General features: G+C 39.6%; 10 protein-coding genes and 1 long non-coding RNA gene across 17 annotated transcripts in view; 5 read left to right on the top strand and 6 right to left on the bottom strand.

Annotated features, from left to right (window-relative positions):
• LOC112565719 overlaps positions 1-506 on the bottom strand; it is a 12634-nt gene extending 12128 nt beyond the window's left edge. The window contains exon 1 of the long non-coding RNA XR_003099482.1: positions 313-506. This is a non-coding gene — a long non-coding RNA (uncharacterized LOC112565719). The remainder of the gene's footprint in view (positions 1-312) is intronic.
• Positions 507-2538: 2032 nt separating this feature from the next.
• Positions 2539-5827, top strand: LOC112565717. The gene is made up of 4 exons (XM_025241388.1): positions 2539-3320; positions 4203-4343; positions 5261-5310; positions 5700-5827. Exons 1-4 carry the CDS (start codon positions 2631-2633, stop codon positions 5704-5706), a joined length of 888 nt encoding a protein of 295 aa, XP_025097173.1. The 5' UTR covers positions 2539-2630; the 3' UTR covers positions 5707-5827.
• An 18342-nt stretch (positions 5828-24169) lies between these two features.
• On the top strand, positions 24170-27662 carry LOC112565715. 2 transcript variants are annotated; one of them, XM_025241384.1, is made up of 4 exons: positions 24170-24251; positions 25606-26453; positions 26725-26865; positions 27080-27662. In XM_025241384.1, exons 2-4 carry the CDS (start codon positions 25734-25736, stop codon positions 27266-27268), a joined length of 1050 nt encoding a protein of 349 aa, XP_025097169.1. In that variant the 5' UTR covers positions 24170-24251; positions 25606-25733; the 3' UTR covers positions 27269-27662. The 2 variants fall into 2 exon arrangements, with proteins under 2 accessions (XP_025097169.1, XP_025097168.1); XM_025241383.1 differs by lacking the exon at positions 24170-24251 and adding an exon at positions 24621-24938.
• Positions 27663-30752: 3090 nt separating this feature from the next.
• On the top strand, positions 30753-39577 carry LOC112566032. Its single transcript, XM_025241958.1, has 4 exons — positions 30753-30939; positions 31973-32064; positions 32861-33089; positions 36470-39577. The coding sequence occupies exons 1-4, from the start codon at positions 30928-30930 to the stop codon at positions 36578-36580; spliced, it is 444 nt and encodes a 147-aa protein (XP_025097743.1). The 5' UTR covers positions 30753-30927; the 3' UTR covers positions 36581-39577.
• Positions 39578-40500: 923 nt separating this feature from the next.
• LOC112566031 (soma ferritin-like) lies at positions 40501-51580 on the bottom strand. Its single transcript, XM_025241957.1, has 6 exons — positions 51347-51580; positions 50805-50951; positions 50356-50481; positions 41524-41670; positions 41011-41136; positions 40501-40775 (listed from the first exon to the last, which is right to left on the bottom strand). The coding sequence occupies exons 1-6, from the start codon at positions 51443-51445 to the stop codon at positions 40638-40640; spliced, it is 783 nt and encodes a 260-aa protein (XP_025097742.1). The 5' UTR covers positions 51446-51580; the 3' UTR covers positions 40501-40637.
• A 3124-nt stretch (positions 51581-54704) lies between these two features.
• Positions 54705-61866, bottom strand: LOC112566563 (quinone oxidoreductase-like). Of its 4 annotated transcripts, none has more exons than XM_025242790.1 (9): positions 61265-61866; positions 59521-59626; positions 58868-59020; positions 58542-58705; positions 58243-58297; positions 57457-57606; positions 56957-57058; positions 56604-56699; positions 54705-56110 (listed from the first exon to the last, which is right to left on the bottom strand). In XM_025242790.1, exons 2-9 carry the CDS (start codon positions 59608-59610, stop codon positions 55931-55933), a joined length of 990 nt encoding a protein of 329 aa, XP_025098575.1. In that variant the 5' UTR covers positions 59611-59626; positions 61265-61866; the 3' UTR covers positions 54705-55930. The 4 variants fall into 4 exon arrangements, with proteins under 4 accessions (XP_025098575.1, XP_025098577.1, XP_025098576.1 ...); XM_025242792.1 differs by having other exon boundaries at positions 61463-61865; XM_025242791.1 differs by lacking the exon at positions 61265-61866 and adding an exon at positions 59886-61245.
• An 856-nt stretch (positions 61867-62722) lies between these two features.
• On the bottom strand, positions 62723-67393 carry LOC112567269 (quinone oxidoreductase-like). Its single transcript, XM_025243898.1, has 9 exons — positions 67350-67393; positions 66857-66954; positions 65756-65908; positions 65430-65593; positions 65100-65151; positions 64659-64808; positions 64179-64280; positions 63533-63628; positions 62723-63155 (listed from the first exon to the last, which is right to left on the bottom strand). Exons 3-9 carry the CDS (start codon positions 65858-65860, stop codon positions 62991-62993), a joined length of 834 nt encoding a protein of 277 aa, XP_025099683.1. The 5' UTR covers positions 65861-65908; positions 66857-66954; positions 67350-67393; the 3' UTR covers positions 62723-62990.
• A 2091-nt stretch (positions 67394-69484) lies between these two features.
• Positions 69485-77287, bottom strand: LOC112566139 (F-box only protein 21-like). Its single transcript, XM_025242113.1, has 7 exons — positions 76767-77287; positions 76049-76172; positions 75200-75390; positions 74817-74935; positions 74427-74471; positions 72040-72150; positions 69485-71628 (listed from the first exon to the last, which is right to left on the bottom strand). Exons 2-7 carry the CDS (start codon positions 76168-76170, stop codon positions 71530-71532), a joined length of 687 nt encoding a protein of 228 aa, XP_025097898.1. The 5' UTR covers positions 76171-76172; positions 76767-77287; the 3' UTR covers positions 69485-71529.
• A 921-nt stretch (positions 77288-78208) lies between these two features.
• On the top strand, positions 78209-86549 carry LOC112566137 (probable beta-D-xylosidase 2). Its single transcript, XM_025242108.1, is given in 14 exon segments — positions 78209-78810; positions 78972-79107; positions 80030-80189; positions 80715-80885; positions 81205-81296; positions 81735-81961; positions 82557-82801; positions 83205-83427; positions 84122-84211; positions 84340-84506; positions 84508-84555; positions 84911-85111; positions 85470-85644; positions 86346-86549. Coding segments are annotated over 14 exon segments (2277 nt in total). The 5' UTR covers positions 78209-78584; the 3' UTR covers positions 86462-86549.
• Positions 86550-88329: 1780 nt separating this feature from the next.
• Positions 88330-95514, top strand: LOC112566136 (probable beta-D-xylosidase 7). Its single transcript, XM_025242107.1, has 13 exons — positions 88330-88611; positions 88999-89134; positions 89774-89933; positions 90134-90304; positions 90613-90704; positions 90957-91183; positions 91780-92030; positions 92568-92790; positions 93076-93165; positions 93627-93841; positions 94188-94388; positions 94598-94772; positions 95373-95514. Exons 1-13 carry the CDS (start codon positions 88386-88388, stop codon positions 95486-95488), a joined length of 2283 nt encoding a protein of 760 aa, XP_025097892.1. The 5' UTR covers positions 88330-88385; the 3' UTR covers positions 95489-95514.
• Positions 95515-95759: 245 nt separating this feature from the next.
• Positions 95760-103389, bottom strand: LOC112566138 (arylsulfatase J-like). Of its 3 annotated transcripts, none has more exons than XM_025242111.1 (10): positions 103174-103389; positions 102484-102663; positions 101759-102006; positions 101195-101381; positions 100620-100798; positions 100343-100454; positions 98438-98533; positions 97692-97941; positions 97202-97353; positions 95760-96770 (listed from the first exon to the last, which is right to left on the bottom strand). In XM_025242111.1, the coding sequence occupies exons 2-10, from the start codon at positions 102626-102628 to the stop codon at positions 96490-96492; spliced, it is 1650 nt and encodes a 549-aa protein (XP_025097896.1). In that variant the 5' UTR covers positions 102629-102663; positions 103174-103389; the 3' UTR covers positions 95760-96489. The 3 variants fall into 3 exon arrangements, with proteins under 3 accessions (XP_025097896.1, XP_025097894.1, XP_025097897.1); XM_025242109.1 differs by lacking the exon at positions 103174-103389 and adding an exon at positions 103060-103090; XM_025242112.1 differs by lacking the exon at positions 103174-103389 and adding an exon at positions 102903-102941.
• Positions 103390-143545: the final 40156 nt, after the last annotated feature.

The following is a 143545-nucleotide window of genomic DNA, read 5'->3' as shown; positions in this document are numbered from 1 at the left end:
AACGGAGATAAGAAAAAATGTTTTCGCCATTTTGGAAAGGCAGACAAACTATTTAATTAGACCAAGCGTCTAACACAAAAGACAAAGATATGACGATGTAAGTGTATGGAGAGGAAAAAAGGAAGCTTAATTAATGGTCGAATATCACGATGGTTGTTTAGTATAAAGCTCGTCATTCGTTGTGGACTTGAGATACCATCCGACATTTCACAACCAAAATGGCGGAGCTACATTTCAACTGCGGATCGTTACATTGTGGTTATAGTTTATCTCTGTAATCACAAGTACTAGAAAACTCACAGGAATACTCACCTATGTGAAATATCCGACTAATTCAAGGCCACAAATTTTGATATTCCACGATCATTAATGTCGAGTAAGTCATCAACACAACCCTTACAACCGGTCGTCTGCTTTTCTGGGAAACTACTTTGCCACTGCGCACCAGTGCAACTACAGATATACAGGTCAGTGCGTGCTAACTGCAGGCCGAATTTCACACAGAAGATTTCACGTCCGCCAACAGAAATAGTTTCAAAATAAGTAACCAGAAAAAATAAAAATGATCTTCAATAACAAACAAAACACTGTCACCTAAATAGAACTAAAACCTGTCGCTTTTTTCCTACTTTTTCTTAAATTATGTAGAGAGAAAATAACGAAAATTCATTCTAAATTAAATTTAAAATATTGAATAAAAATTATACAAAGTAATATAAAAAGTGTGATTTTATTTCTTTCGTCTAATTCCTTTCACCTAACTATTCCTATTTGGATGTTGTCAATAACATGCAGAGAGGAATAAAACGAGTTTAACGACGATTTTCATTTTTCTATAGTTAAAGGAATGAGCAATATGTTATTACAAAGAATATCATGTATAAGCATGTACGTTCCAAATCTCAACAGGGGATTCATATCCATTCATTTTCATTTTATCTATTACTTATTGCCTTCTGTGATAAATAAAATCTTAAATGAATTGGAGAATTTATGCGTCTATGGAAACTACATCTATGGATGGTGCTGACAAAACAGTTTTGTCCTATATACAGCTGCAATCAAAAATTTTTGCAGATATCTTTCTAAAATTATGCAGTATATTTTAATATTGCTAGTTTAAATAATGGCAATGTTGTATTTGTTTAGTTAGTGTCATATAACTGAGCAGTTTTAGCATTGTTGTATTTTTATTTTCTTCTTCAAAACACTTACATTGCTACTGTGGATCACTATAATAATAATAAGCTATATAATAAGCTACTTTTTCCCCAGTGCAGTGCAACAATTAACATAACCAGTTGTACGGAGAGTTCCGATTGACTAGACTGGTCATATGATGGCAGACATATTGTATTTAACAAGAAAAACTGCGATTTTAGTGAGTAATTTGACTTATTTCAGGATCAGTGGTATTTAAAACCACTAAATTCTCTTATTTTGTGGTGTAGGTACACAGAGTAGACAAGTACTGTTAGCAGATGGACACGACGGACGTCCACACTCCTTCTTGGGAGCTGAGTTTGAAGGAATCGCATTGGTGAAGTGTTTCGTGTTTTTACAGGTAAATTATACTTATTTTCAGGCCTCGCATGAAGCAGTGTTCTTGTGGGTTGAAGAATCAACATCCACAGTAAGATAATGTCCCAAACTGATGGCTGCTGATATTCATACATCTGCACAAAACAGGAAGTGAAAATTACTGCGCAGTGGGACACACTCCATTTTATAATAGTGGGACAAGCGCGGCTGATTTCGAGACAGAAAATTATATCATTATTTTGTGTTCATATAAACATGTATATCGTTCCCACAAAATTTACCAAACTTGTCTGAATTCTACTTTTAGGAGACACCTGTGCACTTAAACTGCCCTGATTGTTGACGAACCTAAACTTGTTCCCCCTTCTTGTAACAGTCGACTTGCTCTTTCCTCAAAAGTTTGACACTAGAATGGGTCACTTGCAAACTGAAACTACCTAACTCTATAATGTTTGGGATTTTGTGTAGAGGATATTGTAATATTACAAATATTTATTTTAAATATTAAATACAAAATCAGTAAAATAATACCAATGACTCTGTAGTAAGTATAAATATAAAATATTGTCATAAGACCTTTCACGGATTTTGCTTTTCTTTTACTTAAGAAATTTTCACACATAAATTATATACTAAGATCATTTAAAGTAAATGAATATCAGGAATCAAAGTTCCAAAGATAATTATACAGTTAAAGGTTCCATTACACAGAAGAAGTATCGGCAGTAAATTTAGTTTTTTCAGTGACAGGTTTGGGCGAGCATCGAATCCAAGTCCTCTGCTCCAAAGATGCTCAACCTCAGACCAAGCTAGGGAACTCTCATAAAAAGCTCTTTTTTGTTTGAAATGAGTAAAATAATAAAAATACAGGGTGTATGTGTGCGTGCATAGCGCTGAAGACATGATAATCTTAAAAGAATTGCAGTTGTGTCTGCTTTCATTATTAATGATGTCTTTCATTTATATTTTCAGTCTCTAGGCGTGGACTAGCTTGAAAAAAGACAAGCAAGCCTCCAAAATTTCCAGATCTCTCAACTTCCTGAAAATGTGAATACATTAGAGAGTGGAGATACATTCACGTTGAAAGAATGACTGTAAAGATTGTATGTTACTACTTAATATTCTGGGGAAAATACTTTCCCAAAATTTTTGTTTCTCTAATTGTGAAGGAACTGACAGTGGAGACTAAACATATAAACTCTCTGTTAATAGCGATCTTTGCATATAAACATCTTGTGGACCACGTGACCTCAAAGGACAAAACTCCGAGAAAACGCCGAGAAAAATGGGATTTCACAAAGATAAAGGGATTCTCTGGAATCCCTGGATCCTACTGGAGAACAATGGTTGTATGTCCAGCCACTCCAGTCCTAGACAATTCGCTGTCAATGAGACCGGATGCTGGGTGCATGTTTCCCGGGATGCGCTTCGAAGACCTGAGACTGGCCTCCTTCTTCAATGCTCGGAACCATCCCATCAGCCAGTTCCTCATTCCGTTGGCGCATGACGGATACTATTATGACGTCATATACGAATATACCTGCTGCTTCTGCTGCGGGAACAGCTACAGTCGAGGTCACTCTCCCACCTGTGGAGGGAGGCGGGCACAGAGTAGTGTTCCCTTCGCCAGGTGCGCGCTCTACCGCCAGCAGCAGATGGCAAGAGACCTCGACTTGCAGACGATCATCAGCTCGCTCGGGATCAAGATAAGGTGCCAAACAGTGGAGCGAGGGATGGAGAGAGAGAGACAGCACCGGCCAATGATTCGAATCCCGCCGGTAAAATTCGGCTCCATTTTTTTAATTTTATTTTATTTATTTTATTGTCTTACAGTCTAGCTCAGCTTAGGATGTTTCCGACAGTTTTGGAAAGATGTTTAATCCCGCTACATGTGGACTAAGTAGAACTCAGTCATTACCTTCCAGGTGCCCTTACGGACACCCTGCTATGAAAACATCTTTTCATTTTAACATAGCGATGGGGACACACAGACATTAGGTGAAAGCACAAAGGGAGGCGGGGTTCCATGAGTGGTTTTAAGTCCAAAGTTTTGGGCTACATATCTAATAATTTCTGTTGGCTTCTGTTCAGTGACTGATGACAAGCTACAAGTGTTTCGACACTTTTGTTGAGATCAAACTTAGCAAAGTCGACTTACACTGTAGACCGACGATTTAAGACTTATTTTCAAGACATCACATGCAACTCAGTCCAGGGACCTTAACCTTTTGACACTTGCCTTGTGCTTTTCTTTTGTTTTCATGCCTTTTGAACCAACTGTTGGCCATTAAAAGCAGTCATTGCTAGATAAAATATTAAACAAGAACACATGATGCCTTGTTCTTTCTGCATTCCACTATTCCTCTTTGTCTATTTATAATTTACTTCGCATTATTCTCCAAATATTAAGGGGAAGGGAGCAACAATAAAAAAAAAACCTGGAATATATTATTCTATCAGTGTAGGTCCTTGAACATGCAAGTGCATTGAGACCAAGCCTCGCTGACAGACGAAGGAGGGAGAGCAGTGTGCTTGCACGTAACCGGTGGAGGGACTGTTAGACTGATGCTACTTATCATTGGTACAAGTGCACTGTTATTTTGTGTGAAATGTTGATGACACATTTTTGTCTTACTTTCCGCTAATGTTTGTTGGACTAGATACTGTGCCCAGCATGCCACAACAGTCCGCCCAATGAAGTGGTTTATTCCTGCCACCACCGCACAAGGACATGCGAGACCTGTTCTCCTCTCAGAGACCTTTGCCCCTTCTGTCAACGAGGAACCTCTAACAACCAAATGGTAATGATCATCATCATCGGCGGCATACAACAGTATGATAATGGTGGTGGAAACTGAATCACAATTATTCCTATCAAAGAATGTCGCAAACCTGGGGCAGGGTCCGTAGATTTGGTAGGGGGTACGATTTCTATCACCAGTCCAACACACCGTCTATACCCCCACCAAATCCACGTCGACACTTACCGCGTGCTACCACACTAAATTGCTTATTAATTACCCACTTTAATCAGCTCGAGCCCCCAAGCACGCATACCCCAATGGAAAACACGAGGCAATTTAGTGTATTAAAAGATGTTAATTATTATTTCCAGAAGTTCATACAAACCAAAAAATGTCACAATTACAAAGTATGAACCCTTGATCGTTGTCTAGACCGTCCCGTTTACCTAATTATTTCCCCTACAGTAAGATAATGTCCCAAACTGATGGCTGTTGACATTCATACAGCTGCACCAAACATGCAATGAAAATTACTGAGCAGTGGGACATGCAATTTTCTAATAGTGGGACAAGCGCCGCTGATTCCGAGACAGAAAATTATATCATTATTTTGTGCCCATATATACACTTATATCATTCCCACAAAATTTACCAAACTTGTCTGAATTCTGCTTTTAGGAGACACCTGTGCACTTAAACTGCCATGATTGTTGACGAACCTAAACTTGTTTCCCCTTCTTGTAACAGTCGACTTGCTCTTTCCTCAAAAGTTTGACACTAGAATGGGTCACTTGCAAACTGAAACTACCTAACTCTATAATGTTTGGGATTTTGCGTAGAGGATATTGTAATATTACAAATATTTACTTAAAATATTAAATACAAAATCAGTAAAATAATACCAATGACTCTGTAGTAAGTATAAATATAAAATATTCATTCTCAGAAGACCTTTTACGGATTTTGCTTTGCAGTTTATCTGCACAACTGACTGCTGCTTTTTTCGTGGTATCCCTGAACAATAGTAAGTTTATTAAATGATTACTTAATAAATTTTCACACATAAATTATAAACTAAGATCATTTAAAATAAATGAATATCAGGAATCAAAGTTCCAAAGATAATTATACAGTTAAAGATTCCATTACACAGAAGAGGTGTAGGCAGTAAATTTAGTTTTCCAGTGACAGGTTTGGGCGAGCATCGAATCCAAGTCCTCTGCTCCAAAGATGCTCTACCTCAGACCAAGCTAGGGAACTCTCATAAAAAGCTCTTTTTTGTTTGAAATGAGTAAAATAATAAAAATACATGGTGTGTGTGTGCGTGCATAGCGCTGAAAACATGATAATCTTAAAAGAATTGCAGTTGTGTCTGCTTTCATTATTAATGATGTCTTTCATTTATATTTTCAGTCTCTAGGCGTGGACTAGCTTGAAAAAAGAGAAGCAAGCCTCCAAGAAGTTCATACAAACCAAAAAATGTCACAATTACAAAGTATGAACCCTTGATCGTTGTCTAGACCGTCCCGTTTACCTAATTATTTCCCCTACTTCTATTATGTCCAGATAACTGAGAGCCAGATCTAACCTTATCTGTCATACAATACTGCTCACACAACACTGTACACACACTCTCCCCGTACACTCCTCATGCGCACGCCACTTAGCTGTTCGAGACTTTGTGGTGTGGAGTTTAGTTCTTGCAGAACACACACGCACAACTGTCACTGCACTGTCCAATGGTGGATGCAGTATGGGTAATCTCTCGTCGCGCCGCAGAAGAAATATTGTCCGAAGACTTCGGTCTTCTGTAGATCGGCACGCGACGAGAGGAGTACGAGGAAGGCGCACCTCGAACTGTCACCAGCAGGCCGACGATCTTGGTATGGACGCAGCACCGATACCGGTGGCCAATACACTTGTCCGTTACTTGGTCGTCAGGTCGGACGAAGTTGTTCTTTCCAACGCACAGGTACGACCCTGTGGCTATATCACCTTCTAGGTTGATGTCCTTTTCTCTCAGTAGTTCTTTCGTCTGAAGTTTAGCGAAGGACAATTACAAACGAAGATTTGAGATATCAAGATCACTGTGTTCTCCCTAGAGGTATAAGGTAAGCCCAGCTTGTCGTCCAGATCTTTTAGTCCCGTAACCGTCTTGTTGGCCATACATACCACCTGACACACCACAACCAATCACGCCTCACAGCCACCACGGGTGGATTTCCCCAACCCCTATTTATATTTCCTTTAAATTTTATCCTTTAGCTATTCTCGTATGAGAATTTATACAAAATAAATAATTCATTGATAATATATTTCTACAATTTCTTTTTGAACGGACTCTGCATTGGTAAGACAATTTATTGATGTGAGCATTTATTTGATTTTGAGTATTGCCTGTTCTGTAATACTGCAAGTGTTGTTTACTGTTGTTTACTATTACAGACGACATTCTTTTAAGAGGTTTGCATGGTTCGCAGTAGTGGTTGCCTTTCCCTGTGTGTTTGTATGAGCTAGTTTTTTGTATGTGACATTTTTATGTCCACAGTTTAAGAAAGGCGCTTATGAACATGTAGCTTCGTGTGAATGCACAAATAAAAAATTGCATGTTTTAAGATTTGTAAGTTTAATCCTAATTTTGTTGTCTACTGACTGTGCACTGACCTGCTACTTGCAATGAGATGCCTATTGTTAATTATGCTTGTGTGTTAGTACTTTTTGTGAGCAGCTTCAAACTAAATTGATTTCAGAATGTCTACCTTTAGCTTAAATAATTTCCTTCTAATATCATTTTAAATAGGAGTCCATTCATCTGTGTCAAGTATCATTATAACTTACTCTCAGTCAGATTACATATAGGAAACTATACAAAATTATATATTTTCCATTGATGTTACCTAAAAATTAGTCTGAACCTAGCATAAAACCAAAGGTATATAAGATTCTGCAAGTACTGACATATAGGCTTGGGACAAACAGCTTGCTATCATATCTTTCTCACTGTATCAATATATAAATCTGCATTATATATTTATTACTACTTTTACATTAATATTGTCTTCTTTGTAAGGCGCGGTGAGCCTAGAGGATGCTGGGATAGAACGCTGAATAAGTATTCTTAATGTTAATGTTACAGTTTGTAAGAACATCCATAAAGTGGACATTTGTCTGTTTCAGATGACTGATTACCGCCGCAGAAGGACTGATCCCACGACTGCAAGAGACGAACGCACTTGCGTTTTATGCAGAAGACACCCAGCCAATGTCGTGCTGCTGCCCTGTCGCCACCTGGCGGTGTGCACACCCTGTCTCCAGGACATCCACGCCTGCCCTCGGTGTAACACTCACTTCGAGCACTCTTTAGAAACATTGCAGTGACCTCGAGGTCGTTCTCCATGACTAATCTTAATGTCATTCGGGTAGTCATGACAAGGCGCACAGCTGATTACATCCGGGTACTTTCTGGTCTGACTGCTTCATTCAGCACCTTGATCTTTTTCTTGAAATTTGTTCTTTTCTAGTGGTGCACTTGATGTAAATGACAGGCTTGAGTACCTGCTGTGAGAGCGAAATTTAACTTCACTTGTTGGTGTACAACACAGGGTTGATTTTTTTATACATATTGCCATTGTAGAGATAAAGCTCATCACTGCATAGTATTCCTATTCATCTTAATCTTCATCTTTCCTAACTCCTATCAACTCCTAATGTGGCTCTAACATTAATTTGAAAATCTTATTTTGGCACAAAGTCGACTGAAGATTGGCAGTTTTTTTCAGAAATTGAAAAGAACTTGGAAAGATGCACGGTATTACCTTACCTGGAGGCTGGCAGCGATTCGAAAGAGTTTAGTCTAGAACATTCTAGCATTTAAGTCAGAATTCACTACAGATACAATTTCTTACTAAACTAGGATTATCATTAGTCTGACTTAAGTAAGAATTCATTAAACTTAGTCAGACCTAAATTGCATGGAGTTCTAGCTTTAAATGTTCCAGTGTTTAAATACTTTGAAAGTTAGGTAAAGGGTTTTCATAATCTAGTAGCCACAGGAGCAGTTAACTTATGTGGATAATTGATAAGCAGGACCCAATCCCCTCTTTCTTCCACCTTTACCTCCTGTGGTAAATCGGGTTATTCATGTCTACTGAGAACCTGTAATAGGCAGGAGGAATTTTTCAGCCATAAGCCCAAGCGGGTCTCGAACCATAGACATAGTTTTCTACAGTACATGGGCTATCAGGCTACAGATCCTTCCCATTTAGAATTACTCGTGCATAATTATTTCCATATAATAAACCAGGTTTCAACACCTGCAAGAGTTTTATTCTCTGACAGCCGGGTACTTTTCCATATTTACACTACGAGTGCATGCTGGGTAAAATTATTCAAATGCACATTTGTTATGTTGCTATTGACTGTTTTGTATTCACAGTGGTGTACTTTGTTCAACATCGGAGTACATGCTGTTTGAGTGAAATTCCATGCATGCCACACGTTTTTCATAGTTTTGATAAAACTGATAGCCTTAGCAGCATTAATCTTAATTTCAGGTTTGATGGTTTCACCTCTAGGGACCCTGCGAAAAGCTTCCGGAGACGGATGAGCTAAAGGGTTTCTATTTGGTGTTTACTTGATGAGCCTGACTGATGTCTGCCTTGTTGTTTCTCTGGCAGACAAGTATTTAAACAAAGACTACAGACCACATCGTTCTATTATTAGAACCACAACCATATGGACCACGTGGCTTTGTTATAATTTTAACACAACCCACGGTCCCCAAAGCTTTCTCAACTTGATCTTAAGATGATATGTAGTGATTTCTTAGCCATCACACGACAATAATTGAGATCTGGTGTTTCAGTTACTGAGATACCATTCTTGTACTACTTTTAAATTCTTACATTTTGGGGGTTCTTGTCCTCTAGCGAGTACACGGCCATTCTGCAAAATGTTAAATATTCAGTGATTATCTCCTTTTGTTCACAAATTTTTAAATGCTGCACGTTGGGAATAGTAGATATATGAACAATTTCGTTTACTCACAGGAAAAATGTCGAAAAATCATTAGTGAAAATTTGTTTATGCAATAAGACGTGTGAAGGACTTGTTTTGTTTTTTATTTTTCTTACGCTTAAAATGTTTCTGCAAACTTTAAAAAATAAAAAATAAAATATTTATTCAAAGCCAATAGATCAGTTTCAGGTTTGTACTTTGAATATGTGTGTCTGTGAGATAGAGATAAAGAGAAAGAGGGAGGGAGAGCGATTGATATTTCTCATTACTCTTTTCATCTCTTTCCCTACAAATCTCTCTCCTTTCTTTCCATTCCTCTTTCTTTCTTTTAGTTTTACTATCTTCTTTTTTCTCTCATATTTTTTTCCTCTTTGTTTGTTTGTCATAAGGTCTAAATTCTTTCTATAGAGCTGTCAGCGAGCCATGCTAAAGAACAAGATTTCATAGTGTCAACTTTGTGAAGCATCCTGTCATCAAGTTAACGCTTTTTGTGATGTATTCTGCTAGATAACAAATAAGCATATTACAGTCATTTCCACCTGAGTGTATTGTGATCTGCCAGTGATTCTTAAATTTCATATACAGATAGAGAAAACCTTTTAGAAACAAGGACATACAAGTGATCAGTTGAAGTGTCATTGAAAGGACATAAAGTTGAACATTGTTGTGTTATCTCTATAGAAAGGTAAGACTAACATGTGTGTGTGAGTGAGAGAGAGAGAGACCCCTGTAATAGTACTAGCACGATAAACTTTTTAAATTATTTTTTCTTAGCGGATATCTACTCCACATTCCAAACATTTAAATAATGATGTTTGGATTTCCCCAAATACTATTCAACCTTTTCACGAGAAAATGTTTCATCTATCATTATAATGTTTTAATTTTGAGTGACATATACATGTACAGACCTCCTTCCCTCTTTGTGTTCGACACCCAGTCTCATCCCCCTTATTGTTTCATTAGGATGCATAGTTCCAAGAAGTAGAGCTGACATCTTTACAATAAAAACATTAGTTGGTATCTTCAAGATATCCACATTTTTCTATTTTAAACAGTGCCACGCAGACATTTCGATATTATTTCATCTGAGAGATTAAGATATGAGAGTAGATGTTTCTCTCTAAAGAGAACCCACTTCTCCAGCCAAGTAATTTTGTCGTTTTGCAATTTCACAAAGAACTTCTTAAATAACTCCAACGGATGGAGAAGATTTTATGCTTTTATTTTCAGACGATTTGAAAACAGAAAAACAAGGTCTCCATGACAAGAAAACATAGATAATCTTCTTCTTATCCTAGTCCACTTCAGGCAAAGTAGAACTGAATAGAATATTGTAACAATTATGGCGATAATCTGACTACAGGAATTTCCCTGGTTGTAAATTAATAATGTTTAGTACTCTGATAGCAGCAATAGTAGTGATAAGAGAAGAGAGTAGATTGTTTCACTAGTATAAAGCTTTTGCTGGCTGCTTATTTCATCTCCCTAAGCACTTTCCAGTCTGAACTGTGCTACCATCAGTCAGAAACAGTCTCAAGATGTCCTTTCTTACTTTCTTATTGGACTGTAGAGACCCACAGATCCACCTAGAGACAGAAAAACATAGATTATATCAATCCGGTGTTACTGAATATTTGCTCCAATGTTTGTGTATATATATTTATATTCATAGAATATACCCTCTCCTATATTTTAAAGTCACACACAAACCTTATTTCACGTATGTATGTGTTGTGTGTCTATATGTCATGTGATTAATAGTATGGCTATAGTGTTCCAAGGTGTCTCACTTCTGTTCTCACGAAACAGGCGGACGCGTGGTAGCAGACTTCAGAAGGTCGAATGGTAATGTAGGGTGCGGTTGCGGTGGGGTATGTCCGAGACGAATAGCCGCCTTTGCGGCACTGGACTTCGGGTTGGACAAAGGGCAGGAAGTCTCACCACTGTTTATCTCCTGAATCAATAGACCGTGACGCGCGGAAGGACCGCTTTACATCATATGACGGACAATAGGCAGGGTTGGATGCGGGATGGGTGTCGGTACAGGGGATCTCTCAGGGAACGGGAGAGCATCAATCGGCCTCGCCGTTAATTACAGAAGTCCGCGACGCACCTGAAGGCAGGACAATAGCGCTACTTGTATTGTCATCGCTGGACAAGATAGTGAATAGGAAGCCAGACTGGACGGCGCCGTAGTCGGAGATTGCGTTGCTATGAGTAAAGAGGGGGTAAGAGGGGGTGTAGTTGAGTGGCGCTGATAAGCCCAGTGAACATGTCTATCATGCGTTTAGCTATGTATGATTGGTTGATAGCTAGGTAGCAGAATGGTTGACGGTAAGACTGGAGTATGTTTGACCAATCGCGGGAGAGGATGATCCTCGCAGATGAGGATTTAGTACGGTGATCGGTCAAGACTCGGGGTCTTTCGCACTGGTGCGCGAAGGGGAAGGTTGTAGCCGAAATCTGTTCAAGGCTGTTCAGATTCTCTGCTGTGAGTTCGTCTGGGAAACGTGACAACTCCAGCACAACCGACTCGGAGTTGTGGAAGACCCGCTCTGCCGCAGAGTGTACGACGCTTCATCTCCAGTATCTGTTGCTCGCAGACAGTAGGCAAAGCTGGTAGATAAGTGTCGGTCCCGTTAGACAGCAGTTCGGCCTAGGGACGTGAGACAGACAGGTGGTGGCACGTGGTGGTGCCAGAGTCTCAGCGCTTGCGAGGGAGTCAGCTACGACCGACGGAGCATCATCAACGGATTCTCGGACGTCAACAACGGAGGGGCCCCTCAAGTGACTAGAGACTTGTGTGTAAAGATAAGTGGTGTGTGCAGTGTGTAGTTTGATTAAGATTAATTAAATCGTGGCTCATTAGCTATCTGGACTAGAAGGAGAACAATTAGAATAACGGGACACCCTAGATAACGACCATATGGTTATATTTGAAATTGTATCATTTGCCATAATTGTGTAATCTCTCGATGATTAATAACCTTATTTTATACACTAAATTGCCTTGAGTTGTTCATTGGAGTTATGCGTGCTAGGGGCTCGAGCTAGTTGAAGTGTTAATTGATAAGCAATTTAGTGTGGGAGCACGCAGTAAATGTCGACGTGATTTGGTGGAGGTATCGAGAGTGTGATAGACCGAAGGACGGATCACAACCTCTACCATCTCCATCTGTAAAGATAAGTGGTGTGTGCAGTGTGTAGTTTGATGAAGATTAATTAAATCGTGGCTCATTAGCTATCTGGACTAGAAGGAGAACAATTAGAATAACGGGACACCCTAGATAACGACCATATGGTTATATTGAAATTGTATCATTTGCCATAATTGGTATAATCCTCTCGATGATTAATAACCTTATTTTATACACTAAATTGCCTTGAGTTGTTCATTGGAGTTATGCGTGCTAGGGGCTCGAGCTAGTTGAAGTGTTAATTGATAAGCAATTTAGTGTGGGAGCACGCGGTAAATGTCGTGATTTGGTAGAGGTATCGAGAGTGTGAGAGACCGAAGGACGGATCACAACCTCTACCATCTCCAAGGGCTCTTCCCCAGGAGTTTCGCGACACTATACATAAAACGATTAACGTCTATGTAAATAGAAGTGTGTGTCTATAGATACATCATTAAAATCTATTTGTTCTGAATAATTAAGCAACACTAATGGTTTGCACGTAGCAGCTGATCTTGAGTGGGTATCTACAAGCTCACACTGTGATGGTGTTTAGTATCTGGACTTGTGTGGATTTTGTTTCCATCAATGATGTCATCGTGCATTACCCCCATATTTTGAAAACATAAAAAGTGTAGGCTGCTCTACGGAGTCAAACAGACTTTTAAATTTTTGTTTTGTTGTATTATTAATCTTCATCGAGATTATTTCCTTCTCATTTACTGCAGACTAAAAGGAACTCATTATTGTAGGTAACCTAAGCCCCAGATAAGCTCCCTATGTCTGTTTTTTCCCATCATCAGCAGATCCAACCTTCTAATATGTTGATTTCTTGTCCAAGCAACTGACATGATGTAAAATGAGGGTTTATCTCGTTGACCTTAAAGGTCAAATACTGTACTTGACCATCAGTAGCTCCTTTCTTAGCAATTTAGTCTCTGAAGTGCAGTGACTAAAGAATCAAACACTTAGGGCAGTGGTGCCCAACCTTACCTTACCGAGGGCCAAACTGGACATGATATAAAAAAAATCTCATGGGCCAGAACATGGCGGTTTTGCCAGAATCATGACGATTAAAAACAAATAATTATGTTGTGTCCGGTTAAAATGAGCGGGCCGTACGTTGGGCATCCCTGGCCTAGGGTCCTAGGGTTAGGGATCTCGCTTTATTACACTCCTTTGAACGTGACATCTGTGGTTGTTTTTTTGTCCCCCGGGTACTCCAGTTTCTTTCACTTCCTATACACTATCATCTGTGTGTGTGTGCAAGGCAGACCAAAACAGTTTAAAATCTCTTTAAGAGTATGATTTTTTTTTTACTCTCACTCACGTTTGTGTCTGTTCATATGAAAAAGTTTAAATGTGTATAAGGCATTGTGTTCAGTAAGAAATTAACTGTTGACTCTTTCGCAGCATTTCTTCGGTTGGACATTCTTCAGTTGGGAAATCTGTGTGTGAAAAACAAAAACCTACGCCGAGCAAGAGAGCTCACCATAACCGAAAAAAAAGGTTAGAGGGAGCTCAAAATATAGCTTTCCTGTTAACAAATGACAGTAATCAAGAAGAAAAGTAGGCCGTAAGAACTAAAAGACAAGGCTTCGGGAGCCTAAAGACTCGGACACCTTGTGCTCAAATTAAACACTTCGCAATGTAAAAATTCATCCGCGTGTGCAAAGCTGAGTTGGGACAAACGACCAGGGTGTGAGAAAGATTTCGCTTCGGTAGACCGGCCCATCATAGGCACCCGCGTGCGCCCGCCTTGCTGTAAGCTTTCATTGGATCATAGACGTTATAATATATGGACAGCCAACACGAGGCGCGCGCAGTGGGAAAGCGTTGACTCACCGCGTGACCGCGGGATGGAAGAGAAGGTGGTGTACAGGCAATATCCGGTCGCTTTGTTTTGTATCCGCGAGTATCTTTCAATCCTTTGCTGTTGAAGAAGTCCTCTTAGTAAGTATGTTTTTATATATATTTATTTATATGTGAATGATAAATTAAAAAATCTACACTCACACACAGCGTTGTGTCGTAGTATTTATAATTATGTTAAGAGTCAAAATGTTTTTGTCAGCAAGTTCTCGCTCGCTAGCTCATTGTTTTTCTTAGTGGTTAAGAGGATAGGTTGTAGTGATTTATCGCTTCTGAATTCAGACTAAGACTCTAAGGAACCTGCCTTGAATTCATTTAAATCTGATTGATTTTTGTAACAATGTTGTTTTGAACACATTCACGTCATGCGCTGTGTTATCAGGACGATAGTGTAACTTGAAATGGGGTGGCGAAGAAAATTGGATGTTCCTCTATCTATCCTGATATTTATGTGTCTAATTCCCGTGAAATAAATATGCACACGACGGCAAATCGTTTAGTGACTGTTTAGTTTAGTTTCATACCTGGATAAAAATATATAGAGTTAGAAAGCTAGCTATTTTCTTCATGATCTGTTTTTGATTTTTTACTTAAATTTGTTGACAAAGTTTGTTTAATCATAATCGGGTTGATCAGGTCTGTCTGGAGTCTTGGAAGAGTCTTGTGGGACTTGAGGTCAGATGACAACATTTCAGACAATGTAAAGGGAATATTCCCAATGTTGGTGGTAAGTATATAGGCTGAAAAGTTTTGCACTGTTTTGAGTACATTATTGACAATGTATTAGAAATACCAGCAGTTTGAAGCAAATACTGAGTGTATGCAGAAGCAATTTTTTTCTTATGTATAATAATAGTGGGTTTTCCTGTAGACAATGATATGATGTGAAGGTATTGATTCTACATTCAGTTATTTTAAGTTCAACTTATTTTTGTTTTTTTAAATGCTCTTTCATATGCAGTGTATTAATAATGCGGTACCAGTAAACTCTTAAATTATTTCAAATGAGATAACATTGTATATCTCTACTTTTTCAGGACCTGCACTACTTCATGATTTACAGTTTCTTAGCTGTGTTATAGTGAAGAAGAGCAGGTTGAAAACTGCTACAAAAGAAAAAGTATACGTGTATAAAATTTTCACAAGGAATTTTTAATTGATTGTAAAGATATTGAAAGGCAATATCCCATCTCTGCATCAATATGGATTGCCTAATGGTATTTGAAAAGATGGTAAATGAAAACTACAACTTGGCTAATAATCAGTCTGTAACTGATTTAAGCGAGGTGGCTGATGAGGAAATAGAGACTGTATAGTATATTGGAGGCTATGTGCTATGTAATGTTAAGAAATGAGCAATTAAATTCTCATAATAAGAAAGATGATTTTTTTTCCATGTTTAAAAGAACTCACACATGAACCTAACACCAGAACAAGATCTTCTGAGCCTGCTGTGAAATCAATGACACATTCTGGATAGATGGGGAGTTACAGAATTAAAACCCATGTGATTCAAATTTTTCTGAAGTTCAAGTCTATATTTAGACAATGCTTTGATGGCCAGGTGGATTTTTTTCCTTTTCACCAGGCCTTTTCATATTGCCTACTTTGCTGTGAAAAGAAAATGTCATTAGCAAACTTAGTAAAATGGAAATTAAAATATCTTTACAATCAATTAAATCCATAAGAATTTAAATTGTCTTCACAAAATGTATACATACTGAGTTGACATAATATATATATAATTTATGTCCTTGTATTTTGATTAATTTTGTATCATCTCCTTTATTTACATTTGTGCAAAATTAATATTGATCATGATGTTATAGTGTTAAAACAACCCTCCCAACTTCAGGTTGATGCTATTTTTGCTTCAAGAGAGACATTATAACTTAATGTGTCAATGTCATGGTTATAAAGTAAAGCACATTCAAAAGTTTAGGTTTATGTAGAAAATGATTATCATCATACATGTAATACATTTGTATAAAAGTTAAGTGGACTTTTTGGCAAGCCTAAATATCCGAAAGAGTTGAAATCTTAAATCATATAAGTAGAGGAGCTTTACTTAAATATATACATGCGTAATAAAAATTGATGTTAAATATTGATTTCATGCTTTTAATCACTTTGGCACTTACATTCATGCACACTCAATCAATAAAGATAACTGCCTCAGTAATGTATTTTTTTATTGTTCGGCTGTATTTCATCCAAGGTCAGAAACAACTTTCAAACAAGGCAAAACAAGAGACAGGAGTCTGTTATAAAGGAACACAGTGCCTCATTATTATCCACTAATTGATACAATTGGTGAAGCAACTTATAATTTTTATGTAACACGCAGTGCACAATCAGAACTTTATATCACGAGTTAATAGAAGATGTGTCAAGAGTAAAACTGCTGCAGTCAACGGTCTTAAATTGTAAAGAAAGGTAATAAACCTCTTGTTATTGAAGCAACAATTAGGTCTACTCTTAACATGAATGCTTTAGCTTAGCTACTGTAGATGTTTTTAACCAGTTGACATGAAATATGTGAGTATCTTACCCTGCAAGGATGTAAAGTCATCAAGAGGTATAATGCCGAATGTTAAAGCTAGAAGCATTAAGAACATTAAATTGGTAGACATAATGTCAACAGTTTCACATAAAACGCATTTATTAATCATGCATTACTCTTGACAGTGACCATGTTGTATCTAGTAATGAATAATCAATGCTCACTGATGGCTTCCTAGCTTATGCTTAGGTGTTTCAGTGGTCTTTTTTGGCATTAACTCTGTGGGTTGACTTACTGGGATAAGGTGATGACAAATGCTTACCTGAAAGTGAACAAATAGGTAGAGATCTACAGGCAGATAAAAAGTAGCAAATTATTTCAATAGATTAAATGTAAGGCAGACAGACCTGTATCTGATGTTTTAACCAGTTGTCATAATAAGCTAATTATCTTGTGTACAGAATTAGCCCACTGGTTATTGCTTCTCTTTACCTACCTCATTTGAGTAAAGTTAGGCCAAATGAACCAAATATAAAAGTCATGAAGTTAACACTAATTTGCTGATTTAATCCCGCCCCAGCAAAGAGTTATTTGAGCTTTTGAAGAAGGAACACTAAGTGTTCTGCTTTAATTTTAAATGATTTATTGCTAAACAATGGTTGAATTTAAGTAATCCTATTCATGTTAATGTTAGTATATACAAAAATGCAATCATTTAATTTACTTCTCAACTTTTGTTTTACCTTGAGTTGGTTATATTATAACAAATTAAATATTATAATAGGTTATTTATTCTCTTCACACACTCTCTCTCTCTATTGCGAACCGTATCCAGCACTCAGCAGTTTCAAAACAGCATTGTTAAACATTGTTTATACTAGGTGATTAATAGTTTGATTATTTTTACAACTTTAAATCTTTTCATCTGGCACAGCAATACTTAGAACCACTGGAAAGTCGAATTATTATAAAATATAAAAGGTTATATTTATCTCACAAGGAGACTTACCTTCATTAAACAATAGAATGTCTGGAGCGAGTGGTCACTCTTTCGATGCTGAAGCTAGAATCACAACGATTCACAGTTCTCACAAGAGCTTTTTCCCAGTCTTTATTATCTAGTCTTCTTATGCGGAAAAATGATAAACCTTTGTTTCGACTTTTGCAAGCAGGGCATCCTGGAATCGCACAGTTCTTGCCTGGCATCTCAAAATAATAACGACAGTAGCAACACACTGTGAAAAACGAGGCCGGAAAAGGCGATTGCACCCTTGGTCCAGCGCATGCGCGTCGCCCGAGATCTGTTACCACGCCTGAGCTGACTGTCCAGAGCTTTAACGTCTCTGATTGGATGGCATGAATCGTGACGTATATAACCTATATATAACCTCACAGAGGTATATATAACCTATGTATATAGTATATAGTCCAAGGTAAAGTAGTGAAGCCATACCGTGTCACTGTGATTAAATATATAGGTTCCTGCATTAAAGTTCATTTTACGCATGTCATGCACGTATCTAAGTGACCAACAACGTTAATTACTTAAAACATTATTTCCAAAAGCTTATTCCTTCCAGTGACTCTACGTCATCAGGTTTTTTGTATTCATACGCGATCGTGCTTTTAAAGCGAGCGACCAGCTCGTCTGCAGGAAACACCGAATCTCTTCTCGTGAGCGTCTGTAACGCTGCTCTTCCACCAAAAAAAAAAAAATCGTCAGATTTATCCAGGTGATACTTGGTGACAGCTTTTCACACTCGTGAGTACTCATCTGGTCTATTTTACTCTCACGATGGTTAGCATGCGTGAATTGCAAAGCAAAACTATAACAGCTTTTCTTTTCTTTTCCGCCTATCAACAATTTCAGGTTGACAATTTACTTTTGATAATGAAGCTACACATGTGAGTGTTCCATAGAGAAAACTTTTCACCTGTACTTTTTTCACTGCTTTTAAATAACTTATAAAAAGTTCCTTCTCCATGTGTTGATGGGCTGGTATTGCCTTAAACCCAAGCACATGAATATGATTTTTGCAATGTTGGTCATTATCTGTACTTATTTCTGCTTTTGTATGGTGATGATACTGTTATACTTGCTAAAACTCCCAGTGATATGCAGAAAGCACTAAATGCCTTAAATGTTTATTGCAAACATATATGGTCTTCAACTAAATACTAAAAAAATCGCAGACTCAGATATTCTCAGGTGGAAAGGTTAGAAAAGTCTCACATCTTTCTTTCAATGATAAAACAATTGAAGTGGTATGGGAGTATAAGTACCTAGAAACAGTTTTAATTATAATAATAAATTTAATAAAGCTATAAAATTGCAATGAAAGCTATGTTTTCACCGATAAAGAAATGAAAAGAACTTGATTTGCCCATAGGCACAAATTAACCTCTTGTATAAAATTGTATAAAACCTATTGTGTTGTGTCTTTTGATATTTGTGATAGGATGCAACTAAGATTTCAGAACAGGATGTTTTTTACTTAAACTCGCACATCAACATAGATGGTGTTGGGTGAACTGAGCACTTTTCTTGTGTCAATTTTTTTTTTTTTTGCAAAATGTATGTTAATGTGCCTTTGATGTTGGTTACATATAGAACATAACTCTGGAACTCAATAAATGTATTTGTTTACCTGTTGCACTTGTGAAACTTTCTATTTGACAGCCTAGTATGTAAAATATCCTGCTTTAAATATGTAAGTTCATTGTTAGATGTCTTAGGTCTTTTCTTCATCTGGAAATTTGGCTGCAGTTTTTCTCCGTCATTTTAAAAATATTGTAATGCAACCCTTAAAGGATCAATACATTCAAAAATGGGAAAAAGATACATATATACAAATAAGATCTGCACTACTTACAGTATGTTTAAAGGATATTTTGGCTTTGAGAATTACTGAAAACTTTATCCCCTCTTTGATCAAATTTAATAAAATTTAGGTTAAGCTGCCAAAAATTCCATATTTAGCAATTAAAATATATTGATATACCTAGATATTTAAAAATATGTCCATTGTGTAATCTCTCCCTCGTTTTACAGGCGAAAAATAAAAGTTAGGAGTGATGAAAAAAATGTATTTGTGCCTGGAGAGGAGACAAATGCCACGACTGACTCTATAGTCCCTAACTATGCACGACATTGCAGAACAGACAGGATAATTCAAGTTTGATCGCTGTACACCGAGGGAGCGCGGGGCCCAAGGCAGATGCCTCGTCCGCCTGCACCTAAGCAAGGCCCTGACCCCGAGACTTGAACCCAGGATTGTTTGCTGCCACCTATTTTCGGATTTTCCCGCTACTCATATCAATGCGCGAAAGGGCCTAGGCCGCGCAGCCATTTTGGATACAAGTGTATTTTTCAGCACTAACTTCACTGAAGAAAGTTAGTAGCTCCTTCCATGCTGTAAGTGATCATTTTTTGAGTACATGTACTACTCTTTTCTTTCCTTGTCGTATCTATCGCATATTGTCTCTAGGGGAACTGATTCTAACTATAAACTGCATAACACGTACATCCAACTGCAACTGATCACTAAGTAGTCTAACGTTTCCTTTTCACTGTGCAAGGTCTTTTTAATAACAGGTTAATAAAGTGAGAAAATACTATTTTGATTACAATACTCGGAGAGGTTTTAGATAAAAATGCCAACATAACTTTTATGTTGTTCTATAGAGTTTGTGTGTGTGTGTGTGCATCTTAAAAGGTATTGACTATAGATAGGCTGTATCATTTTTTTAATTTCTAAAATTCCTTTTCTCTATAATTTAATATAATGGTGGTTCCTTTATTTCATCATTTCATAAGAATTTTTCAAGAAAAAGTGTAAAATAATACACATACTCAGAACGGACTCAATGTACAATAAATACCACCGTATGTGCTTTAGCTAAGAGGTTTTAGTATCAAACGGTAAGCGAAGTAAGACCATTTCAATCCTAAAGTAATTAAAATGAATGTTCTGCTGATTTTATATTTACATTTATGTTTCATGAACAAACAGTTGTTAAAGATTTGCTTTTGTTGTTACTTTCTTAAGTCTACAGAAGCATCATTGCACCTTCAGAAAGGGTTGTTTCCAACGAGTATGTTGATATTTTTTTTTACAATCTGTAAAATTAATTCCTTTAGTTTATTTACTATAAGTGTTAAACTTGAAATCCCTATCTTAAATTATCTTATAGTAATTACTGTTTCTGTGGGTGTTTTTAAAAAAATATGTATTAACTCTTGGTGTATTCATTTCTAGTTTCACTCATACTTTACATACTTTAAATGCTAAGGAGAAAATGAGCTAAATATAACAGTAAAAGAGAGCTGGATCATCCTGGAAACATGGAAAACAATAAAGCAGAATCACATCTCTCCATCCCTGAAAGAGAAGTTGTTGAGGGAATATTTCCAGAAAGACAAGGTTATGAAAACGAGCGCTAGAAGAGATAAGGTAATGTTTGTGGAAAACCAAATGATGTCTGAGGAAAATTTTCAGAGATATTCTGGCCTAACATAATACCTAATAAAGAAACCATTACAAGAGCCAGCTGCACAATAATGACAACTATAATCTAAAACGGAAGATGGAAATGGCTAGGGCATGTGTGCAGAATGAAACCAGAGGCACCACCCTTAATAGCCACTAGTCGGACAGCTGATGGCAAGAGGAAGCGTGGTCAGCCAAACGAAACATGGCGACGGTGAACTAAAGGACTAGAAACTGGAACAGCAAGCTAAACGTATTGCTAAAAGACAAACATCTAGTCATCTACTGGATGCAGTATGTACTACCTAAGTACGAAGAGGATCCAGAAATATGTAGTGTATTTGTAAATTTAGTGAATGTATCGCTTTCTCACCGTTATGTTCAACGCAGCATCGCGTTTCTGTCCGTGTATTAATACACTATTTTGAACATGATCCACAACCACAAAAACGCTAGTTCTCTTATTCACTAAAGTCTTCTGCTGTGAAATAAATAGAAAAGGACCTTACATTCTCTTTTAGTTACATAACCGTTTAAAAGATATAAGAAATAAGTAAATGGTGTCGGATGGTTACTTTCACATATCCACAACAGTAACTTTCCCTTTACTCTTAGTGTAGAAGTGAAAGTATGTAATAGTAAATACTATCAGAGATCAATTAGAAAATTCATGCGCCGTCGAAGGCCAATCAGGAAGCTAATAATATGGACTTGCCTTTACATCCGGGGACTCATTTGGGCTCACCCCACAACCACCGCACCACGGAGTTACTAGGAGGCTGGCGATGCTCACAGCATTACCTACTCGAAACTACAGACTGGAGGAATTCACTCTCCGATGTGAGAAGGTTTGCAGGATCGAAGTCATTCGAAGGACACAACTTGAAAGGACTAAGAAGAAAAGCAAACACTTAAAAAAAAACAAAAACCAACAAATGCTACACGGAGCTGCAAGTAAGTTACTTACTTGCACGTTTCCAGACATTTTTCGCTGCTTTGTATTAATCTTATATTTTATGCTTAAATACGGTTAAATATACTCCAGCAGTAAACTCAAGGACGTGTTTAATTATTTAATTATTAAATAAAAGTAACAGGGATTTTGTGATTTGTGATGTACGAAAGACAGTAAAAACAGGAAATCTAAATATAGTAACAGTGACAAACGCGAAGGTTGGGTACGGCTGTGTCTTAAAAACTTGAAAGGTATTTGGTAAAGGGAATCAGAAGCGAGAACTGGTGTCACAACACAAGACAAACGGAAAGGATCATGAATGAAAGCGGTTGTTTAAACATTCATTAATAGCCACGGAGTGCATACGTGGTCTTGTCTTCCTGTCGCCAGTCGTGTTGAACTAATAACCTAAATGGCGGATGTGACCTCTGCAGTACTGGTTGTAGCAGCATTTTACCCACTTATCTTGAGCTCTCACTTTAACTAAAACCATCAAAACCACAAGAAACGTGGTTGGAGGGTACTACTCACCGAAATGTAATATCCAACTAATGCGAATTTCCAGGTTCCACGATCAGAATGTTACATGAATCACTAACAGCACAAATTTCGCAATCGTTTCTCAGAAACTGTGTCAGTGCAGATTCTGCACTCCGGTCATTCGCTATCTGCAAAGCCCAACTCCCACCTTTGAAAAGGATATTCATCCGCGAGAGAAAAAGAGTTTTCAATTAGTGAACAAGCAACCAAACTAAAACTATTCAAATGACCTTTTCACTTATGACTAGTTGCTGACTATAACATGTGGGTGGTTTCGTGTCCACAAACACATTCTAAAAACCGTAAAGAAGGAAAAATAACAGAGAATCCAGCTCTTGACCCAACGCTTTCCGAGGCAAAGCCCTTGAAAAATTTTAATACATACATAATAAAAATAAAATTAAAACAATATAAAAAATAATTAATGAAAATGAGAAAGAGTACACTATCGCATTTTTATTTATTTATGATTTATTGATTAGTTTTTTTTATATTGCATTTTTTTCATTTATTGTAAATTGTCCATAGCTTGGCATTGTTGAGATTTTGTAGGTCTTGAACCACACGATATGCAAGGTCTGTAGTTCTAATATGACAAGAAGAAGAAAATAATCGGATATTTGAGTATAAAGCACACCATAATAAGGATGTGATAGATAGTAAACTCTGCATCATTTTGGTTTATTTGTAGATTTTTAAATAAATGTAGTTTTGTGTACATGGGCTGACAGGAACTCGTGCATAGACATAAATTTGTCAGTGAGGCTGACAAGGCAATTACATCTTTATCGAAAGTGGTTTCAGTTATTTGTTTTTTTTTTTATAATTTGGTCAAATAACTCCAATTTTTTTTCCTGATGTGATGTGGTTGAGAAGAGTTAACATTCTTATACTTGTTTACGTCTAGCTTATATTTATAAACACTACATGTGCGGGAATTCCCCATTCTTTTTTTAACAGACCTACATTTCTTGAGACATTAAGATTATAATCTTGGCTTGTCTGAAGTCACTAATGAGTAAAAATGACAAGGCCTGCAAAGTCTCATTGGCTGTGACTGGACAAATAAAATACCCGAACATCAACGTTTGAGACACTTCACTTGTACATATAATTATTTCATAGTAGTCAAATACAGTTGACCTGGGTGCCAAGAAGGAATGAAAGAAAAAGAAGAGTTACATTCCGCAACCCTACATTCTCCCATTTGTCTGTTCTTCCGTTAAATTATTAGTGGGAGAGAGTAATGGACGTCGCTTAGAAATGGCCGTGTGAAAAGACTCATGTGAATTTTTTATTTATTTATTTTTTTTATTTTTTTTTTGCAGGTTTCAGTAAAGATTTCTCGCCTGCCTGGCGTTTTCTTCATCTGAAGCATAGCCTGATGACAAGAGGGACTGCTTATCAGACGTATAAGCTAGAACCTTATGTTATGAGAAAGAAAGAAAGAAAGAAAGAAAGAAAGAAAGAAAGAAAGAAAGAAAGAAAAGAAAAGAAAGAAAGAAATCAGAAAAGCATTATTAATACACACGATGAGAAAAAAGAAATATCGAAGTAGCTTTCTAAATAAATAATGGTATGGGACTCATCTTCTAAATGAAGATGAACAAATCAAGAATAAATAATGAGTTAATATAAATTGCCCATTAAGTAGGAAAATAAGCATATAAATAACTTACTGACTCAATAAGTAAATAAAATGTAAATTAAAAAACCCTAAACCATTCAGACAACACATTTTTTTTTTAATATGCTGCGAAAACTGAGTGTCAGAAAATAATTTCCGGGGTGAGAAATTGTCTACACATGTTTGACGATAACAATTAAGACAGAGTAAAAAAGTTTGCTACTGTCTTAAATATTCCCCAAACTCTGTTAACCCTGTTGATGCAGTAAAATATTTTGTACAATTAATTGAAAAAATTTGATTAAACTACAGATTTATTCTTTAAAACAACGTTTCAAAAAAATGGGTTACTACTCTTCCAACCATTGAAAATAAAATGCTACGGATTGTCTCCCTGGAATATAAGTATAATTTAATCTAATACAAGGCCACGCTGGGAGATGTCGGAAAGAATTCTCGGACACGTGTAGGTGAGTGATTTCTACATTCTAGCATAGGTTATAGGAAAGAGGTAAGTTGACAGCCACCGTGAGTAGGTAGATTATTGATTAAATTTGTAACATTTAATTACAACGATTGTGCTTGGATTATTTCTACCGTTAAAGAAGGCATGGCGAACAAAACTTGAAAGATGCTACCGTGGAAAGAAATAAAAAAAAAACGTAATGACATGACATCTACAGTGCCAATGTACAAAAATCTATAAACAAATGTATATTTTCATATAATTTGAAGCTAAGTATGTGGTTATCAGGCATGTTCTCTTTTGGATAACTTAAAGAGCGAATGAGTAAGGGAGTAACAGAGAGAGAGAGAAAGAATATTTGTTTTTAGATTAAATCATTTCTTGCGTGATATTGCTGTCTCTACATTTTATATATAGTTTTCATTTAAGCGAACCTGTCATTTTTTCCCCTTCAGTCAAATAAATGTCTGATTTTTAGAAAGAAGTTTTTTTTTAAAAAACTCTCAAACAAAACAAACAGTTTATCATGAACAATCTCTCGGGCTTAGAAAGCAAAATACACTAAGTAAAAGACTGTCCTCTTCTCCAATTTTCCCCCCTCTCTCTCTCTCTCTGGGCTGGATCTTTTTACAAACATTTTCTTATATAGCTTTCTTATATTTCATTTTCAGTTTTTAGGTTTGTCCAGCTCAGAGTCCCACCGCGATTTGTTGGCGTATTCACAAAAGCTACAAACGAGTTTGTTGTACTGGACAAATAAATAATTTTGTTGTACTGTGCCACAGAAACTTTAGGAACAATGTCCAAGATTTCAAAGTTTTATATCTTCTGGGAAATAAAGTCAACTTTAGAGAAAATCGTTCATCATAAGCAATGTAGCTTTTTCCGTCTCAGAATCAAGACAGTTGTCGTCGTGGGGATGTTCAAAGTAAATGTTTGGGATTTTAAAGCTGCACTAACAGGGGTTCTCCTACAGGGCTATGTGAATAAAGGAGGAGCTCTGAGCATTCAAGGTACAGAGGGCAGCAGCAAGTGGGATTTTGCACGACGATTCCATGGAATATTTCACTCTCATCTGACGACAGTCACCGTACTGCCGGCAACTCCAGTCTTCGGCGACACGGTGCCACACAGCCCGGGCTTAGGGTGCGTGTTTCCCGGCATGCGCTTCGAGGATCTGCGATTGTCTTCGTTCTTCAACTCAGACACCATCCCTGTTGGTCAGCCTGTCCCAAGCCTGGCGTCATCCGGGTATTACCATGACGTCATTTTCCAGAACACGCGCTGCTTCTGCTGTGGACAAAGCTTCGGACAAGGTCACTCTCAGGACTGTGGAGGAAGACGAGCACAGTGCAACATTCCTTTGAACCAGTGTTCACTACACCGTCAGCAGCACATTGAACAGAACATCGATTTACACATGATCGTCAACTCTCCCGGGTTCATTCTGAGAGATGAAAATGTGAGAAGAGGGGCCGTACGAGACAGACAATCCAGGTCGAGGTTTCGTCTCCCACCGGTAAGAGTTCTTTGAGTCATTAAGTCCCCTTTAACCGCTTTTGTATGTTAGTGACGTAGGGAGATGTTCGGCATTAACAAAGGAACAAAGGAAAAGTAAACATCGTAAACAGTAAAAAAAAAAAGAACAAAGCGAGTGCACCCACATTGGAAATGTCTGACCCGCCTAACGCTTTCAGTCATAGCGTCGCAATGTTCTCATCGATGTGAAAATAGTTTGAATCGTGTTGATTTGTCACATTACCTGTGAAACGTTTGTTTCCACACAACAGGTAGTGTGCCCCATGTGCGAAAATAACCCACAGAACGAAGTGGTGTTTTCCTGCCAGCACAGAGAACGGACGTGCGAAACATGTCATCCCTTGCAAGATATATGTCCGTTTTGTGGCCAGGGAACATCTAATAACCTAATGGTGCGTATCATCATCATCATCATCATCGTCGTCGTCGTCGTCATCATCATCATCATCATCATCATCAATCCATACATCAATCCATACATCAATCCATCCATCAATCCATCCATCAATCAATCATCATCATTATTACCACCACCACCACCACCACCACGAAAAGTCGTTGGGCTTAGTAACGCATGCTAACAATGATACATTTTGTTGGGTTCAGATGCGCCAGTACACCCGCAGAACGAGTATCAGGGAAAGCCGCACCTGCCTCCTCTGTAGAAGCAGCCCGGCCGTTGTCCTGCTGCAGCCGTGTCTCCATCTTGTGTTGTGCACACCATGTTCCCGGAGGAGCCAGACCTGCCCTCGCTGTGATGCTAACATCGAAGAAACTGTGGAAACACTGCCATAAAATGTCAGGCATTTGGGATGGTTACTCTACCAGGACCATTGCCTTTTCTGGACTTTGATGAACATGCTGTATACTTGTCGTGTACTTTACTTCCTGAATATATGCTGCTTGTAAAGTCTTATACAAGCATATCTTGTGGACGACCCCAGAGATGGCCTAGTCACACAAGTTTATTCTTGTTCTATTTGGTTGTATTGTATCTTCAAATTACAAAATGCTGACTACTTTGTATTACATAGCACCCATAACCACTTTCCTTTGCCCCTATTGAAGGTTTTTTTTTATCCTCTTTATGTACACAACCAGCATTGCCTCTTGTTTGAAAGAAACCTGCATTTAAGATGATTTTAGTTGTTTTTTAAAATTTCCCTTCAGTAAACGTTTGAGACCAATATGGTGAAGACAATATGGATGCTGTCTTTTTGTAGTGGAAATCCATGAACAGAAAAGACAGACACGATAATGCAGCTAGCTGCTAACCTCACTGAAGGTTACAGCATTTTTAAGCATCTCGTTCTTCATGCATAATAATACAATTCCCCACCACACGTGCTGAGTGATCTGAGGAATGAGCCTGTTTGCGAGACAGCAGCCTTTAATAGTGGCAAGCCTGCTGATGTTGCATTTAAACATAGAGAGGAGTGGTGGTGGTTGAAGGGCGAGAAATTCGTAGATGCTGATGTCTCATTTGTTTTTCTGTCGTTTAAATGCATAACGGAAATTTCTTTAGCGGAGAGATGGCGGGGGTGGGGGAAGAAAGAAGAGATACCAAGTATTATCAACATTTTCTTGGACTTGATTTTCCTATAGTGTCAGGCGGTCCGGTGACCAGTACAGGCCTGGGTTCAGATCTCGTATAGGGCACGCTGTTCTTCCTCTGCATGTGCTATCTGTATACAGAGCTGGTTGCTTTGCTGTGATAATTATAGCCTTAGCTGCTGGCCCCGCGTAAATACCCTACTTCCCATAGTGCCTTTCTCGCTCTATGCTTTTACAGTATCTTTCTTGCCTCAGTGCCTTTCTCACACATTCATGCAAAAGTCCTGAAATTCTATGTGATGTTATTTTAGAGATATATAAGTACTTGTTGTAATTTGAAATATTTTGCCTTGTCTTATCGACAACACATTCTGTAATCTTATGGTCTAAGGGTATAACATCGGAGAGATATTTGACCTCATTTGTAGAGAGGTGCCGCTTTCAAGCTACAATCACACCTTCAATTTGTATTGATGTAGCTTTGCCAAACTTTTGGTAGTGAAATGAAAACTTCTAAACGGGATCTAGACAAAGGACTGATTTTGTGGGATTTTAGCTTATGTTTTAACAGGAAAAATACGTTGTTACCTTTATAGTGAGAAGAAAATGTTAATTTCTTCTCAAATAATCAGCATTTAAAAATTTGTTTTAAGATAATGTTTTGGCGGCACGAAATATTTTGACATTCCTTCTCTGAAGCCTCTCCCTCAGTCCTTACTCTCTCATTTGTTTTACAGTTGAGTGGTGTTTCATTTTCCTTTCCTTTGATCGAGGGCTAGATGTAAAAAGCAAAACTTTGCGTAAAATATTAGTCATTTATCTCTCTCTCTGTTCTCTTTCTTCTTTTTATTTTTTCTCAGGAAAGAAGTCACAGCTTATTAGTCGCCTTTGTTTGTGAACTGCACGATGCACAAAAGACGTAATGTCGTTGTACTGTTAAAGGGACGTAAACACTGAATACAAGGGCAAAACAAAACATATTTACCTCCCTTGGATATGGAGTTCTGTTTGGACGGCTTCAGCGATGGCTACTTTGCAGCAAACAGAAGCCATTTCTCATCAGCTGAGATCTGTTCCGCATAGGAATGTTATTTTGTATACAATATAACTTTCACGTTTATAGCTTTTTTAATCTACAACACCCCCCCAAAAAAGCTCTCTGTTTTCTCTCATGTTTGAAATGTTATGGAAATCCAGCTATGTTCAAATTAACTTTGCTTCTCAACAGCAGTAGTAGAACAATGGTATGTAACTCTTTACTTTACGTTTCATTACAAATAAAAAATATTATGTAATGAAATGTACGTTTGTGAATATATTATGTGTATTTTATGTATGCTTTTTACCATCCCGTGTAATACGGGCCAATGGCCTAAGCAATAATTTGTTCTATTGTTCTCTCTCTAGCTCTTGATTTTATTTCATTTTTAAGAATGTAGTATTTCAGTACTCATATAGATGTGTTCTAAAAGACAACTATACAATACACTCAGGTTTCAAATTTGTATAATTGCATGCTCTATATATTACATATGCTGAATCAGATCTTTATGAATGCAATAATAATAAAATCATTAATAATCATATTATTAAGAATAATAATCTGAACTTTTTATAACGCAATTTCTCCGCCAAAGGTGGACTTGCGCTGACAAAAGGCCAGGAAGTAATCACAAAGATGTCAAACAAAGAACACAACATCAAGTGCGTGCCAGCTGTAAAGGGAGATCACTGTAGATTTACCAGTAGAATAATGTTAGCGACATCAGGAGAATAGTGAGAAGATATTGAGTAATCGTGAGAATATGAAGAAATGTTATCATATGAAACTTCAAAAGGGTGATCGTCAGTTTACTTAATACAACTCCTTGTCGCTGCCGAAACGAGTAAAACATGACGGAATGGAATCTAGCCAATAGATCCAAACTATTCGAACTTCAAAATAACATTATATACATTACATACATTATATACAATCCAGCTGCAAACCAGAAGAGGTAAAAAATGCAGCAGAAGCACATGTAAATATGAAGGTCTAATACTTTTATCCATATTAAAGCACGACAACAAAATATAAACATAATCAAGGAGAGCCGATCCTCTGAGCCTGTTAGGCGAAGGGACAGAACTCAGAATTATTAGAAATGTACAAACTCAGTGATGTCCTCCTGTTAGCGGCCCATGGCATATGCAATCAAAGTATTCAATTTGATTCTCTTATGTTTTCTCTCTAAAAGAAAAGGAAAATGAATAAAATCCAGGAAAACAAACGACTGCAACAGGCTTCTATGCGTAGAGGAGGAAGGAAGATAAAAGTGGGTTAAAAAAAAAAGAAAGAAAATAAAATGCACGGTTGTTTTATAACTTCGCTGACAGTATTTAGTTAGGAGGAAGTAGCTCTTATCTCAAGCCACTTGTTAAATAAGCAGATCGGAAATCGAACATTTTAGAAAATGCTGGATTAAGTTAGAGTCATTTTGGGCACTAGTTTCACTGCGATGAAAATGTTTTAATTTCCACGTACTAGAAAAAAAACCAAAAACAAACTTAGGCCTACAAATCAGACGAAGATGCAGGATACATTTTCTGTCGAAAAGATGCAAAGTACATAAAAATAGTTTTCTCATTTGTTTCAAGGCCTCAAAACAGAACCCACTGCCACAATGACGCAAAAGAAAACAAGTCGCCCGGGATAGCTTTACGCTAGGGAGCTTTACAAAGCACGATACCGGCTACGATTTGGTCACGTGACCTGCAGCAGGCTTAGGTCAGGGGTAACCAGCAGACGACACAACCGATCGCGAGAGATGGTTCCGCGGCACAGACTGCAGGCCTTCCATTGAGGTTTACCTCGAAATCTCAGACCCAAGCCTCACAGTATTCACTAAAAAGTGTTCAACATGTCTTCCTCGGTAAGTTTCTTTCACTTCGTTTGCCTAGTCTGACATGAGTGCTCGCGCGTACGTGCCAGCTTCCAAAAGAACACGGCCAGCGCGCTCCACTTTCCACTGGATGGTACCCGCCAGGTTAACGACCACGACAAAGCCTTGCCAGCCAAAGCTGTAAGCGTGCTGATAGAGATTACAGAAGGCAGTCTCAGCGAAAGGGAGTATACAGGCAGCCAGGAGTTTCAACCAGTGTGACCTGTGTTTGCCCTACGTCAGCAGGCGTTGGAGTCCAAAACACGATAATGGTGTGTGTGGCATGTGTGTGTCTCCATGGGGCGCGAGAATCGATCTCTAGCGAATGAGAGGTCGCCTGGGCAAAGGACTCAAGCCGTTACTTCGTTCTTCTTATCGACCAGCTGTCATCGTCACATTTTTGCTCATCACATGTGGCTTTAAAAAAGTTTCGTTTATTTAGGGATCTCCTCTCGTCGTTGTCGTTGTCGTTGTCGTCGTCGTCGTCGACGTCGTCCTCCTCCTCCTCCTCCTCCTCCTCATCATCATCATCATCATCACCACCTGTTGCTTTCCTCCTTTCATTTATGTTTCTTTCTTTGCCTCACAGTAAATATGTGTAATATTGTATTGTATAGTGTATAGGGATAAAACTCTATTGCAAGTCACTGTTATTAAGTATGTTTGGAAACCTTTTTAATTTATCGTCATTACTTGTGTTTGTTTCATAACAGACTAATTTGCATGTTTGAGTGGTGCGTCAGTACGCGTGTCAAAGTATGCATCTTCAATTTATTTTCATTTAATTTAATTTTTCTTCTTTTAAGGAGTATAAATGTCCTTGAAAATTTGCCCATGAAATTATAATTTAACTGCTTCAGTGTTGGCTGTGTTAGAAGTGAACAGTAAAAACAATATAAAGCCGGATCCGGACATGAACTAAAATGTAATAAAAAATGTAATAAAAATTAGTTGTAGCAGGAACATCAACAAGAGAAGGTAAATGAGTTATGTGCCCCTACCACTGTATCCTGTCTGCTTACAGAAGGCATCATACAACTACAGATTTCCGGAAGGAGGGTTGAATGATGGACAACGCATACTGATCAGTGGAGTGGTACAGGACAAGGCATCGAGGTGAATAATCTTTTATTTATCCTGGACGCTTTCTTTTCTACTTGATCTTTTCTCGTGTCCCAACCATCCTTTGTCTTTCTTACTTTCATTTCCTTAGTTTCTTTCTATCCGAATTCCTTCTTTCTTTCCTGTCTCCCACCCTTTTGTTGCAATATCTTCCTTGCAAAACCCCTGAAGGAGAAACAAAACTAATTTTGTCCGTCACCAGCAGATCTGACGGGTCGATAAATCAATGAGAGTGACGATTTCATTTGTCCTACAGAGATATTGGTCCGACTTGACAAAATCAATATTCTGCGGTGAGATCAAGGCTGTCTGATGTGCGCTCCTGGCGCACCACTTCCTTGCACTGACCTTCTGGTTTCGGAAATAAGCCTTCCTAAAATATGTTATGCAACTACGCACTCTGACAGCCCTGATATATGCGTTCTTTTGCGTTTGGCTTCCATGCATCATTGACTGTTGTTATACTAAAAAACGAGGGTTAGTGTGTTAGAGTTGAATGCTATTCACGTTAAGAATATACTCAAGTTATTTGTGATTGTGCGTTTGTACATTCGCCGCTGGTGACGTCAGTGAAAGCTCATCGTTCAGCTGTACTTGGGCAGTTGTGTTCAGTAAAGCGTTATGTAACAGTTTATCTTTACCTTTGTACATCAGTTTAGCGGTATATGGCGTCAATTTAGTGTCACTTGGCGTCAGTTTAGTTGTGTATGACGTCAGTTTAGCGGAGTGGGGCGTCACTTTGTTGTGTATGACGTCAGTAAATGTTTGTTTCTGCCGGTTTCTCTGTCAGCTTTGCCATCCAATACATGAACGGCAACACGGCGGGGACGGCAGTGACAGCGCGAGTAGAAGTCCGTCTGAAGACCAGCGGGGACAGCGATGTGGGCGAGTCTGTCGCCTGTAGCAGCAGGAGGAATGGCAGGTGGTCTGAGGAGATGGTCAGCGCCAGCCCTTTCAGTTTTCAGCAGAAAAAAACCTTTTCCTTGGAAATCAGGCGAATACACTCCAGATTTTTTGAGGTAGGCACTGATCTTTGACTTCCTGTTCACGGCTGTTTTACACCTGACAGCTCTCCTAGTCTCCCCGTCTGATGTTGTACAAAACCAATAAGCTGTTCTGCTTGAGGGAGGTGTATGTGCGTCAAGACATTTTTTATTATCATTTCTACAGATATTTGTGTAGCATTCATTGCTTTCGGTAAAAACACGTGTCGACTAGCCATTACACATCTTTTCTTTTCACGCTAGGACACAACTACTCACGCCCACTTACACACACACACATTCTTCAAAGTAAAATCAGGCTATTCAATACATGTGCGTTTGCACTGATTTCTCACACTAATACAAACAGCGAAAGGAATCTTGCAGGTTTAGTGTCTGCGGGCATTTGTCTGGAATCCCAGCAGTTTATGTGTGTGTGTGAGGAAGAGAGTGAGAGAGATGTGTATCTAGTATATCTGTTTGTGCACGCGTGTAACTTTGTACGCGAGATTAAATACATCATACACCTGTAAACCGATGACTACACAATCCCCTCTCCTTCCCCTCTCCACTCTTCAGTCCAGTCACAGTCTTGCCGTGGTGCCACTTGACTGCTCAAGCATGGCATACTGCTGCACAAGATGATAGGACCTTGTTCAGCTGAGTGACATGATTTGAATGTCAGTCTCGAGCTCGGAAAGAGGCAGGAACTACTTAGTTTGCAAGCATGGCTGTGTTCGAATAATCCTCTTTTATAATGCCAGCATTTTAATTCCATATTTTATCTGCCTGAGATTTTGGAACTACGCATCCATAATGAGCATGAACAGCATAATGAACATCGCAAATTAAGTAGAGACCTTTAAGATGATAACATCTAAATGCATTCTGGCCTTTAAGAAGCCACAAGCATGTGGACAGATGATTTACAGAAACGAATGAATAGGAAGACATAGTCACGCGCACCGCACAAACAGGAATCTGTGTCAGAGCGAATGACATAATTCGAGCAAGACTTTCTTTTCTTTCTTCTTAGAGTTTGAGATCGGAAATACGTACTAGCAGCTTTAGAAAGTAACTGGAAAAATGCCAGGAACAACACTGGCAAGAACATCTGTAAAGCAGTTGAATGTACATACAACAAACAGGCACTTATGTAAGTCCCATTGTCTGCCACAGACACTCAGCGGATGTGACATCTGTAAGCTGGCGAATGTACTCCCTGTTACTATTCACCAGACTCTGACACCTGACACCCCCTCTTCCCCGCCTTCTCTTCGCTCTTTAAAAAAAAAAGCTCAGTGTTGTGAAGGGAGGAATGAACTACTTTTGTCAGGGAACACAAAAAGGGTGGAATACTCTTTAACCTATTTGCTTCAGATAAGCTCTACACATTTAACAGACCAGCGGACAAGTGTGCCAAGAGACTGTGCTATTTTCTCTGTCTATTTCCCCCTCCCCTGAGTGAAGCACAGGGTAGTCATGCTGCTGTTACTAAGGATAAATGCTGAATGGAGACTTGAAAGAGCAATGATGATAGGAGTTACGAAGGCAGTGCAATGGTGGCTTTAGTTGACAGGAAAAGTACTTCCTACCCCTGGTAATTTCACACTGTGGAAAGGGGGGTGATGACAAGGAAGTATCTGGAGTGAGTACCCCGACAGCCAGCCCTGTGAACAGGTGTCACATAATTTGTCTCCAGCCAATGTGACAAACGAGGGGTTTACCTCTGTGCCATCGAGCTGCCCTAAATGCCTCGTGCAGTAATTTCAACTTTTTATAGTGTGAGTGGTGTATGTGGATAGGGGAGGAGGGTCACGCACGTGCATGGGATTCACTCTCCCCAAAGAGGATAAATGGATAAGTGTCAGGTACACCATGATGTGAAGTGTGTGTAATGACATGACAACGAGTGGATGCCATCTGCGCGCTGTGCTACACCATGTTCACCGTGTATCGCGCTCCTAATGAAGTATCATCTTATCTCAGTTCACTGAAACCTTGTGAAATTATCCATTAACTGTAATGCTTAGGATGTAACAGAAATTTTCCTGCGTACATGGCAAAGCTTGAGCAAATGGGAAAAAAGGTTATTGTTGCACACGGATCAGTTGTGACTTACAGACACGGACTGTCTAGGGCCGTGAACTGTATTACCCTATTTAAAGTAGTTTAGTAAAATGAATACAAATAACAACCTGACTAAATAAAACTCTTCTTTGCTCCACAGTGGTTTTCTCCCTTTCCCTTTTTTTTCATTTTGCACTAAGTTATCAAGAGGACGAGCAAAAAAACAAACAAACCAAAAACAAAACCTGTTTATAGGTATGATATTTTAATAAAACCTTTCACTGCGCCGCAGTGGTTTTCTCCCTTTCCTGTTTTTTGCACAATGTCATCAGGAGCACGAGCAAAAAGCTGTTTATAGCCGCGAGGAATGATATTTTACATGTGACAAGACTCTTGATGGATACAGCTTTTCTCATCATGTTTGGCAGAAGAAACTGAAATAACTTATACTGTTTGAGATCTTTTCAGAGGTTGCAGACAAAGAAGCCGACATATTGCCTCCGGTTACTAATCCAGGCTTTAGTGGAGTTCATGCATAACAAGGGGAGGCAGCATTGCGGCTCGTCAGCGAAACTTTATTGCAGTGCAGTGCACAGTAGCTGCACAGCTTGCTTTTTATCCAATTACCAATTAGCCAAAGCCTTGCTAAAATTTAAAAAAAAAATTGCGTCCGTAAAATCAAAGAAGCGGCATAATTATTTCTGCTCAAAAGACAGGAGAGCAAATCGTTGAATGCCAATGTTTTAGAGCTGTTTTCTATATAACTTATACAATTATATATATATCGTAAGCAATTGGAGCATTCGAGAGTATAAAATTAGAACTCAAAAGTTGAAATTAATAAATACATGAATCCATGCACACTCACACAGTCTTGTTCCTTGCATGTTGAACCCTTCTCCTACTTAATGCTAGGTGTCGCCCTATATTAGGCTCAAGCGACCTAATTCACCTTCACTTTTATGGTGCATAAGTTATGCTTATATGGAACGTGATTTAAAATAACCCCGAGATTCATCTACCGGCAGGCACTTTTCCCTCTTATCTCCACTCAGCAAACATTTCTTACCACCTCTCATCTCTCTTTCTCTTCCTCCGGACACAATAAAGAAATTAGAAATACTCATCATAGGTGACAGTGTTACGGGCTTAAAGAATGGAGAGGAGTTTGAATGGTAGTAAAACGACATTAAATCATATAATCACACGTGATTGCCGCTGGTGTTTTCCGTCGACATATTAAGAGCACATCACTAGAACCTTTACAGAACATTGTGCTTGAGCAGATCACTAGAACATCACAGAACACTTTTCTTGAGCGTAAACTGAACATGCTTTGTTGCCAGGTATGGATTGGCGGTCACCTGATCGGCGAGCTGGAAAACGAGTTTGACGACTGCAGCGACAGCCTGCACATTGATGGTGACGTCATTGTCAGCAAAATCCAACGCTTGTGAGTCTGACGTCACAGCGCCACCACGTCTTGTACTCCCTCACGTGTCCACGATCCTTGGAGTCTGATAACTAAGGGGAACTATCCGAGCCAGACACCCGCCCGGTTCTACGCCGCCGACTGCTGCCTGTCAGCTCTCACTACTGTGCATGTAAATGGAGTGAGGAACGTTCCGTTTACCGGCTACTCGCGGAGAGCTAGTCGAGACCTAGACGCGCTTAGGGCCTGCTGGGATTCCGCGTGCACAGAGCTCTAGTCGGTCTCCATTGGCTTTCCGCGAGTAGTGTCTAGCTCCGTGAGCTGTCGTTCGGCGACGGCTGGGGATTTTATTACTTACTACTCTTTCGCATTTTTTTTTTTTTTGTTTTTTTTTTTTTGTGGGGAGGAGCCAGATAAACTTTAGTTGCCGCTTTTGTGTTACAGTGTTTGTAAACAATCTCAAGATCGAGGAGATCTTAGATAATCTTGGCAAAAAAGATGTTCACGTTTCTGCACGTGTAGTCAAGATTAGAATCATGCGTCTGTGAAGTACATCCATGCTGTTCAATCCATGTAGCTAAGTTGCACGTGAAAGCTTTCAATAATAGGATTTGACAACACCCGAAAACATTCTTTTCAACCTTCCTTCTCCCTCTGCGATGTCCGGGTGGCCGAAAGCAGCATTACTCTCATCTTAGGGCTTCCGCTGTGGACTTGATAATTTATACCAATGAACTTTTCGGTTCTTTTGCACTAAGCAACCAGTCGTGAGAGATTTGAGCACATTATTATTATTACAACAACAACAACCACCATGTGCCTCAGATATCAAAAGTCTTTACCATTTCTTTATATTTTTAATGAGAGCAGTAAATTGATATATTTATAGACCACTGACAGTAGAAAGTTTAGCATGTTGAGACAGTAGAAGAGGAGATACGGTGTTCAAGGATCCACATTGGGCTTGGTTTGACGTTTTAACCACAGAAATAAATCTTTGAGCAAGCGCTGCACTGACACACTATGTGTAACAAACTGGACCTAGCTTTGCCATCCGGTTCGATGCCCGTGTGACGCAGTCACCTAGCTGAGTACCTGACTCCACAGAAGATGTGGAGGGTAAAGCTGTGAGGGGGATATGTCTTTAACACCTCACTCCCCATCGACCGAGAAGTTAGGGAGCGAATTTATTGTTCACTTTTGGACACTAGGCCCCGTTCACGCAGTGGCGGTCAGAACTACTCAGTAAAACTCACGGGCCAATGTCTTAAGAAGAACATTAGGAACAGACTGTTTATTTTGTGTGCAGAAAGACAGGGCGGGAGTATTTTACTGGGAACTTAGCTGTGTGGTGCACCTGTTTGCTTCACTGAGCATAATAACTGCGAACATTCTTCATACGTGTCGGCGTGCATGCCCTGGCGCACAGTCACACGACTGCATCAACAATGGCGGATATGCGAGTCGGGCATGTGGGATAGCTCCCCGAATGACGAATGAAGAAATGTGATTCTTATGTTATGTCCTGGTAAATCCCTGCTAAGCCACTCAAACTCGGAGGTGGCCGTGTTTCTACGCATCGGATGATAGAGGTGGTGGGTCTCCGGGCTGTAGACAGGCTGAGTGGACACTAAACATCGTTGACAACTCCTCTACTGTGAATGACGAGGCAGGTTGTTAGTTATCTTGCTGATTCACTGTAGAGATGGGATTGAACTCTCACTCCGCAGTGTATCTCTAGGAGGGGGCTAAGCACGGTTGTGAAATATCATAAAGGAATTTCCGCTTTTACACAATAAATATTTTAGAGAAAGTAAATGATCAAGTGAAATCCTATATACTCTCGAGTAATCATCTTATATTTTTCCGAGCATAAATCATTATTTTTACTCTTTATATATGACATTTCAAAAGCCAGTGCACGACGGACTGAATTGTCATTGACAGCTGCTATAGGAAGGAAGAAAAGAGTTGGGATGAGGGAATCAGATGGAGAGAAAAAAATCTGATTTAAACAAGAAAAAATGTTTTATGGAGAATTTAAGGAACACAGCGAGAGACGGAGAGGCCTGGAGAGATTTTAAATTTGACTTGGTTTTTTGTCATGTAAAAAATAAGTGAATGGCCAAAAATGAAAGGGGTATGTGTGTTTTAAGGTTTGTCAGCAGGAGGGAAGTGAACCTCTTTGTCACTTTTGCTTTCACCCTTTAAACTCTTTCATACATTTAACTATCAAAAGAGATCCGAAAGTTAAGCCCGATGAGCTTAAGGCTTTGCCGGCAAAGACTCCGCACACCCTGAACACAGCAACAAATACTTTTTTTATTTCCAGATGCCTGTTGCTTTTTTTCCACACTGGGTTATACAAAGACGGGTTACAATGCAGCACGGAGTGGCGGAGGGAGCGGGGGAAGGAGTACAATACCCACCACGTGGCTGAAATATGTCACATCTGAACCCTGCAATTAACTGTTTGACACTATAGTTGTCTCCCTCTCCTGTTGCCTCTTGGTCTTCCTCTCCCAGCCCCATCTACACTTCTCCAAGAGTCAGTTTTTCTACAATTATCTTTCCATCTCATCCGCTCGCTTGTCACGTCAGGACCAATTAACCGGTGAGAAGTTCATCAGCATTATCTGCCCCTGCTGGTGAATTGGCTCACATTAAATGATGCTCACTATACAAAGCTCATACCATCAGTAATTATGTCATTATAATGTGTTTTTTAGCTTTTGGCTGTGATAAAGATATCGCTGATTAGTGTGATGGTATTCACAGCATAACAATTGTGACATGGCTGTCCATACCTGTGTCCTCCCAAGCTGCCTGTCATGCATGACGAGGCGATGTTTTGCTCAGTTCTCATTATGTCCCGATTATTTTAGTAGGCGATATGGTTCATTTAATCGATTGTGTGTTTTGCTTATGGTCACAAAACGTGTGTCTGACGAAGGAATGTTAAAGTACGGGAATATAACAATTCTCAGTGTACATGCGGGAGAGTTTATTCTCGTTAGAAAAAGGAACCATTGTCACTTGTTCAAAAAGCATGCACGTAGTATCAAATCTGATAACATTTGATTGTTATGTACTGTGATCATAAATAAAAAACGTAGTAGCAAAAACATGTTTTTTGTTGGATTTGAAGTATGTGCGCGGGTTTGTGTTACACTAGTATGTACGATGAAGTTTTGTTTTGACTACCACCGCATCTTGCCTCCCGATTCCTCTCATTAGTGGAGTGGGAGATGACAGGTTTACATTTTCTTACCCAGCTATCTTGGGGAAAAGTTCGTAGAAATCATCTCGTAAGACAAGGGCAAGAATCCAAGATAGGAGCAGTTTTCTTTTGAGAAATGGTATGTCAAAAACAGACTGCAGATATTTGTAATGATTCTTAAGTTGCCCAATGCTTTTTATCACATTCGAAGATAATACCTGCATAGTATCAAAACGAAAAGGTGTGCGTATGTGATGTTGGGAAGGTGGTATAGGGGCGGCTTTGCTTTGCGACTTCAACATGTGGGTGGGGATGGGGGGGGGAGTGGCCGTTTGCTTAGACGTAAAAGAATTTGAAGAAATGCAACAAGCATCAATATTCGTATCTATTCACTCAGCATCAAGTATTTAGTGTTGAAGTGGGAGATTTTTTTAATGTCCGGAACCCGTTATGGATAAAGCATGTGCTCCTTACAGCATGCCTTTAACGTGTAACGTTGCCAAAAAAAAAAAAAAAAAACTAAACAAAATAAAAAACAAACAAACAAGAACGCAGCTTACATTACTCGAAAAGGAAACAATCGTCAGCCAATTACATTCACGAAACAACCACCACATTTGTGCATCTAAACTTTATTTGCTTCAACGTTTCATGATTTTTTTTATCTTGAAAGGAATTTGATTAAAAAAAAAAATTTGACAGTCTGATCAAATCAAAAATCGGCAGGGAAAACTTGGGTCAAGCAGAAATTTTGCATTCGTGAAGCAATTTTGGAGACTGAGTGTGCGGGGGAACTCTTGCTCTACTCTGCTGGACAGCCATGTCGCAGTTACGTCCCCTGTGTCGCTGCAGGGTCGACAGCTCACTCCAGGGTTTCCTTGTCGAACATGTACTCGCCAAGGCCAGGGCCCACACGTTTGAGGTTGGTGATGTGATCGCCAAGCTCCTTGATCGACTTGACTTGTTCCTGAAGGAACTCGCCCTCCAAGAAGTCAGTCATCTGTCAAAACAAAAACAAAAAAATTTACAGATAAAGACTGATTTCGTGAAAAATTCAAAGGCAAGATGCCATGACTAGGAAACTTCAGATACTGAGTGGGCAAGAATGTGAAGATAGTTCACTCAACACAACAAATAAAAATGTTTCTGCCCATGCAATGTACTTCACAAAGAGAAATGTACCTCATTTCGAAACAGACGATTAACGAAATGGTTCGAAGAATTTATTGACTCACCTGGGCGTCCTTGTGGTTGCTGGCGACTTCGTGCAGGTCCAGCAAAGCCTGGTTCACGCTTTTCTCCAGAGAAAGCGCCACCTGCATGGCGTCTAATCCAGTTCCCCACTCATCTCTGTCTGGTTTCTGTTAAGTACGAATTTATTAGTATTGAATCATTTTAAACTCATGAACTAACGAAGTAAAATATTCACTGCTAAAAATGTCCCGTCCTGATATCAGGTCACCACCAGGTGGTTCTATTCCATTATCACGAACGATCGCTAGTACCGCACAATCGTGCTTAGAATGAGTTTTGTCCATCTTCTAATTCAAAACATACACGAGGGCTTCTGTAATATGCTCTCCAAAGCTAGCATAAAAAGGCTGAATGATGACTTGCAAAATGTTTCGTTGCCACATACAACTTATAGTAAACAACTAGTGTGACAAATTTTTGTTCAACCTTCAAACAAGTGTCTTAAATGTACTCTGTTGCTCAAAGAAAGACAAGACAAGGAAACCCATGGCTACCTTAACGTCTTGAAGCACGATGCGGCCTCCACGCTTGTTCTGGAACTCCATCAGCTTCTCGGCATGCTCGCGTTCCTCGTCAGACATCTTCTTGAAGTACTTGTGGAAGCCTTTCAGAGCTACATCGTCACGGTCGAAGTAGTAGGCCTACAAAATAGTAATTGGGAGGTTTCACGTGGGCTAACAGAAGTCGGTATGTTTGAGAGTTTTGAGTTTTTTTTGTTTTTTTTAATATCGATTTTGCCAACATGGAAGCTCCGAATAACACAGGAATGAGAGTGCCGACAGATTGATGACGGGAGATCCACCACACCTTCCCCAAGTGTGTGACACGCTATGTCATGTCTGTATCATACTAGCGACATGAATGCTACAATCCCAAATCCACTCTCAATACCGTAACGAGATTTCACGAGACCAGTCGCTTTTTTGTCCCTTACGAAACACTCCCCTAGACTGTAAAGGATCGTCAGGGGATGGAAGCAGATTGCAACATATTTCATCTAGCAAAAGTTTTTACTCTTTGAGGCTATATTCAAGAAAACTTCCTCAAGGACCATTTTGAGTTTTATTTTAGGGCGGAAAGCAAACGCTATTCAAAACTTCCTCTTCCCCCAACACTTCCTTGCAGTCCCAGAATCTAGTGAAGTCGATCATTGCAATCTGCTTTCGCTGGGACATGCACTAAGTTTACTGCAGTCGAGATTTAAAAAAAAAAACTTCTAAGAGTGTGGTTAAGAGTTTTACCAGCAAATTTCCCGAGAGCTTTAGCAAAGCTATTTATAGCTAAGCCTTTCCAACAGCTTGCACGCCAAGCCCCGCGCACTCGACCGCCTTACCGCTGGCAGACGACAGCTTTTGTCATGGTCTGCCGACCTCGAGACATTTGCATTCATGCCACGTCCGAGTATATATAATCGAATATTTGTTGCTGCATGATAAACGAGTTTACTACAGATTTTTTTTTTTTTTTGCTTACTCAATGCGAAAATTTATTTTTATTGACGTTCTTCTAGTCCGGCTTTTTGAGCAGCAGTAATTTTTTATGTTAAGTGGCAAAGCTCTTGGAAGAGATTTTATTGGAAAACACCTGAGAAAATGAGAATTTTCCTAAAATGAAAGTGTACTCAAGATTCAAGTCTCTTGAAATATTTAAAGCGCTTAGTCTGTACTTAATGTCATGTGATTTCAAGATATCCACAATTTCATATTTTTAATGAAACTTACGGACGGTAAGACATACAGTTAAATAATGATTTCTACAGGTTGTATCTGATGCCAGCAGGTTCCTAATGTAAGACAATCCAACACCTCAAGCGGTATTATAAGATCCTACAGTGTTTATGCTGTTAAGAAACTGGAGAAAAAAAAATACAAGCTAAAAAGTTGTTTGTTGATCCGAGCTAAAAATACTCACCATGGACAAGTAGCAATAGCTGGCATACAGCTCCATGTTGATTTGGCGGTTGATGCCTGCCTCGCTCTCCGAGTGGTAGTTCTGGCGGACCTGAGACATCTTTGACAGTTGAATGGACGCTTGAAGCTTCTTTCCAGCCGGTTGTTGATGCGATCAGACGGTTTTGTTGGACCTCAGACGATGGAAATCCGAAGTAAAAGAACTTGTTACAGATGGCACTAGTAGAAAAAAATGGCGGACTTGTGTCGGCTGCCCGTACGTTCCCTGACGCAGCAAAGCAAACGACAACTACACTGCCAAGGCTGGCCGCCTTTATATACGACTAGTGGCGTGACGTCATGGACCAGTCACGTGGCGCATGGTAATTACCGAGTGGAAGAGCTCGCCTACATTTTTCCCTTTCGAACCACTTCAGGTCAGTCAGCGGTGGCGTGTTTTCGCTCGCTTATCACGCGCGCCAAGCCCCGCTGGTGGTGTCTAGTGCAGGGCAGAGTGGACGATGTTCTGGTAAAATGTTTGCATTTATTTTTCAGCCCCTCACACATCTCGATCGCCACGTGCAAAACGGCGATGTGTGTGCGTTACATGTTGACGAACTCAGCATGACAGCAGGCCATGGATGGTGTTTCCTCTTTTCTGCTCAGCAACCTGAATTTTTTAAAAAAAAGAAAGGTTAAATAAGAAATGACTTATTAATGCTTTTTACTCGGCAATGCAGCACCATTAATTAGTCCTAATCAAATCACAAATGCTTAACATGGGGTGTGTTTTTTTTTTTTTTTTTTTTGCAATAGATTTAACCGTCTTTGAATTTTTCTTATTTTTCTGCCTTCAGTGGTCCTTATCTCTCAGCAAAGGCTGAAGTAAGCTTTATCTTGTTTGCATTGTATTAGGGGAATTATGTTCTTATCGCTTTCGTGGCTATAGAGGTGACTATCTGGTGCTACATGAAGGGGAAATATTCCCCAGTGTAGCAGCTGAACGCTTGACAACTTCAGAACAAGTCAGGAGAGGGCCAATGTTCGAGAGCTGACATAACAACACGACACACAAGCTGTTAAAACTACTTTTGTTTGTAAATATGAACACGTTGTGTGAACATACATACACACGAGTCATTGTCACATGTTTTAGGGGGATGGGCCGAATTTTAGGGAAACACAATCATACACTTTTACCTTCTTTCAAGGCAAAAAGCACTTTTCTCATCTTCTCAAGCAATGAGAGATGGGTAGAAATGGTGGAGACAACCTAGAAACAGGATCATTCAGCCAAAGACGAGGAAAGAGGGAAGGATGGTGGGGCGGGGTGTTGAGTGAGCAACAAATGGAAGAGTGGGGAGTGTCTCCCGGACACATCAAGCTAAGGTTAACATGTGGACAAACACGAGAATTGTGTCATCATTTGTCTGACTGCCTCGACTCATCCTGACATGATACTTACGAGGAAGATGTGCTACAACCGGGTAAGTCTATGTAAGTGATCTAATATTAGTCCACAATTCCAGCAAATATCCTCACTGGAACAGTAGCCCGAAACATCGTTTGCGCGTGAAGGGTTTCAGTACCACATCTACATGGATGTCACGTGACTTTAATAGGTCTACTCGCTCTCCATCTCATATGTGTCATATTTTGACAGGCTGATCTGGTTTCATCCAGTTTCTTTCCTGACTTCACCAAGGAAACACAGATTGACAAGAAACATCAGACCGTGAGAGAATATAATAATGGCATCTCGTTTTCGGGGGGTTTCATTTGTTTGTTTTTGTAGATTAATGACACTTGTAAGCACAAACTAAAACCTCTTAAGCTATGTGTTTCTGTAAATCATGAAATTATTAAAAAATTCGTTCTAGCAAAATGTCTCCACACCACCGTAGTCTAAAAGACTGCTTAAAAAGAGTTTCACAATAACTCATTTTCATGTCTCATGATAAAGTTTCCAATGTGTCACAAAAGCTGTTCAGTTTATTTTAAATTTTATCTTCATGTCACATGACATTGGAGCACAAAGGAAACTTTCATATTCCTTATCAAAAACGACAAATGGATTGGGGAAGTTGATCACAATTTGTTTCCTGCTACACAATGGGAGTTTGAGGTTCGTTCATCATTTATCGCACTGTAGTAACGACCGTCTACTGTCATCAACAAAATGACAACCCATGCTCGTGGTTTAAAATAGAAACAATCTGGGGCAAAATAACAAAATGTAAATCAATAAGTTGATGGAGAAATCAATTTATAGCACTAGCACGCAAAGCTCGCAATGTTTCACAGTTATCATCAAATTGCTCTGTGAATTGTGTTCACTGATGTTCGTGTTTGGGGTCTCATTCAAATGTCGCCCAGCAGACTGCATGCATTGATTGAAGTCACGCTCGGCTTCACAGGGTAAAGTAAACAGAAAAAGCTTACAACAGCAGTTAGTTGGAAGTGTGTGCAGTGATGCGGTACTCTTCAGCAAAAAATACACAAAAAAGATGTTAGCAAAGCTGAATTGAGTGAGTCAGATGTCGACTGATTGGCGCTGCATTGAGGCGCCATGACACCAACGGGCGACTGGGTGTCTAGTTTTGTAAACCATAGAAAAGCAACAAAAAGCACTAATTCTTTCAAGGTATTTTTCGTGGCAGTGGCTTTGCTGGGAACTGGCCTCCTGCCAGATTGTACAACATCCGTTTTTGTTGGTGAACTTACACAGTACACCGATGAACACAGCTCATGCATACAGTATGGACTGCATGTTTTATGAGGTCGGAGATTTTACTTGCGAGAAGTTGTTAGTCCACCTGCACTGTGCAGCAAAGTTTGTTGGAGATGTTAAGAATATGTTGTCATGTACATGATGTCCAATGTAAGTTGAGATTCAGAACCACTCAAGATCCATGATTAAGGCTAAATTCTTTGGGTCCCAGGGACCCCTTCTTCAGATTTTTAAGGGGTCCCTGTTCTTCGCCCAACTTTGAATGGGACCCCATCGACGAAAATTGAAGGGGTCCTCTGAACTTTTAATGCGTACTGTACGCAATTTTTTGCGTAAGCAGAAGCCCTGAAATGTCATTTATTTCGCTATTGTGACAGACCCTGAAGTAGTGCCCGGATCTGCTTTGTTAGCTGATGTCACTCTGTTGCTGCCATAGTTGTACTTATTGTCTGTTCATCAACTCGTGATAGACTAGTACAAAGAGTGCAATGTCCTCAATGAATCACGTGACAAAGTCATTCGGTAAACAACCTCTTGGGCCACAGTTGTGATAAAACTACTTTCACTCATCCCTGAAATCAAAACTCGGATATAAATAGAAACTGATCTCCTGGGACAGGAAGGGTGAAACACGGAGATAACATACAGAAAATTCTAGACTATACAAAACAAGCCAGAATTGTAGAAACTTTACAGAGATCCCCTCCTGGATACTGGGCTTTGATCGGCGGAGTGTAGACAAGTAAATTATGCTACAAATCATTATTGTAGCAACAAAACAACATGTCTGCCATTACTTTTTAACCACGGGCCCTCGGGTAAATCAACATCCACAGACTCTGGAAATAGTTTTTTGTCAATGAAACGGATGTGACTGTCATCAATTATTTCATTTCCCGGCTGGGCAAAGATTTTTTCTCTCTTCGTAGTCACGGCCCCAGGCTATATTGAGAGTTTCTCCTTCTCTCCTGACAGGCCATTCCGTACTTACAAAAAAAAAAAAAAAAAAAAAAAAAAAAAAAAAAAACTTAAAAGGAAAGGAGTTGGAAATAAGATATTCGAGAAATGTTACTAAGCCTGAACAGCAGACTGTTGATCACATGATTAGTCTGCAGCATTGTAAATATGGCGAACATTAAACCCATAAAAAAATATTCTTAGTGACCATAATCAAGTGCGTGCATTATAAAATATGAGAGATTGCATATTAATTTCATTGCATATTAATGTGCAGACAAGTAGCGAGCTGATAGTAAATCTGAATGTCACGTGTCTATGTTAATATTCTTCACAGAGCTTTTTCCGCGAAGTTTTATGGCACCTCAGCCTGTGATCCAAGGTAAAGATCCCATCTTCTGAAGTCTAGTAACCTGCAGGTAGGTCACCGTGTCCAGAAGTTGACCCCGCCCACCCTCCCATCACTACATTCTGTGGTAAATAAAATTATGTCCCCTTCCCCTTCACAAGCCTTTCCGAAGTATGACAGACGTTAACAGACGTTAAAAGTAAGTTTTACGAGGACAGCCATTTGACCCGGACTCTGTGCAACATTCGACATGACATGATCAGCTTCTACCCGGGGACCGACATATGTACTCTACCGGCTTTGTAGTGCAGTTATACAATCTCGACCTTTCGATCACTCTTCGCTTTGTCTGTGCCACTCACAGAGCCAGTCACTGTATATTATTATTTCATCTGCACCACTCCATAGCACATCACCCGCCCTCTCCCTCTCTCCACCAATTAAAAAAAAATATTGTTTCCCTTTAGCATTAAACCCTTGGCAATAAACAGGGCTGGAGTTCTCATCATGTGGTGACAAAGGCTGTTTGCAGGTCACAGATTATGTGGCTGACCACAAGATTCACGCGGAACACAGTGTCAGAGGTCGTCGTCCCAGGTCAAAAGGTCACCAGCTAGACCTGTTACATAACAAGCCCGGGAGGGGGTGTGTGTGCATAAAGCTACCCGACAAATGCTCTTCTGACGAACCGGTTCACGTGCACTGACAAAGCCACAACCTACCGCCACAGACGACCTGAATAGAGTGTAGTGAATAATAAAACGCAGTAGGATGATGAAACTGACAGCATGTCACTGATTGTTGCAGGGTGGTGAAACTGACAGAATAGAATGTCACATTGGCTGCAGGGTGGTGAAACTGACAGCATGTCACTTTGATCGTTGCAGGGTGGTGAAACTGACAGCATAGACTGTTACTTTGGCTGCAGGGTGGTGAAACTGACAGAACGTCGCTTTGGTTGGAGGGCTGTGAAACTGACAGGATGTCACTTTGATCGTTGCAGGGTGGTGAACTGGTCGACAGGATGTCATGTTCTCTTTGCCGTTAAGCCGAGAGGAAATGAAAGCCGGCAGTTACTGATTTTCTCATTTGAATTAATTAAAAGGGCGTTGGCGTGTGCTTGTGACTTGGAAGCTCTTAAGTATATCAGCAGCAGTCCCTTCGCAACTCCACCGTTTGTTTGTTTGTTGTTGTTTTACTCTTTACTAATTGTCATTGGTCGTGACCACCAACTGATGTCACACAATGACAAGCACCCTGTTAACATCTCGACTTGTATCATGAAGAAAAAAATAATATATCAGATGAAACAAGCATTTCGTCGTCTGCATCGTACAGAAAGCAAACTGCATCACGCGAACAGTCATTATATATTGTGGTTGTACATTTATTTCAATACGGCTTGTGCGTTTGCATACTTGATGTTGCATGTTCATTGTTACGCTTGCACACACGAGAAAAAGGTGTAAGAAGGAGAACATGATAGGTGGAGCGCAGTACTGGGTTGGTGGAGGATAGTTTGCGGCGTTGGCAGCTGACGCAATATTGATTCCTCCCCGTCAATGTCTGCAGCACACACACACATGCACACTTACTCACAGATATACACACACTCACACACAGACCTTACTTGGCCGGAGGTGATTCCCTCATCACAAATTAAGGTGAGAGGTCATCACTGTTGTAACATATACATGTATCAGTATAGGGAAGACTGATGGTAGTCTATACATCGAGTTCATGAAAACTCAGAAAAAAAATATTTACATCATTGTGAAAATTATCGTTAATATTTCTGTCGATAGATGTTTTCGTCTTTCGGGGAGGAAGACATTTCTCAAGTGCAAGGAGTTATTTATGACCTAGTAGAATTAGACAAGAACACAGAGGAAGTACCCAGTGAAAATTTTGATTGAAACTTCCTTGTTTCCATGATCTTATTTTACTCCCCCAGCCCTTTATGTCCCTTGTCCCCTCTGTCTCATCGTGTTGCATCGTCTGCCTGGTCACTTCCCACCCCGGTATCTCCTACCCTGCATTGTGTGGTAGGTGTGACGTTTCTTTTCTGACGAGTCGTGTGACATGACTTGGACACGTGACGTCCTCAAATACCAGACGACCTTTACTTTTATTTTTTTCAGATCGGTGATCGCTATTGCTTTGAGCAGATTTTTTTTTCTTTTATTCTGGTTTCCTGTCTTCCTGTTCCTGTCTTCCTATAGTGAGAAAGATTGTGACAACGACTCACGAACACCATGGACTCTCGTCAGGCCAAAACACGAGACACAAATAAAACTCGCAAATTATTAGTGTCCGAAATGAACAGAAACATGCTCAGACCGGTTCTAGACTGACACTAGTGCAGGCTTCCATTGTGTGATCGAGTGAAAGAACTACATGTTTGTACTGCAAGTCTACAGCGGAAGAATCAGTAGATGACCTTTGGGCTTTGGCATTGACTGGTTTCGTAAGTCAGGGCAGAGGTCAGCATGTCAGCAAGGGGTGACAGTCCACTGCTACCAATGTCCCGAGTATACACTCAACTCGGACTTTGGTTTTCCAAACAGCAATGATTCAGCAAGTGTTGATGTGTTGCAATCTCATTCACTCGTCGCCCAGATTCCTACACAACAGAAGCCGTTGTTCAAAATTTGCAGCTGCCAGCTTTTTTTTTTTTTTTTGAGTGTGGGCGCATTTATGTGTTTGCCGCATTCATTTGTTGGCCTAGTTTCATCATAGACATGCATGACAGGTCTCGGCGACTGATTATGAGAGGATTGACGGTTAGTGAGGAAATAGTGTCACACAACACACAGGCTGTCACCTGTCACCCGACTACAACTGTGTGATGGCGAGTGTCGTGATTGTAAGCCGACAGACACTTTTAGCTGATCATCGAAAGATGTGTAATATTTTAATTAATCAAAGAATAAAATAGAAATGTAAAGAGGGACGGGCGGGGATGAAATGCAAGAAATAAACATGACAGCAATGCTTGTAGTACCCATGGAGTGTCTCCACTCATTCTTGCTTTAATCTGTTGGCCATCCATGTGGCAGTTACATCCCCGTGTGGTTGTTGACAGGTTACTCCAGGCTCTTCTTGTCAAACAGGTACTCTCCTAGCCCAGGGCCCACACGCCTGAGGTTGGCGATGTGGTCACCAATCTCCTTCATTGAGTTGACTTGTTCATGCAGGAACTCATTCTCCAAAAAGTTGGTCATCTGTCACAAAAATTTAGGTGTTTTCATATTAAAACTGTTTTCATATGAAGCCAGTCAACAAGCAGACTAATCCCGCAAATATTGTATTTCTCTAAAAGGTTTGACTGAAAATGGCTCGAATTTTAAAACATCCCGAAATTAACAATTTAATTTTTTTAAATGTTTGCGACACTCACCTGGCCATCCTTGTTTTTACTGGCGATTTTGTGCAGATCCAGCAAAGACTGGTTTACAGCTTTCTCCAGGTTAAGGGCCACCAGCATGGCGTCTAGTCCACTTCCCCACTCATCTTTCTCAGGTTTCTGCAGGTGAAAATCTATTGGCAGGTGACCATTGTATACTCATTATCTAAAGAAGTAAAGTGTTCACTGCTAAAAACAGACCTGTCCTAATATTTTAGGCACACCAGGTGGTTCTGTTATCACGGTCGTTAATACTGCACGTGCCTAGAATCAATTGTGTCTCAACTTCTGTTTATATAAAACAGATACCCCATGAGCTGATGTAATAACCTACCGTAAGTTAGAATGAAAGGCAACAAATAAATGAATTGACAAAGGAATCTTAAAATATTACAAATTCTCTACATATACAAAGACACTACAAGGACACTACAAATGGCTACCCCAATGTTCCGAAGCACGATGCGGCCACCTCGCTTGTTCTGGAACTCCATCAACTTCTCGGCATGCTCTCGTTCCTCGTCAGACATCTTCTTGAAGAACTTGTGCAAACCTTTGAGAGCCACATCGTCACGGTCGAAGTAGTGGGCCTGTAAAATTGCCAGTTAGAAAATGTTAGTATCTGTTCAAGTCCTTGACCACATACGGACTTGCAGCACGCAGTATGTTTACGATTCTTCACATCTGTACAAATAAACACTTTCACACGAGATCGATTTTCATGTATCGATATGGACGCTCAAAAAAGTATGAAGAATGAAAAGGCAATGTCCACTCAACAACTAACATGATATATAACTTCGGTATGATTCTAGTGAATGGTATGATTCAAAGCCACTTGCTCCACAACGAGCGGATTTCCCTCCCTGTCCTTCTGTGGGAGGGAGGATGAAGATGTTCTGGAAAGTAAGATAATATTAAATGTTTAGACAATTAAGACAAGAATCTACCTTTCTTGTACAACCTAAAAAGTAGCTTTTCTTACCATGGACAAATAGCTATAGCTAGCATGAAGCTCCATGTTGATTTGGCGGTTGATACCCTCCTCGTTGTCAGAGTTGTAGTTCTGGCGGATCTGAGACATCTTTGACGGTTGAAGTGGACGTTCGAAAGTTTTGTCTTTGGTGCAATCAGACGGTCTTCTGGACCTCAGTCGATAGAAATCCGAAGAAAACGACGACTGATGAAGTCCTAAAAGAAAGAAGAATGTCGGACTTGTGTCGGTTGCTCGTATGTTCCCTGGCACGACAGAGTAGAGAAGGTGTTTCGTCAATTATTCAGCGCATGCGCAGTAGACTCCTCGGGGTTAAAAAAGGAAGCTGGGGTTCAGCGTGTCCGTCACTCAGCTGTCTTTGCCGAGACATACGAATGTAAAGAGACTGGGGAAAGTTAGTATCATCAGCATTCCGATGCTAAGTGACTAAAAACTCGAACCAAGAAATGTGCAGCACCATTAATAAGTTTTGATTAAATCAGAAATACTTTCGTTAAACTATAAGAGTTTGTTATTTTTACTTTTTCAATGGCTGGTTAAATGTTTTTTCTTTCTGTCTTATCTCTTAGCAAACACCGAGGGTAAAATTTTCTTTTTTGCTTTGTGCTTACTTATTGTTCTGATTGCTACAGAATATAGGAAAAGATGTTTTACCCTTGACCTAACTGGTGCCACATGGATATGAACTGTTTACCAGTGTATTTCTACGCTGAAACGTGGGAGGTCCGATGTTTGTTCCAGTTTCAAACCAAGACAGTTTGGTGTTGATGTTCACAGGTGACGTAACGTTACATCACTTACAGTGTTGGAACGACTCTTGTAGGAAAATATGAACACATCGTGTGAGCACTCCTCCAGCTGAGCCATTGTTACTCATTTTTAAAGAAGGGAGAGGGTTTGAAGGAAATGTGATTCTCAACTTTTACTTTCTTTCAAGATAAAACGCACTTTTCAAGCCTTAGCAGACAATTGGAGATAGTGGATGGAGAGGAATGATAGAAAGCAAATTGGAAAACAAGATAATTAAGCCAAGGACATGCTGGGGGGAAGAAGAGTGAACAGCAAAATGAAGAGTTGGGGAGCGTCTCCCGGACACAATAAGTTTAATATGGAGTTGTGAGAGAGAGGCTGTGTCATCCTTTGTATGATTTGTCGTGACATGACACGGCACAAGGAAGATGTGATACAACCGGACACTTCTATGTAAGTGTGTAATATCACAAGTGCACAAATCCAAGAAATATTCTCACTAAAAACATGAGCCCGAAACATCGGGGGTTTGTACAATAAAGGGTTGAGTGCCACAGTTACATGGATGTCACCTGACTTTTATTTACCACCTCTCTCTCAGTATCATGCGATTCATAATTGTGACAGGTTGGTCTGGTTTTGTCTGCTGACTTGGCCAAGGGGACGCAGTGTCACAGGAAACATTAGAACACATGAGAATATAATTAAGGCATTTCAGTCTCTTTTTTATTTTGTTGTTGGCTTTTGTTTTGTGAATCAAAGGAAATTGAAAGCTTATACGCCTGTATGTGTTCGTAAATCATCAAAGAACTCCGTTCATTGTAGTTAAAAAAATATCACCTTTTAGCCAATTTTTATTAAGAAAACAGCTTCTCATTGAATCACACAAACCTTTTTTTCACGTCTCACTATAAAAGTTTCACCAGGCAACAATAGCCTCCAGTTTAGTTATACTTCATGTCATATGGCATTGGACCTTAAAAGCAAGTTTCGTATAACTTATGAAATGAGAAAAAGTGTGGAAGAGGCTAGTATTCATAGTATGTACCATTAAATTGTTCTGTAAATTATATTCACTTGTGTGTGTGTGTGGACATCGATCCTTCTGTGTCTTGTTAAGTGTCGCCCAGCAGATGTCATTGATTTCCTACACAAGTGTCGACTGTGACAAATCAGTCTCGGGCTGACGGTAAAGTAAATAAGTAAACATTAATTAAGCAAACAATTAGTAGGCTGGTCCACTGGTTTAGCACTATTAAGCAAAAACAAAACGGTCTTCTAATTGAGATGTGAACCGACTGTGTCAAAGTGTCAGACACACGTGTGCGCACGCAGCTTGTGTGGTGGGTGGGTATGTGTATCCTGCATTTTTATTTCTTGTAAAAGTCCTTTTAGAGTAACAGAATATTCACACTGACATTTTACTGACTGGGATCCGGGAGTCGGACATGTCACAGTCTTGTAATATTGCCCTGCCAACCCCTTCTCTATCTCTCTGTTTGTACACGTGTGTGTCCTCCATTTGTAACCATTTTCAAGGTGTTCCGGGGGGAGAGCTCTTTATGCTGGCACCATGACACCAACGTATGGACTGAGGGTCGTTAAACTGACTGATTTATTGAGACTTCTCGATCACAGATCGATAAGGGACCAGGAGGCTGTGAGGAAAACAGTAGAGAGCTCCAGACTCCACAGCTGTCACATTGTCCAGGATTTACACGACACACGTGCAGCCAGGCAGCCAGGTCAGACAAAGGGAATGGTTTCCAACCGAAAGACGAATTTTGCGAGTTGCGTTGAAACCCAGCTTCCTTTGTGACTGCCGTCCGGACATTTTCTCGTCCGCTTCGTCCATCACTTCGCTCACGTGATCGTTATTAGAAAAATCCCCTCCCCACTCCCCCCACAGCGAGAATCCACAACATTGCAACTTGACAATAAGTGTAACAATGTTGCGAAATTTCTGTTGCCTGCAGTTTGACGGACAAATAATAAAAAATGAATCTTTAAAAAGTTCTCGAGTACAACATTCTCACACACTCTGCTACACGGTGGTGATATGTATTATACACTGAACTTGTTATAGCAACACAGTATTATGTGTACAGTAGTATAGTAATAGTTGTACTATTGTATATATGCACTATTGTTTGTACACCAAATCTCAGCCTAAAACTAAGAGTGCAATGTCTTCAATGAATCATCCTAAAAGTCAGTTGGTAAACAACATTTTTGAGCCACAGCTGTGATAATGCATGTCCCACTTTTGCGCATGCCCAAGCACGAAAGTCAGATGTAAACAGTAAACAATATCTTGAATCTCGGAGGTCAAGGATGGCGAAAATAATGGAGATAAAATACATTGAGTTCTAGACTAGACTTAAAAAAAGCCAGACTTGTGGTCCACCTACAGCTCCCCTCTCACAGATTCTGGTCAAAGTGAACGCACGACCATCGACTCAATGATTGTTCTCATGATGTAACTTGCTTTGTGTACAATATAGATAGAAATGTTCGTTTCTACGATGTTTTCCCGGGACTACCGATATAAGAGCAGGGGATGGAGAACTTCCAAGACACCCGTAGACGGGACTCGAAATTCAACCAATTCAGCTCTTTAATGGCATCTTAAATTTATATATACACTGAATCACAACAAATAAAAATACTTAAAGTTTCGTTGGCAGAAAGGCACAATGACTATAGTTTTACAATTGTTGTTTCTGCCTGCTGGAAGTTATGTTCTGTTTCCGCCTGTAATGATCTGTAAGGCTGCTATATCTAAAGGATTTATATGTTTATAGTGACAGATCCCAGCGCTAAATAATTTTATTGAAAAAAGTTCAAGTGTAATAATCAGCCCAACCCGTAACATCTGTCAAATTAAAAACAAGTTTGTGAGCTATCAGCTATTTAAACACTTTTTTGAATTAAGTTACGGTGAGCAGATATTCATCCGTGCTTATTACCACTGAAGTGAATAAACAAATATTTGTAAACGGCGCATGATTTTGCTGGAAGCTTTTCTATATCCACAACTGTTGTCCTCACACAGAACTCATATATACACAGTGATTTATCACTTTCATGGTTAGTGAAACTAAAATTATTTGTAAATAATGACACATTTGACTTGAAGCTGTTCATGTTCTTTGTTATCTTTTTGTTGTCCATTGCCACTCCAGATGCTATGTGTACCCAGCTCGTGTACAGAAAGGACATCGAAAGATGATTTCAGTAAAGACTCAGATTGCCAGATACTTTCTTGTGCTTGTATAAATATCAGTTCGCTTGTCTACTCTCCGAATACACTGCAGGTGCAGGCAAAGGTGGATAAAAGTAGATGGCGTTTGATGGAATGTAGAGAAGACCATGAACTGACTACACCCACCAGTAGTTGGAGCAGGATCCAGAATATGATAAAGAAGAGGGAGGAGCAATGATTGGTTGATTCAAAAGCGACGACGTGGCAAGCGATGATAATGTTGATGAGGTTTTTATGATCAGTGATAGCATCAGTCGATAACCAGGTTCCACATGGATCCATCAGACCAGTGCTCCTGTGCTGGACAGGTACATGGACATGCCCATCTGAAACAAGACTTCACTGCATGAAGCTCCCAGAATACAAATCTCGACAGGGAAGATGCCCATGGCAAGAAAACTGTTCGACAACATGGAGTCCTGGTGATGGTGGTGGTTGTCGTCGCGGTGGGTTTGGTGGTGATATGACAGCAGTACAGGCAAGGTCTGGAGTACACATGGAATTTTTCCACTATCAATCGGTGGAGAGTTCAGTGGGTCAGAGGCAAAAACAATTTCGTGTCACACCATCGGATCCTGTATCTCCAGCACCAGGTTCCCCAAGCCCCCGCTGGTGTTGACAATGATGTCCTCGTGAGCCACGGCCACCTGGTACAAGGGGTAGGTCTTGTCCACCACAGGCTTCACCCACTTGTACTGGACACCTGCTTCTAAGCCTGCAGTAATCTCGGTCCATTCATCCTGCAACAGAGAAATGAAAAAGTAAATAGTGAGACAAAGTGATGTAGTTTGGGATCAGGAGATATTTTGAGAGAGACAAAGAAAAAAAAAAGAAAAAAATTAAAAAAAAAATTGAGACAACCATACATGATGCTGAACAGGTGAATAAAATTTTGCTATTTCTTTGTGTAGATGTATTTACCGGACAGCTTTGAAACATCGTCACTTCACTTTAGGATATTCCCTGCTTATAAAAACTCAAGGTATGAGTGTATTAAGGAAGATACACCTTCGTTGTTATCTGTAAGACTTGGTGGTGTGAGTTCTGGTTGAACAAGAATATTTGTGTGTGTTTAATAGTTTAATACCTGCCGTCAGCCTGAATTTGTAAGAGTGGTGTCAGCAAAAGGTTTACATGGTTTGGTCTCTGTGTGTCTAGGGGAAGGGGAGTGTGATAACAAAGTGAAGACCGGTGATGTTTGTTTTTTAAACAAAAAGAGGGGAAAGAACTCACGTCTGTAGCATGTGACAGTGTGACACCTTTCACAGTTGCCTCCTTTACCATGAAGGTGGTCGGGCAAACCTTCGTCTCGCCACCTCCTCCAATTATCTGCATTGACAAACACACATTAACTCAGGTGACATATATGTTCACAAAAGTAGTTTGTTTCTTCTGTCGATGAAATATAATTTGTCGAAACGATGTGCATAACAATTCTGAAGGAGAATATGCACTCAGATATGCAAACACGCGCACGCAGACACATCTGGATTGCCAGTATGCACGTTCAGACACATCTGTATGCTTATCCACCCAAGTAATTACCAAAGGGTGTGCTTGTCACATCACACGGCAGTAAGACTGACCATTATTCGCCCTCCAACAGAGAGAAGCTGAAGGTCCCGCTGGAGGTTGCTTTGTCCGGCCATTTCCAGAATGATGTCGGGGCCTGTGCCGTCTGTTTCATCCTGCAGCAAATACAGAAACATCTGTCTCACCCAAAGTCTAAAACTCTATAAACCATGGGCCGATAATTTTATTACACGGTTATCTCCCCAAGCTGGGCGGCATTGAAGCTACTATGAAGCTACTACTTGTCAGCAAGTGAATAAACATTAACATAGTGCTTGACTTGAAAACTGCATGTTGTCTTCTATCATCTGTAAGAAAGGTTACTAGTAGCACCATCACATTTTAACAAAGGAATCTGCCAGTGAAGACGCACTAGAAAGAGTAACAGCGACGCCATTTTTGCAATGAGTATCTATCGATGAAGATACCCACAATACTGAGCATCTGTCAATAAAGATACGAACAATACTGAGCATCTGTCAATAAGGATACCCACAATAAAGATAATACTCACTAAGATGATGTCCTCGTATCCTTTCTCTCGGTGGTTGACCGCCACGTCAGCGCCGTGCTGCTTGGCCAGTGCCAGGCCAGTCTCTGTTCCAGCAGTGACCAGTATCTTCAGACCAAGAGACTTACAGATTTGCATGGCTGCCAGGCCCACCTGTTGAGGTGAGCATTGTACTGAGCCACTCACACCATTACACTTCCCTGTTATGTAATCTTTCTGATCCTACAGTCACGTGTCCGCTGGTTCTGAAAACGTCTACAACTACAATCTGCTTTCGTGCTCTCTCGTTCTCGTCCTTTCAAAGATATTTCCTAGAAGTTGGCTTTTGATTGCCAGATAGATTAACGCTCAGGTAGAAAAAACACGTTTGTTTACTAGCGCAGCAACATACCCAGGGTATCTACTTACTGATGTCACAACTGTCATTAGCGAATGTATGAAAGTGTACCTTGCCCTGCTTTCATAAGGACACGTAAGCAGGAATGTCTAGCCTTTGTGATAATTCTGAATAATTATAGCCATAAACTGCTGGAAGAAAAATTGAGCGAAATTTTAGAGATGGAAAGAGAAAGAAGAGAAGCTAAGGCAAGGAAGGAAACAAAAAAAAACCCTAAAACCTTCAAGTGCAGGATTCATTTTACATTTTACTTCAAACTTGTGTCAAATGTTGCGATTTGCCCCTGCTTTCATTTGGTAGTAAAGAAATTTTATGGTAACAGTGATAAGAATGTCTGTCGACCCAAGTCCTATGGTTAACTGAACACCCGCCTTGTTCCATGAGAAACTCACCGCGCTGCTGGCTACGTGAGGGATGAGAACAGTCTCTCCAGCTCTCGCCTTGGCTCTGTTTACACAACATATAAACACCATAGCATTACAATGTGCATCTCTAGGAGCTTCCATTCCCTTCATCTAATGCTCGGTTGTATCGTTTTAACCAGTCTCTTTGTCTCCATAAAAACCATCCTTACCTGAGTCGCATTAGATCTTTCCCTCCTTCTTGCACAGCAGATTTTGTCTAATGCTTACATTAACAAAGGAAAATTTCTTCTACAGGTGCCGACAATGTTAGCAAGACTGGCACTCACTTCTGTAAGACGGCCCTATAAGCGGTGCAGTAGGGCACCCCGATGGCAGCTCCCTCATTGAAAGACATATCCTGTCCCAGGAAACCGGTTTGGTATTCTTCAGCAACAACCATTTCTGCATATGCTCCGGACTTGGCACCAGCACAAAATACCCGGTCTCCGACCTGGAGGATGAAAATTGAAAATTTAGAAAATCATCAACATTTTTGTTTGGTTTTATTTCCTTTGAGTTCTAGACAGCTGTGAAAAGGCGCGAGGACATATTTATTCAGCGTGCCAAGACAGGGTATCATACAATATTCAAATAAGTGTGCTGCACAGCTCACCTTGAACTTCATGACCTGTGACCCAACGGCCTCCACAATCCCAGCGGCGTCAGTTCCCGGTATCCATGGCAATTTGGGCTTCACGAGAAATTTGCCGCTGACGGTCATGACGTCCACTGGGCTGACGCATGCTGCTGACGTTCTGATCAGCACCTGCACACACACACCAAGTTCGAGGTGCTTAAATTTGTCAGAAAATCGGACAGGTGTCTTACAAGTCATTTACACCTGCTCATAGACTGGGAGGCACATATATAATGTACTCAGTAATGCAGCATCGCCCTACAATAAATGTTAGCTTGAAGTGTCCTCCCCATCACCTCTCAAGTCAAGCAAATCCCTGAGACTGGATGTATTGATGTCAACAACTTGCTGTTTATCTAGGTCTAGCAGCCAGCTGGGTGTTAAGGTGTTAATATACACATTCTGGAATATACTGTTACTAGCATGTCTTGCAGACTGTTGACTAACAGTATATTATCAACTAAATTGCCTAACACACTTGCTAACCTGCCTTTGTTAACTTGTCTCCCTCACAGTGGCATTACAATACTAGGACATTATGTCCAGACAATAAGGAACTGTGAGTCTTTAATTGAGTTAATTAACCAAACTACTTGGCTATAAACTTAACAAAATAAATAATAGTTTACTTGCGTGTCACCAAGGGTCGGCAGGGGCACGTTCACCTCATACTGCAGGACTTCTGGACCTCCAAATTTATGAATCCTGACCGCCTTCATCGTGAATCACATCGACCTGGAAATGTGAGCATCCAGTCGTATCAGTGTTATTAAAAAAGTTATTTGTAAATCACAAAGTCTGTGGTTAGTCTGCTAGGTTTGTCCCGCATGCTGTGTGATTTCAACCATCAACCATCTTTAGTGTAGTGACTAGGTAAGTATATGTTAGTCAAAAGATTCTAAATAAGGACGATTGGTAAATAGTTTTCAATGTTTACGGATTCTGAAGCTTGTGTACAATCTCAAAATATCACACTTTTGGAATAGAGACTCACCTCAATGCTCCAATCTCTTTGTTTTTCTTTACTCTGAGCTTTCGAATGAGAAAACCAACGAGAAAATGTGCTCGTGATAATTCAACCTGCGATCCTTTGCCTCTCTTATCTCGAACAACATCCTTGTTGAGCCAAGAAAAATCACATTTTGTTTTGACAAGCAACAGTTAAACTAATTATCTCTGTCAAGGTGACAACACCGATAAGCGAGGGAAAGACAGGCGAGTCTCTGTTACTCACAGTTGTTAGAAAGCACTTTCGACTTGTGTGTAGTCTGCGTAGTGAACTGCTTTGTACACTCACGTGGTCGTCAGTCATCGGTGGGCACGTCACCCGCACCTAATAAATTATCTTCCCTTATCCCGCACCCCTACCCAGCCTTTGTCCTCCATTACCCGTTTGGTGACGCACGCACGACTGCGCATGCGTGGCCGTTGATACCAAGGACGTGTCTAGGTGGATTGCTAGCTGTCTGTCTGCCAAGACCAACGCTCAGCCTCTTGCAAAGTGATTCCCTGTTAGTCTCGGCGAGCCTAAACAATGTGACTAAACCGGAAGCTTTGTCGTCTAATGACTCGTTTTAAAACTTAACTAGAAAAAAATCGTCTGCCAGCAGTCCAGTAATACAAGTTCGTGGTTGATACGATGACAGGGTTAGAAATAGAGTGACGTCATCAATGGTAGGAGGAGGAAGACGACGTCACGTGACGGTTAAGTCATGTTCTAAACTGGAAGGTCGCTACTTGTACACGGGGAACACAACGAGAGCCCTTGCAGGTGTTGTGAGTATAGTTTATCAGCGGACGTTATATTCTGGGGTCGAGGGGTCACACGGCTGGAGCACACTCGACACTTCCAAGCTGGCTGAGAGGAGAAAGTACACGCACTGCTGTTAGGTAAACAAGAGTGAAGTAGTGGCGAGAGGTTCTTTAGCCCAACTCCAGTCTGAATTCAGGTTACAGAGGGAGACGTCTACCCCAGTTTAATTTTAGCCTTATGAGCATTCCTGACCCAGCAAGGGGTCAAATTTCCTTCTCTTGTTCGTATGATCCGGAAGAATGTGAGTCGGAAAGAGATGCGATTGGTGAGTAAGTTCTCGCTCGAAGTGTGTGCGTAAAAGAAGAGAGGAAGGTATAGAGATTGAGTATATGCATATATATGTGTGCATATGTGATGCATGTATGTTAAAATATGTGGATGGCAATTAATATATTAATAACGGTCCGTGTGACGTATTATGCTAAGTACAATCTGACATCTCATAGGACACTCAAGATGTCCACATATCAATTTCTTTATCTCATGGAGAGAAACCCAAGTGTAGAGGGTCTAAAAACACCGCCGTGTAGGGCGGTAGAGCAATGGCGACCCGTACCTACCGTAATCACGACGGCCGCGACCCTTTGTCCCAGGCCTGTATAGAGGACAGCACGTCACAGATGCATGTAGTTCATGTCACACACCAGAAACACCAGGCTACGCACAACTCGGTAGTTTGTGTAAATGACAGAAACTTTTGGTTCAAATCCTCCAATCACTATAGCAACAATGCGTGAGAAAACTGCGGCAACGGTTACCTGTATGGGTGTCGATGTCGCGTCCGGCCGCCACAGGTACAACTGTCACTCACGTGGGCTGCTTTCAAACAACGGATGCCCTGTGGGGTCGTATATCACAATTCGTGATCCCCCATGTTTACCATGGCAACACCTAGCAAAGACATGAGAGGAGGAGATCGTGCTGGCGACAGATAGCGAAAGGACTGTCACTCGAAGGGGAAGTGGGATCACGCCTTGTGGGTGTGACACTGTGTATGTCGGTGAAGTTTGTCTCCAGTTATGAGGCCAGCCCCCTGTCGGGGTCAAAGATCAAGAAAGTTAACGTCTCTTTGCTTGGTGGAGACGTGGTACAAAGAAATGTATCAACACTGGAAGGAGTCATTACCAACCTGTTACACCCACTCGCTCAGCCACGACCACCACGTTACGATCCGGGGTTAGAGTTCATTTGTCTATCTTGAGTTTAGTTATAGTCTGAGAAAGGATTGGTTTCTTCTGTAGAGTGGGGAAAGAAAACTTTCTTCAGCACAGATTACAACAACGACTATACAGTGTGAGTTGTCGCCCTCACAGATCATCTGCAAAGTCAGGGGTGACGACTCTGTCGACCATGTTTAGATGATGATGTCGATTAAATGTCGATTAAATGTCGATTTGTAATGCGCAGGTATCCATTCAGAAGAATGCTCATTGCGCAGCAAAAATCAAAAGAAGAAAAAGTAAAGCGAACAAATATATAAAACACCAGGAAAGTAAAAAAGATAGACAGAAGTGTTTCGAGGTTGTTTAAGACTGGTTTGAAAGAAACAGATGGGTCTTCAGTCTTTTACGAAACGTTGTTGGTGGGGTGATGGAGGAGTCTATAAGTGCTAACAAGATGCTCAGAGCGCTTGAAATGAGGTATTAAATAGAATAAACAACATCCATGCAAGGATATTCACATATACCAGACATGCACACGTCTACAACAGACACATACTCACACACCAAGTAAATACAGACACATGAACTCTGGTCAGGACAGGGCTGGAGTAAGTCGAAAAGGGTTCACAGAACGCGCGCGCGCAAATAGCAAGAAAAAAAAAACAAGACAAAAAACAAAACAAAAAAACAAAATAAACAAAAAAATAACAAAACAGAAAAAAAAACAAAATAAACAAAAAACAAAATAAGCAGAAACAAACAAATAAACAAACAAAAAAAAACACACACACACTCACACACAGAGTGATAAGAATCATTGTAATCAAGCACATAAAAGAAAAAAAAAAAGACACATTTAGTCATCGAATCAAGAAGTTTTAGTTCCTTTAGCATTTTTGTTCACATCTGGAATCATCAAATAAAGTCAATACTAATTTATTTGTTCATCGTAACCGTTTGTTCGGGCTGCTATTTTGTGCGCCTTATTATCTATCTACCATCATCTCAGATTTTTAGTCCAGCCGGGTCCACTGCTTGAACAATAACTCGCATGCACAGCATCCACATCTCAGATGGCCTGCTGTGCTGATATCACTATCACAGTTCTTTCAAACCTCGATCACTAGATCTTCAGAACGAGGTTCCCGGATGCCCCCATGGAGCTGTCCATGATGTCGAGCTGTGCTTGCTTGGCCTCAGCTAACGGGTACTCGCGCGCCACGACAGGCTGCACCCACCCGCTCTTGATACCCGCCTCTATGGCCGCAGTCATTTCCTCCCATTCTTCCTGAAAAAAGAGGCGAAGGATATAAAAGTAGCACGTTTCCGGACTAGACTACATGGCTGACTAACTGGCTGACTGGATGGCTAAAGTAAAGAGAGATGGTCGCAGGGAGTGAGACATTCCATGAAAAGAGTCAGGCGAGATCACAAAGTGTTTATCAGAGAGCATATATAGTGTGTTCACAGAAAGAGACAAAGAAGAAAGAGCAAAAGATAATAAATAAATAAAATTCTACAAGAGTGCCAATTTCTTTATGTTAAATAAATATTTTGTAAAATAAATTTATATAATTAAGTTCATATGAAAGAAAGAAAGAGGCAAAGAACAGAGAGAAAAAGAGCATATATATATATTCGTGAGACTTAAATTAATTTTCTTACTTTGGTGGAGTGAGGCAAGCTCACACCAAGAACGATGGGTTCCTTTGCTAGGAACAACTCAGGGTTGATGGTGGCCTCTTGTCTTGTTCCAATCACCTGGAGACAGCCAGCAATGAAGTGAATTAATAAAAGATAATCAACTACAAATATCTTACATTAAAAACGCAGCTTTTATCAAAGTCTGTCAGTCACGGCTCGAAAATTACAAATCTGAGATTTACAAGATATTGTTTTGATATCATTTGATTTGCCATTGATTGAAAAAATGGTTTTTGACACGTGACGCAATAGGTTGCTATGGAAACGATCCAAGTTGGCGGTAAAGCAAACACTTTAAATCAGATGCCCCTGCGGTCGGTCAAGCAATTAGTTTTTCTGCAACCATGTCTGAATGTTTACAGTAAGTGTACGTTGGCATTATCTGCATCACTGTATCAGGTCAAAGAGCAATCATATAAATAGTGAAGCGTCGTCAGAAGTGAAGGTCAAAGGGTAAGCCCCCACCTTGCCTTACCCACAACATAGCCCGGTCTTTCCCACTATCCCCCTGACCTCCCATCTTGCAGTAGGAGCTGGTTTGTGTACACACCGACCCTCTACAACAGAGTGTGTGGAGTGAGAATATGAACAAAGTACTTGTACTTACCGCAATGCGACCCCTGAGTGAAATGAGCTCCAGGTCGAGCTGTAGATTGAGTCCGCCATTCATTTCAAGGATGATGTTCAACCCGCTTGTTTTTGTAGCTTCCTGCAACACACACACACACACAAACATCTTTTGAAAAGGGCTCTGGAATGTATACAGATTTATCAGCAAGAGCTGAAAAACTATTCTTTCAGCCGCTGCGCCTCTTCCCACTGCAATAAATAATTCGTGAAAATGCTTTGCATTTTAATAATTAAACAAAATCTTTGTGTTACCTTCAAATGTGAATCATTCCACCATTTATTGTTATTTTTTTGCGGGCGGTAGGGGGCGAGTTGTTGTTTTTCACACCTTCACACATTTGCTCATTCATCCCTTATCCACTTCTATTTATTCCTGCATTTATTCGATGACTTTCTTCGGAAGTCTGATGACATCACATAATGAATACTGCAATATGTTATCACCATATGTTTTTACCTTGATTTTTTCTGCGTAGCCCTTCTCTCGGTGGTTAAACACGGCCTCGGCGCCGCAGCGCTTGACCAGGTCCAGACCCTTCGGGGTTCCTGCGGTCCCCAGCACTCGCAGCCCCATGGACTTGCATTGCTGCACTGCGGCAAGTCCCACCTGTCCAAAGTAGCAAGTGATTTCTCTCAGTTCTCAGAATAAGAAGAAATTTTGAAACAAATGAAATTTGAATGAAGTTCCACATGCATTGCTCAACTAAACAATCAGATGATTTGTTGCGTATGTGTGTGATAGACTCACTCTGTTCGTTCTGTGTGTGTGTGAAAAAAAAGGAGTGGGGGTAGGGTAGGGATGCTCTTCATGAGTAGATTTAAGAAAGAAAGGGAAGTAAGAGAGAAAAGGAGAAAAATGTGGACTTTTTTTTTTCGCGCATGTTTTTCAGACACTTACAGCTCCACTTGCTCCGTGAATAAGCACTGTTTCACCTTTTTTGGCATGAGCCCTTCAGAAAAATGAAACAAACAAACAGACTTTTAATCTCATGTGCATATGACTTGCGAAAAGGTATTTCCCAAATTACGGAGCTCCCCACGTGAAGACTATGATAGGGCTTTAGTAAATACATCGAACTGACGCGACGACGACGATGGTGATGATGACGTTGATGATTTTTTTTTTAAATAGTGAGATACCCCAATCAAAGCTAAAGCTCGCCGCACTATTCAGCAATCAATCGACCTGTAAAGATGTGCCACTGTCCAGTGTCCACTCACAACTTACTTGAAGACTATTGCATTGTAAGCTGTATAGTAGGGGACCCCCACGGAGGCGCCCTGAGCAAAGGTCAGCTTGTCCCCGAGATGTCCAGTCTGGCGCTCCTCCGACACCACGTACTCCGCATACCCTCCGGACACATTGCCAGCACAGTACACCCGGTCACCTTTCTGGACAGCGGGACACAGAGGCAGAAGTGTAACAAGAAGGACAAACCAGCATTTCGTGAGTAGATGGAAGAGGACCGCGAATGGCAAGGGGAGTGGATGTGGTGGAGTGAATGAAGGGATAAGGTATACACATACACATACACACACAGGAGTGAATTTTACCTTGAACCTCTTCACGCTCTTGCCTACAGCCTCCACAACCCCAGCAGCGTCCCACCCGAGGATGTAGGGAAACACTGCGTTGTCCAGAAACATGCCTTGCCTCATCAGCACGTCCACTGGGTTGATGCCTGCAGCTGACGACTTGAACAAAACCTGGTGTGAACATACCATCACTTACAGCTTACCTTGATGTGAACACACAATCACTGACAGTTTAGCCTGGTGTGAACACACACACACACACACACTTGCGGCTTACTCGCGTGTGAAAGCACAATAAAAACTTTTTGATTCATCCATTGCAGGGGTTACGTGAGGAGAAACATTAAACAAAATCTCAAAGGAACAAAACAAAAATACAGCAGTCAAAAAAAAAAAAAATAAAATGCCAAATAACCCCCCCCCCCAAAAAAAAAAAAAAGAAAACAACAACCCAAAAAACAAAACAAAAACAAACTAGCCAACAAAAGTAATCAAAGAAACAAAACCTGCAAAAATATTCACAAAATGATAATTTACAAAATCCCAAAGACACGAGTTTAGAAACACGATCAAGAAAACAACATAAAACTGCAATCATGTGAAAATTTTTTTTTTTTTCTTTCGGCATGTGCTCCTTTAGACTCAAGGCCTCCCGTAAAAGCAGGTGAATCTTGTTATCTACAATGTGCGCGTGTTTGCAATCAATCATTCTTTTATATCTGAAATTGATTGAGTGTTTATCTTGGTTTCTTCTTGGTGTAAACCAGTCACCATGTTTGTCTTTAGGGCTTGTTTGACTACTGCGGTTTGTTTGTAGAGGACCAGGCCCGGCGAAGTTCTAAATCACCGATGATAAGATAGTGCACACCTGAAGTACTGTTTGTGTACCTGCTTTCCATATATGGTATGGTCTCACTCTCTCCACACAAACACAATTTAAACTAAGGCTTATTGATAGATGGACGACATGATAAATGGCACCAATTAATTTAAATTTAGAATTATATCGAAAACTTCAGCTGAAGATCGTTTTTTATTTTATGGAGCATTTAAATAGTCCTCTGTAAATATTTAAACAAATAATTCGTTTTCGGCTCGTCGTTTCATTTCTCATCTTACCTGAGTGTCCCCCACTTTAGGTTTGCTGCATTGGTTTCGTATTTGAGGACCTCTGGCCCGCCCTTGTCGTAAATACACACTGCCTTCATGGTCGCTGCCTGAAGAAGAAAGTAAATTATTGCACTCAATGTTTTCCAGTCTTGCCTTCCTAAGCTGACTACCTCTCTGTTTACGGGAAACAAGTTTATCAACATCCCCAAGCACACAGAGAAGCGAATACACGAGATGAAGAATGTCCACGAGTACTAATTAGCGTGTCATTTGAGCTCTTTCATTGGCGGTAGTCATTGGTAACCGTAAGCTCATCCATGTTCCTCAGTATTACCGGAGGGTTTGACATTTCTCTGTGCATGGTGATGTTCGTAGACTTGTATCTCGATAGAGAGTAAGGTCATTTAATACAGGTTACGGAAAATAATGTCTGGCATTAAGCTGCGCCTAATTAATCGCTCCAAATTATCAGCACAAATATTGCATTCTGGTATTCTTTTAACATGTTTACAGTACAGTGCTTGTTCTACTCCTGAGACACACTGGTCCTCCCCTTCCACAAAAATAAACACTTGATACTCAATCTGTAAACTGCGATGTCTTTTTTAGCGTCACGTGACCCTTGTTGCTGTGAAAACAGATGATAATGTCAAGGTCTAAGATATAATGTCAGCATAGATAACTGTCACCATAAATAACAAATCACATGGAGGGTGTAAACAAGATGTAAACACTAAATGTCATAATGATTACGGGATTGCTAGTCAGTGACTGTACCCTTAACCCTTTAACTGTCAAGGTTGTCAAGAACGCTGACTGCCGTCGTCGTAGGAATAGTTTGGAAACCATGGCAGCTACAACTGGATGCCTGGTGATGCCGATGTTACAGTCCACTACTGTTACTATCGCTAAGTAAATATACAGAATAAATAATTGCGATTAAAAACTTTTTTTGAAACGCATTCTCTGGATTGGCCTAGATCAATGAAGGGTGACAGGTAGCTAATGATCGTTAATCACTCACCTGCTGAATAAGCCGAATTCCTTTTTGCTGTATATAGCTTGAAAGGATATACCCACGAGTGGACCACCAATAGCACGCTAGCACTTTATTTTATACGTTTGCAAAATTGCAAGTCATGCATCCACTCGTTTTCCGAGACACCTTTATCCAAGCTATCTCGGAATGTCCCAGACCTAATTCCTTTGCAAACACTGACCCAGATTTAGACTGATAGCGGGTGGAGGTTTGGGTACACAAACGGTGTAAAGAGCTTTGGTGTAAGCAGCCTCGTTGCCGAGTCATCGTCAGTCATGCAAAAATCGTTTCAATGAAAATTTGCACATGGAGAAGAACGAGCAAACAAACTAACTTTACTGGTGTCATCGACCTATCTCAAGGTGTAGATGATTTTACAGGTGGATAAATAGATAAGCTCTTAAGTCATGAATAGCATAGAAACACCAGTAAGTATAGGTAAATCTGACAACTATTACATTAACATACTAACTTACAAACCCAGAGACAATACTCTCATTCAAGAAACAACCTTACAAACCTGAAATAATTAAAAACAAATATCGATATCTCGACAGAATGACCAATTACGATCCATAGCAGCGGGGTTGTAATCGAATTTCTGCACCAAATCTCATTTGCTGCCTGTTTGTCCAGTTAAAACGAAAGAAAGCGAAAGCGCGGGAGATGTTGTCAGCTTTAATCGCGATGTGGTTGGCCTGTGTTACTGCTGCTGAGGACGAGGAAGATGACAAAGTTTGTAAACATCTTCAGACGCAACTGAACCATAAACTTGTATTACTGGACTGCTGGCAGACGATTTCCCCCCCCCCCCCCAGTGAACTACTAAAACGAGGCAGGAGTGTATACAGCTTCCGGTTTAGTCACATTCATTGTTACGGCTCGCCGAGACTAACAGCGGAAACTTCGCAAGAGGCTAAGCGTTGGTCTCGGCAGACAGACAGCAGTCCACCTATACACATCCATGCCTGAACATTCATACGAAGCAATGAACAAATGCTGAGTCACTAGTCCACGTGACCTAGGTTCATCATGGCCGACAGATTATCAAGCGTGCAAGTTTCAATTACACATGCCAGCAGATCACAGAATAGTATCTGCCTGCGTCCACGTATGCCAGTAAAAATAGCACGATCATGTTCAGTCCTCCAGTGTTTGGTTCTCATGCACGGGAATTATTTACTCAGTGCACACGGAAATGATGGAGGGTCAAGTTCATGGTGCATCTGTACCAAAGCCACTACATAGGTGCACGTGCTCGGAAAGGCTAACGATCGTTATACTGTTCGATGTACGCGAAAAACATGTTTCATGGCACGTTGATATTGTCAAATAGTCGGGGGAAGTTACGGTCACTTTTATCATTGTTGCACGAATGCTAATGAAACTTGTCGGTCAGTTTATAATGGTGGCATTTGAGTGACGCCCTATCGTACACACGCAAGCATCGTGACATTTAATGAGTGGCTATAGGGTACCAGCAACAATTTTGCTGGCTGGCAGTTTTGAACTATAACCTAAAGGCCTCAAACTATAGCAAATCAAGAGTCAATTATATCAGTTTTTCTCTTGCAAAACACAAAACAAAAACCCAACCAAACATATCACTTCAGTGAATAAACAGAAGTCTTTTATTATCTGAAGCCGATAAATCAAGAGAGCAAGGATAGCCAGCCTTTCATCGCGACCACGTCTGCAATTTCAGACAGGATCCATAATACCCTTGCTCTCGATTTGTTCTAGGCATCCACAGAGCGACCGTTGCCATAGATTCACCCTCCCACCCTCTGCCTCTACAGCATCAAACCTCTTGTTGCATTATATATGTGTGAGTGTGTAAAGATGCCACTTAAGCCCAACTATAATTCAAATAACAATCAAAACATTAATTAAATCTCCTAATGCCTCAACACAACAGTCACATCCCTTCTATCTAGAGCAGGTCTGGCAGATTAAACCAGTGACACTCTCAAGATTTTGTGTCGTCTTAAGAAAGGCAAATCCACTTTTATTTTTAATGGTTTAAACAGTTTTTAAAAATTATTTGAACATGACAAGATAAAAAATGAACTTTAATACCAATACCATAAAAGAAGGTCCTTCAAAATGAAAGTTTCAGTTCTTTTCTTTACCTTTCACCACCCAATATCCCCCATAATAAATAGAAACGCAAACAAAAATTAAATCTTTGGCAATAACTATGCACAACAACAGGAAAAATCTTGAAATTGACTGATGTGTTATCCACAGCAGTTTAAACAGAATTTAAAATACGAACAACTTGTTCTAAATTCCTTAAAAAATGTGTTTTACACAATATAAAAATAAACCAGAAAATGATGATGATTATGCTAGATGACATGGAGCACCTTCACCTTTCTTGGTGTATACATGTGAATGACTGCACCGATAATGTCAAACTATTTACAAGTATGGTGTCTCTTTAGTACACACAATCTCTTCCTCTCTTTTACAACGTAAAATTGTGCATACCACATAAATCTCAAATTTTTATATGACACCAGCAGCAGGCTTAATAAAATTAAAAAGAAAATCTGGTAAATGAAAGTCATGAGGACAAAAACAAAAACCTGGAGTTAGATAAAAGCTATTATCTATCCTTAGACAGCCAAACATTACCTTACAAACATACCAAACTAAGAGAATTTACTTCAGCATGTGAACATCTAGAGCCATTGTTATACGCGACTGAAATACGTTCAAACAGATAGCATGATTGTATGACAATAGAAGTTCTAATACACTGAAATCCGTTCCTACCCCAGTGTCTTTTGGAAAAGCTTTGTCTCCACAATGACAAGTACTCAAAATAAAGGATGAATAAATTCTGCAGTAGTGTCATGTACAACCTTCAGCTATATCAGTAAACACTGGACGAACTAAAGCCAAGTCATGGTTTTGAAATACAAGTAAAAGGCTAACTTGCAAGCATGTCTAACATAAAGAAATAAGCATGTTATGGACCATTTGGACAATTACAACTCTTATTTTGTAATATACGACAAAAGACAGTACACCTCCATCAGAAAAAAATCGATGAAAGGTTTATTATGTCTTTAAGTAATATTTAAGCTTTTTCTTAATTTTTGGTTTGTTTCTGAGTACTGGAGAAGGGAAAAGAAAGATAAACCAATCACCTATTGCTAAAACCTAATATCAAAGCTAATTGCAAATTATGAACATAAAATGTTAAAGTGATACTTAAGTAATTCTCTTAATTAAACAGCAGTCAAAGGTACAGATCTTTTGAAATAAAATCCTTAATATTCTTCGTTATAACACATTCTTTCTTAAAATAAAACAACAAAACAAAACCAAAATTGCATGTAGTCTCACGACTACCCATCTTTCAAAACTTATCACAACACAATTATGTGGCTACGTACCACAGTTGTCACATCATAGCCATCACAAAAATAATGACAAACTGACCGTATACTCATTGCATAATTGGTCCAGCTTCAATGCACAAAGCAATGACAATGCCTGTATAACATCATCTACAAACCATAAAATCCAGCTGTGACATCATGCACACATTCATGAAGTACACACAGGTCTATGCATGCGCATGTACACACACATACACACAAAACAGTAGAAACACAAAGCCATATCATTCTCACTGGTCTTGAGGGTAAAGGGCTTGTAGCCATGGACGAGGAATATACTGCGCCCCATCAAAAGACTCAAAGTAGTTATCAATAGCTGGATGCATGATCTGAAGAAAAAAAATAAAACATCTAATTATTACTTTTTCATTAATGAATGCCTAAATGTCAGTGCATCAGACAGACATTTTTTTACTCAGCGATCCAAAGGTTTGTACAAAGAACAAAAGTAATTTGCAAAATAAGCCATTAAGATAAAGAAAAAAAATGGTCCATCAAAACGAAAAGTATGTTTTACTCAACAGATCTGCCATTTGGGAATTCTTTTAATCATTTAAATGACACAAACCATCTCCTTGTACCAGAGTACATATGATTAGATCCTTTGCATCTCTGCAAACACTTCAGTAATTTTTTTTTAAACATGTTCATGCATGTCCATGTGAGCACACATGCACACACACACACCCACTCTGACTCCTACATGCTGTCAAAGAAAGTGGATTTAAACATGTTCATACCTGTGTATTGACAACAACCTCTAAGTTTTCCTGAGGTACATAGGTCACCTGAGGCACCAATCTGTCCCTTGTGTCCACAAGTATGGAGTAGTTGGGCATTTTCATCCAGTGCTAAAACAATACAGTCCAACAACACTGACTTTTACTAGGTGTAATGTACACCAACAGTACCAGTAACATTTTATCTTGGCAAGTTCTCATTGTACAAATCAACATTACCTTTCCTTATGTTTTTTAAAACAAACTTCTAAGTTCAACACATTTAAAATAAGAGCTCAGTTCTGGCACTGAGATAGCATTAGTAATGGTGGCCAGTAGTGAAGTGGTTGAAACACTCGCTTGTCACCACTCTACAGAGGCCCTGGGTTCAGATCTTGTCTCAGGACTCTGAATGTTACACCTGTTTGCAGGACTGGCAATTGTGAGTTTTCTCTAGGAACTCTGGTTTCCTCCCTACTCACTTTCACTTTATAGTGCAAAATCACCTCTAGGTGGAAACACCTTCCTGCCAAAGCAAGCAAGCAGATGTTAGTAATTATTACAGAAATCTTGAAATATACTTGGAGCAAGATGTAGGATGCCACAAAGCATATTTATCAGCAAGTCAGGCAACATCATCAACATGCACAGATCCAAAATCTAATCAGCAGAAAATGCAAGTAAGCATATGGTTTGTAGAAACCAAAGAGTTAAACGTGCAGTGAACTAGATACAATTAATCGTATAAAGCACAAAACTGCATACAAGATGCCCAAATAAAGAATAGGCTGCAGAGATCATTAGTGGACTAAGATTTTTATAGGTATGTTCTTATAACTTGGCATGAACATATAAGAACTTTCCATGATGAGGTAAATGGCACAATAAACAAGCACAAATCCGTTTGAGAACCAAAAGTCGATGTAGATCCATGGAGTGCAGTCACCTCGAGTTGGTTTTTGGAAGTCATCTCAAAGTGTATCATACACAATATCTTTCTGAGGGAAGTGACTATTTCCCTATTCTATTTCAATGAATTTTCAAAAGGATTATCTCAGAAATATGAGTGGCCATCGTTGCTGAGGTAATGCTTTAGCATTCATGAATGATGCATCAAAAAGTAATTATCCAATACAATAAATACAAAGACTGTGGCAAGAAGATAAATTCACGATATCTTGTGGCCTCAAAACAAAACAGCTTAAAAATAAACAAAATGATCTAAAATTTCCCCCAAGCACAATATATTGAAGGATAAAGTTAGACTGTATGCAAACGTATTCACTGAAGACACCAGTAAACAGCCCAATTTTCTTAAGTACACACAATCTCCAAACTCTAGAAGGATACACTCCTGACTCATAAGCTCTAGCAAAAATCTTCAAATTCTTCATTTGCTAAAAAAATAAAATGGTGCTGGTGGTGGTGGGGGAGCTGCAGCAATGGTGTACAGCAGAGGTGCAAAGGCTATGCAGCATGTAACAAGGGAGATAACCAAGTCAGAGGGCAGCATGCCTTTGGTATAGACTAATGCGGAGAAACCGGAATAGCCCTATTTGTTGTCTTGGTTGACAAGTAGCAGAAAATGTTAATAGGCAAGAACACATACATTAGGGAAACAAATCACTAACCTCGCACACAGTCTATATATAATTATATGCTTTTCAAGCTGAATCTCACATCAATGAACTTAAGTTCACCTTTCCTAAGCATTGCAGGATCAGTAACATGTGATCATTCCTATCAGTTTCTACAACCAAAATTCTCACGTCTGTTATTGCGTTGTGATAGCTTTGGAATCATCAATCTTCTTAACCACCAACTGGAAAACTTCAAAAGGTTCAGAATAATGTCACTCAGAATGTCTTCCACAGGCAAAACACAGGCCATGCTGCACCCATCCTCCTCAAGCTTCACTGGCTGCCAGTTTGAGCTCACATGATTTCAAAATCACCACACTTTGCTGCCACTGTCATCATGGCCTTGCCCCAGCATACCTGTCGGACCACCTGTTGGTTTTTTCGGTCTGCTTGTGTTGTTCTCTCTGTGTCATGCATCAGATGGGAGATATTAGACACTCTTTTTTTTTTCTTCTCACCATTTGAATTCTCTTCAAATTGTGTCAACATTCAAAGCCTTCATATTGGTCTCACAACCCATCTTTTTAAGAAATAGCTTTCATAATAATAAGTACTGTTCTCCCTTAGTTCCATTCATGTTTTTGTCATAGTGTTGTCTGTTTGCTAATGTTTACATTTCTAGTAGGACTGCTGCTTTGTTTGTTGTCTTTCATGTGCAGATCACAGAGCTCTCATCCACACAGGGAAAAGCTCTTCGCAAATTCTTTTGACCTGCATTTGGTTAACAAATAAAGAAGCAAAATACTATATCGTATAATAACAGCTTACTGGTTTATCTGTTGGGTGGTTCTGTCTAAGCCAGTTTTCAGGAGCCTGTTAATAAAAAAAAATTAAGATGCGTAAAATGATATTTAGATATATGTACTAAAAAAATTAATTCCTCAGACAATTTTGAATTTGTTTGAATAATTGACATGATGTGAAATTGTAGCAGCAATATGTAGTCAAAAGTACAATTTCCACATTTTAAAATCCATACCAGACTAATACTATGGGTAAAACTTCATACACTAAAAAGGTAGTGTCATATTCAACATTTATTGTAGCAAAACTGTCAACTTTTGTGACCCTGTTGTGTTACTGCTATCATTATATTTTTATTCTCTTGACTTAAAACAGAATACTTAAGACCTAAGCAGCAATACTGAGCACACCAACCTTTGCTTCTGGGTCCCATCCAATGATAACCCCCCTATAGCCCCATTTTTTGTGATGCACCACTTGGCCTATATGGAACTGTACATTAGCAGGCCTTGACAAACGAGGTTCAGGTGAAGCTATGAAACCAAAATAACAATCATGAAATGGATTCAAGAAACATCTTGCACAACAAGATCTTTTCATACACATAGGCTAACAAGCCCACAATATGTGTGCAAAATATAAATAATTAATAAGAGAGCACAAATGTGTCTGAATGCATTAGAATAAAGAAACATTAATAAAACATACACAAAAGCAGTTATGACAGATCATAGCTATCATAATCAGGATAATTAATAAAATATCTATGACCAAAATTATTTCTGCCTTGCACTTACTAGCAAAATAACCATTCTTATCCTTGAACTGTAAAACCTCAACAGCCGGAGACTCCCCATTAGGATCATCACGCCCATGATAATCCTTTGGTAAACTAGTTCCAATCATTTCCAAGATGTCTTTGCACCATTGGCTCCAAGCTGAGAAGGACAAGTATTTGTTTCTGAATCCTGCTGCTGTACTAAGCAACCTGTGGTGATATAGTAAAAAGGCTATAGAAGGCTATAGGCTAAAGTACTATAGAAATGAAAGAAAAATGTATGGTCACACCATATAAATCACTTTTTCATAAACTATTCTATTTATGTGGACTACGGAATTTTGTAAATATCAGATATTTTTTTCTTCAACTTTTCTTCTTTACCATTTAATGTATAAACTCTTAATTGCTTTGCACCACATTCTACTGCATTCTAGTATAGTAACAACCACTAGTCCTTCCTTGTCTATCATTATCTTCGCTGTCAAATAACAAGGTCTATACTTTCACACATCAGAAAATCAGTTTGCAAAACATCTATTTTAAATTATATATGTAACATAGGTAGTGCAATCAATTTAATCATTTTCATATATGTATTATGAGAAAAAGGTGGTGGGACGGAGGAAGTGGTGAGACTTCAAAATAAGAGAGAGACAACTGATACAGCAATAATGTTAGTTAAAGGTATCTCAAAAATGAGTGAAAAACATTTTAAAAGAAATTTGAAAACGCCAATTAAGCTAATAAGTTCTTCTGAAAATGATATAAAAAGTAAATATGTAGAAATATAGATATTCAATCAAAAGTTTTCACAGCACAACCAGTTACAGAATTTACACTGATGAGATTACACTGCAATACTCACCGCCTGAAAGCAAGTGCCCTGTTAGTGTCTGGTGTAGTAATAAAACGCATGATAATGTACTGAGCAGGGACAGCTAGAAGTAGCAAAGAAAGCTGCAGTGCTGCCTGGCGATTTATAGGCATGGCTATGATAGTAAAACACAGATTGTAGCATTTACTCATGAAATACAAAAATAAGAATCATTATTTAAGTATCATCAATAGTCAAACAAACCAGTCAGCAAAGAATGAAAGGACAGTGAACAAAAGTAAAATTCGTAAACTGACTAAATTTGTATCTTCACACACTGCCTAATAAGCATTTAATGGGAATCAAAACATTGCATTACATGCAAATTAACGGAGTACAAAATGATTTCCTTATGGCAAATGGTATCAAATGTATATGATGATGACTGAAGAATTAAGCTTGTTTAAAAAAAAAGAGCATGTTTGGCATTGTGCTTACAAAAATGTAAAAGAACAGCATCAAAGGAGTGTAAGAAGGTTTCTGCTATAAAACAGCACACATACTGTCAATGGAAAAAAAAGAAAGTCTATATTCTTAGATACATGGACATTAAGAAAACAAAATCTTGATGGTTACTTAAGTTTACTACTATTGATATATAGTCCCTTCTTTAAATAGACATAAGGAAGTATTAGTACCCTTTCCACAGAATAGAAAAAAACGAGTAAAATCAAATGGATTTTTTTCAATTCGAAAAGTGTTTTCATACCTATTTCATCTGTTAATCATCAGCCGGATGACGTTAACAATGTAACAACCGAAATAATAACACGCCGCTTACTTAGAATTCTTCAAAAATTAGTTGGTCAGACGCGTTTGCAAACTCGTTCCCGACTTGTTATATATCACTTTCAGTAGTCGAGCTCACAAAGTTGTAGATTCAATACATAAAACGAGAACCCTATCAATGACAATTTTGCTTTCAGTAGACTGCAAGACTAGTTGTTAGGTGGAGTTCGGCCTAAGTATCAACGAAGTAGTATCTCAACTATCATAGTGCTCTGGTTAGAGTTCGAAGTGGTTTTTGTTACTCCTGCTTGAAGTTGAAGTTAATATAGCAAAATAAAAGTTTTACGATATATTGCTACTCTAGTGTGGAAAAATGTCTCATTCGGCATCGAGAACACGAAGGACGATTTATGACACATTGCAACTTCGATCGTTCTCGCGAAAACAAATCCGAAACTGCCACGAACACTTTCCAAGTGGCAAGTTTCACTTTTGGATGTTGAGAATCAACAACATGGGGTAAAATGTATTGAAACACGATAAATAGAGCAAATATATGATACATAAAGTAAACTTAAGTAAAATTATTGCATTAATTTTCCTTTTCAGATGAAATCGAGGACATTTCATGTAGGACAGCATGTCGTAATATGTCTCGCGTGGTTTCTATTTTAGGCCTAGTTTGTCGTCTGCTACATAAAGTTCGTTTCAGACATAACGCTATGCATGTGTACTCTCTGTCTCTCTTTGTGTAGGTGTGTGTGTCATGCCTTCATCATTGTCCTTCCCTGTTTGTTTGCTCAGCCAGCCAAACTACCATTTAGAAATCTAGATCCAGGTGGGCTTAATTTTCTTCCAATATTTGGACAGAGCTCAGTGCAAGATATTACTCGTACGATCCGCATCTGGGTGAAGATGTCTTTTATATTCTCTAGATCAGAGGTGGGCAAAGTTTTCTTCTTGCGAGTCAGTCTCACAATTCTAAAGTATGCTGCGGACCGGTAACAAAAATGTACGTCAGGTGACTTTGGCTCTTGTTTGTCGCCTGTTTGCTGTTTAACAGTTCTAAAAATTCTAGTCGGTTTTCAGTTTTTCAACATGGCTTCCATGGCCGCCTGCCAGCTTAATTGACTGAACATATTGAACCATTCACTTCAGATAACTGTTTATAAATTGATCATGAATTATATGGTTCTGCGAACTTTTTTTTCTCACAGAAGACATTTTTGAAGAAACAAGCTTCGTATCCGTTCGGCAGGCAGTATTTGGCCGCTTTGGCGATTTGAAGAATCTTCACCGTGCATTTTTATAATGGATGTACTGTTGATTTAATTTCAGCTTGCTCTGCAGTTACAGATTTAAATGTATAAATATACAATTGAATTATCGTTCCAGAATGGAATTGTATAGGTATATGAATTGGATATCAACTTTTGAGTATAATATAAATGACATATATTGTATTTTTACCAAGTTTTATCTCTTTAGCTATAGAATGCATTCTGTAAGTAGATCACAAAATGTTTGCATCTCCTTTATGGCCAAGGCCTTCACAATCGAAGCACATTTATGAAGAACTTAATTCTGTGTCGTTGCCCTCGACCCAGCACACTACTAACCTCCATGAAAAAAAAAAACAACCAAAAAACACAACCCAACCGCATTTTAGCCCTTTGTCTTATCACTGCACTGTTCTTAAGACCATGGCCAGCGATAACAATTCGCTCATAAATCTGTAGCTTCTCTGCTGATGCTACAAGTCTGACAACTGCAGCGCTAGTGCGACAGTTGACAAAAAATGAGAAGCAAAGAAATTCTTACGGCGTTTAGTGTGATATTGTACATGAATGTGTTCGTGTACCCGAGCACAGCCACCACCCGGAATGACCCCAGACGTCAGTTGCACGACTACCCGTTTCGTAACGTGTCGCTCAGCTGGCAAGAGCGCGTGGCGGACCTGGTCGGTCGTCTGACTTTGGAGGAAATACAAGAACAGATGGGAAGAGGAGGGGCTGGTAACATAGGTACGTTCAGGTCACATCACCATCTTTTTGTTTAATCATTTCTCGCTCATAAAAAAAACACGCATACACTCACGCAAAGACACTTTTAAGAAATAGTTATTGAATCTGAAGCAAAGAACTTAAAAAATTGTGAATGACATAAGGCTGTTTTACTTGTTTAGGTGGACCGGCGCCCGCCATTCCTCGCTTGGGTATCGGTCCGTACGAGTGGGACACAGAGTGTCTAAGAGGAGATGCGGAAACTCCTGGATACGCCACCGCCTTCCCCCAGCCGCTGGGACTCGCTGCTTCGTTTAGGTGAACATCCGGGAATTTGTGTTTGCATCTCCATCCATCGCTTAACACACACGTACACACACGTGTAAATAAATTGGTGCACTTTTTCATACACAGAATGAAAGAGAGGGAGGGGGAGGCTAGTTTCAGTATCTTACCTTTCGTGAGTCCTAGAATGATACGCTAATAAACCAAGCATTATTTGTAAAGATGTGTTATCATGGCTAATGAATTGTATTTTTTTTTAAATTTCCTCTCTTCATCAAATAATAATAATTATTATTATTTAAGCAGGCTAAGCTACTCTGCCCTATGATCGTGAAATAATGATGATAGAGCATTTTTATCGCCCAGGATCACAATCAAAGCAGGTTGCACTTTCTGCACTGACCAACGATAAAAAAAGAAATGACAATAAAACAGTGGCTCAAAATAACTAGCAATAGCATTATATGAAAATGTAGCCACCGAGCCAAGAGGTAAAAATAAAAAAAAAAAATACACCGATAATGACAGTTACAGTAAGACATGAAGTGTAACAAAGAAGATACTCTGTACACTGAATTGTAATAATGCGTAATGGCAAAAATAGGTACAAAATATCAAGCATAATATTTAAGTTGCAATCTTTTCAACAAATATATATTTTAGATTTATTTTTAAGATTAGCATTCTTTGATTTCCATCATAGCCCGGTGTACTTTATATACTCTGCATGAGTAACTTTTACATAAAACTAAAAATACGGTAGTCCCTCGACTTTAAGGTAGATGGGAATGCGGTGTAAGACCCCCACTGATTTCAGGATCAACTTCTTTTACCTTTCCCAACCCTTGGAGTCAGTATGTCGTAGCACATTGTACTGCTATTGGAATAAAAGATGTTGGAATTGTTTTTATTCTTCATTGTATTAAACGGATCGGTGTTGTTTTCCCTACTTCAGCCCCAACCTAATTTACGAAGTGGCAGAGGCGACAAGTGTGGAGGTGCGGGGTAAACACAACGACTTCGTGAAGCAAGGCAACTATGGCTTCCACACCGGCGCCAGCTGCTTCTCGCCAGTCATCAACATCATGAGGGACCCCAGGTGGGGGCGGAATCAGGTACGTGACACGACGTAATGTTCATTGTCACAGACGCTCACGTTTACGTAATCGCCTGGACATTTGAGCGTTCTCTTCAACTAAATCTGCCTTTCGGCAGGCCCTTTCTAAATTTAATTCAACTCCCAGATTCACAAGAATATGAATACATCTTTCTAGGAAGACGCAGCCTCCACTCCCTCACACGTAGTGTCTGCACTGGCCGTGTCTCCTCGGGAAGTGAAGCATTGGCCGGCGACGGTTACCCCCCACCCCCCTAAAAAAAAACAACAACAAAAAACAAACAAACAAAAAACAAAACCACACTAAAACAACAAAACAACTGACTCATTCGGCAGATGCACTGTGCCGAATTGTTAGCTTCATTTCACCCCACCGTAATCGTATATTCAAACAAATCTTATAATTTTTCTTTAGTTTTTCTCCCTTATCTCAGAAGTACGACTCAAACACTGCAGCAGATTATGGTACATACAAAGGTATGTGCTCAGTACTTGTCCTTAGATTATAAACTCTATTCTGCAGGAAACATATGGAGAGGACCCTTATCTCAATGGAGTCATGGGCGCTAGTTACATCCAGGGGCTTCAAGGGGACGACCCACGTTACGTCAGGGCCAGTGGCGGGTGCAAACACTTCGATGTCCACGGCGGGCCGGAGAACATTCCAGTGTCAAGGTTCAGTTTTAACGCCGTTGTAAGTAGGTCGATGTGACCGTTCTCCTATCATAAATAGCTATAAATGTTTTCTGCTCCTCTTTTACTTAACGCCGTGGACAGAGTATACCTAAAAACACGATTAAAGTTTGAAGCCAGATATTGAACATGACTACCGTCAAGCAAAATGAGTATATAGTTTCCAGAAACTCTAGTGATAAATATAACGATGATGATACAGCATATTAAGCCGCTTTGACAAAAATATTTTGCATGTGGTGTAGGAACTAATTGTGAAGATAAGGATGTAGAAGATATGAAGATAATAAAACATGATTAATGTAATTCTTTGGTATCAGGTGTCCGAGAATGACTGGCGAACCACGTTTTTACCTGCCTTCAGAATGTGCGTGGAAGCCGGATCATACAGTGTCATGTGTAGCTATAACAGGTACACGTGGGTTAAGGTAGTTAATGTACAGTACAAAGAGTAGCTATAATGAGTACATACAGGTAACCTGTGTACTATGACGACCAGCTTTCTGCATTGAACACAGCGCGTCTAACAAGAAATAGATGATAAGCACAATGCATATAATAATAATAATAATAATAATAATAATAATAATAATAATAATAATAATAATATCATCCATCATCCTCATCATCATCATCATCATGTGTACAAATTTCATTGTTTAACCAGCATTTAGTCACAAAAAGAGGCATGAACGAAGTATATGATGACAGTTGTAGTGCACATGATCAACAGAAAAAACGCAAAAAGTGTTAAACAGATTTCCGTTTGCACTGAAGTAAAACATACAGCCATTTAGCACACACATCATGTTTAGTCAAACGATTTTTAAGGAACCAGACCGTTCTGCAGGATCAATGGTGTACCAGCGTGTGCTAACCAAGAGCTGCTGACGAACATTTTGAGAAACGAATGGAACTTTACCGGCTACGTCGTCAGCGACCAGGGTGCCATTGAGAACATCATCAGTGAGCACCACTACTACAACGATAGCGTCAGCACAGTGGCGGGCTGTGTAAATGCGGGCGTCAACCTGGAGCTGTCTGACAACCTGCAGAACCCTGTTTTCTTTTCATTAGGTCTGTCGTTTGTCTCTGTGTGCGTATCTAACTGTTTTTTTTTAAACGGAAAGTCAGAACCAAGGATGAGAGACAACGAATATCTATAGTGCCACATCATTAGACAAAAATCGCATTGCACTGAGGAAAAAAAGTAGAACCACAAACTTAGCGTATATCATTCTGTCACAACGAACATGTGGATAGATGCACAGAAGAGAATGCAAATGCAGAATAAATAAAAATCTCAACCACAACCACCGCTATTCAGCAAGGGAACATTCTAGTCTGTACAGTTACAGCACAAAGCCAATTAGAATTATGTTGGCGGCATTCAAAGAAAACAGAAGCTGAAGGAACAAGAGCACTCTATTGTACGTGTGTCACAAACTTAGAACAAGTTTTTTCTATATTTTATATTTCTTGTTATAGATTGCTGTTATTACGTTTTCTTCCCCCCCTCCCCCCCCTGTGTGTATGGATTTATGTATGGTATCAATTCTTCTTATAGTAGTTTTTTCATTAATAATACAGTATACAGACGTAGCCGTGTACACAATAGACCATTGAGGCCAATCTGTGAATAAAACTAAATCAAATTTTTAAAAATCTGTAGTGGAGGCTGTTCAGCAAGGAAAATTGACGGAACAAAAAGTGCGGGAAATGGTTGCACCACTGTTTTACACCCGCATGAGGCTCGGTGAATTTGACCCCCCGGAATTGAACCCTTACAGCAACCTGACCTCGGCAGAAGTTGAAACGGACGATCACAAAGGTTTAGCGGTGGAGGCAGCTCTCAAAACTTTTGTATTGCTGAAAAACAACGGAGTTTTGCCCTTACCGAATCCCGACAATATCGCCGTAAGTCGCCTGAAAGAGTAACTTATTTTATTGAGAACATCTTGAATGACTAAGAATAACTGGTGTCAACTTTTTCCTTTTTTTGTTTCAATACAGCTTTTTGTCTCTTGATGAAAAATGCTGTATTCCCCATACTAGCGTTTTAGCAGGTGCGAAATGTATATAAAAAACATTTTTCTTTGTCAGTAAACAGTATTGCGATACAAATCTATGACATGCCTTTTTGATTCCTTAAATAACGATATAGCGAACACTCCAGTTGTTTTTTTGTACATACTTTATGATATTCTATGTATGTTAGGACGATATTTTTACTCATGGTAGAGAGGCCTATGTTCAGAGACACAATGTCCAAAGGCGTAGGTCATATTTCCAGACATACAAATCCATGTCTTTTCCCCAGGTGGTAGGCCCTATGGCCAATGTTACGAGCGACATGTTCGGAGACTATGCTCCCAATGTCCCGGATGAAGACATCGTGACTGTGCTGCAAGGCATGGCAGAGTTCGCTACCAACGTTCATTTTGCATCAGGGTGTGATAACCCTGCCTGCAAGAATTATGACCGCGACAGCGTGCTGAACGTGATAAACAACACGGCGGTCATCTTCGTCGTGCTGGGTACAGGTAGGACCTTTTGGTTTCAATGAATTCTTTCTCCACTTTGCTTCCTTCTCTTTCTCCCCACCTTAGTCTTTGTCTAGAATAAAAAGCATCAATGCTTTTGTGTGTTCTTCCTGCTAACTGCCGTGACGTGTTGTCATGGAGGGAAGGGGAGGACAATTGTTTGTTTTTTTTCTTTTTTTTTTTTTTTTGCCTGGGATTCTTGCTTGGAGCCTTATCACCCTGGACTATTTTTCCTGGCTGTTGCTTTTGGTTTTCCTCCATGGCTTTCCGTTTTTCCATCGATTTCTTTTTCTCTAACGGCGTGGATGCACCTTAAATGCACCAGCCATGTGTTTTGATGTCGTGTGGTCTTTTGTATCATCCTAGTGTGATGGAACTATCTGATCTATATTCAATACTGTCCTGAGATAGGACGGATAGGGTTACACAAGGATGAGGTGAAATGTCGCTTGATCCCACTCATCCACGCGCACACACTCAATGACAGGCCAGCAAATTATGGAAAGCACAACATAAAAACCGCAAAATAACTGACCCGCGACTAAATATCGCCCTCTAGTTTTGTGTGCTTTATTATGTAAAGCGCCTTTACCCGCCCTTGATGGATAGGTAAAGCGATTATTATTATTATTAGTAGTAGTAGTTGTTGTTGCTGATCCTTAGAAAGCTAAAAGAAAAACTGTATTCTGTTCAGGTCAAACAGTGGAAGCAGAAGGTCGGGATCGTCCTGACCTAGAGTTACCGGGACAGCAGAAGGCCCTTCTGACCGATGTCATCCAGAACAGTACGTCCTTATCTACATCGTGTTTGACAGATTTGCTCTGAACTCATGTACTTATCTGTCTTTTTCTGAACCATCTAAAGTTTTGAAGGTCAGCTTAATACAAGTTTTCTTTCTCTGATTCCTTTCAGCGCCAATGAGCACACCGATCATTCTGATTTTGTTGAATGCTGGCCCCCTCAACATCTCTTTCGCTGAAAGTGAGGCCAAAGTTTCCGCCATTTTGGAATGTTTTCTACCCGCTCAGGCATCAGGAAGTGCTATCTGGCGGTCGATTGCCAATCTCGGTGGCCAAGCCGGGTCCTGCTGGCAGGTTACCCTTCACCTGGCCTCTTCTGGCATCTCAGGTAAATAAAGACGTAACTGCGAATGTCTTAAAAAATAAGTCACGTTGACAGCTTTTCCTAATGAACCATTCAAAGCAGTGGGTAAATGGGTAAATACTCCAATAAAACAACAACAGTAGTAAATTGTTAGTCCTTATTGTGTCAACATGAACTGTAATTATTTGACCCTTTCTCCGCTTCTGCCATCTTTGACTCGTGATAAACGAAGAACCAGTTTTCTGTGGGGAAAGGGAGTAGCAATAGAGGAAGTTTTTCAGATACGAGCAAGCTTCGAGTCGGCGACCTTCAAGTGCGGTACCACCAGGCTAAGAAGTTTACCTAAAACGAATATAAGGCTGAAACAATGTTTGTACAGCTGCCTGACATGGTCAACTACTCCATGGACGGGAGGACGTACCGTTACTTTAAAGGCGATCCGCTCTATCCCTTCGGTTACGGCCTGTCCTACACGACTTTCGCATACCGTGCTCTCACTGTCCCGGCCTCCATCAAGGCTGGTGACCCACTGCTTGGACAAGTGCTGGTCAGCAACGTTGGAGAGGTGGACAGTGAAGAAGTGAGTTGCTGTCTTTCTTCCATCTGGCCAGGTAGCTTTTAGGCTGACTGCTGACAGATATTTAAGGGCAATGTTACTTGCAATTTGGCTTCAAGTAGGTGCTGTTTGTTTATTTATTGTCATGTGATGCTTAAAGAAGACAGTGTATGTATGTGTGTGGATGTTTGTATTTTATGCTTGTAATATGCGTTTAGTGTGCGTGTGTGTGTTTATGTACGCGTATATGACGGAGTTCTCAACAATACCAATCAACACATTTATAAAAAAAAAACTCCATCAGTTTCTCAGAAAACGTAATGTGCTGATGTTGTTTTCCAAACCGTTTATATTTAGTGATGTGTTGACGATGTTTTCTCAGGTCGTCCAAATTTACATTGAATGGTTGGACTCGTCATTGTCTACGCCGAAACTGCAGCTGGTGTTTTTCAACCGGTATATATTGACAGCTGGTCAGCGTGACCTTGTGGTGCCGTTCAAGATCGAGGCTCATCAGATGGCGGTGTGGATGAACGAAGGATGGGTGGTCCCTAACGGTGAGACAGACTCACAAACCACATGGGGGTGTAGTGTAGTCACTTGCTAACATAGTGAACCCACGGGGTCGGTGTTAGTTACGAAGTGTTCTGCAATCTGCCCGGAAGATAAGCACGCTGATATACTATTGCTGTCTTCGGCTGTCGACTTTGAAGGAATCTACTATTTCAGAACACGACAAAAGTGACTAAACTATCTTCGTTTACCATTTCCCTCTCTTTACCTCTTTGGCCCTCTCTCTCTGTATGTTTTGTAATTAACACTAGCATGCATAAATTAAGCCTGCTATTGGGCTCTACATTGAAAATGAGTACGAGGAAAGCAGCCAGTAGACTTCAGGGGTCGTATGGAACAGCGCTCTCGCAAAAGACACGTTGGAACAGACTTTCTTCTTATTTGGTTCAAAAACTGGCATGGGAAGATAAGATATCTGAAATTGTCCTACCAAATATACTACGATAAGGGTTATCCAGTGTAAAAAGTTTAGGAACACGTTTTCGACCCATCATACCCTCTGGCATGGTCGATGTTCTAGATTTCTGCTAATTCACCATAGATAAGTGTTTATGACACTGGTCAAATATAAAGCAATATCAAAAGCAGATACGAGTATGTTATCTACCTTTTAAATGTTTAAATGTACACCTTATTGACACTATAGAATGCAGAATAATATCTGTCTTCGAACATTCTTGTGCAGCGAGAATGGCCATCCACGCTGGGGGACAACAGCCGTACCAGAAAAAAACGGTTCCGAGTAATGTTGAACTTGCATATTTCAACATCGTTGGTTCTAAACACCTCGGACGCTTTTAAACTCAGTTGTTGGCGTGGAACACCTGAGAAACATGCCTGAAGTGATATCTCGGCGTCGTGAAACCTCTCATCAACATGCAGTTAGTATTGAAAACACTGTCAGGTTTTCCAATCCACGCAGTTTCCACTTTTGTATTGAATATGTAATAAATTTTGTTTCCTGTAGTACTTTGCTCTGATGATAATATGAGCACGCGGTCATGTGTATGCAAGAGTGAGAGCGAGAGACAGCGACGAATGAGAAAAATGATAAATATAAAGGAGAGAGAAAGCAGAGACAGACAAAATAAGTGATATAAATATATCTTTGACACAAGAACATAACATGTTTTTTTTCCAAAATATACAACACCTGGACAAAAGGACAAAAAGCATTACGGTGTTGGACATCATTTAAGTAGGTAGATAAAGAACATTTAAATAGGTATATAAAAACATTTAAATAAGTAAATACAGAAAATAAAGCGATTTTATTTTCGATAAAATGAAAAGCGATCTACAACCGAAGCTTTCATAATACTTCCATTCCAGTATTGATCCCAATTATCAATAAGCTTTTGTTTAAAAGCTTTCAAAAACAGTTTCACATCTTCCACGCCCTGATTTTCCCACACATAATTAAATATGGTAGCAGTTGTTTTTGAACCATAGCTGAGATATTATGATATATTGTACTGTATTTTTTGATACCATCTCTGTAACCTGGTTTTCTACAATCGATTTTGAAAGTCTTTGATTTAATATAAAACTCTACAGCTAGCCACTTATATTTAACAATGAAATTCATCTATAGCTGTCAGGGTTGTTAGGGTCACCTTGTTCAGGGGTTGAATGATGGTTCAGTCCCTTCTGATGGAAATTGTCCCGTATTAAAGATTTTATTGATGACTTTTACCAAGAATAAACTTGTCAGAAATCGCAGACTTAAAAAATTCTCTAATTAATCCATCAGTACCAGCTGCTTGTTCTTTAACGCACGTAGAGCTTTGGTAACTTCTTCCTTAGCCATGTCAGCATCTAGAAATTCACAGTGTTGTCCATAGGAATGGGAATCCCATGGGAAACGTCCCATGGGATGGGATGGGACGGGACAGCACACACTTGTATTTCCCATGGTAGTCGATACTTGATATTGCAAAATAAATTTACTGTTATTTCATTCATCAAGGATTTAAATCTTTCCTCTGAATCATCTATTGTATGTGAAGTAGCAGGAATTATAGAACAAAAGCCGAAAAGTGGTTTTCAGTGTTGTCCATAGGATTGTTAATACCATGGGAATCCCATGGGAAACGTCCCGTGGGATGGGACGGGATGGGACAGGCATAAATTGCCATGGGACGGGACGGGATGGGATAGAAAAATATGTCCCATGGACAACCCTGGAAATTCATCATAGAGGTTGACAGCATTCTTGTCACCTGTTGTTTTATCGTCTCCTTATCCTGTTCAGTAACACCAATGGCTCTATCAATGAAGTCATTAAAGACCTGCTGACAATGTTCATAACAACGTTCCTGTGCTAGACTATTTTTCTCAGAGGGATCTCATGTTAAAGACTTTACAGTGGCCTAAAATAATTTTGCATCGTTTTTGTGAGTGTGAAGGTTTTCTGCTGTACTCTGTCGGACATGAACTGGCTGCATGATACCTACCAATTTATTCCTCTTTCTATCAGTCCATCCTGGGGTTCTGGTTATCTAATAAGCGATAGCTATTAGACATGACATTCTATATTTTGTAAATTCCATTAAAAGTGCAAAATACAAGAAAACAGCCCACATCTTCCCCTGGGTCTTATCACTACAAAGTTATGAAGGATCAAGGCTTTAGAGATAAAGCAAAGTTCATAAATGCACAGTTTCTTTGCTGGTGTCTGTATTTGGCACAACTGTTTGGCCAGTTTTTTGTGCCCCAGATAACAATGGCGAGCAGAGAACTTCTGACGGCAGTGAGTGTGATGGCGTTTTTGCATGCATCTGTATACCCGGCAACAGGAATCGAGTGGCATAATGCCAAGCATCGGGTGCAGGACTACCCGTTTCGTAACGTGTCGCTCAGCTGGCAAGAGCGCGTGGCGGACCTGGTCAGTCGTCTGACTTTGGAGGAAATACAGGAACAGATGGGAAGAGGAGGGGCTGGTAACATAGGTACGTTCGGGTCACATCAACATCTTATTGTTTAATATCCCCTCTATTTCTTTAATTGCTATTTTTAGCTAGCTTGCATACACATACTTAAGCACATCTCCACAAGATATTAACGTAAGCAGCAGCATTTAGCATCTGGTTACTTTCTGTCTTTCATCTTCTATAGTTCGCTTAACACCTCCATCTCGCTCTTTAATTCTTGGATTCCTTCCTTCCTCCATCCTCGTCTTCTAAAGAAGTTGTGACGGCTGTGACTGTTGTAACATAACTAGGATTAGATGTAACACAACTATAGACAGATGAAATTCAAGGACTGAGCTCGCATTGTGCGTCACAAGTGAAACAAGACAACGGTGTGTTGTTTGTTCACCTGAGATGCTTGTTTAGGTGGACCGGCACCCGCCATTTCTCGTTTGGGTATCGGCCCGTACGAGTGGGACACAGAGTGTCTGAGAGGAGATGCGGACGCTCCTGGCAACGCCACCGCCTTCCCCCAGTCACTGGGACTCGCTGCCTCCTTTAGGTGAACATCCGGGCACTTTGTGTGTGCATCTCATTACCTAACACACACACATACAGCACGCAGAGAGAGAAAGAGTTGGTGCAGTGCAGAACAATACTGGCCGTTCTATTTTTCTACCTTCGAGGGCCCTGACCTTATTTTGAAGAACAATGAGTGAAATCCGCACATTCACGATGTTTTTCTAAATCATATCACTCTTATTTTCCAGGGGCCTAAAAAGAATAATGACATTTAAAACGCACAAGTGATTAGTTTCTTTGCTATTTTTGTCAGTTGTTCAACAACGCTTCCAGACGTTTAAATCGTAATTCTTCTCTTATTTCTTCCTCTGCTCCTGCTGATCTTATTCACTCAAATACATGCAATGACGCGGCATGTAGCTCGCTATAAGACTGTTAAGATGCTCGAATATAGGTATCGGGTACGATCCCACTGGACATAGGGAGTAGAGCGTGGAGTTGTGTTACATTAATGAACGGTCTTTAATAAACTGTATGATAAAGATGTCTTAGTTCGGATTAGATAACAAGAGGTAGAAACGAAGGAAATTATGTCTTTTATTTTAATCTTTAAATGTGTAGTCTGTAAAATATTCTATATTTGACTAAATCTACCAATTTTTTTTTATTTCTGACTCAGCCCCAACCTAGTTTACAGAATGGCAGAGGCGACAGCTGTGGAGGTACGTGGTAAACACAACGACTTCGTGAAGCAAGGCAACTACAGCTTCCACACCGGTGCCAGCTGCTTTTCGCCAGTCATCAACATCATGAGGGACCCCAGGTGGGGGCGGAATCAGGTACGTGACATGTCATCCAACAGAAAATAAAAGTGAAGGCTCAGCAGAGCTAATACTGTCAACTACATAGCGGTGATTCTAATATTTAGAACAGCTTACTGTTATGCTCATGTTACTGTTATTTAGATATTTTTATTTATTGTGTTTTTCCTAAGATTGTAGGAGTATTACAGCCCACTTCTATGACCTCTATTCCGCAGGAAACATATGGAGAAGACCCTTACCTCAGTGGAATCATGGCGACTAGCTACATCCGGGGACTTCAAGGGGACGACCCACGCTACGTCAGGGCCAGTGGCGGGTGCAAACACTTCGATGTCCACGGCGGACCGGAGGACATTCCCGTGTCCAGGTTCAGTTTCAATGCCGTTGTAAGTCGGCCTGTAAGCGTCCTTTTTCCTGTAGTATTTCCTTATTTTACGACATTCACCAGGTTCATCTTGCACACTCTCATTTGATGCCAGAGAGTGAGTTACACAATAAACATTCCAAACACAAAAAGGCGATAAGGTAGCGCTTAAATTAGATTGCTTTAAAACTTAAAATACTTTAATAAAATTATATGTAATAATAGTAACAAGGAGCGAAATATAAGAGTCCAGTCTTGTCAACTTTGAGTATAGATTTACAGACGACTTCGACGATGATGATGATGAAGAATATATCTGTCTGGCATCAGGTGTCTGAGAGAGACTGGCGAACGACGTTTTTACCTGCCTTCAGAACGTGTGTGCAGGCTGGGACATTCAGTGTCATGTGCAGCTACAACAGGTACACGCATGTGTAATAACGTACATGTCTTAAGGGTAAGTATCACAGGTAGACACAGGTTACAGGTTACAGGTTACAGTATGCGTACTCAGCCTGCAGCATCATTTGTAGCTATGACTCCAGCACGCAGATAAGAATGTATAAAAAAGGACAGTGTCATCTGTATGATGATGATGATGACAACGATGACGATGACGACGACGACGATGATGATGAAATCAAATGAGTTTAAATATCTTTGCTGTCTTTTAGCATCAACGGTGTGCCGGCGTGCGCCAACCAAGAGCTGCTGACGGACATTTTGAGGAACGAATGGAAATTCACCGGCTACGTCGTCAGCGATCAGGGTGCTATCGAGATGATCATCAGCAACCACCACTACTACAACAACAGCGTCGACACCGTGGCGGGTTGTGTTAATGCGGGCGTCAACCTGGAGCTGTCTAACAACCTGCAAACCCCGGTTTTCTTTTCGCTTGGTTGGTCGTTGTTCTGTCTGTCTTCGTGCCTCAACTCTCTTTCTCGTGATCGTTTTATCGCTCTTCAGGTACTACCGCACCATCAGCAACACCACCAGCACTATTTTTACTACCTCCCCCCTCCCAACTCGAGACATTTGTAGAATACAAATTCTAGTATGGTTTTTGTGATGCGTGAGTGGGTATTTTAAAATTTTGCAGTCATCCTTACAGTATTCCACCAGAAACAAATGTAAACAACTTACTTTATATTGTTGGTTTTCGTATATTTTTCATGTTTTTATAAACTCTGACGCCTTTCCTCCCTCCCTGTGTGTGTGTGTGTGTGTGTGTGTGTGTGTGTGTGTGTGTGTGTGTGTGTGTGTGTGTGTGTGTGTGTGTGTGTGTGTGTGTGTGTGTGTGTGTGCGCGAGCGCGCGTGCATTTATTTTTAAAAATTAAGTTAATCAGTGGAATCTACTATTACATGCATTTAATCAAAAGTTAATTCCTCTCAACTGCATCCCTTGCGGTGCAGCAAAATATAGCATGAAGAGAAATAGAAAACTAAACTACTCATTATCACAAAACACTTTTTCATATTTTGCTTATCTGCAGTGGAGGCCGTTCAGCAAGGAAAACTGACTGAAGACAAAGTTCGAGAAATGGTGGCGCCGCTCTTCTACACCCGTATGAGGCTCGGGGAATTTGACCCTCCGGAAATGAACCCTTACAACAATCTGACCTCAGCAGAGGTTGAAACAGAGGAGCACAGGGCTTTAGCGGAGGAGGCAGCTCTCAAATCATTCGTGTTGTTGAAAAACAATGGAGTGTTGCCATTCTTTAGTCTTAGCTTCTTCACGGTAGCAGTAAGTCTTCTAGCAGGGACTAGTTCATTTTACCACGAACTTGTATAACTGGACTCCTTGCAGAAGATTTTGTGCTAAACCGAGGCTGATGTAGACAAAGCTTCAAGCTTAGTTGCATTGTTTAGGTTCGCCGAGACTAACAGCGGAGAACTTCGCAAGAGGCTAACTGTTGGTCTCGGCAAACAGACAGCAGTCCACTTGTACACGTCCGTGATTTTACTGAGCTTACATCCTTCTTGATACGTTTTATTACAATTATTTATAGACTTTTCTTTGCTGTTTTTTCAAGTCTTAACGAGTTTAATCTATTTCTTCGACATGTATTTACATAAATATTAATAACAAACAAAACAAGGCAAACATTCTTGTCCTACCGAGTATTATCCCTTGAGTTATTTTATAAAACTGCATGATTTTCTGTATCTAGACTAACGGCATGTCACATACTAAGGGTGGTATCACGCCCAAAGTTTTTTCAAAAGTGCTAACTAAAGGTGTTTTGTGAGAAAAGAGGCAATGATCATGTTTTTACTTCAGATTGTAGGACCCATGGCCAACGCCACGAGGGACGTGCTGGGGGACTACGCGGCCAATGCCCCGGATGACGCCTTCGTCACGGTGCTGCAAGGGCTGGGGAGCTTCACTGCCGGGGTGCAGTATGCATCAGGGTGCGACAACCCTGTCTGCCAGAACTACGACCGCGACAGTGTACTAAAAGCAATAAACAACACCAACGTCACTTTTGTTGTCCTGGGTACAGGTGAGACTTGTTTACGTACACAGACATGTTCGTTTACTCGCCCTCTCTCTCTCTCTCTTATCATTTAAGACTGATCAGCTCTTCATACCCTTAGTGAAGAAAGGCTCTTGTAGTACTAAAGTTTCAAACGCGGTGGTGGTGGTGGTCGTCGTGGTCGTCGTCAGTGCAGCGCGTGCAGGGTCTGTCCAATAAATTTAGACGAGGAGAGGGTTGTGTAAGTGCAGTGACTGTACTCGCCACAAAATCCTGTCTTTAGGGTGTGATTTGCTCATCCCCTTTGTCCAGGTCAAACAGTGGAATCGGAAGGTCGGGATCGTCCTAACTTGGAGTTACCTGGGCATCAACGGGACCTTCTGACTGACGTCATTGAGAATAGTATTTGCTATATTCTAGTCGTGTTTCATTAGTTATGCATTTGAACTATTTATCTAGGTCACAAACCAGTTCGTGTCATTCCCACGCTTGATATATTGTATGCTGTTGTCAATAAGATGGAAATAACAGTGCAACAAATTATTTACTAAGAGTACAAACGGTTAGAAAGATCATTGGCGAGCATCTGTAGGCCGATGCTCCTGATGATACGTGCTTCATCTTTACGTCGGTAACAACGTCTAATTGAAGTAAGCCTTTTAAGTTTTACAATGAAGCAAGATGTTTTGTAAGGGTCGAATGTAATTTAAGAACCTCAGAATTGTAATTAAATCGTAACGCCAAGCTATGGGCTCCTTCCCTCGGGGCAAGACTGCATTGGACCCACGTGTATGTCACCGAGTGGCAGATATTTAATGGTCAGCCCGTGGGGAAATAAACCTTTTTCTTCTTGATTTCTTCAGCCCCCTTGACCACACCTATTATTCTTATTCTGCTGAATGCCGGACCTCTCAACATCTCCTTTGCTGACCGCGATCCCAGAGTCTCCGCCATCGTAGAGTGCTTCCTTCCCGCACAGGCGACCGGAAGTGCTATCAGGCGAACGATTATCAACCTCGGTGATGGAGCTGGACCTGCTGGCAGGCTGCCATTCACCTGGCCCCTCCTAGCTTCTCAGGTAATGCATCTAACATCGAGAACAATGTCAACTGTTAATTTTAAGAACATTATGTTTTTATATTAAAATTCAAACAACTTCCACAATTAAAATAGAAACCAGTTAAAAGACTAGCGTTGTTCACAAAATTATAGAGGATGCCGAATATCAACAAAAAAGGTAAATGGTTCATCTTGTCTAGGAGCGAATAGTCACATGTACTACTCCACTCTGGTGCTTGCCCAGCCTATAAGGCTACTGCGGTAGCTGTGAAGCTAAACATACGGCGACCACAATGTTAATGCAGCTGGGTATAAGATGAAAGTTTTTTGCAGCTGGATATAAGGCAACAACAATATTTGTACAGCTGCCTGACATGGTCAACTACTCTATGGACGGGAGAACTTACCGCTACTTCAAAGGCGATCCGCTCTATCCCTTTGGTTACGGCCTATCCTACTCCTTCTTCTTTTACTCTGGGCTCTCTGTCCCGGCCTCCATCAAGGCCGGTGACCCCCTGCGTGGACAGGTGCTGGTCAGCAACGTTGGAGAGGTGGACTCTGATGAAGTTAGTCACTTTTCAAACATCTGACAATTGAATGTTACCTGTACTTTTACATCACGTCTCTAAAATTTTATGCATTTTATTCTAAATGATCACACAAACACTGTCTAAACGACCTATAGCGTCCCGCCCCCCCTACAAACAAATAAATAGCTGCTAATAAATGAAGAGTTTCCCACAAAACGTGATATACTGACTCTGCTTTCTTTCAGGTGGTTCAGATTTATATAAAATGGTGGGACACAAAATTACCTACTCCGATCATGCAGCTGGTATATTTCAATCGTTTTAGTTTGGAAGCAGGAAAGCAGGATTTTTTGGTAGAGTTTGAAATCGAGGCTCAGCAGATGGCGGTATGGACTGACGAAGGATGGGTGGTGCCCAACGGTAAGTCAGATTTAAGTCCAGGGAAAATGTATTCACGTGTCCACTCACTCTTTTCATACGTCAAGTACGTACAGTGTCCCCAAAGATAAAAACGCTATATTTCCATAGTGATGGGTTAACCCGACTCAAGAGCTTACTTTGAGTAGATTTATTTTCAAAATGGACACGATCAGTCTGGTACATTCTCTTGTTATAAAATTTATTTCCTCTGTGTATATGTATGTATGTGTGTTTTTTTGTCTATAAAAGTGCGTTCTTTTTATGTTAACAACAGCCTGAATAAGCTAGTCGACCGTTTATGTATCAAAATGAGGGAAGCAATCAGGTGGCTTCATTTAAGGGACATAACTTTCAGCGCTTTGGCAAAGCAGTATCAAGACATCTCAGTATTCTCCCTTGTTCTAGATTTATCGCAATCAGTAGTTCTACACAGTTTTTGTTAAAACCAAAACAAAACCAATGATAAGCACTATCTGTAAAATGTTGAAGCACATATGTATGACATACTTCTGAAAACGCAGTGAAAGCTGATCGACGCAAATATGTCTAAGAGATTAAAAGATTGTTGATTTTTTTTTTTTTGATTTTCTCTTTGTCCAGGAACAATGTCCGTTTACGCTGGGGGACAGCAACCATTGCAGGCAAGAAAAGTTCCGAGCAATGTTTTATTCACGTATTTTCAGATTGACGGGTCCAAAAACCTCGGGCGGTATTAAACTTCGCCGTTGGTATGGATACTGATGAAGCTGGTAGTGTCTTATGTGGTTGACTGCCTTCTACATACATTAATACTGAAAACACTTTGATGAGTACTTCCTTACTGCCTGTCTCCGTTTCTTCTTTTCTCCCTCTCTCACAATACCTCTGCCTGTCTGTCTTTCTCCCCCTATCCCTTCAGTCCCTACCCGTCTCTGTCTCCATCTTTTGCCAATCTCTAGTGACCGCCATACAAACCATTTTTATTTTGAACAAACATCCATTTCTTCATTCAAATTCAAGTGGATTTAATCTTGAAAAATACAAAAGCATGCAAACACTATAAACCAGACTATCCTAAAGCATCTTCTCAGAACAGCTTTTAGATATAGACTATATTTATTAGCATAATGTTTATAGACTATATTTATTAGCATAAGGTATACCCGGCAAGCACGAGTCAGCGAAATAATGGATAAGGAAAAATGAACCTTTACACTCAAAGAAATAAGTAGGACTGGCTGGAGCTTTCGGCATTTCTTTGCAAGTTTTATCAGCAGCTATGAAATAAATGCGGATTATGCACCTGAATTTTACAATACAGACATATTTCTAAATACCACTACTAGCTCCACACAAACACGACACACAAACTCACGCATACACACTGACTCGCACGCGCAAAGAAAACTTCCATATCCCAGATCTGTGGCTTTGTTGTTCCTCCACGCAGACGTGAAATGCTGTAACCACACCAAGAACAAAATACAAACCAGAATTGCAAAAATAAATAAAAAAAAACACTCAGCTGCAGAATTTCACCATTTTTCTATGCAAGACGTCCGTCAGTGTTTTTATGACCTTCGACCTCAAACATTCCACACATGAAACCAGAGGAATCGCTACCATGGTTGGGCCTCTTACCAGGGTAGTAGATAAAAACACCTGCTGTCAAAGTCGACTATGACCTATATTTAAATGTTCACATTTGTCTAAATATTTCACATGTTCGGTCAGGAGTCTATTTCCAGGGTCGCCAGACCCACCCGTTTTGGGGTCCCGGCCGTGACTGTTCTTCCCAGGTTGGGTTCTGCACCGGTACCGACTCGTTATTCCACTGGTCCAGTCTCTTGAGCAGGAAGCGGACCAGCTGGGGGTGTGTGTCGGCCAGGTCATATTGTTCCAGCGGGTCGTCAATGATGTTAAAGAGGCGGTAGTTTCGGCCTTTGCTGTTGCCCAGCTTGACTTCCTGCTGGCCGGAGTTCGTCATTTCCGCCGGCATGTAGTAGTCGTTATTTTTCCCTGTGGACGTAGTGACCAAAGAAATGAGTTTAAGAAGATGCGTGAGCTTAAAATGTTTTCAGATAACTTAAAGTTTAGTTCTGTAGTAATCTAGGGAGACAAATTATCAGAAATAAGAAGAAATCAGAAGCCGAAGAAGTAGAAGAAGAACAGCAACAAATTTATGATGATGACAGTTGGAGTCAGACTCTTAATCGTAGTTGTCACCGTCATATAAGTCGCATTGTAAACTACGATTTTTTTATTCCTGGTAAAAAATCGAAACATTTATTTAATCTGGAATACAAGAGATCCAGAAAGAGGCTGGATACATGATGGAATTTTTTTTACAAACTAAAAATTAACGCAGAGCGTTTACTGAAGACGCGCACACTGCGCCAAAGACGACAGCAGCTACGATGGTGGTGGTGCTAGTGGTGGTGGTGACTTACCGATGTCGCCAGTGATCAGTTTGTAGTCTCCGAAGCGAATGCCGGCACGTACCCGAGTGTCGAAGAGATCCGGGTACAGGCGCTCGCCCATCAAGGGCATCAAAATGTCGATGTTGATCAGGAATTCAGTTCTGGGGGAACTTGTGCCGTAACTTTGCGAAACAAAAAGACACAAACAATAAAAAGGACAAATAGATTAATTATTGCATCGATGTACAGTTGAGATCTCTGTGTTGTTGACCTGACCTATTGAACCCTAACTAAACAGTCTGTTAGCCCGCAAGAGAGGCGTTGAGGGTAAGGGTCTCGCAAGGGAGGGTGGGGATTGTTGAAAGAGTTGTTCCATTACCTTTTCTGGTTGTTAGGGGATGAGAGAGACCGCACTTTTCTCGGGGGCAGCTTTATATGTACACATGTATAAACACACTGCTACTACCGTCTCTCACACACTCACTCATCTGTGTCCCTTATCTCCAACTTTAGCGCCTACCTTATTGTCTCCCACTGATTATATCCGTCGAGTTTGGCCGCTAAGGAAGCATTGGGGGTGATTCCCGCCAGGTGAGCCAAAGTGGGCAGCCAGTCGGAGATGTGAATCATCTGGTTGTTGACAGTCCCCTTCCTAGCCACCAGCGGGCCGGTCACAAAGCCGATGGCCCGGATTCCCCCTTCATGGTGCGAGCCTTTGCTACCCCGCAAGGGCCAGTTGCTGGCGCCCTGATTAACTTCCCCGCCGTTGTCTGCGATGTGGTGTAGCCAGACACCGGGGTGGCAGGCCATTAAAAGCCATGCGGTAAAAGGAAACAGAAGCGAAAAAGAAATAATATAATAATAGAAGAAGTATTGGACATTAATGCACACAAACAGGCTCTGTCTTGTATTTATACTATTTATATCTATGAATGGAACATTGTAATATCACTATAGTTTTCTCTCCCTTCTATTGGACCCTTCAATAATTAATCAATGAATTAATCTCTTTTCTTTCTCTCTCATGTGTCTGTGTGGTTATGTTTTCTAGCAATACCGCCCCACATTAGCGCAAATGGACAGGCAAACTAGAAATTCTGGCTTTCGACATCTTTGTCCACTTCAGACAAGCCACAGAAAGCTCTATTTCTTCTCGATACACACTGTCGTATAGCTGGCAGTCTTCAAAATGGATAATCATTTTGTGAAACTTTGCCGAACACAGTCTCACATTTAAATTCATGCTCGCACATAAAGGCGCCTCACCTGAGGAAAAAATGAAGACGGTGTTGTCCCACAGACCTTTCTCCTTCAGCGCTTTCTCTAGTATTCCTACGTGGTCGTCCAGACACGCTGTCATTCCTGAAAAAACATTTTCCAGGCTTCAGATGCATTTTGGACACCCGAGTGCTAGAGCATCGGAAGGCTTTGGGTGCGCGCCCTACTGATTTGGTACATGTGTAGAGCTAGTCCTCATCAAAAAGTACAGAGAGAGAAAGAGAGAGTGGGAGGAAGGGAAAGAGAGGCAGAGAGAAAAGACATTGTTTTTACCCGCTAAAATCATACCTAAAAACATAAGGAAGTGATAGCATTACTGGGGACAGGGTAATAGTTCCTGACCTCCACGAGGTGACAGGTGCACCCAACAATCTCATACTTTGTGAAATGGAATACAGTCAAATCTCCCTACTATGCCACCCCACTACTATGCCACTCTCGGTATTATGCCACTTTTGCTCGGTCCCGACTATAAATTCAATGCAAAATAAATTTACTATGCCACACCAGACTCTCGCTACTATGCCACTATTGTGACTGTTAAAAGACACAAGTTGCGAAATTCCGCGCAGTGCTCGATTATTACACTGTATGGTAGTGTGGGACATCGCTGTTAGGTGGATGGAACATAGCACGCACACAGGGAGGGTGGAGGCTGGCAATGTGGGGGGTGGTGGTCGCTGGCCGGGTGACAGCCACGTGACAGAGGGAAGGTGTGAGGGGGTCGACTAGCGACAGGATGCAGGTGCGTGGATGTGGTTGGGAGGGGTGGAGGATGAAGAGGTGAGGGGGAGAATGAGAAGAGACAGCTAGCGAAGCCGACGATTCTTGAGAGCTTTGGACCAGACCTGGGCAAAGGCCTCCTGTCTCTGACCGGCCCGCCCGCCAGTATATATACTATACATACAGTATTAGGTAAAACTGAGTTAACTATATTAGTCCGGCCCTCTAAAACCATCCCAATTTCTCATGCGGCCCCTTGGGAAAATTAATTGCCCACCCCTGCTTTGGACTGACGGGTAACTTGAACAAATAAAGCCGTTTTTACGAACCCTCGCTACTATGCCACTTTTGCTCGGTCCCGGTAAGTGGCATAGTAGGGAGATTTGACTGTATATGTTTCGCCGTACGATATACGATATGAAGGCCACTTATAGTAAACTATACTCAAAAGGAGTAACTTAAAATGATCAACAAGCATAATTAAATTTCCAGTTTATGCATGGATCCGGTCAAAGGTCTTTCCAAACAGTGCAAAGTGTCTAAGCATTACACCTCCGCAGGGCCCCAAGGTTCCATTGTATTGCAAATGTATGCACAAAAAAGTTTGGACTTCACGCAGTTCCAATGCGTTTGTCCCCAAACTGGTTTCTTGTGACTCAGGTGGTTGACATTTTCCCGGCATTCAAAGACCCTCAGGGTCACTCAGCAAAACACCCATTCAAGCAATCTTAGGGTGTTGACGACTTTAAAAGGGTGCAGCGATCTTTCTCATTCAACGTTTTACTGATATGCACAACCATTCCCCTTGCACGGCGAAACTTCTCAACAGCGATGACAGTGATGAGAATCAGACATGAAGAAATATAAAGAAAGTCTCGACGGAGATGTCACATATTATATCACGTGACTTGCTGATTAAAAAAAATTGTAATTAATATAAAAAAGTCAGACAGAACCACAGAAGAAAGAGGAGGCAGGAGAGTAAAGGGGAGGGTCTGCAGTGGAACATCCACACTCAGTAAATACAAGAAAATTTCGAAGAAAAAACTCGTTCTGCCTCTACAACGACAGAAAAATTCTAATGTAAGAACTTAGGCCAGCTAGAGTCGGCAAGAAATGTGTACTAAAACAACAGATTTTTCCAAGAATAATTATCATAAAACTTGTTACCAGCATAAAGTCTTCGACTTTTATCCTTGATGTAATTGTAAGGTTTGACGTATCTCTCGGGTACCTGTAGTGGGGTGTGCACCAACTGATGCGAGACGAACAGAAGCAGCGGCTGGAAAAAAATATTCTCTATATAATTTTGTCATTTTAGAAATTAGCATGAAACATCTTGATTTATTTTACTGAGGAACTTACTACAAAAGAAGTCCTCAGCTTGTTTGTTTGGCTTAGTAGTTTCAAATAAACAACACTTCAACTAGCTCTCTTACACACTGACCTTAGTGGGGTCATGATTCCTTATCACTTCCAGAGCTCTTGCTGTGTACATGTCAGGTCCATAAACTCCATCTTTGTCTTGGAGAAGTTCATCATCCTTGTAAAGATCCAGGCCACAGGCTTTGTGCTGCATGTTACAGTTTTTGTGATTGTAATAGTCGATTGAGCCTGTCAGGAAACCTTGGACACAAAGAAATATTACCGAAGAGTGATAGAGCATTAAATATATGTTAATGAATTAATAACTAGAAATAATATACTGACATCTTGGCGTGAGAGGAATAAGAGGATAAAAGAAAGACGAAAGAACATGACTAAGACAAAATACAAAAAAACAGTTAATAGTTAATCATTTAATTACAGCCGACGCTAATTATTCACATGATAATTGACTGCTGTACAAGCTAATCTATCTTGTGAAACAAGGGAAAAAAAATCAAGCTTCCCATTTGAAAGCGAATCGAGGGGTTCGTTTATATATATATTATTTGATTATTTTAATTACACTTACAGCTCATCCATTACTCTAAAATTAACACGCTGCTGTAGGTGATAGTACTGTGTAATGTCGCATACCTAAGAAGGAATCGAACCCACGATGTGTGGGCAGGAAGGCCTTCTTGTAGAATCCCAAATGCCATTTGCCAGTGTAGTGGGTACTGTAGCCTGCATTTTTCATCAGGTCACCAATTGTTGGTGAATCGAGGGGTAGAGCGTTAGCCTGCATCGGGTGGATAATGTTGTGCACCAGGCCAGTGTGAATCTTTTGAAAAAAAAAAAAAGTGCTCGGTTTTAGTACAAAGTAGCAAATCCTTTTAATTATAACAATTCATTCGCTGCAGATAGATAATGACAAACTGTTTGTTTAGTCAAGAGCAGAAGAAGCTCAAACACGCAAATAAAAATTCATTTTACTAAATATTAAATGCACGTACGCGCGCGCTTGCGCACACACACACAGAATCAAAGATACTAAAACACATAGAATAAACATATCACATATTAATACATAAATAAATGCAAATGAAAATTATAAATTCATATTAAAAATTTTACAAATTTAGATACAGAGAAGTGAGCAGATACATCGACCTGCACTTTCCCTGAGGTTGTCAAAGCCAAGAAGGTCAAAGGTCCCACCTGGTATCGTCCTGACATAAGCTGGGTACGACTAGGTGAACACATGGGCTGCACGTAGTACCGCTCCAGCTTCACACCTTCCGCTGCCAGTCTGTCCAGGTTGGGTGTTTTGATCCTGGAACCATGGTAACCTACGTCGTGGTACCCGTAATCATCAGCCAGTACAAACACGATGTGCGGCTTCTTAGGTACCTCGCACCCGCTTTCTGGGCAACTACCTGCTGGCGTCTCCACCTTTGCATCCTTGTCTAGACAAACATTTCAGCAAATATTTCTATAAAGTGTAGGTCACTCATGAAAGCAGAGAGTTGCAGTTCAACTACTAGACTGTAGAAGAAATGTACTAGACTGTAATATTAATCAACTTGAATTAGTACTCGTGTACTAGACTGTAGTACTCATGGATTAGACAGTAGAACTCGTGACTGTGGTACTCATGCACCAGACTGTAATACTTGTATACCTCACGTCTTTTAGTATATTTAAGCATGTGTAATAATTTGACGGAATGCATCAAATGGCAAGAGAAAAAATATCTAAATTTGCACACCCGAAAACTTTGTCACACTGTCTTTAGCTTGAGTCGATCTGGAGATCTTGATACAACTCATCCATGCAAGAATGCACGACTTTGTATATATATATATGTCTGTCTCTCTGTATATATATATGTGTGTGTGGACTCAAAGTATTTTTTTATATATAAAAATATACTTTGTGCTCACCATCAATGCTTCTTTGCCCAACGATGTAGTCGAAGTGGACGACTTCCGTCTGCTGCCAAAACACTCGTGTGGTATTCCACGCCATCAGCATCACGAGTGCGATCAGCAGCCCAGCTACGAGTTTAACCACTTGAACCCTGGACATTCTCTTGGGTACTTGAATAGAGTTACTATGGTTTGCTGGTGACAAAGAAAGACAGGGTTGTTACAATTGATTATTAGCAACGGAGAGAGTAGTTATTATGGAGGACTGGTAACAATACCGCGACTACGATTGAAGTCTGTATTTTGGTATTAGACATTATCGATAAAGCATTAGCTATTATGGTGCCTTCATCAAGACCAGCACGGGGTGTGCTGTATGACTTGCAACAATGATCAAAACCTAGGACTAGAAAATAGTGTCGTGTTGCTGGGACCTCCTGTGAAGCCACCATGTCACTGACCAAAGACAGGGTGGTAAAAGCGAGATCCACCCTTTGCCACGTTGCTTTAATTCAGAGATAAGAGCAAACACGATGAAACTCGCTTTACACCGAACGGCTTTCAATCAGCGACACGGTGCTTTTGTCATACCCCGGATTTGACACATTTAGGCCACAGGAAAACAGCTACAAGCCCGGCAGCGAAGTATCGGGTACTGAAAGAACCCTGTGTTATGTATCTTGACTGTTAAATACGGGTACATACCTGTGAAACCGTCGCCCACTGGACACGCTGTACTTCCTTTTCACCAACACACTCGTGGAGGGCTGTGGGGGGGATGGCTGGGGACACCACAGCTGCCATGGGGACTGCACAGCGGACGACACAATCCACCCGTGTGTCGACGGGGTGTGACGTAAGCACTGTGCAGCGGGTATTGTTGGCTTGCAGCTCGCGGCGCGGGTGTTTCTGCGTTTGTTTTTACGATCGAGTTTCGACTGGCACGCGGTGGTAAAATATCCGGTATAAACGATACGAGTGAGTCTGTGACTGTGAGTTCTATAATTTAATCCGGTTCTGTCATTTTTATTCCACCCGTGACTCTCCAAAGAAAGTAAAGCAAATGTATGGGTTGAGCCTTTCGGTTTGTATTCAGGTTCTTTAATCTCACCGGGTCGACTCTGACAGGCAATGGGAAAAGGTGATTAATTGCCAGACAAAACTTGAAATAATGGCAGGTCACTGAGGTCAGCCTGCGTACTGAGGTCGACTGGATAATTATGTGTTTAGGCCAACATTGAAACCTATTTGTATGTCACTAGGACGCCGAAGTCTTAGTCTGTGTGATCTTTAGGAGGGAACAAGTTCTTTCTTTCATATGGTTGAATAAAGCTCACGACAACCTCATTCTGTTCCCGAGGTACATGCCTGAACACATCAACATACACAGAGGTCAGGAACACTGACATCATGATTGTACGTGGAAACGCTTAGCTTGTCAAGATTCAAACACTTCACACAAAAGATTCAATCCAATCAAGTTCGTCATCTGTTAATTTAATAAAATAAGTTAATTTAGTTTAGCATATGTAAATCAATTTTCAAAACTTGATAATTTATAATAATAATGGTAATAATCATCATCAAACGAAACCAAAAGTCACCCATACAACACAACAAAGCATTAGCTAACATGTGACACCATAGAAAAAAAGTAACTGGATGACAAATTGAGTGGAAGACACCAACATTCAACAGTCTACTACATCTCAGAGATATTGACCTAGTTTTCCAAATACCATTGCAGTAGGTGTGCTCACTTAATTAAGGGTTTTATAGAAACATTTTATACCAATGTCATAAGAGTTAAAATCCCAGAGCACGATAGAATAATAATATTGGTCAGACTGACTTATCGCGGTGATCAATTTAAACATCAGATGGCAGAATAATTTTTTTTTCACCTTTACACAAAAATAGTAACACAGCTCTAGAGGCTTTCTCAAAATTTCTCAGCATTCATCATATTTTTGAAGATACATATATACAGTGGCGGACTGGCCAGTTGGGTATTTGGGCAATGCCCGGTGGGCCTATTTAGTTCTATAGAATAATATTATAGGCCTATTTTAGTGAGAATGGCCGCTCTGTAAATAATGCCCAGGCTGCTATAAAGCTCCAGTCCGCCCCTGCACACATATATATGCTTCCCAGCATCAAATGTTAACATTTGTTCTATAGTTTGGTAGGATATAAGTCAGACCTGTGTTACTATTAACAATATACTGTTGTATTTTTATATTATTACAGACTATTGACCTCTGTGTCAGCAATTTGAAATGCCTAACTTTATTTTTGGCACGCAGATTTACAAATCAAATTAAAGCAGTAAATTGAAATTGATACCGATTTTGGTTTTGTAGTTCTTAGTTATTGTATTAGTGGTTAGTCCCCATTTTCTCCACTGTTATAAAAAAATTTACATTGTACTGACAAGACAAATTTTATTATTCTGTGTAATTTTTCTATTTATTTTGTATTTATTATGTTTATTAATTCATTGTGTATTTTATCAAGATTTCGGACATAATCAACCGTGCAATCATTATCTATTATAGTTGAGAAGAATGTTATTGGTATACATTTTTTACCAACTGCTATAACACCAAACTTTTAAAAATACAATACAATTCAAAATGTATAAAGGGATAAAGTGAACAGTCAACACACTCTAATCATGACGTGCATTTGTCAAAACCAACATCCATTCCATCTCAATCCCAGCTGTCTCAACGTCAATCTACATGTGACAATAATGTTTAGCATCATTTTCTTCTGAAGTTTGGCACAAATGAAAAACTAGACCTTCTTGGCGGCAAAAATGCTTTACACCATAGTTGGCAATATCAGAGGGTGTGCTTTACAAGCATTAAACAGCATAAATAATATTCAAGTGAGATATATATACACTGGATAAATTCACGCATTATAATATAGCACCTTTTTGTCAATTTAAAAAATGCATTACTACTTAGGTCAAAATGTACACAAAAATATCTGCATGCTTTCTTAAATCTTCTGTATTTTTTTCATAAATTATGATCATGTCAAAAAATATTCTCATTAGCACCAACACATCGTCAGATTTCTTTACGAAGTCTGTCTCTGTTTTAATAAAATGCAATGTAACCTCGGAGGTCTACTAAGTCAGAATTGTCAAATTTACTCTAGCTTATACAGACAATATCGTAGCTAAGAATACACATATTCACATATAACTTTAAATTAAACATGTAGTGGGCTTACCATAATCACAGACATAAATTTTGTTATCACTGTACAAGTCACCAATAGCAGCATAACTGTCACTGAGATGATCCAATAGTTATGGGAGTAAGGGACAGACCTACACACACACAGACACTACTGGACTTGATGTACTGGTGCACTGTTGAATTTTCAAATTTGACAATGTGAGCTGCATCAGGTCTATTGCACATATCCCAAGCCAGGCTTAGTCTGTGTCTATAAAACAATGTGAATTGGGCATCCGGCTTCCAGCAAAAAGACATAATTCCACTAGAAGACTAAGTGGTGTTAATGCAATAAATAATGTCAGAATTAAATATAAATAAGACAACAGTTCCCTAATTAGTACCACCGCTAATGTTAAATCAATTAAGTAAAGACTTATCTGATCCAATCCTCTTAAAGGTTAATTAATCCTGAAAGATTCTGCCTGGAAGACTGCGGAGTGAAAGCATTGTTTAAAATAGGTTTGAAAACAGTTCAGATAACTATCGCGTCAATCGGTTACATTTACGGTATTAATGTGATTAAAGCGTGGTAAGAGATGTGATTGCGAATCATTTTGCTGATTTTGAATTTAGAACTGATTATCAGCATAGCTTCCGGAAACAATTCTCGTTTTATATAATTATTAGAAGTCCTGGAAGACTAAACGTTGAGGTTAAAGGTTATACCGTGCATTCGATACAGAGACTATTAAATAAACTAGTAAATGGTGGAGCTGGAGGACTTTTACTTGCATTAACTCGCGATTTTTGAACTTTGAAAGAGCAGTATGTCGGGGTAGGGTGAGAAAAACTGTTGTGTTAAGGGAAACCTCACCAAAGTGTTATGTGAAAGAGTCTTCTAGTCTGCGCAATGAAATGGGCATCTGGACCATAACATTGAATTAAAACATTTATTGTTATTTTGTGTACCCCCATGAAGCATCCTTTTAAGCAGCTCCTCATCTGCAATTCTTCTATACACAGGGATCAGTTTATGAGCTACCTGTGCAGTCAGATAGGTTGAAGAAGGATGCACTTTATGGCTAGGCACTTTCTCATTGTGTGCCAAAGCTCTTTGGTAAAAACACCAGCTGTTTTTCCCTTTTGGGCACTGGCGATGTTGGGATTCATTGTCTGTAGATATTGAATGCCACAAACTTGCCCAGATTGCATTCCTCATATTTTCAATGTTAGAAGTATTCTCTACAACTGCTTGTCTGTAAAAGGCCTGTAACTTATCACATTTCGCCTCAGTAAGGCGACCCAAGCCACACCCACCCAACCTTTCTTCCTTAGCCAGTTTGCCCAAAGCTGTCCCCAGTCTCTTAAAAGGCATGATTAAGACAATCTAGCTTCTCTAGTTTTTGTTCATAGCAGGATATGGGTTTAGATTACAAACTGCCTTATATGCTGAGGAGTCATCATCAGAAAGCATCTCCAAATCTAAAACCAAATTTATTTACACTCCTCCCCCACAAAATTTTGGCTGCCTCCGACTCCATTGCCTTGCTTGAAAAAGAATGATTCTTACAGCAATCTGGGGCATGCTCTTCTTTCCAAGCAGCTAGTTCAGCTGCTGATAGTCCTCTTACCTCTGCGATTTTACACGCATGAGAATACTTTGACTAAACACAAAAATGAACATGACCTGTTAGAATACCTACACAAATACCAACACCAGTAAGACAGGTATATCCTCTCTAATGCCATGTGTTTCATCAAAGGATACACTGATGTTAATGACAGAGTTTTTCCTTTCATAAGTGCTTCCCTGAGATCTTCATCAGTTCCAGCATAGGCTTTGCGAATTACAGCCGCAGAGCGTTCAAGCAATGCAGATCCTGAACTGATTTCAGCAGCTAAATGGATAGAAGCATGCTTTTACTAAAGATATCCACAATAAAAATAATTATTCCACCTTAACCATCATGGAGATAATTCTTTATATTGCTTACCCTGTTATATCTGCATAGTTTTAATGAAAATGTCATACCCAATCATCATACTAACCTTCATGTCTTACAAAAAATATAAAGTAAAACTCTTACAAAAAATCTATAGTAAAAATATAAAAGATGTTATTTAATCTCGTACAGAATCTGCAAAATCATGAACAGATTGCACCGCAGCATGAAAAATCACTTACTTGTCACTTTTTTGTCATGATTCTGAAAAGTCGATAGGACCATGCCTTGTATGTCCATAATAGTGGAGAAGGGTTGCAACATAGCACGGCTTCCTCCCGTTTCGTGACTAAAAATGTCATTGGTTGGTTCACTTCAAAGGTCTCTTTTGTGCTTGCACTGCCTTTGACACGCGGCGACGAGTTACCAACACGTTCATAAGGACAGTTTTCGCACTTCAAGTGCAAACTTTGAACAGAAGTCCAAATTCTCACCTTCACAAACAATGTAGGAAAGCCGCTTCTCATTGCATTCCGGACACGATACATCTGCTAGAGATTTGTTCAGCTCTCACATATTTACAATCATCCACATCAGTCAGAAAACATCACAGATAATGCCAGCAGAACTCAAAGATTCGATTTTTTCCCGCGAGGCACTAGTGACAGATGTGTCAAGTTTCATGGATTTTTTTCTTCCCCCAATTTCTGCATTCGTCGTTTTCCTCCTTTAAGTGGCATTTTGAGAAAAATAACCTTCTGACACGTGCAGTGAACGTCTAACACGTGAACGTCTCAGAAGGAAGAATCCTCGTGTTCCCACGGTCATTTGTTTACAACCGGAAAGCACGCGCAGTGGTTGATGGGACAGCCGAACGTTTCCGAAGTGAGTTCGGGTGACCTATATGTCCGGCATTGGCTGTATGCAAATCGTGTGTACGCATCATCCATATATGGAATTTTCCGTTCAATTTTTCTAGTCTCGAAAGAGAGTCTAACTGCACGTGGAAATCTCCACTGGCCCTGAACACGAGTTTATTAAAATATAAGTAAGAGAATTCTGAAAAAGGAGCTGTTTTTATTACAAAATTTACGCATTTCTAGATGCTTTATTTTAAAAAAATCACTCTAAGGGTGGCTAAAACATAAGTTGGAACTTCCTTACATTCTAATATCTTGGATGAAGATTTTTGTCAAATTTGATGACCGACGATATTTCGACTTTTCCCTCTTGGACACAAACTCAAATTCTGAAGATTCTCCAGGTGCATTGTTCAGAACAGGTGTAGTGGGTGGCATGACTTCTATCAAAACAACTGTTGTCGCCAGGTCGCTATCCTATTTCTCCTATACATTCACGTGCACATTAGTGGACTGGGAAGTGCATGTGTCCCCACCTTGGTCCATGAGACTCACATAAATAAAACGAATTTCATCTTTCATATTATTCATCTCTTCGATGGCGTGTTCGATAATGTCGAGACTACAATACTAGTCCCAAGACTACAGTTTTCGATACCACTTCAAGCATTGTGCTTCCCGTTCTAGGTATTCTGCAGGGTTTTGATATATTAATTATTGTAGCAGTTGGGTTTGAAGTTATTGTAGGTTTTCGGGGCTTCCCACCCAAGAAGCCTAATGCTTGTCAAAGTGTTGACGATCAGTTAGATGTCACTGACAGTCACACTTGAATGAAGCCCACATAGGCGCCTATAAAATACTACATAATCAAACTTTATTTTTGTCAGGAATCTGACCTAAGGAATAGACAAACTAGTCAGTAATTGTGGATATGCTTAGTTTACAAGAGTTAAAATACTTTTTTGAAAGAACTTGCCGGCGTAAGCAAATATTTTTGCAATGTATGCGGCAAACTATGATCAACATAGCTGGGTGGTTTACAATTGGTCCTTTATGTAGAGCACATAGGCTTCTATGGCTCTTTTTAGCTATTATACTTAGCGTTTTAAACGAAAAACAAAGAAAGCATCATAACATTAGTTTTAAAATATGCAGAATTGTCTGTTGTTAACTAAAGTGGTTTACCTGTTTGCTTTATCACAGTAAACCTTAACAATAGAATCAACTAATAAAATTAGATTTTGAGAAGCTTTCAGTCGAACACTTACAACTTGTGATCAAACATTTTTTAAAGATACTTTTAACCGTCTCTCGAAATTTCGTACCGTATTTGTAGTAGACGAAAAAGTTAAAAGAGGAATTGCTGTACGCAAAGAACAGGTGAATAAAGAAAAGTAAATTAAATGAATTCCTATACCTGCCCCTTATACTCAGGTCTGGAATCACGAGCATTGTTATTCTTAAAAAAATGCCAGGAATGTTGCACAACACAAAGATAACTGACATGCCGATCAACATCCGGGTCAGTGTGACGTCACGGGAGGATGAGGTGGCGGCTGATGACGTCTGTTGTCTCCACTCCATCATGTGACGTAACTTGACTGTGGTGATGGCGGACGCTGCAGTCACAACGCTGACACAAAACACCGGCAGAATGATTCCGTACGCTACTCCTTCCAAAGTGTCAACTAAATAAACATTTGCGAGGAAAAAGTCGCTCTCGTAAGATGTAATTGTTGTCTTGTTTGCTGCTGGGTCGTAAACACAGCCACCTGTCCAACGCGCCCCCACAACGCAATACAACCCGACGATAACGACTGTGGCGATGACGATGATGGCCGCCGTGGTTTTAGTTTTCAGCAGGAGATGCGCCCGCAGAGGACTGACCACACACGCACATCGCTCGCACGCTATTAAAGTCGTGATGAAAGCTGAGGCCCACCAGAAACCGAAAAAGCCTATCAGTTTATTTTGAAGAAAAAATCCCAGAATCCCGTTGTACTTCAAACCGGCTATAACTTGCATGTACAAGGAGTCGGCGTGCTGGAGAAATGAGTGAGTAATGAAGATAAAATCTACGAGGGACAAGGAGAAGACGCACAAATTAATTCTTTCTCTAAGTCCGTGTTTATAAAACACGATCATGCAGAGAATATTAGCAGGAGCGCTAATTAAGAAGAGCAGCTGTAGGTACACTCCGCTGACAGCTGTTTGAAAAAGCTCGAACACCTCTGCTTTGATGATGTCATACTGGTTATTCCAAGGGACGAAATCGTCAAAGGGCAGAACAGCGCATCCATTTATTGCAGACAGATTCCTGTGTAAAACAGACGTGTCATACATTCTGTCTGTTTGCCCTCGAATTGTCAGTTGAGCACATTAGAAGATGGAAGCTGCACCTGTTTAAAGGTCATGAAAAACAGTAGTCGACTTTGAAGTTCACAGAGACTCAATAATAAGTTAGTCCTAATAGGCATATAAAATGCGTTTTATAAAATAAACCTCAAGAAAAGGACATGGCTAATATTATTGCTGTTTACGGTTTAAGTCCCGTAACTCAAAGGTGAATTTACTTCTTCCGTTTTTACCTTTCCTGAAAAATCAGGATGACTAGGAGGAGGATTTCCATTCACAGATCCTTGTGGGCCTCAAAGCAGGGTTTCTAAGGCAATTCGTTACCGTGGGGCAAGATGGAGAACCAAGGGCAAGCGTCTTGTTTTGTCTCCATAGTGATACGGTATACACACCTTACGGATATTTCTTAATGTTACTTTACCCCCAAGGCGTCTTTGCCACTGTGTTTAAACTACAGTCGAAGTGGTAAAGGAACACCCTCTGGAATCCGTTTTATAAAACGACTGCCTTTTATTTCCAAAATATTATGCCGGGGCAACGACTTACCCTCCTTTCATAGCTATGGCGTATTTTCTCACTACTTTTTTTAAAACTACTGCCCCCAAGGTAAAACAACATCCACAGGGTCTGGAAGTCGCTCTATTCTTGAATCAAGAAGATACTTGCCCGCCTCTCTCCTACCATCTCCATGCTGCCCCGGGGGCAACGACTTTCGTTTCCCAGCTACAACGCCAGGACACTGAGTTTTCCCATGCTGACATTGTTTATAATTTTAGCAGCCAGTTGCATACAAACAAAAAACCCAACTTACTTGATTCAGACATGCACAATTTTTGCTTTTGTGTCCCTTTCTTATATTTGATTCTTAGTTTGCTCTGCGATTGATTGCAGTCTTTCATACCTGTGTGTATCTGCATATAAATATTCCCGTGAGATTTGTTTTTGACTTGTGGACGTGTGCTTGCATTAGGTAAAGGGTGGGGGAGACTAGGTTTAATTTTGTTGCAACTAATTTTTTGTTTATTTTACTAACATTTTTAAATTTCAAAAAAGCCTACCTACGTAAATGTGTGTGCATATTTTTTTGGATTTCTTCCAGAGCATTGGAAAAACAGTTTCCAATTATGTGGCATGAAAAGAAGAAACAGAAAAGCAAATAAGTCTACTATCGCTGACGATGCTACATAAGCTAAACATTAATTAGAATGGGAAAATGGTCAACGCCTGTGTCAAGTGCTTTGTAAAGGCCCGCCTTTGCTCCTGTCAACTGGTCTCTTTTCGTGGAGCATTTTAAAAGGTTTTACATTTCTTTAGAGATATTTGAACAGCAAATAGCGAGAAATGGTAACAAACAATCATAAATTTTAAACTTTTCGTAGATATATTTTACGAAAGTCTAGTGATATTTTATGTACACATTAACGCGAGCATAAAGAGGTGTGTTTGAGAGAGAGAGAGAGAGAGAGAGAGAAGGAGAGAGAAAAGGAGAAAAAGTTGCTTTTCTGATTTCCAAAACGTATGTCACTATTAAAGAAGAAATGTTCACATATATCAGAAGATTACAGCTGCTGTGGGCAAACATCTGAGAGTTCATCTAAAACAGTTCAGGCGTTAAAATGCAGGTGACATTATGCGTGATAATAATATGAACATCAAACAGCATGTCTGCATGTTACACAGCCATTAGAACGTAAAACACATACAGCACCAGTTACTAAAATGTTAAAAAAATTGCTATGACTAGAAATTTCACTGGAACGCTTCGTAACTGCATTCTTCGACAGAATGTTATCATCAGAAGGATTGTTGCTTTAACTTCCTTTTGTTCAAACGAAAACACCGTATTGCAATTATTTCGTCTGATAGACCACACTCGATCAGGAAGCTGTGAATGAGATGACGAATAATGGTCTGATGGTATAAAGCAGGTTTGGGGAAATCCTTCCAATTTATGTATTTCTTGCTACACTCTTTAGTGTAGCGTGTTGGTCTCGCTAGACTGTGAGGAAATGTGTGTGTGTATGATCTTTAATGTTATATTATATATTGTTGTACTGCAAAATATCTAAGGTCATCTCTTGTTGGTCTCCTAGTGCCTGGAACCTGTTCTTTACTTCCATAGCAAAGGCCCTTTCGGTGGCTGGATTTTTCAGTTTGCCGGAGTCCACTCTCTGCTGACGTGCCTGTTTTCCTCGTGATCGACGCAGCTTCAGAGAAACTGCGGCTATCACAAGAGTGTGGTCACTGGCAATGTCTGCTCCTCTGTAGGCTCTAACATCTTGAAGTGAGCTCCTCCATTTTCGGTTGATGATGACATGGTCTATCTGGTTCTTTGTGATCCCATCTGGTGATGTCCATGTTGCCTTGTGGATGTCTTTGTGTGGGAAGAGTGTGCCTCCAATCAGTAGGTTGTTTTCTTCACAAAAGTCTGCCAGTCTCTCTCCGTTGTCATTGATGCTTCCAATTCCATGTTTGCCCATGACATGCTCCCTGCAGGTGTTGTCACTTCCCACCTTGGCATTGAGATCGCCGATGATGAGCAACATGTCGTGGGCTGGAACGCTTTCTGAGGCTGCCTGAGCTGATCGTAAAAAGCATCCTTGTCTTCTGCCTCAGAGTCATTTGTTGGTGCATAGCAGGCTAGCACTGTCAGCTTGGTGTACTTGGAATGGAATCTTGCTCTCAAAAGCCTGGGTCCATAAGGCTTCCATTCCAGCAGTGCCTTTTCCGTTTTCTTGTTGAGGAGTAGAGCTACTCCTTCAGAGTGCTGAGCGTCTGATCTTCCTGAGAACAAGATGGTATGTCCTGACGCGAGTCTCCTCTTTCCCGTGCCGGTCCATCTGACCTCACTGACTCCCAGGATGTCCAAGTTGTAGTTGTCAAACTCCTTGACTAATTGGAGCATCCTGCCAGTCTGGTACAAGGTCTGGACGTTCCAGCACCCCACCCTCAACTTCTGCCTCGGCTTCAGTAAATCCGCTGTCGGGGCGCCAGCTCCCTTTCGGGTTTGGCTGTCGTCCGTCATTAGTCCAGTCTCCTGGTGTGCTTCATTACCTTCGCCATCTGTGACGAGTTCTCTGGTTTTAGTTTCTGTAACAGGATTTTTTTTTACATGGTGGGGTTGTTAGCCCTACCACAACCTATTTTACCTCTAGGTGAGGTGTCCACCTTAGTCGCCTCTTACGACATGCCTGGCTGGATGGCAGGGACCCTATTCTTGCAATGCTTGCTAGGCAAGCATACCCCGGGGTCCCACAGGGAGTCTTACAGGAATCAGGAGAGAAAATACTGGGCTTCCAACGGAAAAAGAAAGAACAGTGGATCAGAGAAGAGACATGGAAGAAGATAGAAGAGAGAAAGTCAGCCAAACAAAGAATCAACAGCACCAGATCTGAACGCCTGAAGGAACAACACAGACAAAGATATGCAAAACTGAACAAAGAGGTAAAGAGGATGACAAGAACCGACAAAAGATATCACATAGAGAAACTGGCAGATGAAGCAGAAAATGCAGCAAAGTAAAAATGACCTGAAGACACTGTACAAGATAAACAAACAGCTAAACAACGGGTTTAAGAACAGTGATGTGCCAGTGAAAGACGTGAACGGTAATGTCTTCGAGGGAGAGGCAGGAAAACTACAGCGCTGGAGGGAGCATTTTGAGTCAGTTCTGAACAGACCAGATCCCCCTCAGCTTGCAGACATCCAGCCAGCAGCTATAGACCTTGACATCTGCACAGACCCACCAAGCCTGGAAGAAGTGACAGCAGCAGTCAAGACAACGAAGAGCGGCAAAGCACCAGGGGCAGATGGAATAACAGCAGAGATGTTGAAAGCAGATATAAATGTGACAGCTCCCAAGCTGACTGAAATCTTCAGGCAAATTTGGGAATCAGGGCAGGTCCCTGTTGCGTGGAAGACAGGGCTCATCTTCAAGTTACCCAAGAAAGGAGATCTTGGAGACTGCAATAATTGGAGGGGCATAACACTTCTTTCCCTCACCAGCAAGGTCTTTAGCAAGATTGTTTTGTCAAGAATGACGGCAACTCTTGAGAAAGACCTCCGACCACAGCAGGATTTCGCCCAGGGCGATCCTGCTCCGAACACATCTTCATTCTGCGACAGATTCTGGAGCAGAGCAACGAATGGAACACACCGCTGTACATCAATTTCATCGACCTGGAGAAGGCTTTTGACAGCATCCACCGCGAGTCCTTATGGAAGATCCTGAGGCATTACGGAGTCCTGCAAAACTTGTTCAGGTCATTGCAATGCCTGTACAGCGATTTCAAAATCCCAGGTTGTCTGTGACACGGAGCTCACAGACCCTTCAACGTCAGTACCGGGGTGAAGCAGGGCTGCATTCTGTCGCCGTTCCTCTTCATCCTGGCCATGGACTGGATCATGAAGACTTCCACCGACAGCGAGAGGAGAGGGCTCAGATGGACCATGACTATGACAGCAACAACAGCACTGGAAGACTTGGACTTTGCTGATGACATTGCCCTGCTGTCACACCGCCACCAAGACATGCAGGAAAAAACAAAGGCCTTCTCAGAAACAGCTGGAAACCTTGGCTTGAAGGTCAGCACAAAAAAGACTAACAGTATGAGAGTGAACGCCAGAGTCCAAGACAGCATCAAACTAAATGGAGAAGAGATTGAGGAAGTTGACAGTTTCACCTATCTTGGGTCCAAAATGTCAAACACTGGGGATGCGGAGGTGGAGATTCGAGCCCGACTGGCGAAAGCCAGTCAGGCCTTTGCCTCACTCAGGAGCACATGGAAGGCAAAAAACATCAGCCAGAAAGATCAAGCTGAGAATCTTCAAGTCAAATGTGATCAGCACCCTCCTTTACGGATCAGAATCTTGGAAGATGACCAAAACCATCAGTAACAAGCTTGACGTCTTCCAAAACAGATGCCTCAGGCGCATACTTAACATCTTTTGGCCAAACACCATCACCAACGAAGAACTCCACCGAAGAAGTGAAACCGAGTCCATCACCACGCAGGTTCAACGAAGGCGTTGGCGATGGATTGGACATGTGCTCCGCCAGCAGACAGCAGACCTTTCCAGAGTCGCCCTACGATGGACTCCAGACGGCCGAAGAAAACGAGGCCGCCCAAAGGAAACTTGGAGAAGAACAGTGGAAAGGGAGATGAAAGGAAAGGGCTGGACATGGGGTCACCTAGAGCGTGTTTCAGCCGATCGACATCGGTGGCGGACTCTGGTTGAGGCCTTATGTGCAACCTGATGCACAAAGAGGAATAGATAGATAGATAGACTGCAAAATATCACGAAATATAAGTGATCGGAATCACATTCTCCCAGGCACATAAATGCAGAGGTAGATTTACACTTAATGCTGCACTTGTGTTAACTTAACACGGTTACTAATCAAGATATTCTTTAAAGGTTTGTTAGCTGATGTGGCACGAGGTTTAATAGCTGGTCAAAGTAGAGCTTTAGTTAAAATAATGAGCTCCCTTAGCTATCCTAACTTCGGACTATACTAATTTTTTTTAAATCGCGGTTTAGCCTGATGCGGTTAGCTGTGCCAAGGCTCCGATGATTGATACTGCAGCGGTGGTGGTTCAAATATTGAAAGATTTCATCGATTCTGCTTTTGATACTGTTGACAAACGCTGTAGTTACGATTGCATGGTTAATGGGAATTCCACATTTTAGAAGATTCTGTTAGGGAAGAAATGATGTCTGCTTTTGGTTTAGCAATATCTTCTTTTTCATCAGTTTGAGCCAGCGACCTCTCGTAAGTAAACTGGAGAAGAGATTTTGTGTTAATGTGGCCATGTAGAAATTGTACAGGTTATTGATGAAGATGTTGGATGATGATGATGATGATGATGATGATGATGAGGATGAGGAGGAGGAGGAGGAGGATGTATGCTAAAACGGATTATTCAATTTTTAACTGGATGGTGTGTTTGTTTCTCTTGTAGTGAGCGCTTCAAGATATTTTGTGTTATTTCTATATTTACTATTTGTGTACTTTGATCAAAATTTTGCATGTGATAATGTGTACAAATGGGTTTAATCTACCAGCTTACATATCAATAACAGACCGATGAGTGTATGGATGCCCGGATAGTTGGCTGAATGAATAAAATGAACTGTTTGTGTGTCAACCGTCTGTTTTGCCCGAGAGAAAAAAGTGTATTAGTGCAGTACATTTCCTTAGTGATACTGATGGGGGAAATGAGAGAGAGAGAGAATCGAATCGACTCTTTATTACGAGACCACCGATCTATCTGTACAGGGCTGTATGATAAAAAATACAGAGCAGCCATCAACCAGAGTAAACGTTTATAACACTCGACATGATGACTCATCTTCTATAGTCGGACAGACGGACATAGAGCTGTGCAGTGGTAATGGTCGTACAAAAACGTTTTTAAAGAAATCTCAGTGATCAAAAAATAAAAAAATAATTAGCAGATAAAACTATACTTGTCTAAACTGAGTTTTTACCGGACAGTGAAATGAAAAATGAGAATTATTGTGTATGACTGGACAGAGTTATGCAGACACAGAAAGAGAGAGAGAGTGAACAAAGGGACAAAACTACTATTCAGATTTATCAAAGTTGCCTCCCATATCCCATGTCGGACCAACAATACAGCAAAAGGAAGGAACAAGGGTACAATGCTATTTTTGGACTTTCTTGCTTGTTCTTTTTCTCATCCGTGCCTTATTTCACTCGACGAATCAAGAAGAAATCGCACGTTGAGATAAACATCTACACGAATGAAAAATCAAACAAATTTAAACAAATAAACCACATCACCCACGCTCCCATGAACATACCAACTAGCCAAACTAATCAAAACACGTTTAGAGACCGTTACTATGCCACTGTGAGTATCTGCTCCTGAGTTACTGTGAAACTGTGACATCGATGAACACTTCCTGTCATTTCAGTACATCAGTTCCCCCCAACCACAACACACACCCTTTATTATATATATGGTTAATAAATAAGTGTTTTTCTGTATATTAAATGTGTGTGCACGATTCACAACACGTGTATGTGTGTGACCATACAAATATCAAGTGAGTGTGAAAGTGTCTGCACACACACACACACACTATATAATTATATAATTATATATATATATTGTGTGTGTCTACGACTGTCTGCTGAAGCTTACTGGCAATAAACTTGTTCCTTTCAAGAAGGGATCGTTAATCGTCCCCACCATACGATTGTTTTCTAAACAAAGCAGCTAATAGGAGAGTGTCTCATTTAAAATAATACAATTTTCAAAGCTCAAAAATATTTTCATAACCATGGAAGAATTTTTTTTAAGTCTCAAGTATCTTCACGATGGCGAGGTCGTTCTTCAGTTTAAATTTTCAGTTTGTTTACGTTTCGGTCTTAGTTAGTCTGAGTGAAGTGCCTCTTCCAGGCATTTCTATATTTATTTTTTTTTTGTGTTTTTTATTTTCAAACACTCACACCTTGTGATGCAGTCGCCCAGTCACGCACGCACGCATGAACACAGACTTGGCGCAGACACAAACTGCATAAATCACGGGTAACGAGCAAAGATCACAGTTACAGACATTACACAGAGAAACACCGTTGTTCTTCATCCTTACATAAGACTGGTGCTGAGGACTACTAGAAGTCTTCACCTGTGGCATCTTCTTCATATTGAATTTAGGCTAATTAAATAAGGAAAAGAAAAAGTCTAATATTGACGAAACAGTATTTAGTTATGTAACAAATGTTTGTGCAGCTTTTAGTCTTGTCTAACCAAAACTATTTTAGTCAGCTCAGACGAGTAAATTTCTTTATCATTTGAGTAAATTGTACATACTCCCGAAGTAGGAGAAAGCAAAGAAAGTAGACTGATTGAGTTTTCATCTACCCATCAAGTTCCTACTGTCACTGACAGCAAAATGTAATCGCAGAACTTCAGGACAACCCTGATAAAGGATCGGTTATCAAAGAAGCTGCCATGGACAACACGTCAGCTTCAGTTGGAAGCTACCCGATGTTGAACGGGTGTATGGTGTTCAACTACACTGAGTACGTCCCTTGGAACAATCCGTACGACATCGTCAGCTATGAAGCTTTTGCGTATTTTCAAACCGCGGTCAGCAGCGTGTACCTTCCCATCCTCTTCCTCATCAGCACTCCTGCCAACATCCTCTGCATGTTAGTTTTCTACCAGCACGGACTGAGAGAAAGAATCAATCTTTGTGTCTTCTGCTTGTCGCTGGCAGACCTCATCTTCGTCACCTACGCGTTCTTGCAGTTTTCCGACACTGTGTTCATGAAGCTCCTGGCAGGCTCCCGCTACAGCGGCATGCTGGGAATAGTTTTAAAAAACAATGTCATGGGTATTTTCGGCTTCTGGTGGACTTCGGCGTTCATCACCACCCTGATAGCGTGCGAGCGATGTGCTTGTGTGGTCAGCCCTCTACGAGCCCATCTATTGTTGAAAACTAACACCACTGCGGCAATCATTGTCGTCGCCGCCATTGTTATCGTCGGACCGTTTTTCATCGTATCAGCTCGCTGGACCGTCGGCTGCGTGTACGATCCTGTCGCCAAGAGTCCCGTGCACACCACGTACTCCAGTGACTTCTACCTGGCACACGCTCACCTGGTGGACACGTTAGAAGGGGTTGTGTACGGGATCATCTTGCCAGTCTTTTGCGTTAGTGTCGTGACAACGGCTTCCGCCATCACGGCAGTCAAGTTACGTCACATGGCGGCGTGGCGACAACAAACGTCATCAGCGGCCAGCTCATCCCCTCGTGACGTCACTCTCTCGCGTATGCTGATCGGCATGTCCATTTTGTTTGTGACATGTAACGTTCCTGGAATTTGTTTCAGAATAGCGATGCTGGCGGTACCTGACATGAGTTTAGATGGCAAGTACAGAAATTCGTTTCATCTTCTTTTCTTTTTTCACCAATTCTTTGCTTACACCAACTCTTCGTTCAACTTTTTTGTCTACTACAGATTCGGTACAAAATTTCGGGAAACAGTTAAAACGGTCTTTTGTCGATGTTGCGCAGTACGAAGAAGAACTAAAAATCGTTTCCAAAGACAACATCTTCAAAACTAGGTCTATTAACCAGTATTGCGAAGAAGTACTCCAGACGCAAAGAAAAGAGACAACAGGTTCTTAGCAGGCCTATGATGATGATGATAATAATATATCATTAACAACACGTGAGCAATATTTTTTCAATAATTAGGTAAACCTGGAATCTTCTGGAGATACATGGCTACAGTTATTCATCCTGCAAACAGAAAAAGGTTAACAGCACAGTCGTCAGGGTTAAGCTTGGGTACGGTTATGTAGTAAAGACCTGAGCCAATGGAAGAGCTAGGAAAATCAGCACTAGGTGCAAAATGCCTTTTTCTGTGCATAGGGATGTTTGTAGGTAAAATGTTAACCTCGATTTCGAGTAATAAACTTGTTTCAATCATCGGACAGCATTCATTTAGCTGCAACATCGACGAGAAGAGTCACCATGAAGAACAGAAGAAAGCCAAAGAGAAGTTATTTTCGTCAGGACATGGCAAATAGCAATAATGTAACAGTCGCCATTTAGGAAGTTTAGTGAGTTCCCTTTACCCAGTCTGCTTGCAGGGGCTATCTCTTTAGGTTTGTTGTTTTTATTTTATTTAATCATCTGTTTGTTTGGTTTATTTTAACATTTCTTCCCATTGTTTTCCTACATTTCGTACCCTCCTCTCTCCATCCTTACGTTCAACTGCCTCCCTGCCTCGTAACCTTTTTTAATCTACGACTTTCTAAGCGATGAGACAGACTTGGAAACCCTGCATGGATGTCATTTCCCCATATGATCTCTTGGTCTAATTTGCTTTGTCTTCCACTTTTCCACAACATTCTGAGATTGGATATATACGTTCTTTATCTACAAGTATATATATAATTTCATCAAGCCTTTCCAAAAAAAAAAAACATTATGCAAGCCATATGTCCGTTGTTTGTCATTTGATTAATATTATTTTAAAGACTATCTCTTATGAGACGAACATTTTAAAGGGATCGTTATGTTTGTCACGAAGAATTGGCTAGTATGTGTGGAACTTCCGTAAAGTCTCCATATCGCTTCCCTTTCTGCAGCTTTCACGGAACAGAGGTAGGACAAGTGCGAAAGATAAGGGTGAGTAGTTAAGCTCTTTTGCTGAGCATCTAAAGACAAAAAAGGCCAGCAAATAGTAATGAATGATACTGTTCAGATGTAAGTGCTATTATTAAACTCTCGAATAATAATAATAATAATAATAATAATAATAATAATAATAATAATAATAATAATAATAATAATAATAATAATAATAATAATAATAATAATATATAAAAAAAAAATAAAAGAATCACACTTATATATTGCCTTTCTCCAGCATCAGCCGGACTCAAAGCGCTTTAGACAGAAAGCACACTTTTTTAGGGATGGCATCTCACTAATACACAAACATGCAAGCAAAATACACAGCACTCTCACAGGAGAGCATGACGCCTGTTTCTACACTGAGATGAGGAATTACTAGAATGGAAAATGCAGGTGTAGAACATTCCAATTAAACGCATCAATTCTTTTCTTGTCTCGATGATGTGTTTTAGAGATTTGGATAATATAGCGATTGAAGTTTATTGCTACCTCCGTTAATCATTGTGTTTGATTTATAAAGATATATCTCATCTCTGTGGCTGCAGTTGCCTACGCATGGAAGACTTTAAAAGCAATAAACTTTATACTAATTTGTAATGAAGTTCCTTGAGAATGGCAATATGCACAGTCTCTGTAAGCAATATAGTCTTCAATCCCAGAATCCGCACGCGCAGACACACACACACACATTGCCTTGCTAAATGCCTTCTTTTTAAGCATTTTTGCATCAAACGTTTCATAATATGATGGAAACTATACTTGCTTTTAGACACATCTTTTTTCTGATTGCTTTAAACAATTAAGAATTCAAACGTTGATATTAAAGTTAACGGTATTGTTTCACACTTTTTGGAAACATCTTCGCGTGATATGACGATGACCATTAATACTCTAAGCATCGATTGAGGAGCAGCTGGAGAATCAGGAATAAAAGAGGTGTTGGCTAGCAGGTGTCAAGGAGGCAGCAGGATGCCTAGATATTTTCATTCCTATCCAAAGAGAAGTGACAAGATTCGTTCTTGCTAAACCACCGTTTGTGTTCCATACAACAAAACAACTGTTTTTCATAATAAGCAAAGACCTCTGCTTGTCAGTGTTATTTCAATACAAATGTAAACATAAATTTAATATGTATTTAAATGCAGCCGATAGTTTTTCCAAGAAGTAATTTGAAATTGAAAAAAGATGTAGAGAAAAAATAAGCGAGCGAGAGAGCGAGAGAAAGTAAACATAATTTTGTCAATTATTGCTCGACACATATGAACACAAATATAATTGTGAGACTCAAGTGCGAATGTTTTCTCTGGGTCTGAATGTTAGCGTTCCTGGACACGACAGGTGACTGCAATTTTCTAGCTGATTACCGAGCACATAATTCATCTGGTAAGTGGAAAAAATGTAAAAAAAAGAGCCAATACAAGCGATCTCACTGCCAGCCATGTTTGTTCATAATAATCACGAGATTGGTGAAAGCCTGCTCCAGATATAGCTTAAACTATGCAGTGTGGTGTATATCTAAATTGTTATTTATTTGTTGTCCCTCTTATTTTCAAAGTAAAAACCTTTAAAAACGGATGTTCACACGCGTGCGAGTGGATATGAGTTTATTTCTGACACGTTCTATATATTCTCATGAAAATCTGTCAAGCTATGGTTTGGCAATGTTTTCTTTCTTTGAGTTTGAACCAGCAACCTGATGATTACTACATGTTCAAATTGAATGAGTGTGTCACCACTTTGGCAATAAAGTATCAACACATAAATTGGCAGATATAGTATCTTCTAAAATAGACACGGTTTACATTAAATTGCCTAAATTCTACATGAATTACCATAAATTGCTGTTGATATGCAATTAGAACTCTGAAGAGTGTTTATTTTCTTGTGGCATGCCCGTTCATACACATTATTTTGTGTTAATTTTTACTAGTTATTACTTTCGTATGCTATTCTTGCATATGTTTTTGTAATATGAGTAGGTTGATTAATGCTCAAGTTATTAGTTCCAACATCAATAAAAAAAGTCTTTGCAAAGGTTTGTGATTACGTTTTCTTTAAGTTCTTCATTTTTGTTTCCCATGCAACCCTCTGGTTGATTGCTGGCATCCATACACAGCCATAGATGAGTGTCTGGTTGTGATGAATGGATAGAAAGATGTGCTTGACGAACGAAGCAAAAAGAATTTTCTAACTAATCAAACTTTCCACATTTCAAGCATGCAAAAAACCCCAAAATGTAGTTTGTACAGCTCCATTTAATTATCTTATATAATTTGTAGTCTCCTTCAAATTAATTCTACATCAACCTCCCTCCATGAAGCTTTCAGATGCTAACCCTGACGATGGAGTTTTCTTCAACAGATTTTATTTTTAAAAGCTTCAGATAAATAATTAAATGCTTGCACTGCATGAGAATTTCTTTAAAGTGACTTAATCTTATGAGTGCCATTTTTATGGCGCCTATTGTTCAGTACAATCGGACATTTAGTAACCGTTTTACAGTGGACATTGTAAGCCCCCGAGTAAGCACAATAATATGCAAGTTTTAGTGCTAGGTTTTCAATACTGCACAATGCATTTGTTATTAGTTACCTCATTTCCTTTTTTGCACACTTTCTTTTCATTGTTATAATTTTTCAACACGTTTTTAACTTAATCAAACCATTAAACTATAAAAACTTTCAGCTAATTGAAAAGTTCACATGAAGATGGGCATACCTACCCTGTCGAACCGCCTTTGCTGCCATTACGTAGCATTCTCCAACTGACGTGCATGTGTTATTATTGTTTTGTTGTGTAATAAATTTGTTTGTGCCGGGTGCTTGAGGTTTTGCGAGCGTGCATCCGGCGACGCTGTGGACGGTTATGCGACAAATCTGAACAAAGTTAGTGGTACACAATGGGATCTGGAATTGTTCACATTTAGTAAAAGTTAGTCTTTATGCCCAAAAGCCATTAACTAGTCAGTTTCAAAATAAGGTATAATAATAAATTATCCGTTGAAACTGTGTACAGACGTATAAAGTATCAAATTGTCAAAAGAAAAATATACATTAAATCTGAAAGTTAAGCATAACACGCTCACTGAATTAAGAATGTTAATAAATATTAAACAAGAGACCAAATTTTTAAGATCATAAATCTCACAATACAAGCAAAACTGACTGTCGCTAAAATCCCATCCCTTCTGTGCACAGCCCTGAGGAGAAAGCAGGTTCGTGACAGCAAATTAAAAAATTAATAACGAAGAAAACTATATATATATATTACTTAAATTCAACTAAGCATATTTTAATATTTATTTCTTAAACACTTAAATGATCTTATGAACTGATAATGCTCTCAGGACATTAGTTATATGTCCTCTGGTTCAAAATTTAAAAAATAGCATAAACAGTTGGCATAAAAAAGTGCAAAACACTCGTAACAAAATTGTATCATTGTCTATAAACTCTTCTCCCATATTCCTGTGCATAAGGTGCGAAACGTTTCCTCGTTTGAAAGCATAAAATCTGTTTTCTTATGGAAACAACCTTCAAATGTTCGAAATCAGATCGCTGTCTTGTGAAAGTATCTTTCAAGTACGATTTATCTTGCTGCCGAGTCTGACCACTTAGTCTTAATCTGACTAATCTTGCACAAGATTACTTTCTGTATTACCTGTTTGTTTGTTTAGCCTCTCCCCTTACATTGGCAAGTCTCTCTCTTTTACAGCGAATCTCTGTGAATATTTGGATGCTTATCCAGACCAGTCAGGTGCCTTGGATAATCGTAAGGTGTAATGTCGAGAGTGACAACGAGATGATACAGTGACAACTCACTTTGAATATACTTCGAAAAATTATTCGAAAAACAAATATTCCGATAACTTGAGTCGCTATTAACACGTTCTAACGATAATAATTCATATATCGCACTGGCATAGTCTAAACCCCAATACCTATATAACAATAATAAAGTCAATTATTAGCTTGGCGTTATTTATGATAGAAGAAATAAAAGCTGTTTGTAGAGGTAAAGATCTTTGTTACAGTGCACTGCAAAAGTAGAAAGCACACCCACTGACACTATTTTAGTGCTCTGTCAGTGACAACAAAATAACTTTCTATAAATCCTACTCATGAGAAAGCAATTAGAATAACATTTTAAAGTCAAGAAAGCCCATTTTCATTAAAGCGTTAAAAAAACCCTTTTTTTTTTTCGAGCATCTTGCTTATCAATAGTGTTGTCATTTAACTTGAGTGCGTTATTAGATAATCTTGGTAAGGTAAAAATTTATTTGAAATTCAAATAATTATCTTCATATAAACATCAAAATAAGTTTTACAATTAAAATACTTTAACTAATGTTGTAGATGTTCAAATGACGTTTAAGTTAATAGCATGATTTAAATATTATTAATGTATTTCAATATTTATTTTAATTGTAAAACTTATTGTGATGTTTATATGAAGATAATTATTTGAATTTCAGTTAAATTTTTCGCCGGCTTCATAATTTTTATAGTTAAAATTTCATTTTAAGGATGAAGCGTTGGGGATGAAGTGTCTGGGGATGAAGTGACTGGGAACCCTTTTGTTTACGTTTTTAGGTGCAGTTAAAGTATCTTGATAATTTCAGAAAAACATTATGTCGCTTAAAAGTTATTCCATGTAAGTAAAACCGTAGTAAATAAATAAATGATAAATTCAAATAATAAATGAGAAAGAACAGTAGTTTAAGTAGTGATTGTCTCCCCAGAAAAGAATTTTAATAATACTAGATTCAACACATACAAAGACTGAAACATCACCTGAAAATAAGAATACTTATCTTTCACTGTTAAATCTTTGTTTTAGACATCATTTTAACTGTTTCTGTGTTTACATTTTTTTCTCTGTAAAGCGCTTTGAGCTAGACTTCCCTTTATTAACTATTGCTGTTTTTAATGTTATTGTTATTATGAATGGAGCAACATTTGTTAGACTTCACGACAATTTGTACGCAATTTAAGAGATCCAGTAATAGTAGAACTATATATATATAAACAATATTAAAGTATTTTAGATGGGAAACTTAATGTTCTTTAATGAAATGTCCATTAAAACCAACTTTACGAAGTGTCGTTGCCTCTTTGCCCTGACTGTTTTTGTCTTTATGTACCATTCCGGAAGCCGTAAAACATTTTCAAATTTGTTTTGGTCAGATTGTACCCACTCTGTGATTGTACATGTTTTGACACCTTTAACACGAATTTTACTTTCTCCTAACGAATCAGATATACTATACTGGCTAAAAATAGTCAAAATCGTAATTGTATTTATGATCAGTATAAAGTGATTGCATTGTAAGCATCAATGAAACTCTTTCTAAAAGTCGGCAAATGTGTGTTGTCAGCTCATGTATATTGAGACTTAACAAATCTCCTGAGCAATACTTGGCAAAAAACAGGATGCTTCTGGAATTTTTCAGTTCACAGTACTGTTGGTTGAAAATTATTGTAATAAAAATCAAACAAAAACAAAAAGTTAAATATAATTAATCACAGAAAAAAATCCGATATCAAGATTCCACTCTATATTGAATGCCTAAGTTATTTTTTTAATCTGCTTTTTTTCACAACTTTACTTGCATTAACGGAGTCTGCTTTATTACATTAGTTAGACTTAATGGAATCATCTGGTAACATTAGTCTCAGAGACATTTTCAACGGACACTTTTTTGATCACTAAACATTAAACAAGACGTAAAGAAACTTTTCACAGTCTCTCGAAATTTCGTACCATATTTATAGTAGATGAAAAAATTAAAAGACGAATTGGTGTATATAAAGAACTGGTGAAGAAAGTAGAGAAAATTAAACGAATTTCTGTACCTGCCATTTAAACTCAGGTCTGGAATCGCGAGCATGGCTATTCTAAAACACAGACCAGGAATGTTGCACAGCACAAACACAACTGACATGCCGATCAACATCCGGGTCAGTGTGACGTCACGGGAGGATGAGCTGGCGGCTGATGACGTCTGTTGTCTCCACTCGCTCATGTGACGTAACTTGACTGTGGTAATGGCGGACGCTGCAGTCACAATACTGACACAAAAGACCGGCAGAATGATTCCGTACGCTACTCCTTCCAAAGTGTCAACTAAATGAACGTTTGCCAGGTAAAAGTCGCTGGAGAAAGTTGTAATTGTTGTTTTGTTTGCTACGGGGTCGAAAATACATTCAACTGTCCAACGCGCCCCTACGACAAAATACAACCCGACGATAACGACAGTGGCGATGACGATGATGGCCGCCGTGGTTTTAGTTTTCAGCAGGACGTGCGCCCGCAGAGGACTGACCACACACGCACATCGCTCGCACGATATCAAAGTCGTGATGAAAGCTGAGGCCCACCCGAAACCAAAAAACCCCTGTCATCATATTTCGGAGATAAATTCCCAGGATTCCCGTGTACCTGGAGCCTGTCACCATTTTCATGTACAAAGGTGTCGGCGTGCTGCAGAAACGCGTGAGTGATGAAGATAAAATCGACGAAAGACAAGCAAAAGACACACAAGTTAATTCTTTCTCGGAGTCCGTGTTTGTAAAACACGATCATGCAGAGGATGTTAGTAGGAGTGCTGATTAGAAAGAGTATGGGGAGGTACACTCCGCTCACAGCCGTTTGGAAAAGTAAGTACACCTCCTCTTTGATGATGTCATACTGATTGTTCCAAGGCACGAAGTCGTTGAAGTCGAGAACAACGCACCCATCGATGGTAGTCAAGTTTCTGTCTTTCACAGAACTGTTAGCCATCCTGTACTATCTTGCTAACGTTCACTCAAAATATCCATCCTTATGTAATCGCTAGTTCATTTGAAATGTTACCTTTTTAGTGTTTAACATTTAATGTCGGTAATAACTTTTTAACATTGTGCATCCAGGAAGGTGACCTACCCCTATCTCAAAAATTCACCCGTAAACTGCAGCTTGCAGCCTCATGTGAGACTTTCAACAGGAAAGCAAATATAAATGCAACTTGCCAGTCAGTTGAAGGGCTTTTTAAATCCGCTATGCATTTTAGAATAGGTGTGCGTGTATATATATATGCGTGTGCGTGTGTATACATATGCGTGTGTGTGTGCTTGCGTAGGTGTGTGTGTCCGTCTCACTAAACCATGGTCTACAGACTGTTTAACCACGCCTATGTTAGATCAATTACAGGCTTGACAGTTCTTGAAAGTCAGAGAAATACTTTAATTTCTTCCTAAATATTTACACGATAATCAGTAGAAGATTGTAACCAATGACCACAATTTTTCACAATTATAAAATATCTTTTCTGAATTGTTCATATTATTTACTTTAGTATGTGAGACAAAGATAAAGAATTAAAAGAATATGTCAAAAATGCTGGAAATACCACTATCGAAAAGCCAATAAAGACAGAAAAAATATTAATGTATATTTAAACTACAAAATGTTATTGACGAGCCTTTGTGTTAAGAGATGTATTCAGAATCAATCTGTGCGTGCGTGCGTGCAGACTGCTGTATCTTAAGATAATTGATGGTGCTTTTAAAAGCAACGAATATTAATTTCTTGAGCATGATAAGATGTACAGTCTCTATTAGTAACATGCTCTCAAATCTCTACATAGAACAGTAACAAAACTTACAGGCACACAGACTGTTACTAATGATGATTTAGTTTAGAGAGGAAATGGAGAAGAAGGAGGAAGATGCGAAATGTGAGCGATTGGCGTGTGTCTGCGTGTGAGCCCTGAGGTGGCCGACAGTTTAGTTCAGGGATGTTGAAAAGTCGAAAAGTGAACAAAGGGAGGAATGGAAAAGATTGTTTTGCTACGCTTTGTTTTTCATTCGTGTGGTGGTTCCTCCCTTGACTGGGTCGGTAAACACGAATCTCCTCAGTATTGTAAAATCGTGACTAGACTTCGTGTAAACGTACTGATCAGATGTTAGGAGACAACTTGTCATAGTGAACCTGTTAAGGTGAGTCTGTATCTATGTCTATTTTTGGTCTAAAAACGGTGGTTGATGTATTTTTGAATGATGTGAATTAATGGTAATTTTTTGTTTTGAGAGAGTGATTTATATAAATAGGTAAAAACCTGAAAGTAGATTATTGGTTAGGGAAATGCTTTCGTAGGTGAAAAACAGATTTTCTTTCTTCGTCTTCTTCTTCTTGTTCCTATTCGAGGTTTGGTTAGCAAGTCTGTCGTTTGCTAACCACTCACGTTGAACCAGGAGACCTCGGTGTTTTCCATTTGTATCCATAGAGAAGTGAAAAGATTTCATCTGGTTAAACCACCATTTTTCGGAGTTCCATACAACAAAAAACTATTTTTCAATAATAAAAAAATTGTCGATGCTATTTTAATGTAAATCTTATATGCATCTACACGTAGTAAATAGGTTTTATACAAATAATCTGGAATAGAAAAATGTAAGCTGGTTAGGAGCTGACGAGAGAGAGAGAAATAAATAATTTTGTCGATTATCAGGCGCGCAAACTGTTCATTATGTGAACTCATCTGTAATTATCAGACTCAAAACGGGGGTTTTCGATGGGCCTGAATGCTAGTGTCAATGTACCTAGATAGATTGCTGTAATTTCTAGCTGATTACTGAATACACATTTCATTTGACAGATGGAAGAATTTCACAAAATCCAAACAACCTATACAAACGATTTCACTGCGAAAACCTAATAACGCCTAGATATGTCATGTTGTCTCTTATTTTCCCAGTAAAAACCTTTAAACACGGACGCTTACACGAGCACACACACGCGAGCGTGTATGAGTTTATTTCTGACTCGTTCTATTTTCGAAAACCTAATGAACCCAAAACGTTATGCTCTAGATGTATAAAGTATCAACACTGAAACGGTTTAATTAAGTTGTTATTTATTTCGGAAGGGGTTGTTTATATTATTTATTTATTTATTATTTTGGAGCACGCGCCTCTTATTTTTACAGTAAAAACCTTTGACACACAGTTTGGACGCTTTATTCTTTAATCACGTTGGATGCCGGCGGATGCGTGTCTTAGAAAGATGAACGAAGCACAAAGAAAGTTCTAATCATTTAAACTTTCCACAAATCCAGCACAGTTATTCTAGATCACTGTCAAAGTAAGGCCCCACAAAAATGTCATTTGTAGTTTCATTTCATTATCTTACCTAATTTGTGTTCTCAGTCGGATTAACATCAACGTACCTCCATGATGGTTTCAGACATGCGATGGAGTCTCGTAAAACAGATTTTTGTTTTAAAATAATTTGCACTGCATGAGAATTTCTTGAAAATAACTTTATTATATGATTGCCATTTTTATGGTGCCCATCGTTCAGTACAATTAGACATTTAGAAACTGTTTTACGGTTGACATTGTAAGTCCCCACAGTAAGCACAATTATGTGTAAATTTTTAGTGCTAAGGTTTTCACCTATGTATTTGCTATTACTTAAGTCATTTCTTTACTCTTCCTTTTGTCATGCTTTTTAACTTAATCAAAACATACAAAGGAGTCCAGCTAATTGAAGAGTTCACATGAAGATGAGCATGCCTACCCTATCGAACAATCTTTGCTGCCATTAAGTAACATTCTTCCACCCGACCTGCATGTGTTATTATTGTTTTGTTGTTTTGCTTTTAATTTGCAAACATCTAAACGCATTTGAAAGTCTCTGAAGACCGTTTATCATTTTTTAGTGAAATAAAGTCTTTGATTCTGTCATTTTGTCAGGATTGACAACGAGCAGAAGGCTGACATTTTGTGGGAATCGTTTAGTGCAAAAAAAGTGTTTTTCTTTGAAGATGTTTTGAAAAAAATTAGCACTTGAATGCTTAAAATCGACCTGTTGCCTCCAGGGCAACATACCTTTAGACATTTAATGTACAACTGGTTGTTTGTATGCCGGTGCTAAGCAAATCGAATGGACGAAGCACGAATTCATAGGAATGTCACTGAGAGAGTGACAAAGAAGATGGCGGACGAAGACCGTTGTTTACCTGCTCACTCGGCCATTTTGAGAGTAACTCCTCTTCCCCTATGTATGACGTCTTTTTCTACTTCAAGTGACGTGAAACAAATGACGCACACAAGACGTCAGACACAGGACACCATTAGTACACGAGACAACACGAGACCTGCACAACTGACTACAGTCAACACCACTTACACTAGAAAATAAACGCTTTATGATCATAGTCTCAACAATACACACAACACTAAATGTCGCCATAGCCTTATGCCTAGTCGAGTCCCTTCTGTTCACAGTCCTAAGGAGAAAGCAGGTTCGTGACAGTGAATTAAATAACTTTTAATAGTGAAGACAACCACACACACATACAGATATAAAATTCAACTGAGCATATTTTAATATTTGTTTATTAAAACACTTTAATACTCTCATAATTTTATCAGACATTAGTTGTACTATCTGGTTGGTTCAAAGTATTAAAAAAATAGCATAAGCAGTTGGCATAGCCAAATAAAAACGCGCGTGACAAAATTGTGTGATTGTCTCTAAACTCTTCTCTCATATTCCTGTGCATAAGGGCAAAACTCTTCCTTTTAGAAAGCATAAGATCTTTTTTCTTAAAGAAACAGCCTTCAAACGTTTGAAATAAGATCGTTCTCTAGTGAAATATTTTTACAATGCTGTCAACGTTCAGCCAGATCATCGTGGTTGAAAAGTTCTGTTGTAATCCTACTTATTCTCTCCCGCTGCCATCAATTGGACTTTTAGTATTGCCTGTTTGTTTGTTTACCTCTCCCCTTACATTAACAAGTTCCTCTCTTTGACAGTGGATCTTTGCGTGAACTTTTGGATGCTTATCCAGACCAGCCAGGTGCCTTGCAAACCCGTAAACTATTATATAGAGAGTGACAAAGACGATACAGTGATGACAACTCACTTGCAAATACGCCTCGATCCGAGAAGTCGTTCAAGTAGCGAATATTTCTCTATTATTTGGCAATCTCTTTACTCTAACGAAAATAATCGCACGGCAGAGTCTAACCACTCCACCCACTTTTCACTAAATAATAATTATACACGTTATAACACAATTTTAATTCCTGATGTTATTTTAATATGTGCGAGAAAAAAAAAAAACGCTTGTGGAAGCTGTAAATGTTGTTTTGTCGGATACCGGCTCCTAAATACAAATGTACAACGGGCCCCTAAGACGCAACACTACTTCTACTTCTACTACTACTTCTACTACTAATAATAATAATTAGAATTTAACATTAGGAGTAATGTTCACGGAAGAGGTGCGTTTCAAGAGAAAAGACAAGTTTGAAACTGGGCGATAACAACACATTAACATCAGGCGTGGATTTTTTAAAACGTGGCTTCACTAGGAGATTTGTAAACAAAGATGGGAAAACATCTGAAGATAAGCTAAGAAGGTTTTGTGGTATCGGGTCTAACTGGTAAGTTGCTGGCTTGGCTTTCAGACTAATCGCCTTGAGATCAGCATCAGAGACTGGCCGAATTTTGATAAGAGAGCATCCCATAAGAACATCACAGGAAATGCTGTCTAGTACCGATATTATAATACACACATATTTAATAGTATATTATAATATACAACAGTTACCTTATAATCATAAACGAAGAAATAAAAGCTTAAGTTATTAACGACAGAAGAAAATAGAAACTGTCTGTAGAGGTAAAGACGGTCTTTGTTACATGGAAAGGTACAGTGTAATGCAAAAGTAGAAAAGCTGTCAGCTCCACAAAATATTTTATTTATAAATCATACTTGTAAGTAAATAATCTTGATAATATCTTAAAGTTAAGAAAGCACTTTCTCTTTAACGTGCTAAAAACACAGCTGAGCAAATCAAAATGTATTTTTTCTAGCATCATGCTTATTAATAGTATTGTCATGAATCTTGAGGCATCATTAGATAATCTTGGTAAGGCAAAGTAGATAATTTATTAAGATAAAAATAAAATTTGTGCAAATAATCTTTTATAATGTTCTTATAATAACTTTGATATCTTTAAGCTTATATTTCTAAATCTTTAGAAGTCTAAAATGAGCATAGTGAATTCCCAAAGCTTCTCTCTTAGGTTCACATGTCGATTGTTTGCTTTGTTTACATATTTTCATGCGTAGTGAAAGTATCCTGATAGTTTCAACAAAGCATTATACCACTGAAAAGTTATTGCGTTCAAGTAAAATTCTAGTAAATAAATAATAAATTTAAACGGTAGTAAATGATAAAAAAAGATACGAATTTTCTAAGCATTTCAATAATACCGGACTCAATATATACTATGAAGCATCACCACCTGATAGTTGATTTCTTGTAACTCATCGAGGAGCATAGGACTGCAAATATCACTTTATAGTCAATTTAAAATATCTATCTTTCTTGATTTATCGTGCCACTTGTATTGACAAACCCAAAATACAGTAAATGTATTTATTTCTTGTTTGAAAAATTCACATTAATAGCTTTTTTGTTTAAGGTACATTGATACCTTGCTTCAGCAAAATGTATACATTCACCTCCATCTTCACAGAAAGATACGGCGAACTGTTTGTGTTTCTGTGTTTATATTTTTCTTTGTAAAAAGCTTTGAGATAGGCTTCACTTTATTTACTATTGTTGCTGGTGTTGGCGTTCTTTTATTGTACATGGAACAATATTTTGTTAGGCGTCACCATAATTCTTAAACAATAAGAGATCCAGCAACAGTTGAACGATAGATATTCAATATTAAAATATTTTAGATAAAAAGAACTTCATGAAATGTTCTTTAAAAGCAACCTTACGAAGTATCTTCGCTTCTGATTTGCACTGATTTGTGCGTGTGTGTGTCTGTGTGTCAGTGTGTGTGACTTTAATTGCCATTCTAATGGCCGACATTCCGGAGGCCGTAAAAAATTTCACTTCTTTGGAGTCAAATTGTAACAACTCTGAGAATTTTACAAATTTTAAAATTTTATCATGCATTTTACTTTCTCTTAAAGAATCACATATATTGGTTACAAAAGTCAAAAAGGTATTTATCATCAATATTAACGGAATTTTTTTAAAACAAAGTATCTGCCAAAACATTTTAAAATGATGTCAAATGTGTGATGTCACTATATGTGTTTGTTAATATTTCACGATTACCTGGGCGATGGCACAGGATTCGCCAGTACTTTCACAACGCAAACTATCAACTGTTGTAATATTGTTGGAAGAAATTTCAAACTAAAAGAAAAGGTTAAATCTAATAAATCAGCGTAATATCAGATACCAAATTTCATTTTATATTGAATGACTTATACATTTTGCAATCTACTTTTATTTCAACACTGTACTTGATCTAAGGAAGTCTGCATTGTTGCACCAACTGAAATTAATAGAATCATCTGGTAACATTATTAAAAGATGCATGTTCAAAGGACACTTTGTTTATCACTGCTTCTGACTAAACAACAGGTAAATAAAGTTTTAACCGTCTCCCTAAATTTTGTACCATATTTATAGTAAATAAAAAAGTTAAAAGAAGAGCTGTTGTACGCAAAGAACTGGTGAAGAAAGTAGAGTAAATTAAAGGAATTTCTGTACCTGCCATTTAAACTCAAATCTGGAATAAAGAGCATGGCTATTCTAAAACAAGACCAGGAATGTTGCACAGCACAAACACAACTGACATGCCGATCAACATCCGGGTCAGTGTGACGTCACGAATGGACGAGGTGGCGGCTGATGAGGTCTGTTGTCTCCACTCCATCATGTGACGTAACTTGACGGTTGTGATGGCGGACGCTGCAGTCACAACGCTGACACAAAAGACCGGCAGAATGATTCCGTACGCTACTCCTTCCAAAGTGTCAACTAAACGAACGTTTGCGAGAAAAAAATCGCTGGAATAAGCGTTAACTGTTGTTTTGTTTGCTACCGGGTCAAAAATACATTTAACTGTCCAACGGGCACCTACCACGCAATACAACCCGACGATAACGACTGTGGCGATGACGATGATGGCCGCCGTGGTTTTAGTTTTCAGCAGGACGTGCGCCCGCAGAGGACTGACCACACACGCACATCGCTCGCACGCTATTAAAGTCGTGATGAAAGCAGAGGCCCACCAGAAACCTAGAATACCTAACAGTTTATTTCGGAGATAAATTCCCAGGATTCCAGTGTACCTGGAGCCTGTCACCACCTTCATGTACAAGGTGTCGGCGTGCTGGAGAAACGCGTGAGTAATGAAGATAAAATCTACGAACGACAAGGCAAAGACACACAAGTTAATTCTTTCTCGGAGTCCGTGTTTGTAAAACACGATCATGCAGAGGATGTTGGCAGGAGTGCTGATGAGAAAGAGTATGGGGAGGTACACTCCGCTCACAGCCGTTTGGAAAAGAAGGAACACTTCTTCTTTGATGAGGTCATAGGGATTGTTCCAAGGCACGAAGTCCTTGAATTCGAGAACAACGCACCCATCGATGGTAGTCAGGTTTCTTTCTTTCACAGAACTGTTAGCCATCCCGTCTTCTCTTGTTATTGTTTACGCATAGCATCTGTCTTTATACGCTAGCTACCTCATTTAAAATGTTTCTCTCGCAGAATTTATGGTAGTTATTAGCGAAGTATTTAACATCATGGGTCCAGAAATGTGACTGATAACTCAAAAATTCACTAGTAAACTGCAGTTAACCGCCTCTTGTTGGACTTTCCACAGAAAAGCAAATATAAAGGCAGCTTTCCAGTCAGTTCAAGAGCTTTTTAAATCCGCCGTAAATTTTGCTTCAGGATATATAATTTTGTATGAGTGTGCGCGTGTATGTCCTCCTCAATTTGTGTCTAGGCCATCTACACAACTGTTTAACCACGCCCTAGTTAAATCAATTAATGCTCAACGTTTAGTGTGAGAAATAGTTTACATTTCTTCAGAAATATTTACACAATAATCAGTAAAACATTTTAACTAGCGCGCGTAATTTTGCGCCTACATGAAACTATTTTCCAATTTTATATCCCTTGTTTTAGATACATACATTTCTTTCCCCTCCTCTCTTCTCTCTCTCTCTTACACACACACACACAACCCTTTGCACTTTTAAAAAAGACACGTGCACGATTTGCCCTTTCTAAAATCTTCACTACTCAAAATGTTATAGACGTTTCAGTGAAAATGAATGTCTTACTAAAGAAATTCCAATTACTATTTAATAACCATTATAAAATTTATTTTCTGATGTGAGAATATTATTTATTTTATTTTGTAGGACAAACAAATAGAACTAAAATAATATGTCAGATGTTGCAAGCAGCTCTGTGGAAAAGTAAATAAATGAAAAATGAGTGAACCTTCAGACTCCAGGATTTTAATGAGAAGTCTTTGTGTTAAGGAATGGTCTTTAGCATCTATTCGTGCGTGCGTGCGTGCGCTGTATCTGAAGATAGTTGATGGTGCCAGTGTTTCTACACTCTGTTCCAAGGAATGGTATTTGCAGGCTTTCACCCTTTGAATGGCAAGACATTAAAGTATGATTGCTAGAGAAGCTGATGTACGCTGCCAGTAAAAGTAATGCTGTTGTTAATTCCACAGAACTTTCTAAGTATAGTAAGTTATAATAAGTAGAATAAGTTTACATATTTTTTTTAAATTTAAAAATAAACTAAACTGGGTACAAAATATCTTTATAAATCAGCGACTTTTGTGTGGATGTCAGGAATTTGAAATATCATATAAATAGTAGTATGAGATATTCGTTTTACTCTACATATGGTATCTCAGGCACTGTTGTATCTACTTGAAAATGAATTGAGATTATTATTTGCTGACTATTTTGCCAAGTATAAAGTAAGTTTTGCTGTTCAGTATTACCGTTATAGAACACCGACTGCACGTAATCCGCTTTGTCCATGGTCTAAAATAAATCAGAGACTTAAGTTCACTTTGTTGTGTGTTACAAAGTTCTACATTATCTTTGTGCAATATTCTCACCTAGAAATATGTGTGTATTACAGACAGACAGACAGACAGACAGACAGACAGACAGACAGACAGACAGACAGACAGACAGACAGACAGACAGACAGACAGACAGACAGACAGACAGACAGACAGACAGACAGACAGAGAACGTTTTCGCATCTATGTGTATGGCCTCCTCTGTGCGTGTTTTTATAATGAAAAAAGGTAGTACATGTAGTCGATGTAAGTGCTTGAAAAACTTACACACATTCGCACACGAAAAAACTTTAAATTCGACATTTTAATCAAGTTCATTGCATTGTAAGTCCTACACATGCATCAGATAGTCACAATTGCCCTTTAATAAACTCTAAAAGGCGTGAATGGAGGTAGCAAACAATTTCAATCAGTAGATCATTCAAATATTTCAAATAATTATAGACAGAAAAAGGCGGCTTTTCGTTGGAATGTTTTTGTAAACCTCACCTTGCGGAGTTCATTTTGTGGATTATAAGTTTTTTCATTTTTTAAAAAACGTTACTTCATGTGACCGTGTATTACACCAATACAAAAAGCAATAACAAAAACATACAGAAAGGAGTAGAGAAACAATAACAATTCCAAGCACACACACACACTTTCAGATATACAACATCTTTCTTCTTCTCTCCTTTCCTTCATTTCTCGACCCGTGTTTGCATTCACTGTACAACTGAAAGTATGTTTACAGAAAGCAAACTGCTACCTCAATGATCACTAGACAGGTTTTTATACAAGTTGTACGGTTAATCATAACACTAAAATCTGTCATTCATTTCTATAGGTGGCCTTTATTTGCCTTTAGCTGCTCAGCGAACGATTTTAACCTCTCACTCCTGTCTTCAGCACTTGTCTTTCCTAGGTTTCCTGAAAGCGGTGAAAAACGGTAGTGACATGGAGAATCTCTCAAAACTCCACAAATACTAATCAACTGTTCGTCAAAAAATATTCATTTTACTCAAGCCAACCTTTGACACAATATTAAACAGGTAATAAACAATGAATGTGCGGTTTGGTTTATAAATTTGTTGAAAGTCATTAATTTGTTTAAATCCTGTATATATATATAAATGTATTTATGTGCATGTTTGTGTGCGCGTTCGTGTGTGTCTGTTTTTCTGTCACGTGATGGTATGAATATACACGTGGTATTTTAATTTTTAACTCTGAGGTTCACGTAAAGATTGAGCAGATGCCTTAGATGATGATAGACTATAATATATTATGTCCTATTCTATACAATCCTGGCTTGATGCGCTCGGTATGTTGTGGAAAAGTGGACGGTAGAGTGCAGACAGGACGTTTTCCATATAGTGTACAGAAATCCTGTCATGTGCAGATGAGCTCGAGTATGTTCACATGACAGTTGTCTAAATAAACAAAGTTCAGTGTGTTAAAAATGCTGGGGGACGAGTTGTGAATTTGTAGTCCCTCTTGCTGAATGACACTGATACTGATTATTATTTTTATCTCCTGTATGACTTTACTCTCTTCTATGTCCAGCTGTGCTCACTTTTTAATATCTCGTACTGAACTTTGTTCAACTGAATTCTGCGAGCTTATTGGTGAGTACATAGCTATCCACGTGTCATCACGTGAAAACTGTCATGAAAATAACGCCTCGTCTGAATAAAATATTCCGCCGTTTCGGAAAGGATTACATTTAAAAATAATAACCATATATATAATGAGTATTGTAATATCCCATATACTAGTAAAAAAAAAAATTAAACTCGGGTAACAGAATTTATTTATTATCATTATTACCTGAGACACAGAGCTGGACTCACAGGAACATTAACTCATCCCTCAAGCTCAGTTGTTATAATGCTCTTTTCACAGAACTGAAACTTCTCGTGAACATTTGCCAGGAAAAAGTCTCTGGAGTAAGTTGTAATTATCTTGTTTGCTACGGGGTCGAAAATACATTCAACTGTCCAACGGGCACCCACAACGCAATACAACCCGACGATAACGACTGTGGCGATGACGATCACACATTTTCTGATATTTTTTTTCGAAATTGTACTTGCAATAAGGGAGTTTGTTACATCAGCTGGAATTAATAGAATCAGTTGGTAACATAAGTCTCAGAGACACGTTCAATGGACTCTTTTTTATTATTGCTTCTGATTAAACAACATTTTAGGAAACTTTTAACCGTCTCCCTAAATTTCGTGCCATATTTATAGTAGACAAAATAGTTGAAAGAAGAGTTGTTGTACGCAAAGAACTGATGAAGAAAGTAAATTAAATGAAACGAATTTCTGTACCTGCCATTTAAACTCAGGTCTGGAATCGCGAGCATGGCTATTCTAAAACAAATACCAGGAATGTTGCACAGCACAAACACAACTGACATGCCGATCAACATCCGGGTCAGTGTGACGTCACGAGAGGATGAGGTGGCGGCTGATGACGTCTTTGTCTCCACTCCATCATGTGACGTAACTTGAGTGTTGTGATGGCAGAAGCTGTTGTTACAACACTCACGGAGAACCACGGGCAGAATGACTCCGTACACTGTTCCTTCCAAAGTGTCAACTAAATGAACGTTTGCCAGGAAAAAGTCGCTGGAGTAAGTTGTAATTGTTGTCTTGTTCGCTACTGGGTCGAAAATACATTCAACTGTCCAACGGGCACCTACAACGCAATACAACCCGACGATGACGACAGTGGCGATGACGATGATGGCGGCCGTGGTTTTAGTTTTCAGCAGGACGTGCGCCCGCAGAGGACTGACTACACACGCACATCGCTCGCACGCTATTAAAGTCGTGATGAAAGCTGAGGCCCACCAGAAACCTAGAATACCTAGCAGTTTATTTCTGAGATAAATTCCCAGGATTCCAGTGTACCTGGAGCCTGTCACCACCTTCATGTACAAGGTGTCGGCGTGCTGGAGAAACGCGTGAGTGATGAAGATAAAGTCGACAAACGACAACGAAAAGACACACAAGTTGATTCTTTCTCGGAGTCCGTGTTTGTAAAACACAATCATGCAGAGGATGTTAGCAGGAGTGCTGATGAGAAAGAGTATGGGGAGGTACACTCCGCTCACAGCATTTTGGAAAAGTAGGTACACCTCCTCTTTGATGACGTCATAGGGATTGTTCCAAGGCACGAAGTCCTTGAATTCGAGAACTACGCACCCATCGATGGTCGACAGATTTCTATCTTCAACAGACTTGTTAGCCATTCCTTCCTATCTTGCTACGATTTGAGCATCCTTCTGTAATGGAGACCTTTTTATAATGTTATCATTCTAGGACTGAACACACTTAGTGTCGGATGTAATTAGGTATTAAACATTGTCGGTCAACAAAAGTAACTGATTACTCTAAATTGTTCACGATAACTGCAATTTGCAGCCTCTTGTTAGACCTTCGACAGCAAAGTAAATATGAATGAAACTTACCTGACAGTTCAATGGCTTTTTGAGTCCGCCATGCATTTTGCTCTTTGTGTATGTGCGTGTGTGTGCGTGTGCGTTTGTGTGTGTTTTCCACCTCTGTGCTCGTGTTTACAATAAAAACGTAAAATAATACTAAATAAAATATCAATTAAGTGCTGTAGCTGACGTAAGTAAACTAAATAAATGATATCTACAGCTTTGTATCACCACGCCTCTGTTAAATCAATTATATTCTCCACACAAAGTAAAACTTTTAGAAATAGTTACATTTCTTCTGAACATATTTTCCAACCTGTTTATTACAATATTTGCTAATGCTAGATTGCTACTTTTAGGGGCATATGTATATATTTTTCTCTTTCCCCACGGAAGTCACAAAAACACGTGCGCTGTTTGTATTTTCGAAAAATCCTCCTACCCCTCAAAATTCTAAAACTGCTTATTGATTGTGAAAATGAATATGTCTTATTAGAGGAAATCTCTGTAATGAGTCAGTCACAACAATAAAACTTCTTTTCTATTTCAGCGTACGATTTAATTTATTTTGTAAGAAATTATGTCAGACATGTTCGAAACACCGCTGTCGAAAAGCAAATAAATACAAAAGGAAATTTAATATCTATGAAGGCTGAAAGATTTTAATGACAAGCCTGTGTGTTAAGAAATAGTATTTAGCATTAATTTGTGAGTGCGTGCGTGTACCTGCACTTTCAGTCCCTGGAGTAGCCCACCCTCCTTCTGTTTGGCTTGCTCTTCATGTCCACAGCAGCACGCTGGAAATCACACCGGATGTAGTGTCCAACAGTGTTTTTGACTGTCCCGAGGTGGACAATTGTCATCTGATATTAATTATGTTCGCACACCTGTTGATTGAGAGAAAAGGATTCCCGAAGTTGTGTTTTGAAACTTTAATGGGATGGTGTCTCTGTGACTAAACCTGAATTTCTAGTGACGCCCTTAAATGTTGTTTAGTTCTTAAACAAACTTGCACGTAGATTAAACGAAAAAAAAAGAACTTAGTTGATGGACTTCAACTGTATAGGAAGGTACAGATCTTTATTGAAAATACAGGAAGGTAACGGTAAGAAAGTTTGTGTGAGGTTTGTTACAATTTGTGTGGTTAGGTTTTGTATTTATTTTATTGTTACACATTGCAGATGCTTTGAACTGGACTAAAATATAAATTCTTTGTAATATTAGTAAAAAAAACACGCAAAAAGTTATTGCTTTTTCGTTACCTGTCTTTGGTCTCTATGTCAGCAAAAAAACCCAGGACATCCTTCCCATCCTAGTGCTCTACTGATGTTGAGTATGTCACGTACAAGTGGATCACATTTAACCGTCAATTTTCTGTCATGTCATTATTAAATAAAAGTGTTTCTAATTCTAATAATGTTTACCTGTATTTTGCGTTTAGTCAGAGATGGATAAATTATAAGTAATGTCCTCTGTGACATGGAGAATCTCCGAAAACTCCACAAATACTAATCAACTGTTTGTTAGAAATAGTATTCTACGTCCAAAATATTTATTTCACTCAAGCCAGCCTTTGACGCAATATTAATCAGGTAATAAACAATGAATGTTCGGTTTTGTTTATAAATTTGGTTGAAAGTCATTAATTTGGTTAAATCCTGCATATATAAATGTATTTATGTGCGTCCGTGTTTGTGTGTGTGTTCGTGTGTCTGTTTTTCTGTCACGTGATGGTATGAATATACGTGTGGTATTTTAATTTTTAACTCTGAGGTTCACGTGAAGATTGAACAGTTTCCGACAGCAGTTTGAGTAAGTGAACCTCTTTACTCTCATTCTGTTCCTTCTTAAACCTTCTTGTTTGTCAGGCAGCTATAGTCTCAACTCATTTGACCCCAGTACAACAATCTCCAGGCTCTCAGTCTGAGTAAAATTCTTTTCTCAAGGTTTGATGGTCTGGCCGCACATCAACAGAGTATTGTCATTAGGGAAAGGGTCACAACGGATGCTAGTAAAAATGTGGAGATAAACTGCCTTTGGTGATGATAGACTGTAATATATTATGGCATATTCTATACAATCCTGGAGTGATGCGCTCGGTATGTTGTGGAAAAGTGGACGGTAGAGTGCAGACAGGACGTATTCCACAATGTGTAGAGAAATCCTGTCATGTGTAGATGTGCTCGAGTATGTCCACACGACAGTTCTCTAAATAAACAAAGTTCCGGCTGTTAAAAATACTGGGGGACGAGTTGTGAATTTGTAGTCCCTCTTGCTGAATGATACTCATCCTGATTATATTTTTATCTTCTGTATCACCTTACGCTGTTCTAGGTCCAGCTATGCTTATACTTTTTCATATACCTCGTACTCATCTTTGGTCAACTGAATTCCGCGAGTTATTGGCGAGAACGTAGCTATCCACGTGTCTTCACGTCAACATCAGCCTGAAAACTTTATGAAAATAACGCCTCATTTGAATAATATATTCCGCCGTTTCGGAAATGATTACATTTAAAAATAGTAACTATATAGATAATGAATATTGTAACATCCCGTACACTGGTAAAAAAAATTAAACTGGTATCAGCATTTATTTATTATCAGTATTACCTCAGACACTGCTCTGAACTCACAGAAACGCTGCCTCATCTACTACTCTACAAACTACTCTTGTCAAAGTAACTATAAACACATTACCTGCCCCCGACAGTGGTGTTGTTTCTTCCTTAATTCTGTTTGACCTGTCTGCCGCATTTGACACTAGCATCACTCTATCACGTGACGATCATTCTTTGCTAATTCAAAGACTTCGCGTCCTCCACGGGTTTTCTGGATCCGCACTTATTGAACTAACTGATGGGACCAAGACGGTATTCAACGACAATCAAACACCTCTCTCTGTTCCTCTTTTCTTTCTTTTTCCGTTTTTTTTTTTTACAGGATAACCCAAGGCTCAGTACTATTCAGTTTTGTGCATCATGAATCCTGTCTCTTTATGTTTCTTGTCAATCCTATGCAGATGTACTGCCCTACCCCAACGACTGTCTCACACTGCTGTTAACGAAATAGAAGCTGTATTAGCGAAGTGAAGGATTGGATGTCACAAAACAAAAACTTAATGATTATAAAATAGACACCATCTTCGGCTCGAGAAGCAATAATTGTTTA

This window comes from Pomacea canaliculata, linkage group LG6, assembly GCF_003073045.1.
Source record: "Pomacea canaliculata isolate SZHN2017 linkage group LG6, ASM307304v1, whole genome shotgun sequence".
In the NCBI taxonomy this organism is placed as follows: Eukaryota; Metazoa; Mollusca; class Gastropoda; order Architaenioglossa; family Ampullariidae; genus Pomacea; species Pomacea canaliculata.
This window is presented reverse-complemented; position numbering and strand designations above follow the sequence as displayed.

Coding starts and splice junctions, on each gene's coding strand:
- LOC112566138 (XM_025242109.1), bottom strand. Junction 101,382..101,758: donor TTATGTCAGGACGATACCAG/GTGGGACCTTTG, acceptor TTTTTTCAAAAG/ATTCACACTGGCCTGGTGCA. Junction 100,455..100,619: donor GGAATCATGACCCCACTAAG/GTCAGTGTGTAA, acceptor ATTTTTTTCCAG/CCGCTGCTTCTGTTCGTCTC.
- LOC112566139 (XM_025242113.1), bottom strand. CDS start 76,170: ATGCCTATAAATCGCCAGGCAGCACTGCAGCTTTCTTTGCTACTTCTA. Junction 75,391..76,048: donor AGGGCACTTGCTTTCAGGCG/GTGAGTATTGCA, acceptor ATATCACCACAG/GTTGCTTAGTACAGCAGCAG. Junction 74,936..75,199: donor TAAGAATGGTTATTTTGCTA/GTAAGTGCAAGG, acceptor TTGGTTTCATAG/CTTCACCTGAACCTCGTTTG.
- LOC112565717 (XM_025241388.1), top strand. CDS start 2,631: ATGACTGTAAAGATTGTATGTTACTACTTAATATTCTGGGGAAAATAC. Junction 3,321..4,202: donor CAATGATTCGAATCCCGCCG/GTAAAATTCGGC, acceptor TTGTTGGACTAG/ATACTGTGCCCAGCATGCCA. Junction 4,344..5,260: donor GAACCTCTAACAACCAAATG/GTAATGATCATC, acceptor TTTGCTTTGCAG/TTTATCTGCACAACTGACTG.
- LOC112566031 (XM_025241957.1), bottom strand. CDS start 51,445: ATGTCTCAGATCCGCCAGAACTACAACTCTGACAACGAGGAGGGTATC. Junction 50,952..51,346: donor GCTATAGCTATTTGTCCATG/GTAAGAAAAGCT, acceptor GCAATTTTACAG/GCCCACTACTTCGACCGTGA. Junction 40,776..41,010: donor GCAACCACAAGGACGCCCAG/GTGAGTCAATAA, acceptor TTGTTTTGACAG/ATGACTGACTTCTTGGAGGG.
- LOC112565715 (XM_025241384.1), top strand. CDS start 25,734: ATGTCCAAGATTTCAAAGTTTTATATCTTCTGGGAAATAAAGTCAACT. Junction 26,454..26,724: donor CGAGGTTTCGTCTCCCACCG/GTAAGAGTTCTT, acceptor TCCACACAACAG/GTAGTGTGCCCCATGTGCGA. Junction 26,866..27,079: donor GAACATCTAATAACCTAATG/GTGCGTATCATC, acceptor TGTTGGGTTCAG/ATGCGCCAGTACACCCGCAG.
- LOC112566563 (XM_025242790.1), bottom strand. CDS start 59,610: ATGAAGGCGGTCAGGATTCATAAATTTGGAGGTCCAGAAGTCCTGCAG. Junction 58,706..58,867: donor CACAGGTCATGAAGTTCAAG/GTGAGCTGTGCA, acceptor TTCATCCTCCAG/GTCGGAGACCGGGTATTTTG. Junction 56,111..56,603: donor CACTGTCACATGCTACAGAC/GTGAGTTCTTTC, acceptor TCTCTGTTGCAG/GATGAATGGACCGAGATTAC.
- LOC112567269 (XM_025243898.1), bottom strand. CDS start 65,860: ATGAGGCAAGGCATGTTTCTGGACAACGCAGTGTTTCCCTACATCCTC. Junction 65,594..65,755: donor AGAGCGTGAAGAGGTTCAAG/GTAAAATTCACT, acceptor CCCGCTGTCCAG/AAAGGTGACCGGGTGTACTG. Junction 63,156..63,532: donor GCTTGCCTCACTCCACCAAA/GTAAGAAAATTA, acceptor CTCTTTTTTCAG/GAAGAATGGGAGGAAATGAC.
- LOC112566032 (XM_025241958.1), top strand. Junction 32,065..32,860: donor GTACAGGACAAGGCATCGAG/GTGAATAATCTT, acceptor TTTCTCTGTCAG/CTTTGCCATCCAATACATGA. Junction 33,090..36,469: donor TACACTCCAGATTTTTTGAG/GTAGGCACTGAT, acceptor CTTTGTTGCCAG/GTATGGATTGGCGGTCACCT.
- LOC112566136 (XM_025242107.1), top strand. CDS start 88,386: ATGGCGAGCAGAGAACTTCTGACGGCAGTGAGTGTGATGGCGTTTTTG. Junction 90,705..90,956: donor GTCATGTGCAGCTACAACAG/GTACACGCATGT, acceptor GCTGTCTTTTAG/CATCAACGGTGTGCCGGCGT. Junction 93,842..94,187: donor GGCCCCTCCTAGCTTCTCAG/GTAATGCATCTA, acceptor ATATTTGTACAG/CTGCCTGACATGGTCAACTA.